The sequence below is a fragment of the Primulina huaijiensis genome, chromosome 6, assembly GCF_012295235.1.
Source record: "Primulina huaijiensis isolate GDHJ02 chromosome 6, ASM1229523v2, whole genome shotgun sequence".
In the NCBI taxonomy this organism is placed as follows: domain Eukaryota; kingdom Viridiplantae; phylum Streptophyta; class Magnoliopsida; order Lamiales; family Gesneriaceae; genus Primulina; species Primulina huaijiensis.
The window spans coordinates 21,953,993-22,073,330 of NC_133311.1; the positions used below are offsets into that span (position 1 = coordinate 21,953,993).

At 33.6% G+C, this 119,338-nt stretch overlaps 13 protein-coding genes, 1 non-coding gene and 3 pseudogenes across 22 annotated transcripts; 7 read left to right on the forward strand and 10 right to left on the reverse strand.

The window, feature by feature from the left end:
- The first annotated feature begins 2,240 nt into the window (after positions 1-2,240).
- Positions 2,241-6,245, forward strand: LOC140978338 (very-long-chain aldehyde decarbonylase CER3-like). Of its 2 annotated transcripts, XM_073443287.1 has the most exons (12): positions 2,241-2,449; positions 2,547-2,767; positions 2,867-3,099; positions 3,264-3,483; positions 3,740-3,867; positions 4,020-4,270; positions 4,481-4,588; positions 4,967-5,173; positions 5,280-5,390; positions 5,539-5,712; positions 5,837-6,008; positions 6,169-6,245. In XM_073443287.1, exons 1-11 carry the CDS (start codon positions 2,333-2,335, stop codon positions 5,990-5,992), a joined length of 1,926 nt encoding a protein of 641 aa, XP_073299388.1. In that variant the 5' UTR covers positions 2,241-2,332; the 3' UTR covers positions 5,993-6,008; positions 6,169-6,245. The 2 variants fall into 2 exon arrangements, with proteins under 2 accessions (XP_073299388.1, XP_073299387.1); XM_073443286.1 differs by lacking the exon at positions 6,169-6,245 and having other exon boundaries at positions 5,837-6,068.
- A 2,521-nt stretch (positions 6,246-8,766) lies between these two features.
- LOC140978339 (4-coumarate:CoA ligase 1-like) lies at positions 8,767-11,561 on the reverse strand. The gene is made up of 5 exons (XM_073443288.1): positions 10,502-11,561; positions 10,096-10,294; positions 9,443-9,656; positions 9,246-9,348; positions 8,767-9,005 (listed from the first exon to the last, which is right to left on the reverse strand). The coding sequence occupies exons 1-5, from the start codon at positions 11,495-11,497 to the stop codon at positions 8,892-8,894; spliced, it is 1,626 nt and encodes a 541-aa protein (XP_073299389.1). The 5' UTR covers positions 11,498-11,561; the 3' UTR covers positions 8,767-8,891.
- A 3,372-nt stretch (positions 11,562-14,933) lies between these two features.
- LOC140978788 (uncharacterized) lies at positions 14,934-17,487 on the reverse strand. The gene is made up of 5 exons (XM_073444010.1): positions 17,430-17,487; positions 16,098-16,947; positions 15,845-16,006; positions 15,505-15,742; positions 14,934-15,159 (listed from the first exon to the last, which is right to left on the reverse strand). The coding sequence occupies exons 1-4, from the start codon at positions 17,474-17,476 to the stop codon at positions 15,527-15,529; spliced, it is 1,275 nt and encodes a 424-aa protein (XP_073300111.1). The 5' UTR covers positions 17,477-17,487; the 3' UTR covers positions 14,934-15,159; positions 15,505-15,526.
- Positions 17,488-20,480: 2,993 nt separating this feature from the next.
- LOC140978340 (chromophore lyase CRL, chloroplastic-like) lies at positions 20,481-24,046 on the forward strand. Its single transcript, XM_073443289.1, has 9 exons — positions 20,481-20,723; positions 20,797-20,846; positions 21,325-21,385; positions 21,485-21,520; positions 21,724-21,774; positions 22,530-22,622; positions 23,457-23,561; positions 23,640-23,732; positions 23,817-24,046. Exons 1-9 carry the CDS (start codon positions 20,544-20,546, stop codon positions 23,949-23,951), a joined length of 804 nt encoding a protein of 267 aa, XP_073299390.1. The 5' UTR covers positions 20,481-20,543; the 3' UTR covers positions 23,952-24,046.
- A 278-nt stretch (positions 24,047-24,324) lies between these two features.
- On the reverse strand, positions 24,325-36,655 carry LOC140978341 (probable beta-1,4-xylosyltransferase IRX10L). Its single transcript, XM_073443290.1, has 4 exons — positions 36,156-36,655; positions 26,373-26,761; positions 25,553-25,794; positions 24,325-25,096 (listed from the first exon to the last, which is right to left on the reverse strand). The coding sequence occupies exons 1-4, from the start codon at positions 36,259-36,261 to the stop codon at positions 24,583-24,585; spliced, it is 1,251 nt and encodes a 416-aa protein (XP_073299391.1). The 5' UTR covers positions 36,262-36,655; the 3' UTR covers positions 24,325-24,582.
- A 1,367-nt stretch (positions 36,656-38,022) lies between these two features.
- LOC140979190 (pentatricopeptide repeat-containing protein At5g50990-like) lies at positions 38,023-39,837 on the reverse strand (annotated as a pseudogene).
- Positions 39,838-40,550: 713 nt separating this feature from the next.
- Positions 40,551-43,103, forward strand: LOC140978342 (mitochondrial import inner membrane translocase subunit PAM16 like 1-like). Of its 3 annotated transcripts, XM_073443293.1 has the most exons (5): positions 40,587-40,701; positions 41,502-41,581; positions 42,063-42,150; positions 42,523-42,653; positions 42,754-43,103. In XM_073443293.1, exons 3-5 carry the CDS (start codon positions 42,093-42,095, stop codon positions 42,877-42,879), a joined length of 315 nt encoding a protein of 104 aa, XP_073299394.1. In that variant the 5' UTR covers positions 40,587-40,701; positions 41,502-41,581; positions 42,063-42,092; the 3' UTR covers positions 42,880-43,103. The 3 variants fall into 3 exon arrangements, with proteins under 3 accessions (XP_073299392.1, XP_073299394.1, XP_073299393.1); XM_073443291.1 differs by lacking the exon at positions 41,502-41,581 and having other exon boundaries at positions 40,551-40,701; XM_073443292.1 differs by having other exon boundaries at positions 40,587-41,581.
- Positions 43,104-44,183: 1,080 nt separating this feature from the next.
- On the reverse strand, positions 44,184-53,061 carry LOC140978344 (protein BONZAI 1-like). 4 transcript variants are annotated; one of them, XR_012175563.1, is made up of 17 exons: positions 52,820-53,061; positions 51,062-51,109; positions 50,485-50,633; positions 50,333-50,381; positions 49,495-49,551; positions 48,782-48,967; positions 48,554-48,688; positions 48,092-48,153; positions 47,911-48,013; positions 47,719-47,833; positions 46,044-46,120; positions 45,830-45,967; positions 45,591-45,755; positions 45,284-45,397; positions 45,049-45,145; positions 44,772-44,928; positions 44,184-44,618 (listed from the first exon to the last, which is right to left on the reverse strand). XR_012175563.1 is itself a non-coding variant. In XM_073443294.1 (16 exons), the coding sequence occupies exons 1-16, from the start codon at positions 52,958-52,960 to the stop codon at positions 44,524-44,526; spliced, it is 1,731 nt and encodes a 576-aa protein (XP_073299395.1). In that variant the 5' UTR covers positions 52,961-53,061; the 3' UTR covers positions 44,184-44,523. The 4 variants fall into 4 exon arrangements, 3 of the variants coding, with proteins under 3 accessions (XP_073299395.1, XP_073299396.1, XP_073299398.1); XM_073443294.1 differs by lacking the exon at positions 44,772-44,928; XM_073443295.1 differs by having other exon boundaries at positions 44,184-44,928.
- Positions 53,062-54,990: 1,929 nt separating this feature from the next.
- LOC140978346 (uncharacterized) lies at positions 54,991-59,260 on the reverse strand. 3 transcript variants are annotated; one of them, XM_073443299.1, is made up of 6 exons: positions 59,093-59,238; positions 58,911-58,992; positions 56,648-57,107; positions 56,228-56,341; positions 55,732-56,120; positions 54,991-55,420 (listed from the first exon to the last, which is right to left on the reverse strand). In XM_073443299.1, exons 2-6 carry the CDS (start codon positions 58,922-58,924, stop codon positions 55,174-55,176), a joined length of 1,224 nt encoding a protein of 407 aa, XP_073299400.1. In that variant the 5' UTR covers positions 58,925-58,992; positions 59,093-59,238; the 3' UTR covers positions 54,991-55,173. The 3 variants fall into 3 exon arrangements, with proteins under 3 accessions (XP_073299400.1, XP_073299401.1, XP_073299402.1); XM_073443300.1 differs by lacking the exon at positions 58,911-58,992 and having other exon boundaries at positions 59,093-59,260; XM_073443301.1 differs by lacking the exons at positions 58,911-58,992; positions 59,093-59,238 and adding an exon at positions 57,686-57,918.
- Positions 59,261-59,778: 518 nt separating this feature from the next.
- LOC140978345 (uncharacterized) lies at positions 59,779-66,655 on the reverse strand. The gene is made up of 8 exons (XM_073443298.1): positions 66,299-66,655; positions 64,789-64,896; positions 64,352-64,688; positions 63,846-64,002; positions 62,798-62,842; positions 62,491-62,656; positions 61,153-61,526; positions 59,779-60,486 (listed from the first exon to the last, which is right to left on the reverse strand). Exons 1-8 carry the CDS (start codon positions 66,488-66,490, stop codon positions 60,168-60,170), a joined length of 1,698 nt encoding a protein of 565 aa, XP_073299399.1. The 5' UTR covers positions 66,491-66,655; the 3' UTR covers positions 59,779-60,167.
- An 8,640-nt stretch (positions 66,656-75,295) lies between these two features.
- LOC140978347 (auxin response factor 2A-like) lies at positions 75,296-80,401 on the forward strand (annotated as a pseudogene).
- Positions 80,402-81,787: 1,386 nt separating this feature from the next.
- On the forward strand, positions 81,788-81,859 carry TRNAD-GUC (transfer RNA aspartic acid (anticodon GUC)). The gene has a single exon. It is a non-coding gene; the product is annotated as a tRNA-Asp (tRNA).
- A 2,190-nt stretch (positions 81,860-84,049) lies between these two features.
- LOC140978348 (glutamine synthetase cytosolic isozyme 1) lies at positions 84,050-87,612 on the forward strand. The gene is made up of 12 exons (XM_073443302.1): positions 84,050-84,295; positions 84,842-84,881; positions 85,074-85,177; positions 85,283-85,331; positions 85,854-85,960; positions 86,057-86,144; positions 86,251-86,379; positions 86,508-86,582; positions 86,658-86,711; positions 86,823-86,860; positions 86,938-87,097; positions 87,187-87,612. The coding sequence occupies exons 1-12, from the start codon at positions 84,222-84,224 to the stop codon at positions 87,337-87,339; spliced, it is 1,071 nt and encodes a 356-aa protein (XP_073299403.1). The 5' UTR covers positions 84,050-84,221; the 3' UTR covers positions 87,340-87,612.
- A 2,366-nt stretch (positions 87,613-89,978) lies between these two features.
- LOC140978349 (protein PAM71-homolog, chloroplastic-like) lies at positions 89,979-95,899 on the forward strand. Its single transcript, XM_073443304.1, has 10 exons — positions 89,979-90,295; positions 91,176-91,335; positions 91,866-92,046; positions 92,768-92,815; positions 93,580-93,676; positions 94,339-94,502; positions 94,583-94,648; positions 95,171-95,221; positions 95,309-95,413; positions 95,484-95,899. Exons 1-10 carry the CDS (start codon positions 90,145-90,147, stop codon positions 95,547-95,549), a joined length of 1,089 nt encoding a protein of 362 aa, XP_073299405.1. The 5' UTR covers positions 89,979-90,144; the 3' UTR covers positions 95,550-95,899.
- Positions 95,900-96,122: 223 nt separating this feature from the next.
- Positions 96,123-107,629, reverse strand: LOC140978350 (regulator of nonsense transcripts UPF2). The gene is made up of 17 exons (XM_073443305.1): positions 107,449-107,629; positions 106,634-106,721; positions 105,021-105,223; positions 103,343-103,687; positions 102,546-102,650; positions 102,309-102,436; positions 101,947-102,123; positions 101,788-101,869; positions 100,692-100,982; positions 100,392-100,589; positions 100,219-100,320; positions 99,634-99,885; positions 99,329-99,547; positions 99,010-99,180; positions 98,196-98,381; positions 97,291-97,761; positions 96,123-97,116 (listed from the first exon to the last, which is right to left on the reverse strand). Exons 1-17 carry the CDS (start codon positions 107,518-107,520, stop codon positions 96,622-96,624), a joined length of 3,585 nt encoding a protein of 1,194 aa, XP_073299406.1. The 5' UTR covers positions 107,521-107,629; the 3' UTR covers positions 96,123-96,621.
- A 1,266-nt stretch (positions 107,630-108,895) lies between these two features.
- LOC140979191 (potassium channel SKOR-like) lies at positions 108,896-111,292 on the reverse strand (annotated as a pseudogene).
- Positions 111,293-112,390: 1,098 nt separating this feature from the next.
- On the reverse strand, positions 112,391-118,284 carry LOC140978351 (V-type proton ATPase subunit C-like). The gene is made up of 11 exons (XM_073443306.1): positions 118,060-118,284; positions 117,840-117,908; positions 117,593-117,720; positions 117,406-117,505; positions 116,813-116,880; positions 116,566-116,707; positions 116,175-116,291; positions 115,919-116,044; positions 113,739-113,822; positions 113,550-113,629; positions 112,391-112,789 (listed from the first exon to the last, which is right to left on the reverse strand). Exons 1-11 carry the CDS (start codon positions 118,177-118,179, stop codon positions 112,693-112,695), a joined length of 1,131 nt encoding a protein of 376 aa, XP_073299407.1. The 5' UTR covers positions 118,180-118,284; the 3' UTR covers positions 112,391-112,692.
- Between the last annotated feature and the right edge of the window lie 1,054 nt (positions 118,285-119,338).

Below are 119,338 nucleotides of genomic sequence, written 5' to 3' on the forward strand. Positions count from 1 at the left end.
AATGTTCTTTTGTTTCGTGACAGTCAGAGTGCTTTGCACATCGCAAGGAATCCAGCCTTTCATTCCAGGACGAAACACATTGGAGTACAATTTCACTTTGTGTGGGAAGTAGTAGAAGAAGGAAGCGTGGATATGCAGAAGATCCATACGAAGGATAACATAGCTGATTTTCTGACCAAGGCAGTGAACACTGATAAGTTCGAGTGTNTGTAGATCCTCAAGTGGTCTAGCGAAAACGTAAGCAGTAGGGAATGACAAGATTGAAATAATGTGTGGAGATGTGTTTGATTCTCAATCAAATCTCCAAGTGGGAGAAATGTCGGCAAAGTGGGAAGGGGGGACCAGTCAAAAGAAAAAAAGCGTGGGCTGCTTTCTCAATCAAATACGTTTGAGGAAATATGAATACGCGTTTTTAACGCGTATTCACACGGTCAAGGGGCTCTATAAATAGAGCTCCCCCCTTCATTCTGAAATCATCCCTTCTTCGAGTTTTCTCTCATCTTATAAGCATTTGAGTGCTTAGTTCTATAATATTTGTGAGGTGTTTGTTCTCCTGTATTAAGAAAGTGGGTGTTCTCTTTGGAAACACAGTGAGTGAGTTGTACACCACAAAATATTATAGTGGAAATTCTTTTCATCTTGTCCGTGGTTTTTACCCTAATAATTTTTAGGGTTTTCCACGTAAATCTCGGTGTCCAGTTTATTCTTTATTTTCGGGTTTATTATCTCAAATTAACGTAAGTGAGACCAACACAAACATGCCTTACTAATCCTATATACGAATTTAAGATTGGGTGATGTGTCGTAATCAAAAGTAATGAAAAAAATAAGTTATAATTGAGCAGAAACCGTCCAACTTCTCTGTTGAAAATTTTGGTGTCGAATTGGAAATAGGGGATTAAATTAATTAGCAATTTTGTTTATAAAAAAAAAAACAATTTTTGTTTTTTTAATATATTGTGCATTTGTGTGGGAGGGGGATTGAATCATCACCATTAATTAAGGAGTCCATTCCAAGAGTCGTGCAATGAATTAGTCCCAATAAATAAATGGAAATTTTCTTTTATACCTTTTTACATGCTGAGTTTTAACATAATTGACTGCATCAAGTGGTGAATAGCCATATGAATGATCGATTATCTTTGTGTGTCTTTTACAATGGATGAGGTTCGCAGGGCAGTCTTTGATATGCATCTTCAAAAACCCCAGGTCCTGAGGCCAATGCTTGGAACTGATATTACTACCGATGCCCTCTTGATTCTTAATTCTCAAGGCCGGGATCTTTCAGAGTGGAACTCAACTCCTATTATAACTTTAATTCCAAAGGTAAGGGAGCTGATGTCACTGAAAGAATTTAGGAACATCAGTCTATGCAATACTTGTTATAAAATTGTGTAGATTTTGGACAGTGTACGTGATTATGGGTTTTGAATGTATACATTGGATTCAGAATAATAGGAAAGTTACTACTTCATTGATTTTGTGTGATGAAATATTTATTAGTCGGCTGTGAGAGTTTGACACGATCTTCTTGGCAATGGGTTTGTGTGTAAAGTTCTAAAAAACTAGAGGTAGGGACGGTTTTACTATTCGACGAGAATCTCTATCGAATATCTGCTACATACCCTCCATAATTCGTGGGCCTTCCTGTATTAATGGAGACTAAATATTGGCCAAACTTTAGAGGAAGCGATTATTGAGTTCATTATCAACATCTCAACCGTAACCTACAATCTGCAATCCACCACCGATCTCAGTCATGGCTTCAAGTACATTCTAACCATATTCATTTCCTTCATTGTGTGATGTAACACCGACTGGGGTCGACCGATCGTTTGTTTATTTATCTCTAGTAGTTTCACTTAGTTACCTTGCATTTAATGAAATTGACAAGTACGATATAATTTTTGTATTTTACAAAAAAATAAAATGCCGAGTACTATAAATACTAGATAGGTGAATGCAAGGATCTCATTTATTACTATTGGCATGCATAAACTCTATTATATATATTTAGAAAGTGTGAATACAATCTAAATTTCGTCTAAGCAGCCCCTCTCTAGATGACACCTATCACCTATATACTCGAATCATGATAAGATTATCGTTGACTTTTGCCAATCACGTTCAAGAATTTGAATGTTGTTTTTGGAACCCGTAAACTGAGGAAATGTTACCGGAGTAAATTTTTTTTGATTCCTCTCTCTCTCTCTCTCTCTCTCTGAAAATATATACACACATATATATAGCTTATCCTTGCCAGTTGAAGGGTCACTCAGAGATCATAAAAAGTTTTTGTTATCTGTGTATATGTATATATAGACAACAAGAAATGGCTGAGAAAGAAAAAGAGGGAAAGATGTCATCAGAAAACAAGAGAGTTTGCAGTCCAAACAAAAGGGATGCTCCATTTTTTCCTTGGCCATGGGAGAATTTGGATAATTTCAAGGCAAGTATTTCAAAGCCCAATCTTTTGTTGACTAGTTAGTGTATGATATTTTCAAAAGTACACGGTCTGATTGTTTGTCAGTTTGTTCTTGGAACAGTATTTGCTGTATGGACCTTTAATAGCAAAAGTCGTGTATTCTATCTACAAAGATGAAATGATGAAAGGTGCTTGGTGCTTGCATATTCTTATCTTGTTTGGACTTAGAGCACTTGTTCATCAGCTATGGAGCACATTCAGTAACATGCTTTTCCTTAATCGTACGCGGCAAATCGACCAACGAGGCGTGGATTTTAAACAAATCGATGCGGAGTGGCATTGGTTCGACTTCGTGTTCTTTAAGATTTCTATTTATTTATTGATAGAATTTTTGTGCTTGTTGATGACTTTAAGTTTCTTGATAATATGTGTGTGTGACAGGGATAATTTCCTGATTCTTCAAATTATTGTGGCTTCATTGTTGTACTTGAGTTTCCCTTCCTTGGCCAGTCTTCCAATTTGGAACACGAGGGGTGTTTTATGTTGCCTGATTCTCCACATAGGAATATCGGAACCATTGTTTTATTGGATGCACAGATTATTGCACTCTCCCTATTTATTTCAACGGTACCATTGGCTGCATCATAGCTCTAAAATTACTAATCCTTTCACAGGTACCAAGTTACACCGGTCTTCTTCACAATACTGATATAGAATTATTGTGTTACTGGATTTCTTTATCTTTTAGTATTTCACCAATACGTTTTTTAATTTTTCATTTGACACATAAGAAAATATGTGAAAACTTCTGATGTGTATTTCGTTCATGGTGGCGCAGCCGGGCACACAACATTCTTGGAGCAGCTGTTGCTATGTATGGTTGTGGGGATTCCGACTTTGGGAACCGCCTTTCTTGGTTATGCATCGATAACTATGATGTACGGGTATCTTTTGCTGTTCGATTTTCTTCGATGTTTGGGACACTGCAATGTTGAAGTATTTCCTCATCGCCTTTTCGAGGCCATCCCTATTCTGAAGTACCTGATCTACACACCAACGTAAGTTCTCATTCTTTCTTTTCTTTGAGAAACATGAAATAACTAAATTAAACTAAGTGTTTGAGTTGTCTCCCTAACAAAATTTCAAATATCAATTACGGGGCTTTACAAGTGTCTAATGTTGAAGTGGCATTAGTTCAATTATTGTGTTCATGTGTGTGAATCATTGTTATCCATGAGCTAGTCTTAAGGTTTTTTGGTAATTTGTGCCTCAGTTTGGTTTTCTTAATAAAGTATCAGCTCATTGACTCTGCAGATACCACAGCCTTCATCACACGGAGATGAGGTCTAATTTTTGCCTCTTTATGCCTCTTTATGACAAGTTATGGAATACAATAGATGCAAAATATTGGGCTTTTTATCAAGAAATCTGTTCCAGGACAAGTGAGTTTCTTCTAAATTATAGAGTTGTCCACAACAATTTTTTATAAAATTCCTCTGAATATAGTTAATGGTTATAGATATTATAACTTTCGCATATTTAATCCACGCTGTGGTTTTGAACAGTTGTTTATACCTGTGACGCCATGGCGCAGGTAGCAGGGTACCGGATTTTGTGTTCCTAGCACACGTTGTAGATGTGATGTCAGCAATGCACGCACCCTTTGTTTTCCGATCATTTAGCTCGATACCTTTTAGCAACAAGCTCTTCTTGTTTCCAATGTGGCCTTGTACATTTTTGGCGATGCTTGTCATGTGGGCCAAGTCAAAGACTTTCTTGTTTAGCTTTTACAATCTCAGAGGGAAACTGCACCAAACTTGGGCAGTGCCAAGATTCGGTTTTCAGGTATCTTATTTTTGTGGATAAAATCTTATACTAAATTTGCTACTCTATATTTTACTACATCAAGTCCGTATGTTGGATAATACAGACAAATGATAGAATACAATATGTAGCCGGAGATTTGAAGTGAACCTTGTATTCGCCTCAACCAATCGCAGTCATATTTTTCTATTAAAGTGTGGCTCCTGACGTTTACGGTGTTAAATATTGTAGTATTTCCTACCTTTTGCTGCAAATGGCATCAATAACCATATTGAAGATGCCATCCTCACGGCTGATAAGCTTGGAGTTAAAGTCATCAGCCTTGCTGCATTAAACAAGGTAAGATTTGTTTTTTTTTGCTTTTCATATAAGAGGCAGATTAACAATGGACAAATGTAACTCAGTAATTTTGCCACAAAAATATTTATACAGTGCAATAGCCCAAACACTATATTTTGATAGTTAGGGGGTATTTTACGGAGCTCCTTAGAGGAAGTTGTCTCATGTCCTCTCACCGTGCCCACATGTGTCTGTTCCGGATACATTTACCCTTTTATTTAAAGGTTGTTTCATCTTTTCCTGGGAGAATGACATGGGTTACTTCAGCACCGTAGCACTTGGTGGTAGTAGATTTTCTCCGCCACACATACAAGGCAATCATTACTACCCAATATTGTGGTTATTTTCCTATTTAAATTAAATAAATGAAAATTCCAGAATGAAGGTCTAAATGGAGGTGGAACACTCTTTACTTCGAAGCATCCCGATCTTAAAGTCAGAGTGGTCCATGGGAACACCTTGACGGCTGCAGTGATCCTACATGAGATTCCTCAAGACGTTGATGAGGTTTTCTTAACAGGGGCGACCTCTAAACTTGGCAGGGCTATCGCCCTTTATCTTGCTCAACGCAAGGTTAAAGTTATGGTATGCGAAACTTTACAGAATTTTCATGCCGTCCTCTTCTAAACTGTAATGTGATAGAATATCATATAAAACTGAAATAACTTATTAAAACATCCGATTTATGCAGATGCTAACACTGTCGACAGAGAGATTCATGAAGATCCAGAAAGAATTACCAGCGGAGTGCCAAAAATACTTAGTACAGGTTACCAAGCATCAAGCAGCTAAGAACTGTAAGGTAAACATTTTGGCGCCATTTTATGCATGCATTCTGCTTCAAGTCTATGGTACATAACGTTGAACCATCTGAAATGTATCGCGAAATCCATCAATCTATACGCACACAAACAAGCCATATGCAAAACTTGAATTATGCATTTTTGTAGACATGGATCATCGGCAAATGGGCAACGCCACGTGAACAGTATTGGGCTCCACCAGGAACACATTTTCACCAGTTTGTAGTTCCACCCGTTATTCCATTCAGGAGAGACTGCACTTATGGGAAGCTTGCAGCAATGAAACTCCCTGACGAAGTCGAGGAACTGGGATCATGTGAGGTAATTAACTTTATTTCTTCTTTTTAGGTAATTAACTCCCGACGAAGTCGCGGCAAGTACCTTCAATTTAGATTTGAAATCGAGCCTTGTTTTTAACTTAATTTCTTCTTTTTATTATTTGTAGTATACATTGGAACGAGGCATAGTTCATGCTTGCCATGCTGGTGGGGTGGTTCATTTTCTTGAAGGGTGGAAACATCATGAAGTTGGGGCAATATATGTTGATCAGATTGATATTGTGTGGGAGGCCGCACTCAAGCATGGACTCGAGCCGTTATAGTCTCCATGTATATACTGCGCACACATTAGTGATTTTACTAGATGATCTTTATGAGTGTGTATATATATATATATACATACATATATGGATTTTACTAGATGATCTTTATGAGTGTGTATATATATATATATATACATACATATATGTGTATATATATGTATATGTATGTATATACCGCACACACATTAGTGATTTTACTAGATGATCTGTAAGTGATTGCCAAATTTTAATTAATTTAAAAAATACATCACAAAAAGACCGTGACGCAAGATACCTACTATCTTATTTCAACTGTCTTTGAAAAAATATCAATTTTCATTCGTCAATTAGATAGGCATAAAATTACGTGTTACATTTTTACAAAATATTTGTAGTAATTAATTAGAGATCTAAAACTTATATTATTAGTAAATGATAATAAACAAAAGACATATAAAATAATATGGATTGAAAGAAACTCAAAAAAATGTTTATTCATCCACACACCATTCATTAAGGAAATTAACCAAAAAAACAAAATCAACAATTTATATTGAGATGAAATGACATGCATAATATATAGGTAGTACAACATATATATGTCAATTCAAATTTATAGTTTGATCTCAAATGCAATTTTCAAGAAAATATCATACTTTTCAATGTTAAGTCCTTAACAATTAACAAATACTCTAAACAATAATTACACTAAGGTGAATCATTTGTGAGTATTCAAAGAAATTAAATAGGACAAATAATTATTATAGAATTTAAATGGTGATTGATTTTAGCATTTAATTTGACATTAATGATCATTGATCCATTAACCTAATAATAAATCATGTTAAAAAAATTAAAATTAATAAAAAATAAAAATAATATAGAATACAATTTTCATTTATGTCTTTTAATATTAAAATTTTAAATATGTGTATATATGGAGTCTTTCGATTTATGTAGATGATTTGAGATTTTCAAAATTGGAACAACTAAAGTTAGTTAAAATAATTATAAATATTTTTTATTTTTCAGGAACAATAATTATATTATAATGAAATGAAAATATAAATTTAATAATAACAAATATAAAATAATAAATAACGTAAATTAAATACTAAATACATACAATGTAAGAATAAGTGAAGATGTGGAAGTAAATTTAATATTATCTAAATCATTACAAATCAATTCGTTTCTCACCTTCATATTAACAATAACAAATAATCATAAATTAAAAAACTTAATGCATATATTCTCCTAATTAACTTATAACAATTTCATTAAAAAACAAGTTGTTATATTAGTTAAATAAATGAATCAACAATTCACAATGACTATTATTGGTTTACATTTGAACAAAAAAAAATTTTATGTAAGAACCATATTCAACATTCGCACATAACCATTTTTTTTAGTAATGAGGTTAATTTATTAAAAAAAATAACAGAAGTGAATGAACACAAAATATATTATATTTTTTTTGTTCAAATTAATTGTTTATATATTGTATTTGTTTAGTTAATGTTTGATTACTTTTTTGTCAATAATAATTGTCATTATATATGTATATGCGATTAACTCAACAAATGCAATTAAATTGTCATGAATTTATTGTTATAATTAAGTACTATTTGATAATATATAATTATGGGGAGACTAATTATGCGTTGAATATCCACATTGACTTTGCTTAGTATGCGTTGATCCTTATCAGACACTTTCGTGAGATCTCTTTTTTGAATCGGTTGCACGACTATTTTAAGGTTTCACCGATAGTAGGTACTCTTGTGCTCTTTCGATGATCATAAATGGCAAAACCCAATCAAGATCAGTTCAAATTTCATATTTCTGGTAGCATTAACATGTCGATTTATGTGATGCATAGTCTTAAAAAAAAAATTAAAAGTCATCACAAAACGGAAGATTAATACCACATTGTACACTCATACAAGAAATTAAACTGTTTCATCAAACGTAAGATTAAGTTCAAGGTATGATTTCGCCTAACCTTCAAATTTCTCAAATCAAAGTCTCACAGGGACATAGGATGAGATCGAACTAAATCCGGCATGTGCTGCGGCCGTTCATTATTCCATTGAAAATCTTCCCCAGATATAATATATAAGGAGAAATAAGAACTGGCCCGCATGCAGTACATGAGCTTATAACATGTGCTGTCGCCACTCATTCCATTTGACTAATAAATGTCTTTTTTCTTTGTGATTACGACCTCTATTAAACATTATATTAATAAAAGTAAGTCTGTGTCTTAATATAAACTGAGTAATAAAGATTAAAAATTTCGATATCTATACGTGTATTATTATCACGCGCGTTTTCTTATTACCACGTCTCTAAATTTGCATATTTTGTGTTTTGGTTTTGTAAGTTCAATTTTAGATTTAATTTTGATCATGAAAGTCATAATGTATTTTATACTTTGGTCCTTAGAAGATTATTTTGTTTATTTTCTCAGATAAATCTTATTATGTTTCGAATCAACTTTTTATATCCTTTACTTTTGTGTTTCATAATCAATGGCAATCATGGAATTACTTCTCGATCTCAACACTTTTTACACTTGTATGTATTCCCAATTGAACTTTGTTTACCCAAAAAATAAAATAAAAAACGAATTTATTGTACATTATTTTCCATCGAGTGACGCATAACTATATTAAATAAAGCCATGTCATGTATTCATCGTTTTACTTTAATTTTCATTGATAGAGAAATAGATAACAAATTAAACAAAAATACTGATGTATATGTTGTGATTCGAGGATTCAAGTTCCTTACACATACAAATTTACAGGCATTTGATTGATTTACCAAATGGGTTCTTCAAACAAAAATATATGCATCACAATTATGCAGAGACAGGGTAATTCTTCTGAAAATCTTTATTTTTAATCATGCTTTAAACACCAGCTGCTAATCTTTCTCTGAGATCCTTTCTCAATATTTTGCCTGATGGAGACTTGGGAATCGCATCGATGAAAAATACGCGATTTATTCTCTTGTAGTATATCACCTACCACAAGTAACCAAACAATTAACAGCTATTATTATATATACTAGTGCATCAGCGCGCCCGCAAAATACAATTTTGAGAAAAAACGTTGACCTAAAAACAATTTGTGGAATAAAATATGGTGTCTTTTGTGAGATTCTTTATATAATAATATAGAAGATAACACGTACTAATTAATATAATGAATTTCATGAGAAAGATTTATCAAAAATAAATCAAAATGAAAATGTGAAGTCTAACCTGTTTAGAAATAAACTGTTTAATCTCATCCTCGGAAATTACCCATTCATTTGATCTCACAACAAAGGCGACCGGAACTTCTCCCGCGGCCTCATCTTTCATGCTGCAAATTAAAATAAACCCCGAATTTGCTTATTAACTCTAATTCTTCATACTTAAACGTAATGTATAGGTCTCCTGCATGTTGATTTACTTACGGGACGACGGCCGCATCGGAAATGCACGGATGGTTGAGGAGTATCGCTTCGAGTTCAGCTGGTGCCACCTGAAATCCTTTGTACTTAATTATTTCTTTCAACCGATCGACGATGAATAACTCGTCGTCCGCATCGATGAACCCGATATCGCCTGTGTGTAGCCATCCATCTACATCTATTGTCTTCTCGGTAGATACCGGATCATTCAAATACCCTGAATTCATAACAATACAAGAGTTGATCGATCACATCTCATCGCATCCAATTTTTAGAATATCATCGTAAAATAATGGCATAACATAAAAATAAATTTTAAAACAATTAGTGGGATTGGTAAGATTTGCTAGATGCCATGATTAGAAAATGGCTCGACCTTTTATTTTATAAAAACAAACTAAATCGAGGTCACCAAATTCACCAGATCGACATTTTAAATTAAAGTTTGTGGGGCAGCTGAATTATACGTCATTCATATTGGTGGTCAAAGGCAAATGAGACCTTTTTCCGGATCTTGCTATATATATGATTTTTATTATCACTTTTCGCTGTGCGGCCGGTTGAAAATTGTTATTTTGTATTTTGTAATATATATAATACTCCATAAATATAAGATGTGAAAAAAGATCACATTGAAATAATAATAAAATGTAAACCTTTCATGATTTGATCGCCTCTGATGCAGATTTCACCAGCGTGGTTGCGTCCTAGAGAAACTCCGGTCTCTGTGTCCACTATTTTCATCTCGGCATTTCTGACCACCGTCCCGCAAGCGCCCGATTTTATCTCGAACGCTTCTTTGGCAAATGCTAAGCACATCGCCAGCACCGGCCCAGCTTCCGTCATTCCATAACCCTGCACCGTTTGTATATATAATTTATAATGTATGCGGAAATTTAGATGCATGTTATAATATTATTCATTTTTGGCGCTGAGAATCATGTTTAAACTCATTTTTTTATAAATGGGGTTGCTGTCGAAATTTTTTGGAAAATCGAATTTTCTAAATGATTAATGAATATTGCCGACAAAGTAAACCAAGTAAGGATCCAACGTACGTACCTGCCCAAGTTTCGCGCTCGGAAACTTGATCCTCACAGCATCCTCCAACTCCCTCCCCAGAGGCGCCGCGCCGGACATCACAGTCCGCACGGACGAAAGATCGTATTTATCCACCACCGGGCTCTTCGCAATCGCCAAAACAATCGGCGGTACGAAGGGCCCAATAGTCACTTTATACTTCTGCATCAGCTCCAAAAAGGGGACGATGTCAAACTTCTTCATGATCAAAATGGCGGCCCCAACCCGCAACCCGCAGAGCAAAACGGAGTTCAAAGAGTAAATGTGAAACAAAGGCATCACGCAGAGCATAACATCTTCGCTGTGTATGTACAAATTCGGGTTCTCCCCGTCAACTTGCTGGGCCACGCTGGTGACCAGACCTTTATGTGTGAGCATCACGCCCTTGGGGAGCCCGGTCGTCCCGGAGGAGTACGGCAGCGCCACCACGTCGTCGGGATGTATCTTCACAGCCGGTATGTCCCTTTCATCGGCGGAAGTGAGCTCCGAGAACTGGTGACACCCCTCCGTGGGCGTCGAGTCAATGCACATCACCTTGATACCACTATCCAACGCGTAGTCTCGGACTTTATCCACAGAACACCCTTGTGTAATGATAAGCTTGGCATTCGAGGCCTTGACTTGCTTTAAAACCTCGGCAGGAGTGAAAAAGGGATTCGCCATAGTGGAAACAGCCCCAATATATGAAGCACCTAAAAACGCGAACACAAAATGGGGTGAATTCGGGAGCAAGAGCATAATGGTATCGCCTTGATTGATTCCGAGCTTGCTGAGGCCGCTCCCGACTTTTCGAGACGTAAGCTCAACGTCCTCGTAGGTGTAAACCACGTCTGTGGAGCCATCTATAAGACACGGTCGCGAACTAAATTTGGAAATGTTCTCGAAACAGTAGGAGTGCAACGGGAGATGCTTTGGAATGTAGATATCGGGGAGCTTTGATCGGAATATGATTTCTTCTTGCTTTGTAATTGTCTCCATTTATATTTCTTGGGATTTTGAGTGTCAACCTTTCTTTCTTTTAGAGTTGAACCTAAGTATGATACGTCGTGAGTTAGGGGTATAAATATTAATTCGGCATTGGCCAAAGGGTTGGTAAATGGGGGAGTGGATTGGAGTTTTGGGTTGTTCAAGGGTAGAGATGGGAATTTGGCTTTGTTGGGATGTGAGTATGGAATCTGTAACGGGTGGTTGGTGAGTAGAGGTGGAGGTCTGGGGTCCGTTTGAGGTAGGTAATATAATATCGAAATATAATAATAATCTCTTATTTATTATTGTGTAATAGAACATTATATTATATTTAAAATTTATATAATACAACATTCAACAATGTTTAAAATATGAATATCAACTTAATTGGTGGATTCAGTCGTTTATATCACAAAAGAAGAATCAATTCAATCTATGGTCAATCAATCAGAAATGAAATAAGCCATACATCTAACAAATCGTGTAAGATGTGTGTGTGTCTTATTTTTTTAAAAACGAGGGGAAATACGATCTGAGTATACATAAAATAAATGAATAAACGTAATTTTATTTTATAGAGATTTAGTCATTTATGTGTTAAGGAACATTTCTTTGACTTTTGGATGTCATCGTGTGGACTTTTCCGACTTGTGATGTATATACCTACCAAGAAGCGGTTGTTGACGGCCAACATCACGGCGACTGTCTTCACCTACTACAACGACGTCGTATAGCAGAGACTGGATTTTTGTACTCGTTTTCTGCACTAACGCCATTCATACACGTATAATTTATTGTTATATTATCAAATTAAAGATGATTTTTTGACATATAAAAAAATAAATAGCTGTGAAATTTTAACATATATACTATACACTTATTATTTTAAGTTAGTATTAAAGGAATTTGTAATTTAAAAAATTAGAATACTATGCCGAAAGATTTAGCCATTATGAGTTATTCTAAGCGTATAAATCGACTTTGATAATTTTATATAAATGGACTTTTAGGCTACATTTAATTTCTTGTATTAATTTATGTCATATTATAAAATGTATATGATGATTGATCTATATGAAACTTTAATATACACCCAAAATTTTCTATGTCAGTTCGCATGCCCAGACCTATAGCGAAACAAGTGTTTCAAGTCCACAAATTTTGGGCACCGAAATCTTAAATAAAATTAACTAATATCGCCGGCCATGCAAAACATACTCTTAGCTTACCGGTCTCTTCGCATAGTCTATGGAGACTTGGGTACTTCTCCTGTCAATGTTTTCTCCGCCACAAATCTAACAAACCTCTCGGAAGATGATCTTATATATAGGCACATTAAGCCTACATTAACAATCGTCGTACTCATAAAATATGTCTTCATCGTGCTTCAAGCAAATGATCATGGAGAAGGTGGAACGTTTGCCCTGTATTCCTATATCCGGAGGCACATAAGCTTTCACAGCAAGTTCTCGGTTCAGACCACGCAGTCCGAATTGGATCTTAACACGGTTCATTATGGTAGAGGAGGAGGCCCTTTGACCTCCAAGACTAAGGAATTTCTTGAAAGAAACCCAAACGCTCAGATTTGTCTCACGGTTCTTGTTTTGATCGGGACCTATATGGTTATCGGAGATGGCGCACTCACTCCTGTTACTTGTGGTAACTTCGGCATGCAAAAAAAACTATTTAGGAAAATTTTTAGCCGTTTATAACATTTGTGTCAACTTATCCTAAAGTAAATATATATCATATCTTATTGCATGTTGATTCTTGATTTAATAACACGTAAAGTATTACATTTCTCCTTTTCATGTAGTTCTTTCAGCTCTCCAAGGAATTCAATCTCGCTCCACCAAAATAACTCAAGGTATACGAGTTTGTAATTAATCGTCAAAGTCAGACTCAAATGTGAAACAAAGTTACATTTAATGATGCACTCGTCAACTTTAATGAATTTTTTGAGATTCTGAATTGATTACATTGCCCGTTTTCGATTAAATTGAAGCTAATCGTCTATTAATATCGATCTCTTTGACGTTAGATCATGTTGTTTGGATATCAGTCGTGCTTCTGATTGCCCTGTTTGCCTTCCAAAGTTGTGCATGGGACTAGCAAAGTTAGCTTCTTGTTCTCTCCAATTATGCTAATTTGGTTTGCTACAAACGTTTCAATTGGTATATACAATATTATAAAGCATTTAGGATTTTAGCAAAATAATTCTTATAAAAAAACAATTGTCTTGACGAGAAAAAGAAAAGAAAATAAAACAAAGCGAGTAAAAAAGACAAAGTCAAGCAATCAGGAGCGTAGTAGATAATATGTGTAAGAAGTGACTTTCCCTTTTGAAAGCAACGGAAGATCCTGAAATTTATACTTTCTTTTATAGATGCTTGACACCCCCGATTAATCATTTTTGGATGATGCAATTCCATTACTGGAAAATTAAAAAAAAACGAAGAGGCTTTAATTTAATCAAAAGTCAAGCAATCAAACATTCAAAATATTGAACCAAACAATCTTAATGGTGTTACATAACCTTTGATTAAAAATACAATATCAATCCTTGTTATCTATAATATAATCAATATTTATCTCATCACTAGTACCAAACACACCATATCTAATTAATTATTAGACATTATTAGTGGTGTGATAACAACAAAAACTTGACCGGCTCTAATAAAGTTCGAAAATATCAGGTTGATGCAGGGATTGTAAACAGGTAGGGGTTTAGCAAATTAGCCCGACACGAAAAAATAGGATTAAGGTTGGGGGTTTTCGAATTAGGGTTGACCTGAATTGAGAATCAGGTCACATATCAACTCAAATTCACCCGGCCCATTTATTTTTTTTTTCAAAGCTTGAATCGTAAAAAAAACATGTAAAACGATGTATAACTGGAGTTTGAAACTTTAAAGTTACTTTGTGATGCTTGAATATTTTTTATTTTATATTGATATCATAAATTTCCATCGTGTAATATTTATTTTGTGAAATATTTGCCTTTTCTATATAAACAATTGCCTTTTGTGGAGCAAATAATTGTTCAGATAATTAGACTCTTAAATTAAAATATTGAAACTCATGAAACATAATTATAATATTTATGTGAAGTTTTGTTATTATGCGTTTAAATTAAAATATTATTTTTATGTGTTTTGAATTTTTATTTAATTATTTTTTTTAAAATAAAAGAATAATATTGCAAAGTAAAAAAAAAAAAGATCGGGTTGGGAAATTTTTTTGATACTCTTACTTCATGCAGTCCGACCCGACCCACGTGAAAACATGTTTAACTTATCATAATCATTGTTCTTGATTGTTAATTTTAATTTACTTCCGTTGAATTTATACATGGATTTGTTGAAAGATAACAGATATAAAATTGTGGGCTTAGTTTATACTATATAAGAAGAAATATTAATAATATATAGTATATGAATCATAATTCAACACAAAATAAATATCCACATAAATTATAATCAGTAAGCATATCTTATTGGTTATGATACTTTAATACAAAGTGAAGATTAAAGACATTACATTTCCAATAAATTATTAAACTACAAAATCTGCATGTAATGATGAAAATTAATAATGTGCTGACTCGAAACAAAGAAGTTTAATATAGCGTAACCAAAGTAAATATCTTCAATATCCTTCTAGCTGTGTACCTGTACATGCAACATATAGAAACTGTGGTCAGATTAAGTTACTAATTAAGCTTCAAAAGATGTAAATATCTTAATGTAATCACGATTTTGCATAAACAAGAATAAAATTTGTATACTTTATTAATTCGAAGAGATTTTTAATTGTGTGCAGTAAAAATATCTACCCGCATTAATTTTGTCTATTGAGATATAATTAACACAAACGTATATCAGAATATATATGTTGACTAGCTTGCAAGTTTACAGTTTTGAATTTTGAAATAACATATTTTTTGAATACCAAATTATTGATTATATATATGAAACGAGGGGGAAAAATAGAGCTGTGGAAATTGATAACCGTACGAGTTTAAGGTATAATTCGTGATCAATCAGCAAGCAAGATGCTAAAGAGTCCCATGACTCCTGCATGTCTTCTTGCACTGCTGTATTTAGATACAAGCGTCAGAGTTTCCCCATCACTAATTTTGAGTGAGCCTGGTTTAGGGTAACAGGTCGACATTCCCACAACGTAGCCAGCTTCGTTTCCAGGTGCATGTCCTCTCCCGTATTTTGGAATCGACGTACATAGATCTCTTCCTCCCTGGATCCATTATGATAAATTAATATATGGTTTGCTATATTTTATTATCAGGTTCATCAGGAAAAACAAAAACAAAAAAACTTATACGACCCTAATACGTACCTGTCCATAGAGGGCAATACCCACGCCTCCTACATGCTGATGCCCAACTCCATATACGAGATTGCCGCCTCTTGGTAAAGTAAAACTCACGGATTTTGTGTCAATGCAACGAGTCTTGGCCAAATCGATAATGCTGGAGCAAGATTTCACTTGATACTCAACCTGTACGATAATATAAATAACATTCATTAATACCACATGATTTCATCCATGTGACCATGTCCATTAGCAAAAAATTATATTGCTTGATTACCTGACAATCATGTCGATAAACGATCCCTTGTGAATTGTTAACCTTTGTCACGATATCTGTTACATCGAGAACAAAGACTCGAACAGGCACGATGGACGTATCCCATTCCAAATATCTCACCGTATATTTCAAATAATAGGTTATATTGCCACTCTTGTTATACCCTTCCTCCATCCTACACCTACTCCCATCAAGGCAACAGCTCAAACCGCCGTAGTAATCAGGAGGCAAGAGCTCACCGTTTCCGTCCCTCGTCATGTTGTACAGCTCGCACGTACACTCGAGACATCCTACTTTATCCACCACTCCTCGAGTGTCGATAACGTGCACATTGAGCAACCATTTCTCCTCATACCCCGCGGGAGCATCCGACGGATTGCCGACGACGATACCGTAAGGATCCGGCACGTTGCTCGGGGTCCTTCGTGTCTCAGCCCCGGATCCAAAATACTGTATGAGAGCATTACCGCTGCACACTCCACTAATGTTTCCGAAAATCGGTGGGAGGCTGGAGTTAAGAGTGGATTGGAAGTATTTGTCAACGATCCAATGGTGCAGATAAATTTGGTTGAGAGGGACCGATTTTCCATCTTGGTCGACTATTTCGGCGTCGAAGCTCTTGATGGCGACGTGGCCTTGGGGGAAATCGATGCTCGGGTAGTTTTTGTTGGAGACCATGCCTGGTTCCAACTCGATTTTTGGTGAGTAGTACACTTTGGTTTTGATTTCATTTTTGGTTTGGGCTTGTGAGTTATGTGCTGAAGCTAGGAGAAGAAGAAGGATGGACAGGTATGGCAGCCGGGATTTTGATAAGTTGACCATTGCGCAGGTTGAGCTAGGATGATGAACTCTGCAGAAAGATTATCGAAACACAGTTGATTGTTAAACTACTTGGGACAAGATATATATATATATAGGTACACTTGAAAAAACTAATTGTTTAAAAAGGATTAAACTAATATTTCTCGTCAGTTCTATTCTTGCAATAAAAACATTTATGTAAGTGGGAACACTTATTGAAGTGGTCTTTTTGAACAATTTTTCAACCAAAACATGAGAATTCTTGAAAAATAATAATTTTTGTGTATAAATTATACAAAAACTCTGGTGAGACACTCTCATTGGTCAATTTTATGAGACATACTTTCTATTTGCGTCATCCATAAAAATATATTAATTTTTATGTCAAAAATATTATTTTTTATAGTAAATTTGGGTAGAATTGACTTGTCTCATGGATAAAGATCCGTAAAAACATATCATAAATACATACTCCATACACTATCATTCAAAGCGAAATAAAATAGAAGAAAGAGTTCGAGCATAACTTACGAAGTATAACAGGAGCGTCCGATGAAAAGATATGGTTCACAATACATACACAACTGACTGTGGTTTCAACTTTGGGTGCTATATATAGACAATTTTAAAATAGTATTATATATATAACTCTTTTTATTATTGGTCAATTTTATAATAAAGTTGACCAATATAATTATATGAATGAAATTGTTTTTTTCCATGAAATTTCTTGGACCGATCGAGTTTCTTGCTGGTCACACTTAATTAACACGCGTGCAAGGTTTTGAAGAAATCTCCACCACATTGAACGACGAGAGTCAGAATAGTCGCAAATTATTCCCAAAAAAAAAAAAAGGAACGAGAATAGTCGCACATTAAAATTTTTGATCTACTTTTTTTTGTTTTTTAATAGCATAGATTTTATACAAAAATTCTCATTAAACCGTTTTTCGGTTCAATTTTGTGAGACTAATCTTCTATTCGAGCTTACACATGAAAAAATATTATTTTTATACAAAAAATATTACTTTTCACTATAAATATGAATTAAATTGATTGGTCTTAAATCGTCTCACAAGATACATATCCTAGATTTTAAAGAGCTTTCGATAATTAATTGTTGAAAGACTTTATGTCCGATGTATTTTTATATGGACAATACATGAATGAAAATAAGTTGCTACACGAGTGGTGCATGAAATATAGGAATACGAGGATCGTAGTTTTCTAATTAACTCATATACACATTGAAGCTTCGTAAAATGGGATATGTGTAATGGTGTTATTTGATCACTGTCATCTCCGCAAATAAAATAATAGAAACGTGTTTTTTCCTCTACTTATTTATTATTATTATTATTATTATTATTATTATTATTATTATTATTATTATTATAGCCGTGAAGATCGGGAAGACAAGATTTCACTGGTTGATTTTGCATAGATATGAAGATATATTAACATGTGTACACATGTTTCTAATTTCTATATGCTTAGATTTATTGACGGTTTACGTATCCCTTGATTCCCGATATATTTATTGCGATTCACTTAGATTGTATTGGGAATTTGGACGCATGACTAAGCTCCGGAGTAGATTTGAGATTGAAACAAAAATATATACACTATTACTTGAGCAACACGAGTTATTTCAAATATATCTTACAATCTTGTTTCGAGTCATGGAATTTGAGATGTAAATTTGAAAATCAAATCTTTCGATTCAAATATAACATTAGATCTTCATTGCTGAAAAACAAAAACAAAAAAATCATGAATCGTATAAGAATGTTTTTAACTGGATCCGATCCATGAAAAATTATTAATTTTGTACTGCAAATATGAACCGAATCTTCCCGTCTTATGAATATATATTTGTGAGTACTTGTTATTTCTTTTACGAGACCAATTAATCCATCCAAAAATAGAACTAAATATTAATATGTCAAATTATTTACTTTCTCTAAATATATATATTCTTTATAAGAAACAATATAATCAAACCAGGTTAAGTTGACCGTTTGGAGCACAAAATCAAATCGAATACATAAATTGATTAGTCAAACTCTTTCCAAGCTAAGAAACAAACTTTTTGAGCAGTCAACAAATGGGGACAGTTTACCAAACTTTTTTTCCAGAAATATATATCTGAAATTCGGTAGTTTTCATGGGTACATGCTGCATTACTTAGTTAATAAAAATATTGAAAGTCAAAAATTGCCCGATTACGATAATTTGTCTAGACCGCGTAAAATTTTTCCTCCGAAGCTACCAAATACTTAGTAGAGAAAGTTTGAATTTACAAAAGCATGGAAATTTATCTGCATCGTCTCCAAGAAATATCCTCACACAGTGTGATCTTTACAATAATTAAGAGGATCCTCGGAAAATAAGAGGTCAATGCGTATCTTTTATTCGGATCACTTATTTTTTATGCTGAAAACATTACTTATTATCATAAATATGGGTGTAGTTGACAAGTCTCACGGATAAAGATTTGTGAGACCGTCTCACAAGAGACCTACTGTTAAATATATGACATCCCTTTCATATTTATTTATTTAATAAAACATATGTGAATATCCTTTTTTTTTAACTCAAAATTGTGTAGAATTGTTGACTCAAATCTCAAATATAATCTTCATTTTAGACAATTCCTACATTATTACCTTTTAAAAGTTGTCTTGTGTTTTATGTTTAATTACCAAGTTTGAAACTCAAACAGAAACAAGTCTTGATATAATGGGCCAAACATATGGATTCAAAATTTCTACGATAGCTTTAAACTAAAAATAGCCGAATAAGACAGTTTATTGGGTCGAAGCATATGGATCCAAAATTCAATGGACCAAAACATCTGGCCCATTTTCTTGTATTTTATTCTAAATTCACCCTTTTATCTTAATATTAAATAAATATTAATTTATTATCATTCGCATTATCTTTGAAAAAGCGCTTTAAATCAAACGAAATACGTGTGGTGACAATTTAAAGAACTAAAAAACAAAATTACAAACTCTCGAAATAGTATCGTATACATATTTTGTGAGAGGATGACGATATATATATATATATATATATATATCACAAAAGAGTAGATCTTCTGTGAGACAATCTCACGAATTTTTATCTGTGAGACGAGTCAACCTTACCGATATTCACAATAAAAAGTAATATTCTTAGCATAAAAATTAATATTTTTCATGGATGACCCAAATAAAAAATCCGCCTCACAAAATACGACCCGTTAGACCGTCTCTCACAAGTTTTTTCACGTTCTCGCGAATTTTTATATGTGAGACGGGTCAACCCTACCGATATTCACAATAAAAGGTAATGCTCTTAACATATATATATATATACATATAATTGTGCATTATGCATGTTTTAAATCGTATCCGAGACATTAACAAATTATCACTGAAATTGTGAGTCCGATAGAAATTGTGATCTCGCAAAATATATTACTCCTGTTTTAACTAACTATGAGAGAAATTAATAATCAAAAGGAGACTGGGGGTGCAAAGTGCGAGTCACATATTTTTTTTAAAAAAATGACCATTAAATTAAATTCCATAATATAAATTTTTTTTTTCTAAAAATTGAATGTGCAAGAGCAGTGTGTGGATTGAGTAGCGTTATACTATGTGCACTGGCTCGGCTTCGGGCTCCGGCTCCGACTCGAACGGGTGGAACAAAGCTCGCGGTGTGGTGCTGAAAGCTCTGGTATTGATCGGCGGCGCGTTATTGCTAAAGCGCGTCACCAAGTCTACCACGCGCTGGGACCATACTCGCATCGTCGCCGACTCTCTCGCCGGTGAGAAGGTAGGTTTCTTGATACTCTTTTTCTGCGATTGAGTTATCTTTTTTTAAAAAAATTGTTTTTCAAATCTGTTAGTTTTCGAGGGAGCAAGCATCGAGAGACCCGGAAAATTTCTTCAATATAAGGTACTGCTTGTTTTCAACCAAGTAAATTTGCTCTAGCAGCGGTTTAAAGTTTCATTGGTGAGATGGGGTTTGATTGATTGATATATGCTTTTTAATTTTTGTCTGTGTTGTTAAATATGTGGGAGGAAAGAAATGGATGATGCTTGATTTTTCTTTACCACTTTGTGAAATTGGTGAAAATATATATTACGGTTGAAGCTTGAAACTTTCAAATATGTTTGAAAGCTCGAGAATTTTGGGGACTCGGAATTGGAATTTATGAAAAAACAACTGAAAATTGGATAATTGTTTTCTGGTTTCGAATGTTAGTTTGCCATTTATTGCTTCCAAGTTCTGGTCAGTTTAGAAGTTTCTTATCCACAAATTCTTTTTAAAATAGGCATTTTTAAGTGAAACGTAATTTGAAACAGTTTTTCTTTTTCTTCTTTTCTTCATTGAAAGATGTTAAATTTCTTTGACTTCATATGTTGTTTTGCAGATGGCTTTCATGTCCAGCTGCAGAAATGGTGGATGGTTCAAAGGTTTTATATTTTGAACAGGTGAGAAGTTGTGAAGTCATCTTCAAGCAGCTTCGGTTTTTCCTTGGATTCATTTTTCACTTGCGTGATTGGGCTTTTAATTAAATTTTCTGTGTTTAGGCATTCTGGAGAACTCCTCGCAAACCTTTTCGGCAGGTACCTCGAATGGTGCCATTTTATTCATGCTGTTCCTAATTCCTTTCTATCTCCATTTCTTCTTGGTTCTGAAACTATAATAAGGCAATGTCGTTAAGATATTTGCTTATATCTTTTGAATAGTTGACGTTATAATTGCTAGGATGCCTATATTCCAAAGTTTCTGACTTTCTTTCATTTATATATGTATTGTCTGGATGCAGAGATTTTTCATGGTTAAACCTTGTTCGAAGGAGATGAAATGTGACGTTGAGGTCAGCTTCAAGTCTGTATTTCACTTAATTTTGTAGCTGTTACCTTTAATTTTACATGCAACTTTACCAGTGTTCATTTTCAGTAACACTCAAATACTGCATTAATGTGGTGCAGCATACAAATTCTTAAATAAAAACTAAGAATTTTCCATCATAATACATATTCCATGCAGATATTTTTGAAAGTGGTGGATTGAATTGATCTTTTGCGTCAGGATGGTTTTTGGAGAACGAAATATTACCAAGAAGAATGATTCTCTCTAACAATTTATGCAGTCTTAATTTAACATGTTTATGGTCATGAAACAATAGTCAATACCCAAAATGAAGGATGTCCCTTTGGTTTATCATGCATTAAGAATATGATCAAACTGTCCGTGGAATAATGGTTTGACCTTGTTGCCTATATTATTTATTTGCCTTGTAGGCGTTCTCTTGTGATTTCTCATCGATCAGTGATGGTTATTTTCATATTTTCAATCTGGCAAAGAGTATATGTATTTATTGCAATAATTCTACAGACTCCAATTACAGATAAGTGGCCACAGATAACTTCTTGGGTTTTGTTTGTCATGATGTGTACTCACCTTCTTTTTTTTTGGTCTCGGTTTCTTCTTATACACTGTCTTTAATGGTTAAAGTCGAGCGGTGGTAGAATCTTAGGACCTTTCAAAAGTCAATTTTGTTTTTTTTCTTCTCTCCCTGAGACTCAACTTGTAATATTTTGAGATTAACACCCACTGCTCGATGAACAGCTGCGTACGTATGCAATAAGGGATGCAGAAGAGTACCGGAACTTTTGTGATCGACCAATGGAACAGCGGCCTCAACCTGATGAAGTTATTGGAGTAAGCTGTCTTTTATATTTGAATGTGAAATTAAAAGAGTAGTTGTGATTAATGCTATTTATCTTTGCTTCCTTTTACTTTGGCTAAAAGAACCTATCCTTTATAAGTTTATAACTTGTGTGATGCTATTGTATATTTGAGTACCGTTTGGTTCGTGGTATAGGATGATGAAATATGTATGATATAGAGATGATGACTAAATACATATGGATAACATAATCATTTATAAATCTAATATTTTGTAGAATGAAGCAAAGATGTTTTGAGGAAGAGGTGTCCATTTAAGATAGAAATCCTTCTATCATCGTGCATGATAAAGTGAATTAATGAAAGCATCTTTTGGTGATATATTCCTTTCTTTGCTGCCTTTTCCTTTGGTTTTGAGGAAGAGGTGTCCATTTACAATTGCTTTGAACTAAATCGATAGTTGGCGACAGACATTTAGCAGACAGAAAGAGCGAAGTAACCATCTCAAATCGTTAAAAGTAAAGCCAAAATATACTCAAGATTAGGCTAAAAGATTCATTGTGTTTTAGGACAGTAGATTCTTAAAGAAACTGAGATGGTTAAATTTCTCGGTAAAGTTTGTTCGCACCGAACGGCAATGGATTACAGGGGATGTGGCCAATCAAGCTGCCAAATGTCTGGGGCAGTTAGAATTTTAGGCCTAAAGTAGGTGTTTTTTTCAAAAAAAAAAAAAAAAAAAAAAAAACCAAACGGATGTCTATTTTTTTAAAGGGCAGCTGTGAGGGTATATCAGAGGCAATTGGGTTTGGTGGCAGAACATTTGTCAGACAAGGCCATTTTGGACAGTAACTTCAACTTTAACTGTAGGACATTGCCGAGCATTTGACAACCATTCATTTGAAACGTTGTGAACGAGGGAAACGTTGCTTGTATGAAGGTTCAACTCCAGGAGACGGATTTCCCAATACATGGGTAATAAATCTTTCATCAGGTTTTCATAACCGTAGAATTTGACACACCAATGAATTAATGATGTCCAACATATTGCAGAATGGTGCTTCATACTGTACCTCAGAACTCGCTGTATGGAAAAATAATGAAATACACAAATGGGACAAAGGATACGATGAAGATGGGAACCAAGTTGGTTTTGACTCTATAAAACTTTCTTTTTTCAAGTCTTTAATGCTTTAGTAATTTAGAATATTCTTTTCACTTGTTTTTCAGGTTTGGGGTGTCAAGGGCGGCCCATACGTGTTTAAACCTGCGCCACCCTCGAGTTTTAGCGACCCTTTTGCCCCTTTAAGTTTTCCTAAGTTCTTGGAGAAAAAGATAGAAGGTTCATTTGTTCTACAAGAGTGATGATGGTTTCTTTCTTATATTAATTAATTATTAAATGAATCCTGTTGTGTAAATAACACTCTGTAATTTTCGAAATGCCAGAATATTTTCTAGTATTTACTTTCCCGTCTCACAATTTTCCTGCGTCTTTTTCGAAATGAAACAAACCCGTTTAGTTCCATTTATCACGAACTATTGATAAAGTATAATATATATTTACTATTAATTTATTGTTAAAAAAATTAAAACAAACCCACAAAGTTAAACCATAGCATCAATCTCAACTTGGTATCTAGCTTTAAAACGAAAAATTCGAACGCCAATTAAAACAAATTTTAGCTCAAAATGCTATCTGACTCGAATCATCGATAAATTTCAAGATCAAATTAAAATAAAAAGTTGACTCCGTTGTGGTAAGATCTTTATTAACACGAACATTTATACTGGAACTCAAGATCATATCCTAATCCTAGATAAACCATCTACTCTGTCAAACGACATCAAGAAATGAAGCTAACACAAAGCCATAAAGAACTATTTGACAAGAAAAAATAGAGTCATCAAATATATTTCAAGATACGCAAAATCCTGCTGCAAAAACAAAAAAAGTAGGAATTCGTGAATAAAAATCTGACCATCACCAGTCAGCAACTTACCAAGGCTTAAGATCAGTTACTGGACCTGCTGTCCAGTTCAACATCTTTTCACCTGGTTTCAAGAAGACACCATTACCACGTGGCAACTTACGAGCAAGCCCATTCAAGATTTGATGAAAAGCATCCCTAGCCTGAGCAGGTTGCGGGAAAAGCATAGCCTGTTTCATGGAAGGGTTGGCGAGCAATCTCTGCTTCCTTAGTATTTCGTCAATGGGAATCGAGGTAAGAATTGTATCCAGCTTAGGAACGTCATTTTCTGCTACAAATACCCCAATTTCTTCCCATGGAATAGCATCAGCAAACGGTAAGACAATGTCATCAGCTATAATGACAGGGATGCAACCGAAAATAACTGCTTCCACTAATCTGGGGCTCCATGGAGCCCATCCAAGTGGGCACAGACAAAAGATAGCCCTCTGCATATCCTCATAGTAGGTGGTTGGGTGCTCCGTGGAGATGTCAAACAAAGGATTGTCCTTAAAGTTTTCCCACACTGACGCTCGGGCTCCTCTGCGAAGTTAGTAGCATAGATATTACCACACAATCTAGATTCCAGATGGGAATATAAAACTTTAAGCATGATGGTGAAATTTTAGATGAATGTTTCACAAACTAAATTTTATGAACTTGCCCCCTTCGTTAAATTGCTAGCCCACCTTTATTCAATTGGGTGAGGAGGATTTTTGTGTTCACAAAAAGATCCGGGCATGTCTCTCAATCCTCAAAGAAACCATCAAGTGATAATCCTAATTTTCATAATTCAGAACAGGCGAGTAAACAGTGATTTCGAATAACTCTAATAATGAATGACTCTATTTGAATGTGACAGCAGCTACTTTTATATGATAGATTATGTTGTTTGCTTATTTAGTTGTTTTTTAAAAAATGCTTGATAATGGATTCACCATTTAGATTTTCTTATTTTAAAAAATACGCATTTTAACTGAATAAAAAGTGAGAGAATACCTTGCATAGTAACCACCTTCAGGATCATTACCAACATCATAGAACAAACCTCGAAAGTAAACAAAGATCGACCGAGGAGTACTAGGAGGAATTAAGTGGGCTTGCATTTTCTGTGGAGGAGCATATGGAGGAATTGTGATAGAACCATCCTTTAAGCAAACATGGTTTCGTTGTCCAAAAGTTTGAACCAAGGTAGCCCGCTGGAGTAGTGAAAGAATCCCCCTTTCAATAGCTTTCTCTTCCTTCAACAAGAATGGTACATACATTTACAAAGAAATATTCATAGTAACAAAATTATTTCCAATATTTTATAGTAAGTTCAAGACATTTAAGCTAAAACTGAGATAAACACTAAGTTAACTCCTTATTCAAATATAGGACTTCACATAACTTTTTGTAACACAAAACTCCTACGAAACCGACTCGCGAGTAAATTTTGTGAAACAGATCTTTTATCCGACCCGACACATGAAAAATTATTACTTTATACGTCAAAAATATTATTTTCACTCTAGAAATAGACCAAGTCGACCCGTCTCACGGATATTGATCTGTGACACAGATTGTCTCTTGGGAGACATACTCTCTTTTTAAATATATGATATAATTTGTTTATGTGATGCTTATTGGCATTTTGACATACAAATTGTACTGGATGATATTCTGTCAGTGATAACAAGAAAATATTTCTTTAATATACCAAATTCTCAAAGTTTACAGTCTAGTAAATGATATCCACATCTTTCCGTCAGAAAAAAATGATAACGGGATCCTGAATTTGTAAGTGTAGAACACAGAATGCATTGAATGAATTTCTTACTTGATAGTGAAAGCACGGACCAAAATCATGAGGCACAATGAAAAAGTGATCTGCACCTTCAGTCCGGTTCCAATAAGGCCAATTTGAAGCAATAAGTTGTATCGCACTCCTCATCATACGAGGCGATTTGAAAGGCAAAGGGAGACCATTTGGTGTGAGGTCACAAGTAGTATACACAGGCGTGTAAAACCAATCAGCCTCTTCAGGATTAAGAGTTCGAACAGCGCTTGATAAAAGAAAACGGTGCATGTAAATCTCTGCAGCAAACATATGATTGAGACATCTTGGATCCTTCTGTAGAATCTTTTTGTTATATTTGCTGGGGAGCTCGTAAATGAAAACTTTTAACCTTCCAACCGGGTCATCTTCCAAAACATCACCGGCACTTCCTGAGATTCAATTGATAGACATATTAAGCATGATTACAAGTTCAAGTTAACAATATCTCAAAAGAAGTTGAAGCTTGTCAACTGAACTAGTAGATATATGTTCACATTTAAAAAAACATTAAGAATCAATTACCCAGCCAGGTGTTTTTTGCTCCTAACAGTTTGATGTCATGTCAACTCAAACAGCACGAGTTATTCTTTCTACTGGGAATACCTTAAGAATTTGAACAAATTGAAGAGCTAGCAACAAAGTATAAAACATGAACAATGGGGCATGCACTTATTTTTTTCGTAGAACCGTTTTTGACAGTAGCAAATACTTAAAACCCACTAAACAAATCAATTTTTGGAAAACACATTCCAAAAAATTAACTCCCAAAGTAGTCCAAAACAGACTCTCTAACACAAATACCCAGAAGACATGCTCCATAGGCTTTAACAACGGCTTGCACAAAAACAAAACCCGTTAACTTACCATTAGCAGCTTTATGATCTAATGAATACATACAAATACCAGATGACACCATAAAGTGGCTTAAACTTGTCTAGTAATCGCTACTTTCCTAATACAATAAACCTACACGGAACCCGACCAAAAATAGTTAAAAAGACTGGAATAATTTGATCTAAAAACAACTGAAAGCAGGTCCAAAACTGGAACCTCTGACACATCAGAAAATCATGGGTCACGCGGGCTACCTAGAAAATGAGTTCACCTGATAGTAGAGTGTGGTGTGTTCAGTGAACGCTGAAAGTTCTCTGTGCGCGGTGGTGAGTGTCTGCTGAACATACTGGACACACTAACTTCAAGAAGTTGTTTCGCCGGTATTGTAATTTCAGGAAAGTGCTCTGTGCGAAGTTGTGTCTGTTTGAGCATACTCGACACACATATTTCAAGGAGTTTGTTTTATGGTTTTGGTGCATGAACATGATGATGTTTTGAGGAGTTAAAAACAAACTTGTGAATGATTTGATACTTCGACAAGCAACTACAGTTTGAACTTTGAACCAAGTTTTTCCAGTATGGACAACGGAAAAAAACATATATCCTTGGAGTTTATTTACCAATATAAAATAAATGGCTACAAATACATTCATCTATATCTATATCTATATACCTATAAAAGTATGGATGATGGGCAAAGTTTTTCAATTGTGATTTTACTACATTGTCCAAAAACTATTCATTGTTTGTATTAATTGCATGGATATTTGTATTAATTGCATGGACATTGGTGGAACAAGTATGTAAAATTTAGGGACAAATTTGGGATATTTAATTTGTAATGTATTGATTATTTATTTAAACACATGATGATCATAATGTTTTTATGTTTTTAATAGAAAATTGTAAAACAAGAAATTTTTAAAATAATTGAATTTGTAATGTATTGATTATTTATTTAATTGATACATTTATTTTTTTGAACTCATCATAGTGTTTTTATTTTTTTTAATAGAACATTGTAAAATAAGAAATTTTGAAAATAATATTACATAAAAATTGAATAGATATTCGATAATAAAAAATACATTAGAGAAATAATATTTTTTTCATACATAATTCTTGGAAAAAATATTACAAGAATGTATTTTTTAATTTTAAAAATCATTAAAAATATTAAAAGAATATATATTTAACTATTATACTTATAAAAGTATAAAAAGAATAAGTTATTCATTGTAAATTTTTTACTAATCCCTTAAATTGTGTGCTGTTAGATTTGCATTGAAATTTTCTACACAATTTATGGGAAATCTATGTTTTTTGATAATAAAAATATTTTTTTTATCTATATATCTACAAAAGTGTAAATTATTGGCCATGTTTTGCCAATTGTCAAAAAATAAAAATGACATCCTCATCAATACAAATCCAAAAATTCAATAAAGATATATATGTAGATTTCTAATTGTTGTAAGAGTAAAAATGAAATATCAAAATTTTTTATTTATTCCATCTAATATATAATTAATTTTATTTAATTGATACATTTAGTTTTTTGAACTCATCATAGTGTTTTTATTTTTTTTAATAGAACATTGTAAAATAAGAAATTTTGAAAATAATATTACATAAAAATTGAATAGATATTCGATAATAAAAAATACATTAGAGAAATAATATTTTCTTCATACATAATTCTTAGAAAAAATATTACAAGAATGTATTTTTTAATTTTAAAAAATCATTAAAAATATTAAAAGAATATATATTTAACTATTATACTTATAAAAGTATAAAAAGAATAAGTTATTCATTGTAAATTTTTTACTAACCTCTTAAATTATGTGTTGTTAGATTTGCATTGAAATTTTCTACACAATTTATGGGAAATCTATGTTTTTTGATAATAAAAATATTTTTTTTTTATCTATATATCTACAAAAGTGTAAATCATTGGCCATGTTTTGCCAATTGTCAAAAAATAAAAATGACCTCCTCATCAATACAAATCCAAAAATTCAATAAAGATATATATGTAGATTTCTAATTGTTGTAAGAGTAAAAATGAAATATAAAAATTTTTATTTATTCCATCTAATATATAATTAATTTTATTTAATTGATACATTTATTTTTTTGAACTCATCATAGTGTTTTTATTTTTTTTAATAGAACATTGTAAAATAAGAAAATTTGAAAATAATATTACATAAAAATTGAATAGATATTCGATAATAAAAAATACATTAGAGAAATAATATTTTCTTCATACATAATTCTTAGAAAAAATATTACAAGAATGTATTTTTTAATTTTAAAAAATCATTAAAAATATTAAAAGAATATATATTTAACTATTATACTTATAAAAGTATAAAAAGAATAAGTTATTCATTGTAAATTTTTTACTAACCTCTTAAATTATGTGTTGTTAGATTTGCATTGAAATTTTCTACACAATTTATGGGAAATCTATGTTTTTTGATAATAAAAATATTTTTTTTTTATCTATATATCTACAAAAGTGTAAATCATTGGCCATGTTTTGCCAATTGTCAAAAAATAAAAATGACCTCCTCATCAATACAAATCCAAAAATTCAATAAAGATATATATGTAGATTTCTAATTGTTGTAAGAGTAAAAATGAAATATAAAAATTTTTATTTATTCCATCTAATATATAATTAATTTTATTTAATTGATACATTTATTTTTTTGAACTCATCATAGTGTTTTTATTTTTTTTAATAGAACATTGTAAAATAAGAAAATTTGAAAATAATATTACATAAAAATTGAATAGATATTCGATAATAAAAAATACATTAGAGAAATAATATTTTCTTCATACATAATTCTTAGAAAAAATATTACAAGAATGTATTTTTTAATTTTAAAAAATCATTAAAAATATTAAAAGAATATATATTTAACTATTATACTTATAAAAGTATAAAAAGAATAAGTTATTCATTGTAAATTTTTTACTAACCTCTTAAATTATGTGTTGTTAGATTTGCATTGAAATTTTCTACACAATTTATGGGAAATCTATGTTTTTTGATAATAAAAATATTTTTTTTTTATCTATATATCTACAAAAGTGTAAATCATTGGCCATGTTTTGCCAATTGTCAAAAAATAAAAATGACCTCCTCATCAATACAAATCCAAAAATTCAATAAAGATATATATGTAGATTTCTAATTGTTGTAAGAGTAAAAATGAAATATAAAAATTTTTATTTATTCCATCTAATATATAATTAATTTTATTTAATTGATACATTTATTTTTTTGAACTCATCATAGTGTTTTTATTTTTTTTAATAGAACATTGTAAAATAAGAAATTTTGAAAATAATATTACATAAAAATTGAATAGATATTCGATAATAAAAAATACATTAGAGAAATAATATTTTCTTCATACATAAATCTTAGAAAAAATATTACAAGAATGTATTTTTTAATTTTAAAAAATCATTAAAAATATTAAAAGAATATATATTTAACTATTATACTTATAAAAATATAAAAACAATAAGTTATTCATTGTAAATTTTTTACTAACCACTTAAATTGTGTGTTGTTAGATTTGCATTGAAATTTTCTACACAATTTATGGGAAATCTATGTATTAAAAATGAAGATATGTTTGATAATAAAAATATTTTTTTTATCTATATATCTACAAAAGTGTAAATCATTGGCCATATTTTTCCAATTGTCAAAAAATAAAAATGACCTCCTCATCAATACAAATCCAAAAATTCAATAAAGATATATATGTAGATTTCTAATTGTTGTAAGAGTAAAAATGAAATATAAAAATTTTTATTTATTCCATCTAATATATAATTAATTAGTAGCCTAATTATTCCACATAATATATAATTAATAGTCTAACAAATGCTAATGAATTATCACAACAATATATATTGATTGTAGTAACTTATATCACTTCAAGAATAAAATGTAACTCCTATATTAAATTTCTCAAATAATCCATCTTTATACTACCTTTAAATATTTTATCCTTTTAATTTTCTCTCTACTTGTTATTTTATGATTTTAACGCAATTTTTTAATTATATTTTAGTGTAGTTTCTAATTAAATAATAAATTATAGTATCACAAGAAGATATAAGAAAAAAATAATTATATATGCAATAGTACAATAACATGATAAGTATATAATAATATAATAATATGAAATTTAATACTAAAATATTTTATATTTTTTAACTAAGAATTGAAAGTAAAGAATTTAATAAATTATTTAATAGAATTTATATCAATAATTATGAATCTTAATATATTAATAATATCATAAAATATGAATCTCATAGAAAAATTCAGAGAGTTAGATATAATAAGAAAGTTAAAGATTTTAGTAGAATTTTTTTTAAAAAAAATTATATATCAGACAAATTTATAAATTCAATAAACAAAATTTAGTAGTATTGAAAACATCTACTAAGAATGTTTAAGATTTAGGCATTAAGGGTCTAAAGAAAGACTATGGACACGAATTGTATTTTGAGAAAAAAAATTAATATATTTAAACACGAGAATTGAAAATAAAGTTAATAAATACTCCATTCACCTCTTCTAAGGATGATAATGGGTCGGGGCGGATTTGGAGATGGGGATAATAAGCTCATATCTGTCGCGAACTACTTCGGAGATTTTAAAAAATACCCAAACTCGAATCGAACCCAAAAAATCGGGGATCTCATCCACGTTCCAAGTTTTCCCTGCGGGCCCCAAACCCGTGGGGAAAGTTGTCATCCCTAACCTCTTCTATGCCCAATATATATTTGCTTAAAATAGTGAACTAAGAAAANAGACTATGGACACGAATTGTATTTTGAGAAAAAAAATTAATATATTTAAACACGAGAATTGAAAATAAAGTTAATAAATACTCCATTCACCTCTTCTAAGGATGATAATGGGTCGGGGCGGATTTGGAGATGGGGATAATAAGCTCATATCTGTCGCGAACTACTTCGGAGATTTTAAAAAATACCCAAACTCGAATCGAACCCAAAAAATCGGGGATCTCATCCACGTTCCAAGTTTTCCCTGCGGGCCCCAAACCCGTGGGGAAAGTTGTCATCCCTAACCTCTTCTATGCCCAATATATATTTGCTTAAAATAGTGAACTAAGAAAACTTCATTTCCAACAATTTTATTAAATGAAGATTCATTTCCTTAAATTAATAATTGAAATATCACTATTCTATTTCAGAAAAAGGTCAAAAATACCACCACTCTAAATTAATCTTCAGTGTCATGTATTATCATAATCATTATCCCATCATTTTTTTAGAATTAAATTTGCTAAGGTTTGAAGCTATTAACAGAAAATTTGAATTCGTTTTCATTATATATTTCCTCTATTTCAATATTTCCCGTTAATTCATACTTAATTTCGCTTTATTTCAACTTAACTCGAGGGTATTATGCTTAAAATAAATAATATGTATAGTTGCAATTAAAAAAATAATTTACAATATTTACGTGGTTATAATTTAGAATATAACTTAAAATGAAATTTGTTGTCACATGTTCTTAATTATTCCAAAATTATAAGTAAGTACTATTTTAGATTTTTAATGTGTAATTTTTTAACTTTAAGAGCATATTTATCAATTAATTGTTGTAATAAGTAGATAAATATCAACATCATATAGTAAAATATTTTTTTCCACTCTTATATTGCGTAATTAATTAAAATACATTCATATAATTCTATTTACACTTTTATATTGCTTAATCAATTCAAATCATTTCATATCATTGTATTTGTATTGTTATGTTAGTTCAATTTTGTACTTAATTTGACAAATCATTATTCCAAATTCTTATAATTTGTTTTGATTTATTTTTTCCCGTTGGATGATCAATATGCAAAAGTAAAAAATATTTTTATTATTAATTTAATTTTCAGTTATTTAGAATATGAGCTCACGTGCGGATGCACGTGCTTTTATGCTAGTGCCTATAAAAGTGTGGATAAAAGGCATTGTTTTCCAATTGTGCATTGACGAAATTAACCTTTTATGCACACTTCTACGTGTACATCATGAAACACAATATATATACCTATTATATTGCATTCCACTTCTTTCTTTTTTGAAAAACATTTTATTATATTATATATACCTATAAATGTGTTGATGATGGAAAAATTTTCCAATTGTAAACGGACATGAGAAAAATAAAGTTGAGTTATATTCATATTTTAGTTTGTGTGTAGCAAAGTAAATCATGTTCATGTTCTTAAATGTTTGAGCTAATTAAAAAAAAATCACTATTAAATTTACTTAATATTTGCATTAATTATTTTTCTGATTTTAATAATTTTTCTTGGATTTTCATTTAAATTCTAAATTAAATTAATTATGTTATTTATTGGTATATTTCACTATCATTTGAATAAACTCAATGACTTATTAAAAATAATTATAATGTAATTAAATTAAAAAATACTTCAAAAACTTATATATATGAAGGACCCAGATAAAGTATCTGAATGCTTTGAATGGAGAGTCATCTAAATAAATTCTAAATTAAATATATTGGCAAAATGAAAAAACAAAAAAAAATGTAAAATCACCATTATTACTTTTAAATTAAATAAATGAACTGAACTGAACTTAATGAAAAATTATATTTAGTCAATTTATTTTAAATTTATTTTGTCAAATTACTAATTTCTAACTTCATGAACAAATATAATATTTTATAACCCAAAATTTAATTGTGAATTTAAATATTATTAATCAATAAAATTACTAAATTTGAAACAAAAGTACATATAAAATCATCTACAAGAAAGATATTTTTGTAAAACTGTTAAATGAGACAGAGTTATGTAGAAAATCAAATCAATTTTTCATTAGTTTTTTCCCACTGATTCTAATAATAAATAAATTGAATGATTAATTTTTTTAATTCCTCTCATAACTTCTATTTTATTTGAGATCTTCATAATTATATATTATCAAATAGTACTTAATTATAAGAATAATGACATGATAATTTGTTTGCACTCGTAAAGTTAATCTATTAGCATATATAATGACAACTATATTGAAAAAAGGTAATCAAACAAATACAATTAATTTGAACGAAAAATATAATATATTTTGGACTCATTCATTTATGTTATTTTTCTTTAGTAAATTGACTCTATTACTAAAAAAATTCGGCATGTGCAGAAGTTGAATATGGTCATCTTCTGTTGCATTGTTTGTTTTGTTATTGTTCAAATATAGACAAATAGGGATCGTTTGAGTCAAATAAATATGTGCAAATTTTAGTTGAAAGAACGTAAATAGAATAATTTGGTGCAGATATTTATTTAACTAATATGTCAATTAATTGGTTTATAATGAAATGATTATAAGTTAATTAGGAGAATATATGAATTAAGTTTTTTGATTTATGATTATTTACTATTGTTAATGTGAATGTGAGTTAAACGAATTTATTTGTAATGATTTTGATATTATTAAATTTATCTCCATCTTTTCACTTGTCCTTGCATTATTCGTGTTTACCGTTTAATTTCATTATTTATTCATTTCATATATATTTTCATTTCATTATAATATAATTATTGTTCCTGGAAATTTAAATATTTTTATAATTATTTTAAATAACTTTAGTTGTCCAATTTTGAATATCTCAAATCAGCTACATAAATTGAAACACTCCATAGGGACATATTTAAAATTTTAATATCATAAGCCATATATGAAAATTGTATTCTAAATTATTTTTATTTTTATTAACTTTAATTTTCTAAAATAATTTATTTTTAGATTAATGGGTCAATAACTATGAATGTCAAATTAAAGGCTAATATTAATCACGATTTAAATTATATGAATATTATTTCTCTCTTTAATTCCTTTGAATACTCACAAATGATCTACCTTATTACGATTATTGTTTGGAGTGTTTGTTATTGTTAAGTGCTTAAAATTGAAAAGTTTGATATTTTCTTGAAAATTATATTTATGATCATAGTTTTGACATCAACTTTCTCTCAAGAAATTGCACATGAGTAAGTGCAAAATGAAGAGAGAGCAATTCATTTAATTTACTTGTTTGGTTGTCGTTTTTTTTCAAGTGTCATGTCATCCATTTTTTTCATATTGTACTTACTAGTTACTTTTATAATATTTATTTAGTGGGATAACACAATGATATTAAATCTTCGAGGTAAAACTATGAATTTGAATTGACATATGTTGTATTATCTATACATTATGCGTGTAGTTTCATCTCCATGTAAATTGTTGATTTTTTGTTACTTTTCCTAATGTATGGTGTGTGGAAAGATAAACATTTGTTTGAATTTGTTTCAATCTATATCGTTTTATATGAGTTTTGTTTATCATCATTTGCTAATAATATAAGTTTTGGAGATTGAATTTTTAACTTTATATATATATTTTTAAATTCATATTATATATAATTAGTGTCAACGTGCACTTCATGCTAGTATTGAATAGAAGTCCGCAAAACCCTATTGAAGCAAGTCATAATGATGATAATACAATTGTTTCTTCCCCACAATGTACTGTGTAATATGAAATCAAACTTCAGTTCACCAATGCTTCTCATGGCAGTTCAAACAAAGCCAAAAATCACAATGAAAATAACCTCCAATTTTGTTGTGTCATCAGCACCAAGTCACAAACCTTTTGAAACTTGCATTTCCAAAAAAAAAATGAAAATTGAATTGCGAACGAGCAAATCCTCGCTTTCCCAAATAAAAAATAATTCAACAAGAATGAACCGAAAACAAACCATAAGATGTTAATCCAACTTAACTGATAATGGTACGAAATACCAATTCAAGTTAAATGAACAAACGAAAAGGGGAAAGGCCCACCAAGAACACAGGAAAACAGGATTCTTACCGGAGATTCTCTCAGTTTGTTGAGTCCTTTGAAACTTGAAAGCTCCTATCCTCCAACAGGAACACAAAACAAAAATCACAGCAAAAACCCATTTTCCACTCTTCATGTTTCACACTTCCCCACCACTCTCCCTCAAGAGTCGACAAAATAGACAATAAATCAAGGAAATCCCAATGCTTTATCACATTAAATCAGCCACAAATAACAATTATGGGAAAAAAACATTAACTTGGTATTAATGCTAATGGTTGGAGCGAGAGAACTTCGATTGTTGGAATGTCATCACAAAGGGTAGTTGCGGGTATGCCCTTTCTTGCAAGCTGGGATTTTTGGCAATGCATCACCAAAAATAATAATAATAATAATAAAGAAGTTGCAGGTATGTGATTTGCTTGTAGAAACAGGTAAGCTGGATATATTTTTTGGCGGAGGGAGGGATGTTTGGTCTGGATGGGCAAGTGGCTGTCAAGTAGCTTTTGGGGAGAGAGAGAGAGAGATACATATTTGGTGTTTAATTTATAATAATTATGAACTATATATTTTTCATCATCTTAATTTTTAACTTGTTTAAGATTATATATTTGAATACGTGTCAATATTGATTGAGTCTAATTTTACTCAAAAACTAACTCAAATAGAGGATCAATATATATAATTCTCAAAATTTAATTCAGCCAATATGATAATATAACATACGTCTCTAAAAATTAATTCAAGGGTGATGATTATTTAAGTTCATATATACAATTTTCAAGAATTTAATTCATTTGATGTTAACATTTAAAACATGCTCTCAAGCCCACATTAGCAGGTGATTCATTAGGATAATTCAGCACATAATGGAGCCAGATTTAGTGTATCATAAGATATTTTCTTTTTTTTATTGATCATTATGTATGTCTGTTATGATATCACGTTAAGATCATTGATTTGTGCCTAACTCTACCACAAAGGGTCGGATCTCTATTTCATGCTAGGGTAATGGATTTAAATCTAACTTTACCCTAAAATTTAGCTCAAGGGGAAGAATGTTCAAGTTTATATATACAACTTTTATGAACTTAATTCAGGCGATATGTAATATATAAAACACCTTCTCACGTCCAAAAATAAATATTTGGAATGTGAGTTCTGATACCATATTAAGATTATGGACTTGAGTTTAACTCCTCCCAAAAAACTAGCTCAATGAAAATGATTGTTCAAGTTCATATATACAACTTTCAATAATTTGATAGTAAAATTAATAGTAATAACTAATCAAACAAGTTATATATATATATTTTTTATCTCCCACCAATTATTATATTGTGATAATCATCAAGGTTAATCATTTGTTCATTGAATAATAACTGAATTATGTTGACGAAAAAGTTACTTAATATATACTACTTGGGGACAAATATGATGCATGAATGTAGAAAATTGTATTTTTTTTTTGTTAATTGTAATATATAGTGTGAACTTTATTTTTTCTTTGAAAAACAAATGAACACATGTGAATCTCTTGCAAGAGAAACACGAGATTGTGCAAATTAATACTCAATCAGTGTCTATATAGAGAAACCTCGTGGTGGTGGTGACATATTCACGGGAGATTATTCATATTCTTATTTTTCTATAAATATAAACAATTAAAATCTAAATCATATATAAAAAATGTGATTGAAAATATTAAATCCGTCAGGAATACCTTTCTGTTTACAAGATCTGATGATGCGTCGAAATTGAGAAGGTCAGGCCTCACTCTCAAGATTGTGTTGCTTCACTTTTTTTTATTTGTTGGTGTTCGTTTTATATCTAATGCACAAGTAGAGATATTTTTCACCTAATTAAGAAGCAACCATAGCTCAAGAATCAACATAGGAAAGCAACACGCTAAAACATACTGCGATGGATTAAGAAGCAACCAAGCTCAACAAGTAAAACTTGAATGTGCATGTACTTGATTTTTTTTCCTAACAAAAATTACAGAAATTTTAGCTCATTGTCATTTAGTCACGGAGAGAAACAAAGCCCTCATGAGCTCATCCCAGATGATGCACCTCAACCTTTGTTCACCATCAGATTTGCTACCAGGTGGAATCGACATCTTTCTTGCAAAGTCGATGCAGGACCCATAATATGCGAACTTCAAGTTCAGCTACCAATAATCTCCACAGGTACAAGAGCACTTTTCAAAACTATAAAACCTTTCCCTTACTGTTATTATCCTGTTCAACAACTTCGACACGATTTTCATCCAAGAGTGGCAGTCAGCGCAAGTTCTTAGAAATCAAAATTTCAGTTCCTGGATAGATTTCAGGATCCCAAACCCCAAGGCCAGGTTTTCACTGTGATAATTAAAGTTTTCCTCCTTTTCTCCCTCAGATATATCCATGAAAACAGAGTCTCGTGCACATACATAACCTTCCATTCTTGTATGATGGATCAACGCTTCCAATATTCTGTAGATCGCCTCAGTTTCAGGGTGATACCTATCGGCTATCACCAGCCTTAAAGTAGTGAATGAAACCATGCAATTCGACCCAACTTCTTCCTCTAAACTTACGGACTCCTTTCTTATTCATGACATGCCTCACAGTTTCTGCATTGTCCCATTTATTTACAGAGCAGTACATATTTGACAGCAATACGAAATCTCCAGTTCCAAGATTCTTTATTTTTCCAACCGCAATTCACCCAACTCGTGATTTTCGCATGTTTTCAAGCACTAACCAGTGCCCTCCATACAACAACATCAGTTTCCATCGGCATTTCCTGAGTTAACACCAAGCTTCTTCTAGCAGTTCTGCTCTCCCAAACAGATCAACCATGGCTCCATAATGCTCAACTTGTGGCTGAATCGAGAAATTCTTTTGCATTATGTTATAATATTAGAGAACCTGGTCTACAAATCCTCAGTGACTACATGCTGTCAGAATACCGATAAATGCAAAGGATCAGGTGAAATGTTTTCTATTTGCATGTTTGAGAACACCGATATTGCATCTGAAACAAGGCCATGTATCACGAAACCGTTAATCATAGCAGCAGTACCAAATATCGATTTAGCTATCTCAATTCTTCCACATCTCGAGTACAGACAAAATATAATTTAGTTGAATTTTTTCTCGATCATCAACTCATGCACCCACCCTCCATGATTAAGAGCTCCAAGCCTGGAGCAAGCAGAAATAGCAGACGCAAAAATAAATCAGTGCGGTTCAGCACTTGGTTTTAACATGTCTTTGAATATGCCAATTGCCACAAGAAAGTATACGTCACACAACCTCCAATAGTTGAGTTCCATGTGACTACATCTCGAGCAGATGATGCCAAAAATATTTTCTTGGCAACATCAAATTCCCCAACCTTCATGAAGCTATCGATAACCAAATTGGAAGAAACCACAACAAAATTAAGGAGGAAAAATTCAACTAGTAGTTTTGTAGCAAGATTGAGTTGTTCACATGATGTATACACCGTAATCAACAGGGATAAAAGGGATGCGTACATTCCATACCCGTGTTTAATGATTTTTCCGTGTACAGAATTAGCTGTTCTGAAATTTGGGGGCAGCTTCACCCTTCAAGAATATAAAGAAGTGCTCGATCATCTAGAGAAATCAGCCCATAAAGGAGAATCAATTATAGAACCGAGAAGAAACGTAAGCATTTTACATCTGAATACGAAATCTCATTCACGCTGGAAACAACGGAAATTTAAAGTTGATTGATTTGGCATTTTAATATTGTAATTCTAAAAACATCTTCAGCCACAGATCCGCAAGAAAATGCTCATTAATCAAACAACAAAATAATATCTAAAAGCATGTAAATTTTAAATACAAAAGTAAAAAAAAAACATTTTCCAAGAACTACACTCATCAATACCAGCACACCAATCCCCAGTCGGATAATAAATCAAACAACCAAACAAAGTTGAACTTAAATGATCCATCCACTTTTCATTTTCTTCAAACGCCAAATTCTAAAAACTTCAGCTCGATGTACTGATTCCATTCAGAAAAACATAAGAACTGCGAATGATACAAGATTACACTCTAAAACACTGAAATGCCACAAACAAATAAACAAGCGGAAAAACAAAAACAAAACAAGCAGAATCAGGCCAAATGGAAAGAAAAGAACCTGTCACTGAATGACGGGTTCGATCTGGAGGAATGAAAAAGGTTATAGGATGAAAGTGGACTTGTTTAGTGATCCAAGAAACGGTGTTTTTGAAGAAAATAGGTTCCTTCGCTGCAGAATCTTCATCTATTTCTCAAATTACTAAAATATCATTAAAAAATAAAAAATAAAAAATAAAATTAGTCTCCTCTGGAGCCGGGCTTAGTAACCCCGGTTCTTCTTTAAAAATCAAAGGGACCGGGCTTACTAACCCCGGTTCCTTGTACCAAACAATTCAACTTTTTTTAAGGTTGAAATGTAAAGCAAAAAATCAAGAAAAGTCCATTATATCCCTGCGTTCCATCACCATCGCCCTGATCGACGCTGCCGCCTTCATCAACTCCGGTCGACGCTACCTCCACCGCCCTGCCATGGTTCACTTCTCTGTCTTTCTCTCCTTTCCTTTTGTTCGTTTCAATATTATTATGTTTCGTTAGTTTTTTATAGTTGGTAAACGTATTCTCGCGCACATATTTACATGAATTGCGGATATGGTTGAAACGCGGAAAAAGAGATGAAACAGGAGCTTTTTTCCCATTCAGCTCACTCAAACCATTTTATGTGGTTTGTTTCCTCAGAGTATTGTATTTTTTTGTTATCCAAATGGCTTTTTGTAGGCTCAAAACAATCTTTCATGTCGATATATATATATATATATATATATATATATATATATATACACGGATTCTGTATTCATCTACTGAAGTAGATCTATAATTGGTGGGTGGCAGACGCTGGAAAACCCATGAATTTCGATTGTGGTGATTTGGTGAATATTGAAGGCTTAAGTTGCTTATGAAAATCTTAGTTTCTGATCAAAAAAAAAAAGTTGCTTATGAAAATCGAAGTGCTTTTAAAGAGATTTAATTGGTAGAAACCTAAAGTTAAGCTATCTATTTTATCTGATCAGATGGCTAGTTCTATAGCTCTTAATGGAATTTGAGGATGTCAATTTTCGAAGGAACAGGAGAGTGTTGTGCTCCGAGTTTCGATTTCTATCTTTGATCCACTTTCTTTTAATTTTAAACTTATGTCACAAACTGTTATTTATTTACCATAGAAGGTACTTTGAGAGTCAGTGGTACACACACTGGAACTTCGGGAAAGTAAACCATGGATGTAATTTATTTTCATTTTTAGCATGATATATTGATTTATCTTCAAGTGCTCATAGGCAAGGATGATATCGTGCGAGTGATCAAGTCCTGGCATGCAACTTTAGGATATGAAATTCTTTTCCGGAACAATTGAAAGGTTATTTTATATCTGTTCCTATGTTTCTGTTGTATCGATGAGGCATATTTTTGTGTTGCAAGCAGTATTTCTTACCCAGGTAACATGGTAATGATACGACTTGGAAATGCGCTATTCGATTAGCTCTGAATGAATGCTATTTTCTCATGCAATTTTGATCTATCTTGATAATATTAAGGTCTTCTGCCAATTTTGAATTGAGAGTCGTGGATAACTTATCTATTTTTTATATGTACTGGAAATAACTTACGTTTATCTTAATGCAATTGTATGCTTGCTTTTATGTTTGGATCTTGTTTTTATATTTGACATTCCTGAAATAGCTTAAATGTCTAGTATTTAAACACAAGATAATCATATTTGGACGCCCGAGGTTATATTGAACTTAAAAACCAACCCCTCCACCATGAAAATCAAGAGTAATTATTTGGGAGGCTGTGTTCAATTGCTAATTCATTATTATTGTCACTCAATTTTGTAGGCTGCGAGGATTCTCGCAAACTTGATTGTAATGGGCTCTGGAATAATGGCCAGAGCGTTGGTGCAAGCATATCGTCAGGCACTTGCAAGTGAGTCCTCTTTTGGGATTCTGACTGGCATTCTTGTGTAAGCTTATTGTGAACATCTTAGAAGCTTCAACAGATTATAAGATGTACTCAATGACAACCTTTTATATGGAGAAATAGCAAGAATGTTGTTTTATGTTTAGAAAATAGTTGGGGGTCTCTTAGTTTCGATTCAGGAGCTTTGAATCTGATAACATATCACTGTTGGTGCATATGAGCCTTCATCATAATAATTCAATTTGATCGAATGTATCTTTTGCTTTCATTGAAATTAGTTTGGGACTAACTCTTGGATTATGATCATGCTGTGTGGTCAGATCCTTTTTCAGGATTGGCCTTTTTCAATATTTCTTACACTTTTACTATTTATTTCAGATGCATCAAAGAATGGAGTTGCTCAAGAAGCTGTGCAGAACATCAAAAGGGCAGGTAAGACAATGACTGAAGAAGAGGCAAGGCAAATTTTAGGCGTCACCGAACAGACAACATGGGAAGAGATTTTGAAGGTTTCACCTCCCTATACAGTCACTAAAAGAAGTTCTGTATGTTTTTTTCTGTATTCTTCAAATAATGGCATTGACTTGGAATATCACCTCTTGTTTTCAGAGGTATGATAACCTGTTCGAACGGAACACCAAGAATGGGAGTTTTTATCTTCAATCAAAGGTCCACAGAGCCAAAGAATGTCTGGAAACAACAATTCACCAAACAAAACCACCAGAAACGAATTGAATGGATCACGCTGTCTCCCACCACTCTTCTGCATATTTAGGGAGCTGCCCAAGAATTCTTGGCGGGTTTTCCTCTCACGCGTCTTCCAACTGTGGCTGTCCTACAATTTTGATACAAAATGTTACTCTACCACCCCTCGATATGTATTGATATTTGGCTGATGGTTCTGACTTCTGTATAATTTAAAGACCAGAATTTTTTTAATCTCCAAAATTAGCATTTGATACTTTGCCCTGTTTGTAGCCTTACCAAATCTAAGTTTAGGAATGCCTAACAATTCATGGCAACTCTTTGTTTCAAAGTATTGTAATGCTTGAGCAAAAGAAACGAGACATATGGTGCTCCAACCTTAACGGATTATTATTATTTTTTTTTTTTGTGTGGGAAGCTCGGGAAAGTTTTATTTTTTCTAATTAATTTTTTTTAAGCTAAAGATTAAACTTGTTCGGTCCAAGTGAGTGATTGAGGTTGTCATCAGATTTATGTTGGATTAGTTTGGTCGGCACAAGAATCGAATAGTATTTCAGCATTCACATCTTTATGTTGAGCTTAAGTTAAATTTTACTGAGGCGTCCTAAAAGTAAAACTCGCCTTGAAACTGGAAAATGATTCATTTTGCATTTGAGTTTAGGACAAGTTAATTAAAACCTAAAGCTTAATTTTGTTTGATTTGAATGTGGTTTTTGAATACTCTTTTATGAATCACAATAACATTAATAAATCAAAAGCAAACGAGCGATTTGAGACATACCAAGCAAACGTATTAAATGAGTCCTCACCCAGGAGAAGAGATTGATATAGAAATCTGAAATATATTTGCATTTATTCAAATTAAGTCGAGGACAAGAATTTGATCGTGTCATAAAATATATTTGACCTCGTCATAAAAGATATTTGGGTCATCCGGAAAAGTTTGGAATTAAGCTCAAATTGTTTGTACCATTGCAATAATAAAATATAAATATTGTAATGTATCATACTGCCTCACCTCTCCATTAGGAAAGCCAGAAAATACATCGAAAAAAACCGAAATTCACGTCAGATGTATATTTAGTTATAATTCGGATAACTTTTTTCTCAAGGATAATAGAAAATAAATTTTTTTAAAAAATATATATAATTGGATTCAAGAGTATTTTGGTAATTTATCAGGTAAAATGTAAGCATGAATGCACACACATTTTAAAAAAAAATAATAATAATAATAATAATATTAGGTCAACAAATTGTAAACTTCCTCTCAATTCTCAGTGGAAGCAATGATATACGCAGGCTAATAGCAAAAATGAGAAATACACTCTGGATGACCAAAATATATTTCTTCACAAATTACACAGAATCTTTATCAACAAAATGAAACTTTGTACAACTTCATCATTCAAGAAATGTTTCTGGAGCAAATCTTTTCCAACAAAATGAAACATTACACATTAAACAAGAAATATAACATTTCTCATTTAACTAGAAATATTTCTGTACTAATTTTCAAAGTGAAGAACACGTGCAAAATTGATATATAAACAACTTCAATTGTTTTCACCGGTAAGACGGAAAAAGATCTCACCAGAAGCTTAATGAAGATGATGCTGGTGCTCCAGACACAGGTCACGTGAAAAGAAATGCTGCAAGTGAATCCAAAGATTGTCATGTATTTGGAGTAATACCCCGAGCTCGCATGTAAGTCAAAAACTGGGAAGGCAACTCTGCCAAAAGAGATTGAGTCACCGAGATCTCTCCGCCTGCATAAATATTAAAATCAGGGTATTAAAACAATCTTTTTGCGTAATTTTAAATTCCAACTTTATTAGGTAACAGTTATATTGAATCGACCCCGACTGCAACACTAAAATTTATAAAGTAATAATAATTGTATATTTAAAATGTAGGTTAACCCATGCATAACACTTTGGTTGCTTTCTCACAAAGGTTCTCAGAGAATCCAGGGATTTGGATTATTTTTCATGCCGATCCAAAAATTCCCACCAATTGCTTCGACTGAGAATCAATCCAGTGCCATTGGTTCTGATATTTTATTTTTTGGCCGAGCATCTGTCATCGTTCCAGAAAGCACATCTTTTGAACTATACAACAACCAAGTGTCATGCTCGTATATTATCATTTATCCCATATAGGCCAAGAGGTTCTTTATCTAATATATTTGAGGCTTACCCTGTATATCTCGGAAAGGGACAAACTGAACTATATCACGTGATGCAACCCTTCCACTCGAACTTTCAAGTCTCTCCCCTTTATCAGCATCTAATATCTGATATAAAAAATTGGCAACATTATACCATAGAAGTGGGGTAGATGTTAAATATCAGCAGGAAATGTTGCTACGGCCATTTTAGGAAATGATTTTAACAAGTAAAGACCATTTAAAGAAGATAAGAAAAACATATACCTCCATTTCCTTAAAATCAGCACCTCCAACCCCAACAATTAGTATGGACAGTGGCAGATCTGATGCCCTAACGAGGGCATCCTTTGTTTCCTGAAGATCGGTTATAACCCCATCCTAGGTGTGGAAAACAGATATTAAATGACAGTATCAAACAAAAAACACATGAAAACAAATAGAAGTGACAATGACTTGACCTAAGGATTGCAAGGTTATTACAGTTCTGTTACGAGATGCAGATGTATCAACAAGAACGCAATTCAACAGACAATCCTTGTAAGAAACTTGAAAGTTGAAAAATTTTCATTACCGTGATGATCAACAAAATGAAATACTTTTTTTCACTATTGGCAACAGATCCACTAGCTATCTGTGCTGCCTTTGTAACTACATGTCCAAATAATGTAGGTCCAGCCAGTGAGACATTAAAAAGAGCACTTGTATATGCCATCATAATCCCATGAATTCCTTCAACCTGGGAGAAATGATAAGTAATGATGAAAATTTACCACTAGTGGAGAGAAACAAGTTTTTAAAAAGAAGGTTCACCTCACAATAATGACTGCTGCCATTTAAGTTGAAGCAATGGGATACAGGACCATCAATTGGACGTGCTCCAAAACCCCAAGAAGGAAATTTTTTGTCTGAATCATAGAACTGCAAAACTCCACCAACCTCTGAAATTGCCTAAATTTAGAGAAGTTAAATTAGTTGTGTGTTTTCACACCCATATGCATTAAAATCACTTAGAAACATATCTCACTCTCTGATATGCATTTAGTCGTCCTGAAGGATCGATATAGTGCAATGAATCCGGTAATCGGGGATTGCCATTTGAAGCTGATAAACAAGTGAGCATTAGTGAAGACCTATTCAAAAATCCGATCAAATTGTATTCACGGATATATATACATTGACGTGCATTCATCAATGAGAGATAGAAGCAAAAGACGCCATATATTTGAAGGTAGGGAAACGGAAATATTGATATATTAGCTTTTCTTCCTCAATTTTATAACGCTAAGGAAAATGATAATCTCAAATGTATGCTCATGCATAATCCACCGTTGATACTTCAACCTTTTTTATAATATTGCATTATAGTAGCTAAAGTAGGCCATTACGTAACTTAGGCTTATGGTCCCTCATATGCCCACAAGGAAGAGGCAACACAGTTTTAGACAATCAAATGATTACAATATTTGGCAGCGAATTTAATGTTTGATTTATTCAGAATTCCAAACAGTAAAAGATGTTAAAAAAAGGAAAGACACGTAAATGTGGTTCAACCACCTGACCTACATCCACTGTGCAAGGACCATATGTCCAAGTAAACTGCAAATCTTATTTATTATTACAATCACTACCTCTTCATAGGCAATAAAATTCCAAAAATGAGAACAATTAATGGATGAAATCAATCTATTCATTCATGATCAAATCAGAAAATTATTTCTACATGGTGCACAATCTTGTGATCAAATGTCTACGGTTTTTCGGTACTCATTTGTGTAATAAGTAGTCCGCGCATTTTCCCCCTTATTTAAGATAATGAGAGTTTTGAAGTAGCTAGTGTTTTGTACTTTTCAATGCATTGGGCAAAGGGACAGAAAAAAATTAAATATGACGAAATATGCCATAGCAGCAGTAGGGAGTAATGAGCGAAGTGGATCAAGTTGAAAGGTTGAGGCCACTAGAGGAACCACAAGCTTACAAAAAGGTGAGGTAGTCCCACCTCTCAGGAATTACACGACCTCTGCATCTCTATATACATGTCTATTAACATAAATATAATTGGGTGAGTATTAGGTTTCTGTGGAACTCACCTATATTTTAAATGGCTAAACCCAAAAATATACAGAAAATTAGTAAGTAACCTTGAACCCGACCTCTAGCCCAAACAGCCCATTCGAATTGGTTGAAATAATATCAGGTAACCACCACTATATTGCAGGATCTGCCTCGGAAACTATCATATCCCGGATTGAACCAGCAAGTACCGTTTTAGGAAGGAGAAAAATCAGGCCTAGAACAAGAAGTAACCTATATCAACTTAATTTAGAAATGTCTCAACAATACAAAAACCACACAAAATTTATAATTCTTGCCATCCACTATTACATGGCTTGGTTTGGATTTCACGACAAGAACTCTTTATCTTAGATGTGTATTATAACAAGTCGCATGCTCTCTCCAAAAAATTTCCTTAAGACAATAAATACCACCCATGGAGCGTAATTATGACGCATGAATCTAGGCAAAACGTATAGCAGCATAAAATGATTATCTAACTATCACCGAAAAGACTATAATTCAATGCACAAATTGAAATTGAAAAAAGTGAGCAAGGTACTAATATCCAGTTCTCGAAATATTAAACAGATCTAGCAACAGTAGACAACCAAAACAAAATCAAACACACATGTAGACAAGCATACCAGTGAAATCGATTGCAACCATGAAGTTCAGCTCAAAACCTCCAGCCAAGTAGTCTAGGAATGTATGACAGATGTTTTCTGAATATTTGTCCACGAACAACTGACTCTTTAAGACCTATGGATTAAAGACAAAAAAAAAGCAACAATGACACTCTGGTAGGAAAATTTATTGAGGAAAACTAGACATTTTACCTTGTTTTGGTGATTTTGCCCAACAGACACTGGGGTGAACAAATTCTCCCCTGTGACAACAGAATGCAGCTTATCTAACTCTGCCAGTGATTTTTGAAATTTCCTGGACAATAAGGACATGGAGAATGCAAGTTCAGAAACTGAAAACATATTTGGCAAATAGAAAAGAACAGTCACTTACCCAAGTAAATCATGTTTTCCATTGCTATTGAAGTTAAAACACTCAATAGTTAATGGGCTGTCCTGTAATAGTAAGAATATATTATTGCATCGAAAACAAATATATTATTGCATTGAAACACAATTTAATTCCCCAAAAAGAGAGAGAAGAAAAGTTTCTCTAAAAAGGATGAGCAAAAATAATAACTTCCAATTTTGCGGTTCTATTTCAATTATCCATGTTTAATTTGAACATAACAATGACAGTCCGTGATATAGCTCGTTAAAGGGTTTCAGTATGGAATTAGTTTTTCATGGTTAGCTTGAATGAAAACTCCATATTTTGTCAGACAAGAATTGGGTAGGACCATGGAGAAAGATATTTAATTCTCATCTAACATGGAAGTATGCCACCAAGTGAGAGGATTTGGTTTCAGTTTAGGTGCAATCTATTGATGCAACCTTTTAGGACTAGTTCCAGTACCTTACTTCCAACTTGCTGAATACTCAAGAAAATTGGTTTCCATTTTGGATTGTGATCATTATTCAAGACTTCAGTTTTGCAAATTGGAATGGTTACACCACTTTCTGTGATTTTCGATATCACCAGAAAAGGATCCTGTTAACACAACCAATACAAGAACCTTAATATCAGCTCTTCCACCTTCATATGCAAATACAAAAGCAAAATAAAAAGGAAGAACTTCAATACGCATTTGCAGAACAAATCCTTAGATTCCAAGTCGGAGCATCTCAATTTCAATTCAGTTGTAGTCTTTGACTCCACAATTTCTTCGGCGTAAATTGTGAGCTGGCCATATCTTTGCACATGGGTTGGATTACGAATTTCTTTCCATCCAAGATCTAAGGTCAATGTCTTGTTTGTTTTTGTGACAATCTAAAAGGAACAAAGAAAAATGAATCACTGAGGTGAGGGAAATGACCAACTTCTAATGGTAACTTCTTGCACCGGAAAGCTCTTTAACAAATATATTTCTTGTTGCCAAAAAAAGCTGGATGATTGAATAATTAAACCAGAATAAAGAAGTTGCTGAAACAGACTTGAATCCTGGCAACACTCCAGTCAACCAACAAATTCGATATCAGAGAAGCCGTGATGGAAACTTATAAGCAGTACTCATGTGATTAATGAGGCATTCCAATCAGGATAATATATCAAAGAATTTTGACTATGATAAGAACAACAATCCTCTAAAGCAGTTACTGCTTTCTGTATTCTGAACTATCTCATAAAACAAAGCAGGCTATAAAAAATTGGAATCAGAAAAACAGAGAGCCATTGTAGCGCAATTAGTCTGGGTTCTCAGAGGCATTGATTGTGCAATGCATACTGGTAGCTTTATTTACATTTCTGCTGCATTTCTCTGATAAAAGCAACATGGATAGAATGATAAAGAATTATACCTGTGATAATGAACAACAGGCCTCACCAAGAAACTGCTGCTCCTCCAGCTTAAGTGCCTATGCAAGACAAGAATATATTTATCCAAACATAAATACAACCTTAGCAGATAGGAGTGAACATTAAACTAGCATAAATCACATACCAGCATCCATGTAAAAGTATAGGGCTCGTCAAATTGTAAAAACATACTCCATATACAGCAAAAACATGTAAGAGAGCAAAGATCGGCGACCATGATAAAAAAATAATTTGAAAAACAGGAAACGGAAAAAAATAAGGTACTAAACAGCAGCTTCAGATGTGCCATTGAGAGAACATCCCAAGTGCAATTAGGCTCAGAATTACAATTTCTCCTTTACCATAACCTACTTTCAGATTTTACATACTGCCATCAGCTAGCGAAATAATACAAATACAATGAAATGGGATCTTTTCTTTGATACATAAAACCACTTTTTGTTTCTATCGGCGATGCACGAAAAATTAAAGAGAGAGAGAGAGAGGGAAGGAGAGGCCTAAAGCCGAAAGTAAGTTGAAAATGAAAGTTAGAAAAGTTGAGCAGATAATTTAGCTAGATGAATGTGAAACAAGAATTTTGCCAAATGAAAGAACCCGGCCAACCAAAAGTCAAAACCATAGACCTCAAACATTGCCTCACTGATTATTCAACAAAATCTCCGGATATCTTCACTAAAGATTGTTTAGCTGTAAATATCATCCAAGAGAGTTATAATCTGACATCCGATCAGAGTAATGGTACATCTGTGTAAATTAAAATATTTTAAAAAGCGCCATCTCTCTTTAATAAAAACCATACAGAAAAGACAATTGATATACCTTCACGTCAACATCGTGAAACTGAGTGTCAACATCATAGACCCGAACCCTGGAATGAATACAGTTTCTTTGTTTTTTAAGACACTGAGCCACAAAAATAAGGAAGACTGATAATTTTGTTATAAAGGCAATGGTAAAACATGAAAACTCACACCAAATTCTGCACCATCTCAAACTGATAAGTAACTATGTGCTTTCTAATCCAATTGGGATTCAATGAATTCAAAACTACTTCGGTGCGTCCAAGCTCTTGAAGCAAACCATCTATCCCTTTCATATAAAGAACAGCCATAGGATCACTCTGAAAGGTAATATCGACTGTGAGTGGCAAGAACAATTATCCAACAGCTGCAACTTATGAGCACAGAGAATCAACAGAATTAGCAGATGTGCTTGATAAATACTAGAGAGCAGGAAATTACACAGAAAAAAGTGTAAGGAAAGATTTACATGTATTATTCTGGAACAGATGTAATGCAATTTTACAGGCATATCTCCACAGAATTTAATACATCAAAAAAATATTGGATGTACAAAAAGAGCTAATTAGTCTAGTGCTGACAGATGTACAGAAAGACTTGCGAAATTGTGAACACAAAATAGAAATGTGCACAGGGAATTGTTGCATGACAAGTAGTTGGCAAACAAAATAACATGATTGTCTAACTATTAATTGGCAGAAAATTCAATTTGTATACTTTCTTGTGTCAGTACGATACATCAACAGACCTTGGAGAGCACATCCCGATCACGCAAGTTTGATGCAGAAAGAGATAGCTGCACATCATGCAAAAATAGTAAGAGTGCCAACCTCAAATGATTCATTAACAAAAAAGTAAGTCAAAAGCGGACACAGTGTATGGTTAAATCCATTTACTAAAGCCAGTAGACAACTATTAATAGGGTGACAGAGACTATGAAGAAGTCAATGAAGCTGATGCCGAGTCAAAGAGCATTCAGAGTTGACCACAGGATGACATACTTAACCCAACATCAGCAATTGAGAAAATGCACATCAAATAAAATGTGAGCTTTGTGTAGCTGAAAATCGTATGCAATGAATCTGCTTTTACGAAATTGGATGATTCAATGAATCTGTCATTACGAAATTCGGCTTCAAATACCTACCAGTACATTTTATTCTCATCAGACTCCTTCATTAGAAGGCCGGCTATGACTAACATTTAACTAGTGCCACTGCATAATGAGACTATTGAGGGAATGGAGCATAGACAATTCAGTCAATGAATTTCTCGAAGAGAGTTGCCATTAACATTGTTCCACTCTGCCATGTGACTAGACGACATTGCAAATATCAACCGCCCCACAGTTCCATTTGTAAGAGACTTAACCTCCCATGTTAGATGTCACGCTCCCTTTTACTTGCTCATCAAAATGAGGTCACTCTCCACATGAGCCAGTGATTTGCATTGGTACACAAACTGAAATGAGAATTATAACAGAGCAAAGAAGGACAATAAATCCAGTTTAACTTTGACTAGTTGCCTTGGAAGTTGACTGCTGACTGGGATGACAACCAATTACCAAATTGGATTAATATTAATTTTTTGCCTGGAATCCAATTTTTTAAACTTCGACAACGGACAAAAGAAAGAAATAAATAAATGTTCTCGTCATTCAGTCATGAAAATAAAGAAATTCAATTGATCCTAGCCTTTTTTCTGAAAATCGGGTAGAAACATATATGAATTAGGGATCGTTGATCAAAATAGAAGAGGAAAGATTGTCAGATTCTACTCCATTGAATAAGGAATTCACTTGATTGAACTCTAGGTGTGGTTTGGTCTTTCAACAATATGTGCAAAAAACTATAGTCAACTTCTGTGGGCTCAGACATGCGTATAGGGGTATCCTTTTTCCTTGGATCATTCAGTGTGACAATTATCTCAGTGATCTCACCACACCCTTCTCAGGTAAGAATCCACCCTTCAAGTAGCCTACATGATCCTACACGTTAGTATTCGGACCAGAAAAATTCTACACCTTTGTAGCGTGCATAATAACTATTTTCAAAAGACCATGTGCATTTCACTGGTCCTCATGTGCTCCAAGCCTATAAAGCATAGCGTCACAAAGCCTAAAAGCCACCATGCAAAATCGCAACTTAATTAAAGCTAGCTCGTAAGATCAACTAACATTTTTAGAATCTGCATTCATAAGCATATTGGTATCGCGAAACCCAAGAGTGAATACCACATCACTCGGCATCACATCATGATTTCATATTTGTTACCCCGAATCCAAGTAAAGAGGCGGTCTCGTGGGGGGGAAAATCAAACCGTTTCTACAATCGCGACTTCTGCATACTATGAACAACAGAAAACAACAAACTCCAATCCGATTAATGAACTCTAAACAATCCCATCCCAGTCAAAGTTACATTTCAGTCAAAGTTACATTTCACTTTTCAGTTCACACGCCCAAATATGAGAAACTCGTGGAAAAAAAAGAATAAGAAATACGCACCTCGATCCGGGAGAAGAGGCCGTTCTGGCCACGAGACCTGAGAAAGGCGTCAACGGCGTCGTTCGTAGGGTTGGCCACCGAGCTGGTGCTTCCTCCGACCGCCGACCTACCGCCGGAGACATCGGAAAAGCAATTTCCCATCGCCAAGCCTCCTCGCCCAAGTAATATACGAAATTGAGATATAAGGCGAGGCGATAAAGAGATTTGAAGAGCCAATAAAATTAATTATCTAACAATGCACAAAACCACAAATCCTTAGCATAAACTTGGATTCATTTTAATACATAGACACCTTTTTAGATATTATAACTTATTTGGTAAATTCCAAAAATAACTAAGTGATTTGTTAATCATAATCAAGTGTATTTGAAATATATTATAGAAATTCAATTTTTAAAAATAATGGTAGACTAAATTTAGATAACAAAATACCCATTTTTAAAATTAAGGATATGATAAAGGCTTTTTTAAAAAATCGAGGCAAAACTTGTGTGAGACGGTCATATTTTGTGATATGGATCTCTTATTTGGGTGATCCATGAAAAAGTATTACTTTTTATGCTAAGAGTATTACTTTTTATTGTGAATATCGGTAGGATTAACTCGTCTCAAAGATAAAGATTTGTAAAACCGTATCACAAAAGACTTACCCAAAAACTCACCTTTTAAATGCCAAATTCGGAAAGGTCATTCGAAAACATGTTTTGGTTAACGTGATTGGCTGAAAGGCTCATCCGAAATGAAAAGTGAGATGTTTGAATCCAACTCTTCCCATGTCATGATCGTGGTCGACCACAACCGGTCAAGGGGTCAACCACTAAATTCTAAATTAAATAAAGAAAGTGTCTATAATTAGGCAATAATGAAGCTAGGTTGCGTGAATCTTGATATTAAAATACGGATATATTTTGTTTCCACAAAAATTTGAGATTCATTACAATTTCATACTATAGATTTTGTAACTCCTCAAATTCAACGAATGTCCCTATTGTACTAAGACTAGTCTTTCGAGCGTGCTTATGTCATCACTCACACGTATCCTAAGAAACTTATCAGAGAGTCACCCATACTAGAATTGCCCCAAATCAAGCACGTTTAATTTTGGAATTCTTATGTGATGAGCTACCGAAAAGAAGATGCACTTTCTTGATATAAGTAGTATATATTAAATCTTTTTAAGTCATCCTCAACTGCACAATCTCATATCTGAACAGATTTGGAATCCCTCTCATTTCAGTGTAGGATCGGTTCATTTATATTCTCTTCGCCTAGAACCCTGTCAGGAGTCGCTCTTTGTCCCTGCAATCTCATGGCACTGGCGATCACTCCCCGCCTTCTTCGGCCCCGATCGTCACAGATTTCTTACTCGATTTTATTCATAAAAAAAATTTGTCAAAAATATTACTTTTCATACTGAGTGTAGATCGAATCGAGTCATCTTATGAATAAAAATATATGAGATTATCTAACAAGAAACATGCTTTTATTTTTTTAAATGACATATGAACCTTAGAGCACTATCATTCGATGTATACTGGATAAACATTCGAGCTAGTGCAATAACCTACAAATTATATTAATCAAGTAAATTGTAATAGATTAATCGTCTTATATGTAATCCAACTCTTTACATGAGTAGCTAAGGTTTTATCAAGTTTTATTTTTTTTTAAAAAAAAATATCTCATCCGAACACAAAATCGATTACCCCTACAGGATCAAAACATCAAACAAACAAAAAAATTATTTGAAAATTTTAAAACACAAACTATTCAAATAAATTAAATGAAACCGTTAGAAATGTAATTATTTTACATAAATATTTCGTATACATGAAAAATACTGCAAATATAATCACACGCTTCCAAACCACTAATAAAAAGGAAAAAATTTATACTATATATATATTGTCATAACAGCATTTGTCATATACACACAAAATATATGATCTTTTTTATATGTAAAAAAAGTTATATAATTGTCTATGTATGACTAACCATACTGCACATGCTATTTCAGTAAAATTTAATTTGCGCATTGTTGTCATGTTTGTAATTGTAAACAGATGCTAAAATCAATGAGAATAACTTCCTCAGTCTCGGAGTTGACTCTGGATTTAGGAAACAAATGCCCATAAAGCCCCATTTGTGAATTTCTACGCACGAGCATCATCTCCTATCAAGTGTCATACACCTACAACATTAGATCGTGTCGACATACATGGGATTAACATAGATTTAAATATAGGACCACATGATCGGTCAATAGTTGACACACCCAAAATATTATTTTGTGTGTACTAGTCAGTGCGGCAAAAAGGACATTGAACAGTGTTTCATCTAAAGATGTAGTAGGATCATCGGCTCATCCATCTTGGCCCAGTATAGTAACTGGAAGAGAGGGAAGAACTTCCTTGGAGTGTAACAGGCGCGCTTAATTGTGGTTGCACTAGGGTTGAGACATACGAGGATAGAGCACTGCCTTGATATGGTACTTGACACTGCAAAGATGATTGATGATGCTCCCTTCCCAAACTGGTGCCTTGATCACGTGAAATCCCACTTCCTTGAACATGATGAGCGGTCTCTGGCATGGTCCGATATCTGGAAGTAGCAGCTCAAAATCAGTAAGATGTTTTTCATGTAACTTCGTACTCGATTGTTGCTCCAAGATATTCTCATCACTAGTTACTTTGTATTCTCGTAAATTCATGCCAAAATATAAACATAAGAAACTCATGTTTTAAGGAAGAACCCAAACTCACACACTAATTTAAATAAAAAAATCCCAAACAAATCAATCAACACTAATTGTAACAATCAATGGCCAAAACTTATTTTTCAAAAGGTTGACTAGAAACTCTAACCGCCTTTCAAGAACATCAAAAGTTAGGAAAGACAGAGAGAGGATATACCTTGAATATGGATCCTCATACTGATGGGCTAAGCCTTCAGGAATATATGGTTGATGAGCATTGGAGACATAATAATTGCTGGAAACCTGCAAGCCTCGATGATCTGAATTTGCTTGTACGTGACTGACATATGCTGCTGTTCTTTGGCCTACATGACGTGGAAAAGACACATTCGGGACAATTTGAGACCGCACAAGTTGTGGAGCATGGCCATATTGCATTCCAGTAAAATATTGATTCTCCAAAGCTGGCAACTGAGATGTGTACTCAAACTGATCTTCAGGAACTGCACGAGGCATTGCCAGTAGGGGCTTGTTTGACAAGGTTTGCGGAGCAAGTTGAGATGATGACGTAGAAAGAGGGTGAAATGATGACAACAAATTGCTAACCTGAAGTGGAAATAAAGTCTCTTTAATAAGTTACAACCATTTCATACAAATACTATCCTAGAGTGCATAAGATAATGAAAATCACCGTTAGTTACACAAAGTCTTACTTGCTGTCCGTTGAGTTCTTGGTTAAATTTTGAACCCCTATAGTTCTCCCTTATAACATGTCTGAGAGAACTCTCAGGAAGGGGAAGACACTCCTTGAAAATTCTAAACTTCACCTGAAAGAAAGGAGAGAAGAAGAACCTCGCCTCACAAGAAAAAAATCTACCTCATCACTGTACCAAAGAACAGCTACTGTTGGCTTAAAAAAAAGAAGTTACTGTTCAAAATTTGGTGTATATATTGGCCTCCATTATTTTATAATTATAAATTGTATCGTCAAATTACAAAGAGGATAGCTAGCTTGGGACTAAAGTTCAAAGATGAAACTAGAGGTACCTTAGTATATCGACTTCCCTGAGATAAGACTGTAAATCGATGTCTTGTCACTTTGGACATGCAAACAACAATTAAACAAAGCATACCTGCACAGGAAATTTTCCTCCAAAAGCAGCCAGTTCTATATTCAGTTGACCAGTGGAGGTAGCCTCATATATGCCGTATAGAAGCTTTAATTCAAAATCAAACAAAAAAAGCTTTGCTCCAGGCTTTATCTTCTCCACCGCAGCCATTTTTCCCATAGGAAGTCCAAAAACACGGTACTGGTAACAATCTGACTTTGTACTCGAACTACACATGAATATAAAACCAGAGAGTCTTTCCTGTATTTTCTCTTTGCCCAGGGATACACCACCATTTCTGTCAAAAACGTAGTTGGAAGAAGTTGCTTCTTCAGGATTGGTAAGTTGGGCAGCGATGGGAACAATACTATCCGTTGGCTTGATCTTCGGAACTTTCAATTTTTTTATTTTAGCACTTGGTTGGCCAATATTTTTGCCATTTCTTTTAGACTTCTTGCCTCTTCCCCGGGCCATAAGCAAAGAGCTACAGTGGAAAAAGAAACATCTTAAATGGATGGAAACAAAAAGGAAATCAAAACCCAGGTGTCAAAAATGTGCAACACCAAATACTGATGTCACATCCTAAGGAGCAGTTGACAGTGTCAGAAATTAAGAAACTTATATTACCTCAAAGGTAATAAAAAAAGCTTATTCAACGAGGTTCGACTTCACCTAACAGGAAAATCTCCAAGATGCTTAAACAATTAACAATGTTAGTAACATTGTTTGTTAAAAAATGATATTGATCTCTGTCCTTTTTTATTTCTTTGTTTTGGGTACAATATCAAGAAAAATGTGCTAACAGGCAATTCAGATTTAGATAATAAAAAATCAAGATATATTTCCAAATCTCACAATAGCCATTCTAAAATTTAATGGTCTCGGTTTACCCATTTGAGTGCTAATTAAAACCTCAAAATCATGTTCAATGACATATAACTATTTTCAAACCATCTTATTCAGATATGTTGAGCTAATTCTACAAACAACCTCGTCCCACGCTTTACGGTTGCAAAGACAATGAGCCACGATAGAAGACGTTTGAGAATTAGGAACCCAAACCTCGTGAAAAACTATATGTAGAAGGCATTTGGAAAAGTGTCCATGCTATGCTTTGTGAAGTCGATGAAATTCTTGTGAAAAATAAATCTTAAATGAACTTGTGAAGCTTGAGCTCAGCACAAATTCCTGAGATTCACATTACATTAACATCTAACCATTTAATTATGACGCAGCAACAAAAGGGGAGTAGCTTATGCAATACTCTGAGTAGAGCTTCACGTCTTCAACTGCATCTACGATTTAAGGTCAGTAAAACTGTTTAAATAAACATAAGCTGATCAACAGCGTAATAAAAAAAACAGACTTGATGAAGTAGCTTTGTGAAACCAAAAGTGGTGCCCTGTGTAAGTCTGGTCCAGTTCATAAAATGGTTTTGGTTTAAACACTTGAACAATTTTAGAGCCTACCAAGATACAATTTCCTCAATCATCTAAAATGAACCATTTCCTTTGTTAACACACTATTACGATGTATCCATTCATCAATTACATGTGGTGTCGATAACACCACAACAAGCCATGATCATATTCTGTTTCATTTCAATCTCCTTGGTTATCCCCCACTGCTCTGCATTATTTCATCAGCTTTCATCCGATGAGAGATTAGCAGCAAACATTAGTAAAAAAAATATTCCAAAATATTTCAATGTTATCTATTGGATCAAGAAATTATCGAAATTCCTATTATACTTGATTTCATTTAATCCTATATGTGATTCACATCTCAATCATCGATTTCTCTGACCAAATTAAAGGTTTCCATTCCAAGTATTCGGCTTAAAATCATTTGAAACTCAAAATATATCTTATCCCCTGCCCCCATATCACATAACAGGGTTTTGGATTTGTTACTTTCTTTGAGGGGAAAGTTTCCTTGTCCTTCAGTTTTTCATTTAATACTCGAGATCAATTGCCTACCTGCCTGGCTGCAGCCGCTTTACATAGTTGGTCCTCTATAATTTAATTAAAGATCAAGATCGACCACATTGATTGAAAGTTGATAGAAAATCAAGTAACTAGAAATGGTTATTACAATTATTATTACTGTTTTTGGGACTGAAATGGAAGTTTTGAATTATGATGGAAAAGGATATCACAACACATTTCATAAAACAAGCCAAACAAGTGACCAACACGCTTTATCTCAAGCAGAACCACTCGGCATCAATTCAAAAAACATGAAACTAGTAAAAACAGATAACGGCACAGGCGAAAAGAGCACTAACCTTAACATATTCATCCAGAAATCACAAATACAACAGCCGAAAACAAGGTACAAGATCCGTGAGGGTATCAACACATTCACAACTACGTATGACCCCCTTTGCCCAATAATTAGAAAGCGACCGAGAAGGTATACCTAGAATAATAGGATTATAGAATAATTCATGTGCAATTTCATCGGTACCTGTGAAAAATTTCGGTAGAAATCTGGTATCCTGGTGGCGGAACTGAAATCAACCGGACGGTCGGTAACACTGAAGTGTGTTCTCAAATTTGTGGATGCCCTTTTTGTCGTCCTGAGTAAGGATATGTAGTGAACTTTATGAAAACTAGGGAACGCCTGCAATAATATTGAAAATAAATTTAAGGAAAAAATACAATATGTAAATTTGTAATCATTATATAATAGTTATTAAAAATAAAATGTGTCTGTTAAACTATTTTATCAGTTTTCGTTTTGTATAAAAAGTATATATAAAATATATTGTGTGTTTTGTTCGTTCAAATCCGTAATACAAACTAATTTTATAGCTTTTCAGTTAAAAAAAAAAATAAAACCAACAATGAAATTGACTCTAACATCCGATATGAAGAAAGACTTCTACAAAGGCTTTCTGCACTAGACGATCGAGATCAAATAGTTCATCCTCGTCCATTAAAGCAATCTTACTGAAAACTGCCGGGGACGAAATGAAAACATATGTCATCATCGAGATGTATCCTCTTTAAAATATGATCTCAAACTTGATACCTTATATCGATTGATTCCAACAATTTAAACACTTATTCAAATGCTTAAACGTCCTCTTTCGAAGATAAGAAAAATGCTACTCTTACCCACTAACAAAATAACTCCGAACCTAGCATGAGTGAATTGAAGGCGTTTTTATTTATCATCCTTGAAAGAATCACACGATGTTCAATTCTGGTGTATTACACTTAAAATTTGTACGCTAAAATAGTGTATTCAAAACTTGTTTTGCTTCATAAATGATACAAATATAACATATAAAATTTGAAAATGTTTTATTTGATGGGATCAACTCCCGTCCCTCGCTTTGTTGAATTTCCTGACTAGGATGCAACATCAGTAACAAGCATCCCAATGCCTCATGATAACTGCAGAATAAATCCTGTTGACCATCTCGGCGTTGGGCAATGACAAGCATGGTTTCTCATCAATACAAAACTTCCCCCGGTTCTGGAAATGTGATTAGCAAAAGAAATCAAGTTTTGATGCCTGCCCTTTTCTTAAAATCTTACAAGATTTTGTGTAATCCGATGTTTAAGTCAGAAGAAATCGAAATGAGAAGCGGGTGAGAGTGGTGCCACACAGCTTTAAATACTCGTTTCTGATGAGCTCGTATTGATTGAGAAGGTCTGTGGCTGTTGTATCTTATGTCAAAGATGTGAATAGTGGGATCTGCCGATCCAGACGCTATGTACAGACCATCAGGAGACCACGACTGGTTTATAAGAGCCGATTGTGAGTCGCTATTCTCTTGTTTCCACCCAAAAGCGTGAATCTCTGTTTGCCTTATCCTAAGATCAAACAGTTTAAGCTGCCTCTCTGGGGTCCTGCGAAGACAACACATTTTCAGTTCAGCACAAAGGATTATAGTACGCATAAATGGAATCCGAAACTTATTCCAAACAAATGCACCATCGTACAGAATAAAATGCACTACATAAGATTGTAGATTGATGTAGAATTCATTGAATGAAATTGCTTATTATAGATGTACGGGCATAGTTTTTTAGTCTACAACTGTTCTAGTAGGTATAACATAATGCTTTGGCTAACGAACTCTTAAAATTTTTGAATTTCATTTTTGTCATCAACTATAATTTTTTATATATTAACAGGCTCTCGACACCGCAGTTTACCTTAGAATCATAGAAACAATTATTTCTCCAACACAAACCTAGGAGACCATTCCTAATCCGAATGGGGCCAAAAAACGAACCGAATAATTAATTTGTACAAAATATAGCAACCACTTTCAAAAATTTTGGGACCATGGCAGCTCACTGGAGATGAGACAAATCTTCGCAACATATGCTACCACAAGATATCTACTTATAGGAACACAGATCACAGATTGCAGAATTTAACCAAAGAAACGCAAGAGGTGAAAATAATAAACTAAACGTTAGGGAGGCAATGATATAAACGATCATATATTCCAAAAGGGTAATGCAAAGAAATAATTGCTGAAATAAAAATTGCAGTGAAAAACTTACCCAGTCTGAACCATAAAGAGGTTGAAGTCAGAAGGATTAGTTAGAATACTCATGCATTTGCTATCAATTTGATGTTTGTAATCTGTTCTCCCACTCATCACATCAAATCCAATTATCCGTTTATCAGCACCAACAGACATCACCATATTCTTATGCCGCATTCCAGCAACCCCCATTACAGCAGAGGAATGAAAGTTTCTGTGTAATGATTTAGGTTTCCATGAGCCTCCTCCAGTATCTTGCTCAGTCCAAAGAACCACAGCATGGTCACTACCACCAGTAACAAACCGTGTTTCATCCGATGGCATGAAGATTATGCTGTTGATAATGCCTTTAATATGAGGCTTGTCTTCAAGAAAGCTGACGCGTGTTCCCTGTGAAAGTACCAAAGAAGATGAGGTGTTACTAGAATGAGTTGACTGTCAGAGTTCTAATTTTTTTTAATAAAAAAGCACTTTACAAATTGTTCTTTGTCGTCACCTATTTAATTAAATGCAACATGGATGTTCATATGAAAGTAAAAGGTACTTATATGACAGATAAGAAAGTGATGATAATAAAGGAATGCATGTAAAGCACCACTGTAGTGATAGATACAAATAGTTTTGTTTCCCATTCCCACAAGGCCTAATGGACACAAACCACTTCAAACCAAGCTTCCTTCCACAAATTCATGCTTTGGTTTCTGTTATCATAATGAATACACCAAATGCCAACATAAATTTTAAAATCAAGATCAAATTTTACAAAAGTTATCCTCACTCAAACCTAAGGTTCCAACAGGCATAATGCAGTCAACCATTTTTCCACTTCACCATAATGATCATGTCAGTAGAGCAAGTGCGTTGTCTCATTTTTCACCCCACTTTTCCCAAATGTTCTACTAATCTTAAAGCTATGATGTTAGAGTTAGCAAATCATTTCAAAATTGGATTTACACAGATGAGTGGGCAGATTTACGCAGGATCTGATGTAATTTTGTTCCTGAAATATTCAGCACAGTAACACCCAGCTCTAATTTGAAAGGTTTTGGGCCAATGACCATGTTTGCTGAGGCAGAATTAAAAAAAGCTTCAAAGATTTTGGGAGAATTTCTCCGTTCTCCCATCAAATTGCATTTATCCCTTGTTCACATAATCTGCATGATATTTTGTGTCACTTGAACTATTTTGATCCAGAATCAGCCAGACAGAACTTCCAGAGCATATGATAAGCAAATATTGCTACTAATGCACAGGCCAATTGCTCAGATAAGCGACCAAATTCTGTGCTAAAACACACCAACAGAAAGAAATTCATGTGAAGAATGATACTGCATACTGATGCAAGGAATATTACCTCTCTTCCTTTATTCAGGTTCAAAATTGATATCTGGGAATCTCCACCATCTGCAGCATAAACCGAAAAAAGTTTGTTTCCCTGCGGATGCCAAGCTATATCTTCAGGCCATCTCCTCTGCTTGTTAGATTGACATTCAGTAGTACTTAAAAGATTGGCACCGGAGCTGCAATTTTATGTAATAGAAGTAAACAACCAAAGCCATTACTAAATGGCATCCAAGGTAATATAAAGACAAGCAACTCTCCAAAAAAAACTGGAACAAATCGATAAAGCCAAATGATATTGACACAACTGTAATACATACCCTCTCCCCTGTATTTGCCAAAGGTTGACCAATCCATCCAATGCACTGCATACCATTCATGGATATTATAAAGGGGTTATAATCAATAAATTACACAGCATTAAAAAAGGACTAAGTCATATCAATGCCATTTATTGAACTCGCCAAGGATAGAATAACCAATCACAACAGGGTTGAAGAAGATGACCATGTCAAATTTCATAACATTGACCAATACATTGTTCTACGATAATTCTTGATTCAAAGAGGAGTGCAAGTCGTGAGGTTGAAATAAACTAAGTACAAATTTTGGCAGGTAAAGCAAGACTCAAGGGACAATCTTAATTGCATATTATGATGACCATTCACGATAGAAGCACGTAATCAGAATTTAATGATACGATTTTCCATTCTAAAATTTTGAAACTGAGCACGTTCAAGATTAAGAAAAACAAAGAAAATTGTTCCTTCAGTGAGACAAATAAAATAGGTCAATATAATACTAGATAACCTGAATATATATAATCTCTCAACAAGTCAAAAAGGATGCTAAGTCAAAATGCCATAATATACAAAGCATTGTTGAGATACAAGTCACCACTATGCCTGCCAATATAATTATATCTTTCTTTTCGTTTCATACTAGTTTCATTTCGAGGGGTCAAAAGGGGACAAGGAGCAAGGGTTGTGGACCCTGTTACAATCATGAAGAAAATCATGAAGACTCAAGCTTCACAATTATTAAACCAAGAAAAAATAAAATAAAACAATTCACTAAGAAGAATCAAGTGGCAACAGTTTGAAATAGGATTTACACTAAGATTATAGCAACAATAAACTGAATCAAGTAATCTACATTAATTTGCCTGAGCTATGCAACTAGTATATGATAATGTCATTATGCACAATAAGGGAACCAACTACATGAAATCATTTGTTTACTCTTTCCTTTCTCACATAGCAATAGACAAATAGACAACATTGCAGTATAGCCAACTTTAAGCAACCAACCAAGTTCTCCCTTCTACTTCTGATTATTCCAGTGAGAGATTGTCAAAGACCTAATCACCTGGTCACAAATAATTGATCATTTGTAGGACAAAGAACAAGACTTCTCAGTTTCCTTTTGTGTTGACTCGACAAAAGACAACCAGTATGGCATCGAATGGGGCTTGATGAAGAGCAGCTGCTTATTAATGGAATCAAATCTTTATGTTCTTTCTCCTCTGCATTAAAAAAAAAACGATCAGGAATAGTTATTGACCAAACATATAATGTAAAAATACGAAGCCTTCCATGACTAAAAAAAATCATTCATAAATGCAAATTTCCACTGTATCAGTACACAAATTAAATACTAAAAATACTACTTCTTAGTCCATTATCAAATTAGCCATTTGAATCCACAAACTTTAGGTGACAATAATTCTTGCCCTCAAAAGTAGTGATTATGGACTTTAAGTAAAATTAGTTTTGAATAAAAAATTACAATTTAAGACTGCAACAATATTTGTAGATTCATAAAAGGACACATGGGAATTCAGGTAGCAGCTAAACAATTCTTCAGAATCATACCAAGCTTTGCCTTTTTCCCCTTAGGTTCAGATTGCATAGTTTCTTGGACTGAAGACAATTTACGAGCTCTGTCTCCTTTTTGCTTTGCAGTGCTATTAATATGAGTTGATACCGATGTACCAGGCAACGATCCAGAACCATTGGTAGCTTTATTTCCAGATTCTTCCATCTTTGGGGTCACAGCAGAACGGATCAAAAGTTGTGATTTGGACTGGATTTGGCTTCGAGAAGATTCTCCATTTTGATGGGAAGCACTAGCTGATTTTTGTGAAACATTAAGATTATCTCCGGAAGACTTAATGGTATCCCGACCTAAATTCTGTGGCTTGCATTGAGACTGCTTTTAAGAAGAAACTTCATTAACAAAAGCATGACTTCTCCAGACAAATTAAAACAGAGAGAGAGAGATCAAGACTTGTTGATCTTTCAACTTTTACCTCTTTAGTAATGTTCCCAGATGTTTCAGAATCCATTGAAATGTCTTGCCCTCGATGACGAGCCAACTTAGTTTGTGTATCCTCCAGCCTCTTTTCTGCTTCATCAAGCTGCAGACAAAACACAAGGTACATCAGTCCATATTATCCCATTGATAGAAAGCGTACTGATCATGTCACATAGGAGGAAACTAGATGCAAACTGTCACATTTGCATAAAACAATGCATATTTATTAATCTAGTTTTAAACTTATAGTAAAGACATTGATTATCACTTCGAAAGTCAACTCAATCCACAGTTTCAATGGGATTATCTAAACCCACAGAAGTTTACAAAAGAAAGTTGCTCGACCAAATTACATCTTGTAAATATTGAGACCAAGTGGTTGTGTGCTATCCCTTTCAAATTATGTTGTAACCAAACACTAGGTTATATAAAATACCATTAAACGTAACGATGCTACCATACTTGCAGGATTCCATAATGTGCATCTCTTCCTGAAAAAAGGTGGCAAAGAACTGTGAACTTATCCCTTGCTTCAAAGACACGGTATATGCTTTAGGCTGCTCCATAAGCGTGCATATTTATCAGAAATTAAAAGAAGAGGGCACACAATAGAGGGGGGGAATAACAAGATTATGGGATAAACCTGCATTTAAGCTCAGCTTACGTGAAAAGATTTTGAAACCCGGGGACATATTATATACTAGTCATTCATATTCATTTTCACATGAATCATAATTTTTTTTTATTTCTGTTCATTAGTTTGCCAAGCACCTCTTATATGCTATACGACGTGATTTCTTTTCAGACACCTATATTCCTAAATATGAAACCTTAGCACGCCTATTCAATAGGCTGTGCACCTTACTTTATGCATTGGTTGTCAACCCATTCGATCCTCAGTGCACCTTCAATAACTATGGATCCATCAAAGAGATCATTTTATCTCTATTCTCTTTGCTCTAAACTACATAATAGCATTTACTGCACAATTCTGAGTATCCCCAAAAAAAAAATTTCCTATGAAGCTCAGCTCATAACCAGAATAAGTTTTCCAGTTATCTAAATTGATCTCGCCAATTCATTACCCACGAATCTTAAATATTAGCCTGTAGTATTAACTGTACAAAACAAGGAGCAAAAGGAACATTTTACGATAAAGCACCGTATTATACTGTCGTTATTCATGCATTAAATACACATCCAACCAAACGCAATCCACTACCAAAAATACAAAGGACACTTAGTGCAAAGGGATGTCAATCATCTGAACTGATTGATTCCATAAAACAATCAAATTCATGAGTAGATGATTCCACAGAGTTTAATCAAACTACTGATACCTATCACACTACAAAAAAAAACTCTGGCTCCCCAATACACCACGCGCATAGGTAATCAAGAACAGACAAGAAAAAAGAACGTATGAAAAAGCCAGGAAATTAAAAGGTCAGAAAAAGTACAACATTTTTAGAAAAGCATAAGATCAAGAAAGACAAAAGATCCACCTGGGATTTGTAATACGTGATGCGCTGACGAAGATGCTCAACTTCTTTGGTGCGGTGTTGGATAAGAGCTAATAGTGCTTCTTCTTGTTCTTTCCTATTTTGTTCCTCCTCTGCTCCTTCCTTCTCTTGCTCTTCATCCTCCTCTGCTTCAAGCTCGATTTTCGGCTTCTTCACTAACGGTGTCGCATTCATTTTCTTCCTTCGAGTACGATCACTGATTCTACGTGTGGTGTGTGTGGAAGGATACTGGGAGTGTGTGTAAGAAAGGAGGTTTCTTGTCTTACCTGCGGATCATGTAGGGGTGCGGGGAGGTGCCTAACTTGGGACGCAGAGGTTTCATTTACAATTTGTGATCGTTGCTTGCGTTAAACTCTTTTTTTTTTTCTTTTTTTTTTTTATAATCTATTTATGCTGGATTATCTTTTTACTTAAAAATTTCCTTATTTGGATGAAATTGTGTGTTACATATTTTCTGGATGCTTTTAGTTATCAAAAATAAATTCTTAATCACAAGAAAAATAATTCATGGGAATTCCAACACATATTCTCACGTGATAAGCCACCATCTTCCATCAACAAAATAATATGTCGGAGGCTCTTTTAGAGCCTGTTAAGTGTTAACTAGGACAGTGAAGTTTACTCATTAAATTTGATAGTTTATCTTAATGTATACCTGAAATGATAGCAGCTCACACGACAAAAAAAAATGAATCTGGGAAGATTGTGTCATATTGATTTGGAATTATCATTTCCATTGAAAATGGATTTTTACGAGAGCATCACACGTTTCGATTCCACTTCTGCTTCACCGTTCTCACGAATAAAGACTTGTAACATCGCCTTATTCTTTTAGAATACTCTTAACTAAAAATAAATGTTTGTCGAATACCGTGTACTACTAGTATATGTAATTGGTTTGATATTTGACACGGTTCAAAAAACATAAATAATGCCATAAACTGTGGGTGATCCAAATATGAGTAAAAGCCCGATAAGAGATCGCGAAAACAGGTAATGGCCCATATGTTGTAATCATGACTTAAAATAGAGGCCCACAGAGGTGCGTAACTCAGCCTCATATTCCCAAACTGAGACACCTCTCTCTGTTTTTGAGTTGAGGACGAATATTAAATATTATCGAAAACTTGACGTCAAATACATTAAAAAAAATTGGCAAAAACTTGTGTGAGACGATCTCACTGATTGTATTTTGTGAGACGGATCTCTTATTTTGGTCATCCATGAAAAAATATTACTTTTTATGTTAAGAGTATTACTTTTTATTGTGAATATCGGTATGATTGACCAGTCTCACAGATAAAGATTCGTGAGACCGTCTCACAAGATACCTACTCTTAAAAGTTATCAGCCTCTTGTGGTCATTCTACCCACAATTTTTTACATAAAATTTATCGTGTACATTTAAATTCAAGAAATGAGGCAAATCTCAAGCCTTTATAAGAAGTTGGCATTCAATTTTTTTTTTTTTTTTATGTGTGTGTTTAAATGCATTTAGATTGTAGACCAATAATACTCACTTTCACTAAACCTTTTAACGGAATCATTTCTGAAAATCGAAATCATTTTTATTTCGGTTCAAAAGCCATCACCAAAATCAAATATTTGGATTCGACTATGATTCCTAGCAGTAAAAATTTGGGATCGATATCAAAATGTCCAAATCTGATACAGGTGAGGAGTAAATAAGTCAAATAGAAGAGGATTTTAAGGCGGCAAAAACTTGTTTGAGACGGTCTCACGGGTCGTATTTGTGAGACAGATCTCTTATTTGGATCATCCATGAAAAATATTACTTTTTATGCTAAGAATATTATTTTTTATTGTGAATATGGGTAGGGTTGACCCGTCTCACACATGATACCCACTCTTTTAAGGCTAAACAAGTCACCTTAGTTTCATGTGATTGTAAAATACATATCGAAAATATTAGATAGTGTATAGTATCAAAATATATAAATAAGACAAAAGATATAATTTATAAATCATTCAACGTGTACGGCGATGCAAATGTTTCTTTATGTCTTTTAACTCTTCTGTCTTGATTATTACCTTAATTCTTATGAGGCATGCTACCCTAACAAAATCCTAAATTTATTTTAATTTTTAAAGTCTCAAGGTATATATAAACAGTTCGATTTATATACTTTAAACTATTTGAATTTAGAACTTCTGCAAGTGCATATTGTCGTGGCAGCGTTTGTTTCGTCACCTTCAATTATTGCCACCCAACTAATATGTAGTTACAAACAAATGTTTAAAATGTGTCCCAACTACTGGAAATCTTTTTTTTCAGTGAATATTCCCACAATAATAAGCATAGGGTTACAAATAAATATATATTTTTTTTGGGGTTGAAGTTGAAGATCTCTTACTATCCATTGGATCACCAAATTAGTGGCAGAGCACAAAATATTTAACGGGAAGAAAATTGAGGAAGCATGAGATTTAGACCTTGTAATAATGTGATTTTCTATATCAATCGTGGGAAAAGTTTAGTGTTAGGCAATGTTAAAAGATTGAGTTGATGTAAGATTATCCGAAAAATCATCAGAAGTGAATAATAGAACAAAAAAAGATGTGGGTTAAGTGCACCTCTCGTCCAAGAGAAGTAAAGAGGCTAGTCCCCCTCCTAAAAGAAAAAGTGTTGGAGCCCCTTCTTATGTATGTGTTTTTATTTACGTTTTATTTATTTTGAATTTCTACATTATTTCTATTAATATTTCTTCCAGTGAATTTTATGTTTTATATAATATAATTGAGAATTGAGTCATTTAATCAAGGTTGACTAGAGATATTTAAATGTTTTGTGAAGCTTTTGCATGATTGGTTACATTTAAAAATGTATTTCGAAAGTTGTGAGTGAGTAATGAAAATATTATATATATATATATACACGTGAGTGGACAACAATTGAGGGGTCACAATGGAGTCGTGAGTCATACCCGTGAATTATGTAGGTTTAAAAATCAATGAGTCCAACAAGAATCAATAATCAAATTAAAATATCTCTATCATGAGTTCCAGGAAAAAAAAATAAAAATAAATCATCAATTATTCTATAACGATCAAATTTATTATTGTTCGATTTCTCTTCCAATGTTTCGTTTCAATAGTTGCGTAATGTTTGTGATTCATCAAAAGTTGCATTTGTCGAAATGAGTTTTTCCAAATTGAAATTATTCAAAAACTTATTTCTGATCAACAACATTACAAGAAATACTAAATGTGCACGCTATGATAATTTCTTATGAAATATTATTTTAGTTGATACACTATGTATATCTTTTATTTTAAATTTTTTTTTAATCTATTGATTTTTATGTTTCGCACATGAACGAAGTATTAACATCTCTGCAGATGAAATGGCAGCACAAGCAAAGGCGTACACCACAATTTTGCAGAGTTGCGTGTTCGATTGCCAGACTAGGGGGCAAAAAAAGACGTTACCCTACTTTTTGCAATATTCATTATTATATACCCCATCTGTTTCAAAAGTTTTTTAAAAATTTATATATGCCTAATTCCTTTCAACATGGAAATTCAATTTTCGTCACTTTAAATACTATATATATTTATATTTACCACTCTATGGTATTATAATTCAATATCAAATACTATTGACATTCCGATTTGCGTTACTCGGGCTCTACTTACTTAATAATATATAAAATTTATTCATATAATAGAGTCTATTTTTAACATATAATTTTATTTTGAATAGCATGGGAAATCCACAATTTACAAATATTCTTTTTATAAATATTTGGTCAAATGAAACTTTTTACAGAAGTCGGATTTTTATTGGGTGCCCATAAGTTTTACTGGCGAAAGGTAGACAAAATTTGACCGATGAACCCACAAGTTATTTGACACGTATGAGCAAAGTATTATATACACATTTTAAACGAGCTTATTTATAGGGTTTTTTTATAAATAATTTTTTTAAATTAAAAAATGTGAAAATGAATGCATGTGATGGACTGCAAAACTCCAAGTTAATTAATCGTATGTATTACAAGTTGTGTCGTCATAGACATAATTTTTAACTTTATTTCTACAAGTTTTGGTACCACAAAACATATTTTTAGATATAAATAGATTCATCACAACAGAATAATAAGTATAAAAATTACAATATTGTGTTTGGATGGAATTATTTGATGATATAAATTTTTTATTAGTATATAATTAAAATCAGTCCATGCTTTTGAACAGATCAATTATAAAATAGTTGAAATTTTTTTATCTTAAATTTCAAGCTCATTTTATCTTTCAATTGTAAATTGTAATCCAGTCGACGAGATAAAATATTAAAACTCAAATAGATTACAGTGCATTGATTTTTTTATTTTATTTTTAAAAGAAGTGGATTAATGTCATGTCAGTAGGAAACAAATAGGCGCACGTGCTGGGCCCTTGCCTGTCGGGGTTCTCTCTAGGAGTGTCAATCGAGTTGGGTGGGTCGGGTTTCGGGTCAACCCGCGAAATTTTTTTATTTTTTTCCCAACCCGAACCCGAAGCAACCCGAAAACCCTCAACCCGAACACGAACCCGTCTAACCCAACTCAACTCGTCTAATCCGAATTTTTTTTATTTTTTTAAAAAAATTTAATGAAAAAAATTCGAAAAAATAAAAAATAATAGTAATATTTTAATTAAAACACATAATAACAAAATTTTTTATTTAAATTTGAAAGTTTAATTGTAGAAAATTAAAAGTATATTTACTAAATCAAATAAACAATTGTTAAAAAAATTAAAAAAATACAAATAAATATTAAATGATGAAAATTTATCATATAAACATACAATAAATTTTGTTCAAACATACAATATATAAAAATATATGTAATTTTTTTTAAAAAAAAAGTTTTCGGGTCAACCAGCGACCCAACCCGGAATCTGTCTAATCTGGCACTAATCCGAACCCACCCAGCCCGAACCCGACCCGAACCCGAAAACTCCAGCCCGAACCTGATTTTTTTCGTGTTGGGTCGTGTCAGGTTGACGGATCGTGTCCCAATTTGACACTCCTGGTTCCCTCCAACCACTGACGTTGATGCTTCGCCTCCCTCGCACAATTCCCGCTGCTCATTCTTGATTTATGTAGGCACTCGCTCTTTTTCTGAGCTCATATATACTCACATTTTTCTATTTTTGAATTTTCATGCATGTGTATACTAGTGATAATGGATACCCATGTTATGGAAACTGAGTCTTCAAAAAAGAGCAATAATATGTCGTCAGTCATTTGAGTTTAATGATATAAATCTTTTTTTTGGGACAGACATGAGTTCGAATTTAAGTAAAAAAAAATTCACAAAACTAATGTTATTTGTATTTTAAAAAAAAATGTAATAATTTTTACATAAAAAATAGTATTTTGTTATAGGTGATTAAATAGAAAATATGTCTTATAAAAATTGACTCATGAGATCGTTTCACAAAAATTTTTGTGATACGAAGAGATAACTAAAACTTACTTGTACAAGCAAGTTTGCATTTTTAGATAGCTTTGAAGATTTAAATTCAACCTCATAGTATACAAGTGGAACATTAACTCTGGTCATAAATTTGAAAATGAAAGAAAAGCCATCACAAATGCAAATTTCATCCTATAATTCTCGTTGAATCCATGGATATACAATTATACATAGGAGCGAGTATTAATCCGGTCAAAACGAATTAATCGAACTAATTCGAAAATTCAGTTTAGTTTTTTTAAAACTTCAATCTCATCGGTTCACTTTCTGTTACTAATTTTAAAAAAAAATCGGTTAGTTTTAATATAGATTTTAATATTTGTAAGCATTTGATTTTATTTGTATATTGTCTTCTCGTGCGCACATTTAACTTCTTAAATCGATAAATTCTAACTTACAACGTGGATGAAATCTCGTTATGTAGATTTAATAAGTGGCTTGTGCTTGAATTTTCACTTCCTCCAAATCAGTTAGTTCGGTTAGGTTTTAATCATTTATTGGAAACATTTCGGCCGGTTCGATTCGTTTATTCTAAATTCGGTTCGGTTGGTAACTGAGTTAGACTAATTATATGATATAATTTTTTGTTAAATGGCAAAGGACAATAGCGTAGATAGAAAAAAAACGAGAACAAAACTATAGAGTTAAACAATTATGTAATAAAAGATGTCAGATTCGAGATCCAACTATAACAAATCTTAATCCGAACAATGCTCTACAAGCAAAACAAATGATTTTTTACCAACTGCGTTCATGATATATGGATGTGAAGATATATAAATTAATCTCCTTATTTAATAACACGAGTTTATAGGTTTACGTATTGAAGATAAATTTAAAAATAAATAAGAAACGGGAAATTAAAAGAATTGGATGAAAAGGTCAATTTCTTTAAAAAAAAAAAAAAAAAGTCAATAAAGACTTTAATAATAATTTAATTTCTCACGACCAATAACACAAATACACGCATCCTAGCTAGGATGTTTACATTTCAAAATTAGTCAATATTTTTAAATTATCCATAATCCATAGACAAGCATGATGCATGCATGAGTGAATATTTATTTTTTAAAAAATTATATTAAATATATATAAATCTCGAATATATAATATTTATGTATTTATAGTTTTCATCTATTCTTATGATGTGAAATTTAAATTTCAAATAATTTTGATTTTCTATTATTGATAAGAAAATATCTCCCGTTTAGTGTCAGACCGACGCACGACGGTAGAGTGTGCGTACTAAACCAATCCTATTATGCCTGGAATTGGCAAGACAGCCCCGATTTCTCACGAGAGCCCACTTAACGTCTGAGACAAACAACGTCCACTGATGACCCTGTTCACACACCGACAACACTAACGCCGTCAAGAGGCCTTCGTTATCTTCCCGGCCGCCGCATATTGGTTAAGGCTTTGTTTGGTTGATATACCATAGAGTGCCAAATAATTGTCCCTACTGTACACTTCAAACAAAACAACCCAAACAAGATCTTTATTTATTTATTATATTTATTTAGCATATTAAATTAAATAAGAAAAAAATACCATCAGTCATTCCCCTTCCTATCACGGATGCAATGCACCAAAATATTAGTGACAAAAGGTTGAAATTAGTGACAAGAAAAATTAGTTTTTTAAGTGATATGGATATATGTATTTCTTCTCTCGTTTATTTAATAAAAAGATAAAATAACATTCCAATTTAAAAAATTTTACACATTTATAACTATCATATATCGTGTTCTTGATTTTCGTAATTTTTAAATATTTCTGTATTCTTCTTTATAACTTTCATCTATTAGAAGTCTATGATATATTAAAAATATTATAATAATATCACCTTTCATGTGAAAAAGTTTTTATAAAATTATTACATTTTATCATCATAGTTGCTGAGTGTAATAATTATTCATATTGGTAGAACAATCGAAATTTGATGTTTGTGCTGATGTACACTTTAAAAGATTTGAGTTGCATCATTACCATCAGTTATACATTTTCGTAAAGCGACAAACAGTCGGTTCTACAATTGATATAAGAACCAATGCCACGAGTTTGATTCACATTAATTGCAAGTTGTACAATTATTAGGAGAGAAATCTTTGAGTACAATAATTGTCTCTGCTGATAGAGCAGTCAACCGGCTATAGCATTTGGTAAAACGACAAACGATAGGTCCTATAATAATTATTAAAATTAAAATTTTGTTTGGATGAAATTATTTGAATTCAATATAATTATTTGAGAAATTAATTCAAACCACCCCTCCATTGTGACAGTTTAAAATTCAATAAAAGAGACTCTTATATGTTTGGATCATTAATATGTTTAGAAGAGTGAATAAATAGTTTAAAATATTTTAGGAACAACTTGTGAAGTCTAGCTGAGTTTGTAGGTCAAGTTCAATTCTCAATCAAATAAGGTGCTACAAGCAACTAAATGTATTTAAAAGTGCTAAAAAATGCTTTTGGTTCACAGTGAACTGACATACTTAAGTCATAGTATAATGTAAACACAAATAACTACAATTAAATAAAGTCATTAATTTATTTATGGAAGTTCGAAGTTAAAAAACTTCGACGTTTCACTTATTATATTGTAAGAAGTATTCGACTTAAAAAATTGATTGGTACAACTCTTTATACAAACTCACTTGAGTTTAATATTCTTATTGAGCCGAAACTCTTTATAGTCTTTCAACAACTAAATCTATTCAGAAACAAATTTATGACAATTTACAAACAAAACACTACTCAAATTTGTTGTGATACAAAAAATCAAGTGTGAAACAAAATGCACATGCAATTTGATCTGAATTGACCTAATAAGGATTTGAAGCATGTGCAATCAGCTCGAATGAATAATCCTTTTTGGAGATGCTGTAGAATGTTTTAGAAACGGCTGAAACGCTCTAGATTTTGTTTCAGTAGTCCAAACACTCTAAACTTTGATATTTTTATAGAGGTTGGTTTCAACGTTAATAAATATATTCGATATGCACAACTCAACTATATAGCCGACAGTCATGTAGAGAATGTCATGTGTCCTTGTCGGTTATCCAATTATAGTACTATGCAATAAATTTTCTTGGACATTAGTTAAACCAACAACTCTTTTATTATTTTGCATAGAGATAATGATTATATGTCTGAATATTCACACGAACAATTCGATTCATTTTGTTCAGATGAATTTACTTTTGTTATCACAAAAACTTAGGCCTAAATTTTTATCTTGTTTTTTAATTAAGTGATTTTAAATATTTTGGTTCATATCTTGAACCATATTTATGACGAACAAAAAAAATTTATTTTTTCCATTGGTCGAAAACATGTCACGTTGATAATTTATCCATTTAATCCTTTTCTGAAGTGTAAAAATTTCGAAAAAATAAAAAAAGTCCTAGAATTTTACCAGGTAAATCCAGTTTATACCCTCGTGCAAAAATGAATATTTAATGAACATAAAATGCCACACCTCTATGATATTGAACGGCCTTTTTTCCTCTATCCCCGTACTATTTCTCTCCCATGCTTTAAGATATACTCCACGCCAGTACCCGAAATTCTTCAAGATTTTTCAGTAGATTATTGAATTCGCGGAATATGCTCAGATTTCTTCTGGCTATCTCAATTTCGCTTACGTAGTAACGAACACGCGTGAGGTGTGGGCTTTTGGCCTGATCCATTGCTTTTTCAAGGTGTTTACCGGTTTCAGAGTCGATTTTTCCTTGGTTTCTGTTAATTTTTGTGGGCTGTAAGATGAGAGATCAGAGTTGAAACTAGTGTATTGAGAATGGCTACTTCTGAGGTTCTGATCAAGGGTTTTATTGAGACGTATGATTGTGTTTCCAGACCGGAGAAAGGGAGCTCAGTTTCCAGGGGAGATAATTCAGGTGAAAGTTTGGCGTATCTTGTCCCCTCTTTAATATCTTCATCTGAATTTTTATCTATTTTTTCTGGTGAAATAAAGCAGAAGTTTTATTTTTATTCATCATAGTGGATGCTGAGACAGCGCTGTACTCGGAGTTATGGAAAGCATGCGCCGGCCCTTTAGTTCCTGTTCCTCGTGAAAATGAGCTTGTTTTCTATTTTCCTCAGGGTCACATAGAACAGGTGCACCTTTTGTTTTGTAAAGTTCTGTAAGTTATTGAATTTGATAATAGTTTTGTTCAGTTTTTGCATTTTGAGTCGAGCTGTTGTATTTTAATGCTGTACGTTTAGATTTGTTGACTAGAAAGTGGAGGTTCTCTCGGGAGAGCATTAAAGATAACTATGGTGGTTGATTTAAACGCGTTTCACAGATGAATGGGGGTTTTGTTTGATGAGATCTTTTATTGGAGTTGTGGGGTTTATTGAATAGGTGGAGGCTTCGACTAAACAAAGTGCAGACCTGCAGATGCCAGTGTATAATCTTCCTTCAAAGATCCTTTGTCGAGTTGTTAATGTGATTTTGAAGGTAAATTTGTTATCTGAAACGTAAGTGAATCAACTAAATCGTCTACAGCATTTGTGAAATCTGTATTGGTTTATCATCTGTAAAGAGTTTGTATGTTTTATACTTTTATGTTTCCATGAACAGGCTGAACCAGATACAGACGAAGTGTTTGCACAGATTATTTTGATACCCAAACCAAATGTGAGCTAAAATTTTGTGCTATTTATATGAGCTAATACTTTTCCTGTTTATGTACTTTGGGATGGAACTTTTTCACATCGCAAGAGATTTCTTGGTATTTTTTTCTTTCTGATGAGATTTGCTATTGCAGCAAGATGAGAATGCTGTGACGAAGGAAACTTTGCCTCCTCCACCACCACATTTTCATGTCCATTCTTTTTGTAAGATTCTTACTGCATCAGATACAAGCACCCACGGTGGATTCTCAGTGCTAAGACGACACGCTGATGAATGCCTGCCCCCATTGGTTAGGATGAGTCCAGCCGAAGTCATGAGATATTATCTGATTAGGGTTGTAAGATTTTTTGTGTAAGTAATTGTGTGATTATATAATGTGGCAGGACATGACAAAGCAACCTCCCACTCAGGAATTAGTGGCCAAAGATTTACACGGAACTGAGTGGCGATTCAGGCATATTTTTCGCGGTAACGTTCCGATGAATCTCAGTTCATGATTTGAGCATTTTCACTATATCGTGGATTGACTTAAATCATGCTAAACCTTTAGAAATAATATTGGGTTTCCAAGGCAGGAGAAGAGTTTCAACCTGATCTATAAATTGGTTAAAAGTTGCTTAGGGAGAGCTAAGAGTCTAGATATCAAAAAATCATTTACCAAGAAAAGTAGTTCTTAGAGACCAAACCCAGTTGCTCTATAATGTGATTTTGATTGGCCAAAAAATAAAAAACAGAGAAAGAAAAGATAAAAAAAGAAGAAGAAAGAACCACATTATGTGATATGGAATTTATGTTTTTTTTAGTAGATTCCGTTTATATATGAACCAACTCTTGATTGCTTTTGAATGGAGAGTCGACTTGTGATTTTGTTTGCTTGATTAATTCCAGGTCAACCTAAGAGGCACCTCCTGCAGAGTGGGTGGAGCGTGTTTGTTAGTTCAAAGAGACTTGTTGCTGGGGATGCCTTCATATTTTTGAGGCTAGACATCAGACTTACTCTTATGCCTTTAGCTATAGCTATAGCTATAGCTATATTTCTATCTATTTGATTCAAATGCTGCACAATTTCAGGGGGGAGAATGGAGATTTACGTGTTGGAGTTAGGCGTGCCATGAAACAACAGGGTAATGCTCCATCATCTGTCATATCCAGCCACAACATGCATCTTGGTGTTCTGGCAACGGCTTGGCATGCTACTCAAACAAAAACCATGTTCACTGTGTATTACAAGCCCAGGTTTCTCACTCGATCTATATATATATATCTCTGTCAGTGGCAAGCATTTTTGTTGTTCTGGATTTTAATCATCCCCTCAACACCTGTCACATTTTGGTCTCAGGACAAGCCCGGCCGAGTTTATCGTCCCTTATGATCAATATGTAAACTCTGTTAAGAACATTTATTCCGTAGGAATGAGATTTAAAATGAGATTTGAAGGTGAAGAAGCACCAGAACAGAGGTAGGCACTATTTTTGAATGATATGCTACTTTTCTTTTGAATTCGTCAAGAAGTGTTAATCATGTGAATTGTTTTCTTTTAGGTTTACTGGAACTATAGTTGGTATTGGAGACTCTGATTCAAAACGATGGCCGAATTCAAAATGGAGATGTCTAATGGTTTCTGTTTTTGTATCCCAATGAGGCTTCTTCTCCTTGTTGTCTTTTTAATTTGTTTGGCTCATAACATCCCTTAGTTGTTATTTGTTTCTTGTTATTCCGTTGTGAGAATTCTTCTTTTAATTTTGCTTAAAGGTGCGGTGGGATGAAACTTCTGCAATTCCTCGACCAGACAGGGTTTCACCTTGGAACATAGAACCTGCCTTACCTCCTCATCCAATGAACCCACTTCCACTCCCCAGATCAAAAAGGCCTCGATCAAGTGCCTTGCCTTCATCCTCAGACTCTTATGTTCTAACTAGGGAAGGTGTGTTTTTCAATATAATCTACTCAAAGTCGTTTTAATTGTTGTTTTATGCATCTAATTGGAGCCCAGATCTTGATTCATCACCTATAATGTAATCTAGGTATGCCTAAGATGGCACTCGACCCTACATCTGCCAGTGGGATTCCAAAGGTCTTGCAAGGTCAAGAACTCCCGACCTTGAGAGGCACCTTCTTGGAGAGAAATGATTTAGACATTTGTGAGAAGCGACAGTTATGGACTCCACCATTAGACGATGAGAAAGTTGACGACGTGTCTGCTTCAAGAAGATACGAATCAGAGAACTGGTTATCTTCAGGAAGGACAGAGACATCATTCACAGATCTCTTGTCAGGGTTGGGACCACAGATTGATTCATCCCCCAATTTCTGTATGTCTTCTGATGAAGCAAATTTGAAGTGGCAAACACGAGAGCAAGAGGCAAAGTTTGGTTTAGTTGGGAACGCATGGTCTATGGTTCCTTCTGACATGCCACTTGATGTGATGGATTCTGGTTCAAAAACTTGCGTTCAAAGTTGTCATACATCTTATCAGCCACATTCAGAAGTCAGGTTCGGTACGTTAAGAGAATTTTCCATGTTGTCTTGCCCTACGAGTGATAATCAGCAAACAAATCGGTCGATGCCTCCACCAACCTCACCTTACATCCAATCCTTGCCACCTTACATCCAATCCTTGCCTGATCAATCTCAAAACCCAACGCCAAAGTCCATATGTAAACAAATGCCCGAGTCACTGAAATCTAAGGAAGGGAATTGCAAGCTTTTTGGTATTCGACTTATTAGCAACTCTGTACCATCGAAGCCGCCGTTGCTGAATATAGGGGTGGAGCCTTCAGGCCATACACTGCAAGGCATAAACTCCTATTATTCCTCTACTACTGAATCTGATCAAAGGTGTGATGAGTCCAATGGTTCAAAACCGAACTTTTCAGCTGCTGTTTGTGAATCAGAGAAACAATGTCAAACCTTCCGTCCTGTTGCTAGAGACAGGGAATGCAAAGTCAGTTCTGTATCAACAAGAAGTTGCACCAAGGTTCTATCTGGGATATTGACATTTTTCCTCTACAGACAATAGTTATTCACCTTTACTTATATAAATATATTTAAAATGTCTCGATTTCAGGTTCATAAGCAGGGAATGGCCCTTGGAAGGTCTATAGAACTTGCGAAGTTCAACAATTACGATGAATTGATTGCTGAATTGGATAATCTCTTCGTATTTAATGGTGAACTCAGGGCTCTTAGCAAGAATTGGCTTGTTGTGTATACAGATGATGAGGATGATATGATGCTTGTTGGAGATGATCCTTGGGAGTAAGATATATATATCCCTTTTTTCTAAACGCTTTCATCCATGAGTTTCAGATTTTCTTCTTACATTGCTTCCATATTTAGTGCATTTAATATTTAATTTGCTTCGTGCTCATTAGTATCGGTTGCTTGTTGAAACCAGAGAATTTTGTGGTATGGCTCGGAAGATATCAATCCTCACAAAAGAGGAGGTGCTTCGTATGAATCCAAGAAATTTTGGTTCTAAAGGAGAAAAAACTTCCTAAAATTGCAGAGGGATTAGATTCAAAAGAAACGAAAAATTTGCAGACTACTTCCTCATCAAACATGGCTCCTGCTACTTAGACCTTGTTTGGCACCCACCTTATTTTATAAATTTGGAGAATTCAACCTATGCACATGGAATTTTTTGCTGTTCTGTCCCCATATTCGTGTAAAAAAACGGATCAGAATAGGATCTAGTGTGATTTTGATCTTTGTTGGTTAAGAGTGGGTGGGTCGGTATTGTACTTTTCGATAATTAAAAGTTGAAAATGAATTTGTAATTAAAATGGGAGGGTCTCTGTCCATGGTGGATTTTACCAAATTGTATTCGGGTTGGAAGAACTTTAACCAACAAAATTTCAAATCCTTGTATCTTTTAAGCTTCAGTCCAAGTTTCAGGAATTCAGGATTCTGTGGCTGAGCTTATTTGGAAAACATATTGAAGATTATATAACCTGAATATGCAAGGACTCAAACAGCTGATTCTCTTTACGTATCCCTATGTGCAAACAGGACGGATGTTAAATTTTTTTTTTTAAAGGACGTATATTAAAACTTAAAAGAATGTTTCTAATGAGAAAATAAATAATCTAGCAGATTAAAGTATATCTATGTTCATTATCAAATGTAATGAATAGCCTATTGGTGGCCTATTTTGATTCAGAATGGCAATTTTGTTGGTCATAAAAAATCCAAGTTCGGATACATTGTGGGAAGAGAAATTGTAAGTTGCACTAATGTGTTGGAAACATTGTATAACAATAAACTTGTGCAATCATATGGATAATTTGTTGTATGTGCATGGAATAAACTGAAAAGGAAGAACCTATGAGATAATAATGAGATTTTTTTCCTGTATTTTTTTTAAGGTTAGAAATAATGAATGATTCATATGATCAAACAACTAAGCTGCCGTCGAGGGGATAATACTTATGCTTAAATCATAAATTGAGAGTGATGGAAAACTAGCCTATGGAGTTGGCAGTCCTATCGAAATATGTTCACAACGACAAGTTTCAGTTGTTAATTGGTTGTATTACTATATGTACTTCTATTATTCGTCTATCTAAATGGATATATAACAGTGTTTAGTAATGAATGTAGTTGAGGTTTATACTAAATGAGTCCAATGCCGGACCGTAGGTGGTGTTACATAACCGTGCTTAATAATGAATATGATTGAGCTTTATAATCTTGACGAGTCTATTGTTAAGTGGTGGTGTATTTTTACTTCACACACGCATCATCTATGTGGATGGATAGGTGTGGTCACTTCTTAACTTTTTAGCCTTCACAACAGACTACGGTGTCATAAATTTTATGTAGGTGTTGAAGAAATTTGATGGGATTATAAGAATGATTAACAAATGAGCTTTTTCTAAAAACCAAACGAATTCCCAACAAGTGGAGTTAACGTTTGCAGGATATTGTTATTCAAGATCAAAAGGATACAAGTAGTTTTATATTTGAAAATCCAGATACATACACAATTAATGGTTTCTAATCCTATATAGAACTAAAAGAAATACTATTTTCCTACACAAATAAATCGGTATTGACGATAATTTCTGTTTGATCGAAATGTTGTTCATCGCCAATTTTGATAAAAATTATTTTTTAAACATTATCACTCTCAATTTATTTCAGATGTTTAACTGTTATTATTATTACTTGTATCAAAATATTATTAGGTTTTTTTTTAAACAATAAAAATTAATAATTCATTACATTTATAATGTACTTTGCTTTCGAATCGCTGGCTTCTATTTTCCATACTCGAATTATAAGATAAAGACGACGGATTTTGAGTTTCATCATAGTTTTGATATTGCCAACAATAAAAAAAGTCGTTGTAGTATAGTGGTGAGTATTCCCGCCTGTCACGCGGGTGACCCGGGTTCGATCACCGGCAACGGCGCTTTCTTTTTTTGATGAAAATAGTGCCAAAATTTGTTATCATTAAAGAGACTTTACTCTCAGGGGTTAAAGCCAGCTGCTCCTCCACCATGCCACAAATCTTGTCCACTGTCTCCCCTTTGACAAATGTTACCTGTGATTTTATTTTCTAAGACAAAATGTAGACATATAAATTTCTTCACCGTGAAGATAAGAGGGGATTGTGAAGGTCTAATTGCCCCGAAATTCTCACGTCAATCCCTTTCGTTTTTATGAATCGGTTAATTTTGCTCCTATTCTTTTTTTTTTTTTTCAAAAAAAAAAAACTTAGTCGGAGCAACCGGAGAAATAAAAAAATTCAGTGAGAAGTACAATTGAATGAGTAAACTGAGTATTCACTCTATTGACTGCAGATCCTATCCGATTCCTCTAGTTTTCCAGCACACCAAATCGGAAACTTGATTTTACTGGGGCCACTTTAATTTGGTCCATCATTGTTAAGAAGTATTTATTAGGATGTCAAAATACGACACGACCCAACACGAAAAAAATCAGTTTCGGGTCGGTCGGGTGGGTTTGGGTTAGTGCTAGGTTAGACGTGTTTCGGGTTGGGTCACGGGTTGACCCGAAAACTTTTTTTTTTTTGAAAATATTACCTATATTTTTATATATTGTATGTTTGAACTAAATTTATTGTATATTTATATGATAAATTTTCATCATTTAATATTTATTTGTATTTTTTATATTTTTTTAACAATTGTTTATTTGATTTAGAAAATATACTTTTAATTTTCTACAGATAAACTTTCAAATTTAAATCGAAAATTTTGTTATTATGTGTTTAAATTAAAATATTACTATTATTTTTTATTTTTTCGAATTTTTTTCATTTATTTTTTTTAAAAAATAAAAAAAAATCGGGTTAGGCGGGTTAGACGGGTTGAGTCGGGTTATATGAGTTCGTGTTCGGGTTGGGGGTTTTCGAGTTGCTTCGAGTTTGGGTTGTGTTCGAAAAATAAAAAAATTTCGCGAGTTGACCCGAAACCCGACCGGATTGACACCCTTATTCATGATAGATTATTTAATAAAATATTTAATATTTTTGACTTTTGTGTTTTCTTGAGTTTAATAACAAATTGCTAACCAATTCTTCAGTTTTTGAAAACGATACAAGATATTATATTAACAAAGTATTGCGTATATGCATAAGCAATCTTAGTATATACACAAAAATTTATATGAGATCGTTTCATATAGACATATTTATTATCCGATCTGATTTATAAAAAAAAAATATTATTTTTCATTATAATAGATTTATATTCCAAAACGGGCTAAAGAAAGGTTCATTACATGGGATGATCCACATTATTAATTAACCTAGATTAGATAAGATATGAAACCTCGAGATCCATTGATGCAAAATCCACAAGAAGTAATAAAAAGCAAGTACGGTTTGATTGGTGGGCGACTACGAATGAAAATCGTCTTTCCTAAAACAAATTAAATATATTAATTTTAGTTAACATCTCTTTAATATTATAGTAAACTTTAAAAATGTGAGTATTGTAAACTGTATATTTAAGTAAAATAAAAACATAGTAAAGTCAAACCCGACAAAATTACAATAAAAAAATAATAATCATGGAGGGAGATAATGTAAAATAAATAAAAATATGTTTGTTCTAGAAGAATAATAGGACAATACTTAATTTTTTTTCGTTTGTTTGAAAAATCAAAGTGTGAAGGAATCCAACGCTGAATCATGATTCCAAACAAACAATACTTAGGTTGTTTGGAATCTTCAGTTGCCTCAGATTCTGCAGAATCTAATTCCGGATTCCTCTCCATATTATCTTGATTTCCAACCACTCATGACTCATAACAAGAATAATTTTTATTATTTACCTATAATAAATATATAAATTAATTAATTAAACAGTTAAAAAATTAATGAAGAATTTTCCTAAATATACATCAATATCACATACATATATATAATGAATCTGCTGTTTCACTTTTTTTTTTTTGGACATTTTAACAATTTTATCGAATATGATTTTGATATCACCTTCTATTACAATAAAAGAAGCAGAATAAGAATTTTATTTTCCATAAACGCTCAAACTTCTCTTTTTAATGATTTTTTATATATCAAGTAAAGATGAAAAAGTAAAGGAAATAAATACAATGTTACGTAAAATTGCCAGTATTTGAGGTTTGACTAGATCCGAGAAAATTGGAGTAATAAAGAAAATAAAGAAGGAAACGCATACTTTTCCGATATTAAGATCACCTCTATCATAAATAACAAGCTAGTGGTGTAAAAGACCTTACGTGAAGGGTTGTGATTTGTGAAATACATTTGTGAAGAGGAAACTATGTCTCTGCTAAATGATCTCATCAACTTGAACCTCTCCGAGGTCACTAACAAAGTCATTGCTGAGTATATATGGTCAGTTCCTTCATTTTTGTTCTTTTTATATTTAATCATGGACCCTTTTTTTCGTATTTTTGCCACTTTTTTCCCTATTCTTGATGCTTGGTTGTGATTTTCACCATCTTAAGTTTCTGGGGTTTTCTTGGTTGTGATTTAAATTGATTTTGTATGTGTCTTTGGAGGGCTCGTTGATCTAATGCTTCTAATATGTTCAGTGGAGATTCAGTATGTAGGCGTCATAATAAGAGTTTGGATCTTTTTGGATTGTTTGTGATTTATGTTTTTGGGAAGGAAGAAGGCATCTTGATTTAGTATATCTGTTTTTCTGTCAATGGTTGTGTTCTTATAATCAAGAATAGCATTTCTTGTGTGTTATGACGCCAAATTGTAAGCTGGTAAATGATATTCTTATTTTAGTTTTTAACTAATTTATTGCTCCATAAGATTTTTTTGTTTCCTTTGTCCGATCTCTACGAACTGATAGATAATTTTGATCATGGGCATAGTATATTACCATAGAATTCGACCTTTTCCTGACACTAATGATTTAGTATGATCCAGGATTGGTGGATCTGGCATGGATCTTCGGAGTAAGGCCAGGGTAACTCGTTTTCCCTTAAAATACATTCACATTAGCACATGCAACTTGGATTCTAGGCTAGTGGTGATTTAACGACTTTTAATGGTCAAAGTTTTACATCTTTTTCTTCCAGAAAACCGTGAAATTCGAAAATTTTTATCTGGCACCTTCCTCAAGATGCCTGTTTATTTATATGTGTGTGCTATTTGACAGACTCTCTCTGGTCCGGTGTCTGATCCATCCAAGCTTCCTAAGTGGAACTATGACGGTTCTAGCACAGGTCAAGCCCCGGGAGAAGACAGTGAAGTTATTTTATAGTATGCCTTTTTTTTTAAACCTTTTTTTATTGCATATGATTATTATTTTTCTGTATTGTTACTTCCCCATTTATAGATTACAAACTTTTGTTTATTTCTTTACAGCCCCCAGGCAATTTTCCCTGATCCATTCAGGAGAGGAAACCATATACTTGTAAGTGCTTTCTCTCTATGGATGTGAGTGATTCACCCTTGTAAGCTTTGTGGAGTTTTATGGTCCAGCTCATCAAGATTAACTATGGAAGTTAGAGCTCTTCGAGATCGAGTAGAACTTGGTCAAGTTGCCAGATGCCTGTAACAAAATTCGATTAGCATGCAAGTTTTTTGACGTGAAAAATCGAAGGTTTTTGGAAGAATAAAAACTAGTAAATCGTCATTCATGTCTTCTAGATTATTTATAAGAAAATAGTAACTTTTTCAAACAAATTAAATATACAAATAAATATGACTAGAGATTAAGTAGCTTGTTATGAGGAGATAGACTCAGTTGGCTATTCAAGTAATTCGAGCTCTGCTCATGTTTTCTCCAAACAAAGAAAAAATCAAGTTTTGACTGACCCGCTTCTAGATTGTTGATTTTTGGTCCCAATACGCTGGAGAATTTCCCCAATTGGCACCTCATTATTTTACCTTATGGTTTTTAGAAAGGGTATTTTATGGTTTTTGGTTTCCACAGGTCATGTGTGATGCATACACACCCGCTGGCGACCCTATTCCTACAAACAAGAGATACAATGCTGCCAAAGTATTTAGCAATCCTGAGGTTGTGGCTGAGGAACCTTGGTATGACCTGATCCACACTGCATTACGATGTATCATTTATTTTGTCAAAATCTGGTTACATAGAACAAGATATTTCGTTTTATGGTCAAAATACAGGTATGGGATAGAGCAAGAGTACACTTTGTTACAAAAAGATGTGAAGTGGCCGTATGGATGGCCTGTTGGAGGATTCCCAGGACCTCAGGTAATGGAATGATGTATTAATTGTGAGGCAATTTCAACTTCTAAATATAAATCTAGTTACTTGGAATGGATTTGTGTATGACTAACTTGTTCATGCTTACGTGTAGGGACCATACTATTGTGGAATTGGTGCTGATAAGGCGTTTGGCCGTGATATTGTTGATGCTCACTACAAAGCATGTCTATATGCTGGAATCAACATCAGCGGCATCAATGGTGAAGTAATGCCTGGCCAGGTATATTATCATGGTTTCTTATCAATCATGATCATACTTTGCATTAGAATTGGTACATCAAACTGGACGTTTTTGTGTCTAAATACTTTATGACATGATTAGTTACTGCTTGTCCTAATGTTGCTCAGTGGGAATATCAAGTTGGGCCGGCCGTGGGAATATCTTCAGGTGACCAGCTATGGGTGTCCCGTTACATTCTTGAGGTACTTAAGCTCGAACCCAATTTAAAACCATTCACTCTTTACGCCATTCTCGACATTTTCTTTGTTTCATGACAGAGGATCACAGAGATAGCTGGAGTCGTGGTTTCTTTCGATCCAAAGCCCATCCCGGTACGTCGTTTTCTTTCCAGTGTCAAGTTTTTGGTTGCTTTTGCGGTATAATTTGCACAAGGCCGTGCAAAAGTTTAAACAATTTTTACCTTTTCGTTGCCATTTTATCAGGGTGACTGGAATGGAGCCGGAGCTCACACAAATTACAGGTCCAATACAACAGCTTTTAGGTTTATCTTATTAAATTTCCGTTGAAATCTAACACTAAACCTTTGAAAAACTTCAGTACCAAGTCCATGAGAGAGGATGGAGGTTATGAAGTCATCAAGAAAGCAATTGACAAGCTTGGCTTGAGGCACAAAGAACACATTGCTGCTTATGGTGAAGGCAATGAACGCCGTCTCACTGGAAAGCATGAAACAGCCGACATAAACACCTTCTTATGGGTAAATCACTACTTCCAATCTGTAGAATCCCACTTCGGTTAGATTGAGATTCAGTTACCAATGGTTCCGTGGATTCGGTTGTTTTACAGGGTGTGGCGAACCGTGGAGCCTCGATTAGGGTCGGCAGGGACACGGAGAAGGCTGGGAAAGGCTATTTTGAGGACCGGAGGCCTGCTTCAAACATGGATCCTTATGTTGTCACTTCCATGATTGCTGAGACGACTATTCTATGGAAGGCATGAAAAAGATCAGCAGCGAAGATGACTTCTCCTATGAATTAATGATGTCTTGTTTTGTTGAATGGTTTTCCTGATTGGAATTTGGTGCAACTTCTCAAGCCAAACTTTCTAAATTTGATGTGTTCTGCTTTATAAATAATTCTTTACCTTCAAGAATATGAAAATCTGTTGTCCACTTCGAAAATATTTGGATTGTCTAAAAATTTTAACTTCTTTGAAACAAATATATTTTTTTAATTGGGTTAGGGAAATGATATAATTGGTTATTGAAGTCGACATCCCATCCCAAACTTGGAATCCCGATGCCAGCTGAGTTATAAGTCATTGACAAAAACAAATTTTGAATATTTGAATCCTCGGGACCAATCGATTTTTAAACATACACTTTTTTTTTTTTTATAAAAGATCATATGGTGACAAGTTGTTGTGTCTTCGCTGTTTGTTTTTAGTTGAATTGTGTAAGTTGTGTACGTATAAAACTTTGAAGTGAAAATCTATTAAATCTTGGATTGAATTTTATAAGCTTTTACGGTTAAATTTCAAATTGTGAACTCAATTTGAGATTTCAAGTTTAAATTTTGTATGCAAACACATGAAGAGATTTAAAATATTGAATTTATATATCTAAGTTATAACGCTTAAAATTTGGAAAAATTGGAAGTTCAGACGATAATCCAATGATAAGTGAAGTGATGGACTTGGATAATACAATGTTGTCAAATTTGATAATAATGTTCAATGTTTGAATTATTTAAGCAAGTACGATTAATCCAAATTTAGCAAGATATAAAATCTTGAATTCAGATTTATAAGTTTATATAACTTAGAATTTGATAAATTTATAAATTCTATAAGCAAATGCACTTAAATCCAAACTTAATAAGATATAAAATCTTGCATTTAAAATTTTAAGTTATGACGCTTAGAATTTATAAAGTTATATTTACCCAAAGATTGAGGAAGAAGTCTAATAGTAAATAAACTATATTTTTAAATAAGAACAATGCAAGAAAAATGATGTAATTCATTTTCACTTGTCACAATGTCATAAAGTCCAATAAATAATTCGAAGTGCGAGGGTGACTTATTTAAGGTAGAAATATCATATTAAAATATGACATGAAATTAAATGAACAATGATAAGTCTAAACATGTACGTCGAATACAGAATACCGTGCTAAACTTGATATCTAGTCATGTTATCATTTTTTATTGATTGAAATCATAAGATAACTTAATGGATCCGTTATAAATAGCTTTTAATATATATAAAGTATAAAGCTTGTCAAGATTAATAAGCTTAAAATTTATAAAATAAAGTTTTCATAGTGACAACCAATCTTGTGGATTGGAAATCCCAAGATCTTAGTTTAACGAGACAACTAAATTATAAGAACTTGTGCTAGTACTTGGAAATTACTCTAGTCTCATTCATAGAACGGAAAATGTTGTTTTCTACAAATATAGTGATTAGCTTGTAAAAGGCATAATTCTAAGCAGAATTCTGCAAAAAAAATTATCATAATGGTGTCTTATGATGGTTTCTAAATGTTTTATGGACCAAGAAACACCCGTATGAATTGAAAAACTTGTCCCTTCATAATAATAAAAGCAAATAGAGATGCTTAGATAATTTAAATATAATTTCTAGAAGAGAATTATGCAAAAATATTGCTTTCAAATTGTGTGTCTTCTTCTTATTTCTTCTAGACAAGATAGAATTTATATCATTTCATGGTTATGAAGTTTGTGATTTGTAGTGCTATTATCAAAAGTTGAAAATCGTTGTATCTTGGGAGATAAATGTCATATCCCTTGAGCACCAAATATTACGCAAATTCGTTTAAGGACAAAAAGATCTCTCTTGACTCGACTTAAAATTTTCTAACCTTATTTTTTAGCATTGTCGTCTTCAAATTATAAATATCGTGAATGGTTTATTGAAGTATCCATAACAACACATGACTATATATAAGAATAAATGTGGATAACTATATATGAAACAATAATGGTATGTTTTGTTAGGTTATTGGATTTATGTCGATAAATAATATCGTGATTATTAAAATATTTTAGTATAATATTTAATAAATAATAAGTTATATAGTTTGATTAAATAGACTTGAGATAATATGACAAATTACAATTTTATGGTAGCCAATAATTAATATATATGAGACCGGGCGCTTGGCTCAGTGGTCTCACATAATAATTCTTCGTGTATAGACTCGAGTTCGAGTCCTCCCCAACTCTAGATTAGAATTTTAAAAAAAAAATAATATATCTAAATAAAAGAAAGATACTACGGATAATAATTTAGTTTTTCATTAATTGTAACAACACATTAATAAATTTTATTATTTAAATAATTTAGTGTTATGGACTACACCAAATGCAACCAAAAATCAACATTCCTCGGGAACTAGGCAAAAATATTTCTGGAGAACCAAATGATATAATTTATGAACTGAAAATGATATCTTCCCGTTCTTAAATTTGGCTGAATCACGCCGAAACAGAAATGGCTGAATCATGCTAAGAAAAATATAGAGAAGAAAAGGAAAGACTGAATCGTCGCTCTAAGTATTTATTTATTAATATTTTAATATTACAAAACATGAATTATTCAGAATTAAATATATTTGAAATACACGACACCACACGCACACAAGGCCACTCTATATCTTCTCAACAATTCCAAATCCTCTGCTCTTCTTCCATTTGTTGACAATTCAGAAAAGATACCAGGACAAGAATTGATGGCATTCAAGATTATTTGACATAAAAAATACTGCCCCAGGAAAAAAAATGCAACTTTTGGCGTTTCAGGTACCCCGGGTTTTTGTAGCATCAAGAAATGTGAGCAAGAACGAGCTCCGTCCTATATTTGCTTACATTAATTCACCACCCTTCCCTCCTTCATTGAACAGCAAAAAAATTGCTCAGTCTTCATCTTCATGTGAGTTCTTTCAACTATTTTCAGTCTGACTGTTCTTATTCAGCTTAAAGATTGAATCTTTTATTTGTTCTTTATTTATTCTGCTTAGGTAATGAGTGGACCGATCTTTATGAATTCTTGTGTGCTTCTCCTCATATTTATTGAAATTGGGCTGCTAAAATTTAAAATTGCAGTAGGGATGGTGGTGTTGAGGTATATTGCAGATGGAATGTGCTTATAGGAAGTGAATTAATCTTGACGACGGAAAGCCGTAGTTGTATTCATTCTTTCTCACATTGTAAAATGCAAGTAATATAACTTAAATAGATTTTCTATTGATATTCTTGTGCTTAACTGATTTGGTAACTTTTTGCGGTAGATTGGATGTCTGACCTTGATTGTGGAAATCCATATTATGATTTAGTTTCCACCATGGATATCAACAAGTATGTTCCAAGTACTCTCAAATCCTGCTCTGTTTTCTCTTCACAAAATTATCTAACTCTAAACGTGTTTCTTTTGACATTTCGGTTCATGTTTTTAAGTCCTTGGTACTGATGGCTGTGATAAATTCTCTTCAAGAACGCTGAATAGATTTCTGCTTTATCATTATACTGAAAACACCAGTTCCTAAGGATTGTTAAGCCTCAAGAATCATGTGGTCACAACTATTTTATTTATTGTTTTTATTTTTTGTGGATGATTCTCTAAACAAGTTGACCAATAATTATATTTCAAGGTCGTAACTTGATGTGTTCATGTTTATCAGACACTTTCTTCAGACATTAGTATCACTGATACTTTCTGAATGATTTAAACTTTTGGTCAAGATAGACAAGAAGCTTTTTTGTCAATGAGAGTGTCACATTTCAGTCTGGTGGTGATAGCAACCTTTTCACAGTATGTTATAGGGAGGCACCACAGCTATGTGTGAGGCGCATAACAATCAAGGCTCATTCATTAAATGTCGGAACTGGATCTGGAGGCTATGAAGAAAATCAAGAAAACCGCAAAGAAAGTTTCTCCAGTGGCGGAGCTCACATTAATCCTTCATCTAAAATGTTTGTGATCTTTGGGTGTTCTTTCTTTAATAATTTTCAGTTAGCGCTGAGATTATTTGTAGGAAAAAGTCTTGCGAAATTGATGGCATGGTCGAATAAAATCTGGAAAGACTCATTCTTCTGGAAAATAGTCTCTTCGCCAATTATACTAGATGTGTTATGGATTGTTGGGGAGTGAAGTATCTGGCTTTTCCCTTGTTTTTACTCATTCTCATATACAAGCTCATTTTTTATTAATAATAATAATCACTCATTGATGCAAAATTTGACATTCTTATGACATAACCCACTTTAACTACTTCATAAGCTGAATCAAAAATGAAAGTTAACAATCCAGAGAGTAATTATTTTTAATTGACATTCATGTATAAGAAATAAATATACATAGCTTAGTGTCTGTAAAACACTGATTCTTATGTCAATTTTTTTCTTCTTACAAATCGGCACGTGCACATGTATTTGTTAAGGATGATCCAACTGTAATTCTGTCCTTGTCTTGTCTAATATAATTAACTTCTCATGAATGGCAGCGAGGCATCTCCTGATCGAATCCCTTATCCTATCTCAATTGCTCTTGTTCTTTTTGCGTGCGGTTTGGTATTTTTACTGATTGCCTTTGGGAGAGGGCCTTCATCAATATTGCCAGCAATCGCAAAATCAGGATTCACTGCTGCATTTTCTTTGATATTTGTTTCTGAGATAGGAGACAAGGTAAAACACAGCAAAATTTGAAGTAAGTTTCATCTGTACATATTACTGAACGTACGCTAGCATAGAACAGAAACAAGTAGAAAATTCATTAACTAGAAGCAAAATTAGCCCATATTCAGCTGCTTTTAATTTTCTTTTTCGTTTAGGCAAACTATCAGGTACATTAGCTTCAATAAAATACAAAATGCAATCTCTTCATACTTGTGGTGAATTATGGCTTAGAAAAAATAGTACCTAATGTTCATGGATATAGAGCGCGACACACAAAATGTATAATATATTTGCATAGGGAAATTCATGCGTTGTCTGTGATATCGTCTCTATACTGTGTCGGTTTCGATTGTTTCATTATTACAAACTTGTGCTTCTGAGTCATTTGAAATATTATGTATTTCTAAGAAGCATAAACAGAGGTGAGGGGACACAGTGTCCTTCACCCGAGATGAAAATTCTTCAAATTTTAGTGGAACTTTTCTAAAATCAAAAGTTTTGTTCTCTAAGATTTAGTAAATTTATCCCCCTCGTTAAAATTCTGACTCCACCTTGAATTTAAGGTTTCTGATAAATTTGGTGATTAGTCAAGTGTTTTAGGTTAAAGTATTTATTCCTTATATCTTCTTTTGTTGTCTGGACTTTATGTTAATTCAAGTATTCAACTACTTTACGTTTCTGCATACTGACAGATATCGCTCCACTCAAAATTTAACGTTTGATTTTGCAGACTTTTTTTATTGCTGCACTCTTGGCCATGCAGTATGAGAAAATTCTGGTGTGAATTCCTCTTGCTCTCTCTTGCCCTGTGCTTACCCTTTTTTGTTTGTCTCAATCTTCATTATGCATCTGCAAGTATGAATTATGCACTTTTACTCAATTCCCATATGCATGAGCTAGTCTTGAATCTGAATTATGATTTGTTTTTGGCTTGCATATAATGGAAGTGTTTTGTGCTGCTAGCATGTACCTTGAAAATTTATGGTGTGAAAATAAGTTCGGAACTTGGCTCAGAAATCTTGAACTTAGCTTCGTCTCACAATAAAGAGGAGACAACTCAGTTCAATCATTTTCTTTGATGGGGCCAAAGACTAGAAAGGGATCACACATATTTGTGAATAAGCTGATGTATTAGTGTCTCCAAACATATAGAAGTAACCAGTCAATGCAGGAAGATAATTTTTTGAATGCATGATCGTACTGCTCGATGCAAAAGCTGTTGAAAGCAAAAAAGAAATGAAAAAAATATCAAGTGTCTCATATTTTGAATGCCATCTTCTCTCCTCAATTTCTGTGCCGCTGAGTATAATTTAATGAGTTATTTGTGGTTCTGTGATCTTGAAAATTGTAGTTTTGATAATTAAGTTCGCCTCACCCATATGGAGCACTTAAACAAGGTTAATTTTTATATGAATTGGCTCATGGAGTAGTAGCATTCTAAATCCACAGAACTTCATGCATGTACATTATTTTGTTTGAATCATTAGTTTTGCTGATAGAATTTGACAGAGAATTGTTCTCACTTCCATTAACTGTTGACAGGTCCTTTTGGGATCAATGGGTGCTCTATCACTTATGACTATCCTATCTGTCATAATTGGTCGGATATTTCACTCGGTGCCCGCTCAATTTCAAACAAGTAAGCAGTAGCTCTTACACATGCACTCCCTCCCCCAACACACATATCAAAGGATATACGTGGAGGAGGATTGTGCCTAACCTCCGGCAAAATTAAAGGTATCAGGGTGTAAAGTGTTGCCAGCATAAATATAGCGTGATTGAGGGATTCATGAAGGAGCAACTGAGCAAGTGAAACGTGGGAAGCCTGAATTTTCTTATCAATGGAAAAGATTTAAAAAACTTGTGAATGCACAAATTTGTTGACGGTGTAAGCTCAATAAAAAGGACTCCAGTTATCATGGATAATATTAGTTTTAAGAAATTCTTGGGGATATTTAATTTTCTTAATGTCCGTGGTGCAGTTCGGCGTCAAACTCCAATTTTTTGTTCATTCCTTTCATTTACAATCTGAACTACAGCATGTTCTCTGCCAAACTTGCCCGGTGTCTTTTCCATTTGTTTTCTCATCTTGGCAACTCAATCGTTCGATTTGCTGGTGTAAATTTCTTGCTCCTACAAATGAAAATTGAAATGTGACAATTGCTAGATATTTAACTAAATTTGCATCAATTATAACTTAAAACTGAGTTAGATCACTCACCGCCATGAAAATCGCATTTTGTCTGCCATCCTATACTTCTTGCAGAAATGGCTGCTGATAATTAGTTATTACATGAACAGCCTTGCCAATTGGAGAATATGCTGCAGTAGCCCTACTGATGTTCTTTGGTCTTAAATCAATTAAACATGCATGGGACCTTCCATCCACAGTAGCCAAAACTGATGATCAAGGCAACAAAGAATCTGATGAATTTTCCGAAGCTGAAGAACTTGTTAAGGAAAAGGTAATTCTCCTGAATTGGAACAATTTTTTGGCTTCTATTTGAGTTTCGGTGAACATCTTCTACCTTCGACATGTATGCAGGCGTCGAAGCGTCTTTCAAATCCGCTTGAGGTTCTGTGGAAGTCTTTTAGCCTTATATTCTTTGCTGTAAGCATTTCTTTTTACCAATAAAATATTTACCGTGACAGTGAATATATAGTTATTTTTCCCAAAGGATATCAACCTTCTTAAAAGTTGAAATCAATGTAAACCATTCAAATGTTTGAGATGGTTCATTTTTAATTCATTATTTTCGACTCTGGTTATGCGTGTTTTGGTGCCAAAACAACTCTACCTCCGTTCACTGAAGGAATTTGCGAGACTGAAATTTCAATTTTATCAAAACAATGCTAAATTTGAAAAAGAAAAACAGAGAAAGAAAGGTTAATTTCAAGTCTTTGCACGCCTTAGTTGCAAACTTCTTCGTATATGCTATTTGTGTCTTATCTAAGTTCCTCACACGCGCCTCTAAAATGTGCTAAAACCTCCTTATATGTTCCCACTTTGAATTCATGTTTAGTTGCTTCTACTGCAATATTAATCTTACTCTCAGTCACCTTTAAATATATTTTCTCCTATCGACAAAAGTAAATGGAAATTTCGACTGATTGCATTGCGTCTCGCTTGTAGGAATGGGGAGACCGTTCGATGTTAGCAACAATAGCCCTCGGTGCAGCTCAGGTATAGGCTTCTTAAACTATCAGTTGAAGGTTTACTGTATTGTGCTCCCCAAAACTCATTATACCAATAATATTTTCTCAAATGTAGTCTCCATGGGGCGTGGCAAGTGGAGCCATCGCAGGACACTTGCTGGCAACTCTAGTTGCAATAGTTGGAGGGGCGTTCCTATCCCGCTACATTTCTGAAAAATTGGTAAAAAAAATTTCGTCTTAAAAAATTGGTGATATTTTTTATATGCTATTAACCATAGTGACTGGATCAGGTTGGATTCATCGGTGGGGCTTTGTTTTTAGTTTTTGCCTTTGCCACATTACTTGGAGTCTTTTGAATCTGAGCCGTTGCAATACCTAGAGTAAAAGAGATCGGTAAAGGGGGACAATTTCTTGGTATCAGCTACACCGTTAGTGTTGAGATCCGGATAGTTTTGATTTAATTCTGTGTAGCAGGAACACTAGATTCCGTAGCAAGGCTCGTTTGTTGCAGGACTAACGTGCAAACAGGGACGTTTACGGTTATAGAGTTGAGATTCTTGAATTTAATGGAGTTTTGAACCTGAAAATTTACCTGCATGTAATCTGATTTGGTTCTTCGCAACATGGACGTGTTGTGGTGTACCTTTTTACAACGTTCCCCGAAGTTCGATTAATTGAATGATGATACCCTTTAATTTTTTATGAATTTTCTATTTATGCAATTGCTTTCCTTTTTTCTTTCTCGCTCTCTTTTTAACTGTATACGTAACGTGCACGTTGCAATGCTTATACATTGGGTGGCAACATCACAAGATCAAGATTCAAGAGAACAAAGATGTTTTTGCTCCAAACAAGCTTAACATCTTAAAAACTAATGGGATTTTCTAAACATTTTTTACATTGTTCTACTTGATGTGACATAAAATTCCTTCGAAGAAAAGACATTTATAACGTGAAATTGGTCAGAGAACGCAAGGAAATTATTTCAGAAGCCAGAGGTCAATTACACAAACACTAAGCCGGAGGCAGATAATATTATTGATATGTACCTTGTGTCCGTGTAGCCTCCGAACAAGGGATTAATACATGATATTAGAATCGTATACGGACAAACTACACCAATTCATACAAACCCAGGCCAAAGTTAATATCTAACTACAAACATCAAAAGGGCAAGTACCTGTAAATTACTCTTGCACAAACCATATCAACACATCCAGAAGCAACCTCCTTCAAGCTTTGATTTTGAATCTTCCCACCAGCTAACGAGCCAGTAAAAGATTGTTGTTATCTCCCCACTGGTTATGAAGCCAACAAAAGATGGTGATCCATGGGTGCCAGATTTTAATCCATACCACTGGCAAGGGGTAACTTGAGCAAAAGCATCAGCTCCTTCTACAATGTTTGAAAGTGATGAAATTACTGTAATTACCTTCTTCTGCCATAGTAAATGCCAGCACCTGAATGATACAAATGTCTATGCCTTGGCCCAGAAGTCCTATTCTGTCCATCCAAAGTATTGCCTCGGTTCACAACTCTGCCTCCACTTTGAGTCCAACTTGGTGGTTGTGTCCCTCCATGGAGTTCCTCTTCTTCTCTATCGTTGTATTCTAAAACGAGCCGTTTAATGTCTTGTTTTTCTTCAAGCTCAGCTGCCTCTTTCTGTTTGGTACCCTGAACCAAGGAGCAATCATGGGGAATATACATTTGTTTTGTCTGTTGCTTGTTCCCACGCTTCACGAGAACTTTCACCCGCACCTCCTTAGCTTCTCCAGTTCCTTCATCAGTCGTCTCGTCGCCACTTTCTCCTTCGATTCCTCTCCCGTGGTGTTCCCTAGTGGAACCCTCAAACACATTCATTGGCAACATCATGTTTATCGTTGGGCGAGAGCGCATTTCCAACTTTCTCGAATCCAAGCTCTCCTGCTCACATCCAATACGTAATTTTTAGAGATGGGATGCTCCTATTGTTCATTCTTGCCTATACACTAGTGAACAAGTGGGTAGAACTTTTAAAGCTTCATCTCGTTTGCGTTGTTACTAACGCTACTGGGAATGCATAACTGAGAGTTAAAAGACACTAGTTTGAAACAGTACCTGCATTAAAGCCCGCAGTTCTTGATCAAAATCAGCCACCTCCTGAGGGTCTACCACTGCCACCTTCTGCCTGACATGTACCTCATCATCTTCATCTGAAGCAGGATCGCCTACTTCCTCGTAATCATCCTCACTTTCACAACCGTCATCTTGATTTTCTCCATCCGATTCTTCATCATCACGATCAACGTGCTCAACAGTGTCACTCCCAGAATCGCTATCCGTCTCCCCAACAATTTCTTGATACAAATCATCATTTTCCTCGGTGCCATTAACAAGATTTTGACCATTCGTGGATAAAGAACTAGAACTCGTCCTGCTATGAGGTTTTTGTGAGTCTGAATATTTCTCATTCCGAGCCTTCTCAGATGAAACTCTATGTTCATGCTCTTCAAGTTCAATTAGAGCGTTATTAACCTCCTCCAAAGATGAGTGTCGAGTCATCTTTGGGCGCAAATCAGCAAACATATCCTGAAAAATTCTCAATTTATAAAGTGAGATGATAAATTAAAGGAATGAAAGAAAAGTAAAGAGGACTAACATTTCTAACTTGTGTGCTTCAGTAACATCAGAAAAATTCTCTAAAAAGAAAGATTAAACTAGAACCAGTTTCACATTAAATATTATACTATGCATCGGAAATGATCCATCCAACTTTGGCCAATAGTAAATCACATAAATATGTAACCCAGGGGCCAATAGAGGGAGGGAGGAAGTATTAGACGTGCTCTCAGGTCTATGATTAAAAAAAGGTATTCCCAGACCTTTTGCATTTCCATAGTTCGTGTTTCTATCATACAAGTCACGCATGGCAATCTGAGAAATGCAACTATTCTGGTTGACATAATAACTCACATTGCCAAAATGAAGATATAGCCAAAAAGTAATAATGTCAGTATACAGACCTGCAGGTCAAACTCAATATCTAGGGGAATGGAACCTTTGCTCAGTATGTATCGTTGAAAATGAATCAAGAACCGATCAAGCTTTCTTTTCGATGAACCTCTATCAAAATAATGCCCACATGTCTGGAGAAGAGTGATAATTATTCTTATACGAAAGCAGTCCTCTGGAGGATCAAGTATATCTTGCTGGTATCATAACAATAGAGCCTCTCATCAGATACAGTTAAAATCCAATCTAATACATCTGTAGAGGGACAATGGTAGTTAACCATGAAAAACTGAATTACTGAAATGCAATAAAACACAAATCATGTTCAATATTTGATTTTGAACATACTCACAAGCAATATTAGCTATAGGGAGAACATCAGATTATAAATATTTCCACATTAAAAGGAGAGATATGTCAGTAAAGGACTTCACGCCCACAGATTTCACTCTTCAACACTCTGAAATGTTCCACTTACTTAATAGACGAGTAAATATTACAAGTGTACATGTGATGAAAAAAGTTGACATGTTCATCTAGATTTTTGCTGAATCAAATCCAAGACACTATCAATTGCATTTTTATTTAAACCTTTCTAGTTTTATGCTGTAGAAATCTAACCACCTGAGTAATGATTAGTGAATTGGGTCAGAGACCAAATAACAAACAAATGCTTATAGCAAAAATAGGCCTTTGATGAGAAAATGGACAGAAATTTTGTAATGTCTGTGACAGGAATTAAAGAAGAATTAAACCTGTAACAAAAGGAAATATATATGCACCAAGCGTAAAAAAGACATGGAAGACTGAAAATTGGATCCATACCTCCATAGTTCCATGCCCAAAATCAAGAGTAAGATAGAGAGTATCAAAAATAACAGATGAATCTACAAGTTCATAGTTGTACAGTTCGCCCAAGAACCGCATAAATGCAACACGTTTTTGCTGCATTCCATAGTCATTCAACTCCAACCCTAGCCTAATTTCCTCCAAAACCTGAATGCAAAATAGAAACAGCATAGCTTATTATAATTCCTACCAACTGAAATCTCTACAACAAAGTTATCATTCCACATAAAACACAAGAGATGCAATTACATTCATACAAACTTTTCAAAACAAAAAGCGGCACCAAAGAACAAACCTCGTCAACGACAGAAACAGCAAAATCTTCATGATATCGACTCAGACCAGCAGTAAGTGATGCAATCAAATGAATCTGGCTATATTTTCCCTTGTGAACCTTCAAAAAACACTTCAAAAGATATTCTTCACATTCACTCCAAGGCAGCTTACGTAACTGTCTTAGAACGTTCTCGATTGAAAACTTGTCAAGATCTGAGAAAAGAAGCTTCCTGATATACTGCAAAATACAGCACATACGAGGTAAAACCCACTGCCCGGTCATATAATGTGGAAAACACTAAGATATTTATAGATTAAATATACCTGATGCAAAGGAGGACGGACTTTCGAGATTCGTGCAGATCTTTCAGGTGGTTTGCACAAATAATAAGCATTTTCCACTAAAGTACTCTGACGGGGATCCAAGTTTTTGACATTTTTCAAGCGCATTAGTATCTCTAACATGTTTGACATCCGCATTGTGGTCTCTGGTGACCGATAGAGAAAGCGACCACATGTCTCAAGCAGATTGCAAGCAACATCGATACTGTGGTGAGTGAAATCATCCAAACAAGCCTGAGGTCAGCAGAAACAGTCAGCTAGTACAGAAGAGAACAGTTTCCAGCCTCAGTTTTATTTGAAAACAAAGATAATTGGCCAAGCATGAAGAGGAATTTCATTGAGTTTAATAAATTCCAGTACAAGAACAAATATATATTAACAATAAACAAACAAAAGACAAGAGTCACACCAATAGATAGGTACGAGGGATTTGGGAACGAATAAACCAATTTAGTGTATGTGGTGGCGTGAATTCCTTTCAGTTTGGTGTGAGTTACAGACTGCGAGAATCTTAAGAAAGTCCCAAAAATTTCAACACCATATTCATAACGCTTGTCTCACCATTACCTTTAGACAACTAAAAACCATTCCAGCTGGGGCAATTTTGAACTTGCAAAGTTCTCCAATAAATCTAATGTTCCTGATCTTTGTTTCGATATTCATTTGATCCTGCATTGCAATCAAAGGTATAAGAATAATGTTCAAAACCAATGCAAGGTTGCTATATTGATTATATTGACCTTCTTATTCGTCAAAGAGTTAAATTCTTCCTCCAACAACTGTAAAAGGATGGAAGAGACATCCTTCATGCAAGTAGAAAGTGTAGCAACCATGCGCGAATAGTACGGCAAGAGCTCCAAAGACGTCCTTGGGACATTAAACAAAGCCCTCACAAGCTTTTTCCTACTGGATTTTGAATTTAAATAGCAAAACTCAACCTGAAACGACAGTGAGAGACCAACGAGATATCATTTTGACATAAATGTGCTTTAAAGTAAGAAAATCCTCCATGAAGCATGAGAGAGTGAGATGAAGATTACGGTCAACTGATCAATCAGATCACGGCTCACACAGCTTGGAAGCCTATGTAGCAAAGCTTCAAGATTTGTTCCATCAAGACCTTTAACTTTGTCCTTTTCGTTTTCTCCTCGTCTTTCAGAATCCTTCTCTTTTCCTTTCCCTTTTTCGGGTTCTTTGCCCTTCTCTGTGTCCTTATCTTGTTTATCCTTTTCCTTGCCCTCTTTATCATCTGCTAAAGCTTCAGATTCAGAAGAAGCCTCTGGATTTTCCACTGTAGATATCTGATCCTTTTCTGATTCAGGAACCAAATCCTACAAAAAATTGATCTATGTTATTAGATGGAATTACCAGTATCATAAGATCACAAAGAAATGAGAACACAAATAGCTGCATCCATTTTTAACTCAAGAAGCATCTTATAGTCATAGCTACAACCCATATTGACAGATAGTGTTTCAGTGACCATAACATGTAATGAATTTATCCTTTGACAGCCAAGACATACATACAATTGTATCTTTCAAGCAGTTTGCATTGTGCAAAAAAACTAATATTCAACTAGAACGCAAATCTTCACAAAATACTACAAGTAACTTTTTTTGATCCTTGAGATCAGAGCTGCAACTATATTTTCTAATTTCAAGCAGTCCGTATTGTTCAAAGAGCTATTCCACAATTGGAACGCAAACCTTCACAAGCAATATAGATAACTATTTTGCCAATTCTCAAGCTTGTAGCCGCACTTAAATTTTCTAATACACTAGAAGTTAGGGCTTAAAAATTTTATTGCCTCTTCTCCACAACACCCACCACTCTCTCTCCCTACACAGAAACACATTCCCAATTAAAAAGGCGAAAAAAGGTATGCGGTGTCTTGGGTTTTGTGGGGGGGGGGGGGGGGACGGAGCACTAATCCTCAGGTATGATTCTCAATCGGATATGCTAATCAAGGAGTTGAGTAACAGCAAGTATTGATAAAAACACCAGGTATAATGTTAGTTAAAGTAACCTCATAAAATTCTTCTTGCATCCGGCAGCAGAAGTTAACAAAATTAACTTGAAAAGTCAACCAAGAATATTTTCGTTGGAGTTACAAAAGCAAGGTAACTTTCTTACGGTTGGTAGTTCTTGAGCCTTTGGGGATTGTTCATTCAACTTTTGTTCTGACTCTCCAAGCAAGACAGCAGGAACAAATGCTCTGGAAGGAAAAAAAACCACCAGTAATATTAGCCCTCATAAATTCATTAGAAGAGAATTCAACTTAGAAACAACCACCTAAGATCCGGTAGGCATTCGTAGAAAGCTTTAGTATCTTCATCATCCCAAAGGGCTTCAAGAGCAGAGGAATCTTTACTGGAAACAGGCGATAGAACTTCCTCTCCAGATGTGACTCTGGTTGTATGACCATCCTCTGGCATCACGGGAGGTTGCATATCAAGCGCTTCAGCTAAACTACATAAAAATACATAATAAACATTTAATCCAGTGGATCCATGGGTGAGGTGGTTGAAAACTACAGAAACAACTGAAAAACATGGCTTAAAAAAATAAAGTACGAAATCAAATGCACAAAAATGAGAATCATTGCAGATGCTGCATAATTACCTCAATGAACAAGTCTAGGACAAGTAACTTACGATGATATGCCACGACTTAGATGGTCATATGATTTACGGAGCCTTTCATAAGATGAAGCATGTTCCTCGCTCAGTTCACCTTTAGCATTCAAAATCTTCGCATTCTCATGCTCCATTTGGCGAAGTAACTGCCATTCAGGAATTGAAAGGATGATCCATTACATTTCACCACCAAAATAATTCTATCAGATGAAATTTAATTCTAAGTTCACCACCAAAAGGCGTAAAACTCCTTACAGCATGTTCGGACAGGAGAAGTTCCACAGAAGCATCATAGTAAGTTTGAAAAGTCTTCCTAAAGAATTTCTTCTGATCAGCTGTAACATTAAGTTCCTTGAAAAACTGTGGAAAATATTGTCCCCGTCACTAAAAAATTAAGTAAATCAAATATAAAGTTTCAAACTTATATGCACCAAATTCCAAAATAAGCACACAGACTCATCCAATTACTCCCCCAGTATGGATTGAGCACTATTTATCTTTTTGAAACAATAGTCAATCATCCTAATCAACTATCATATTTGAGATTTGAAACTTTATATAAAACCAATATCTTGTGACATGACACACATAAACATTTTGAATCCCGACTCAGAGCGAGTAGATTTAAATGCGTGATACTAAGAACATCCACTAATGACAACTTTAATCTCTTAAGCTCGCAAGCCAAAGAAATTAGAAGTTTGAAGATAAACCACAATATTCACTGTAATTCTCAGGAAAAAAGGGGTTAAAAAATATCAACCCAGACCTCCGTAACACCATCTATCAAAAGAGGTAAGAATTCTGGACAACTTCTATAATTGAATTACAATCACATTAAAATAGAATTGCTAAGTGTATGCAATAGAAAGGTTACAGAACAGAACATTTCAGTCACATAATTAATTGGGTAGTGGATTATGAACATTCAACCAGGTGGAGCCACATGCATCAATTGAAAAGGACAATTAACCAGAGACATCAGCACAGCAGAATACATTTCAAATAATGATTCAATTGATGAATCTGAAAAAATCTTATGAGTGGTGTACCTCTTCCAGAATATCAAATCCAGTTAGTGGAAGCCCAAGCAGAAATCTTCCCTGCCGTGCAAAACTACAGAGAAGAGACAAATTTGTCTGGGTTGCATCACGATCCTTCAAATGCTCAGTGCTAGTGAGATCCTTAATGATATTTATGAAGACGCTACAATCTTCCATAACTCCAACAAAGTAAAGTTCCAATAGAAGTTTTAGAGTACTCCGCTTCTTCATAGACCTTGAATTTTTGTCTGTATCTAAATCCTCGACAGACTTTCCCGGCGCAAAAACTTTAGTGAGACCTTGAACTAAAGAAGGTGCAAAATCTGTGTACCTTTGATGAAGTAAAGAACAGATCTGGAGCCATAAAAATATTGTCAAGAAAACTTCTGCAATGTATTGATATTGTACAAACCCAAATGTTTAAAAACATATTAAAGTGTGCCAATGCTAGTAATTGAATTAATATTTTACCACAGTGCGGATAGGCTAGTGATTAAAATGTTTGTTTGGATCAATCTGATGAATTTAATATATTTCTAAGCACAAAGTATTTCAGACACAATTTTCAATCCAAATGCAACCTGCTATTACAAAGACTTTTCATGCTATGAATACAAATTAAAATCTTATTTATGTAGCTAAATTGAGTTCTTTTGTGTAGCATTCAGCAGAGTAAAACTCACAGGCCAAAGGGGTCAGGATATCATCTAGCATAAAGCTTCTTTCATCTCGTACAAATAACTATTCTAATATGCCTAAAATCATTTACTATAAACGTCATGTTATAATACAATGTGTTTATTTATTTAATACTTTTAGTTGGTAGAAAATTTTAAACTAATATATAACACATTAGAAAATAATATAAAATCATAGAATTTTTAAAAATGAATAATATTAAATTTAAAGCAACCATTATACGCAGAGGTGAAATGAGTAAAAAATATTTTTGTGAAATAAAATAAAAATAAGAGGATGATATCTGGTTTCATTTTCGGAGTTGGAAAATGGTACAAGGAAAGCAAACCAACCAAACCACAAGCTTCTTGAGAAAATCCATACAAGAACTAAAAGGTTCCATGAGCCCAAGCCTTTCCCATTGTGCCTCTTACTTGTGCGAGAACAGAGATGAACATTCAAAAGAAGTGAATGATATTTTTCCAAATTAAAAGGATAAGACACCTGTTATCTAGGTTATCATTCTCTCTTATTGAAATAGATAATCATCTCCATCAATGACTTTACAAGATCAATCAGAGACTAGTGGTCAAATAAATATCCCACACTAAAGAAAACGGTGAAAGGGAGAAGACACTGAATCAGACAGACATTTGATTAGAATAATGATATCTAAGTCACATCAGCAAGAGATGATTGACTAGTGAATAATTTAAATAAGTTTCCCATTCTATAAGATTGTACAAGAAGCTTTTTTCTCGCGAAAGTAAGAATTGGACAATTCTCATCGTGCACCTAACATGAAGACCTTGTAGTGGATCAGTCATAAAATCATTTTGAACAGTGAAAGAAAAACTAGAACCATCAACTAAGATAAAATAACTATGCACTAGTGAGGTATTTGACACCCATACTGTCCATATGGATACAAGCTTTCTGTAATTGTTCGATTTAAACGAAGAAAATACAAATACTGAAGTAAAATAAATGGACCAAAATCACCAGCTACCTGTACAGCAGGCTGTATGTCTGCAGCTTTAAGCTTTGCATCACAAATAGCAGTTACTGCTTCGCTGACAAATTTGCTCAAATTAACACCACGTAACTCATCTATTAAACCTTCTCGCTGCTCTTCATTGATCTGCTTTAATTTTTTAATAACAGCTGTGTTGCGTTTGATACTAGAATCCAATGTCCTGAGAAAACCTGAGTCTGTACGAGAAATTATAGCCAAATTAATGCTTCTATCAAGAGACATAACACCTTAAAATAATAAACAGATATCAGCATTACAATGTTCTACAAGTATTGACCAAGTTCCATGATATATTTGAGCATGAAGATGTATCCTAGTGGAAACCCACTTACAGTAAGGAAAAAAGTAAATAAAAGCTTTCGTTGAACCATGATCATAGAAGTACAGATCGCCAAGACAAAATGATACAATAAAACCAATTCTTAACAACACGTAACAAGTATAAACATTTTTTTCTGTGATAAAAAAGAAATTTCATAACTTTCTTCAATATCAAAGTTTCATTGTGTAGAGAAGTCAAGAAAACCGTCCTCTTCCTGCTTTCAGTGATTAGATGCTGAAATCTAGTCACCCTGAGTATAAAATTTACGTGAAAGCGAGAATACTTGAATAACAAACAATCTATTCTTTTCAAATGAATAAAATCTTAGAAAAACAAAATCATAACTAAAAGCTAAGAAGAAATGAAAAGGCCAATCCACTCTCGAGAAAACTATTCCCAACTCTACACTTGCCGAATCGAAATCAACACGTGAACAATAATTAAATATATCAGAAAGAGGAAACAATTAATTTTAGACACTAACAAGATTATAGTAAATTCATAAAACTAATTGCTGCAGTTGACCAATTGCTTACCTGTTCATTTGAGAAAGATAATAAATTTTCATTATAATAACTTGTTTTTATAATTTCATGTTACCACACTATTAATCATGACAGTCATCTCCATCAGCTCATCAGAGTTATAAAAGAATTCAGTCCTGTATCACATCCATTGCATAAGCAAAACAGGAATGATCTCGAATCACCCTTAATATCATATGCTTATAAAGACTAAATTATTTCCAACAGTATGCTTAAGGAAAAGGGGAGTCAACAGATACAACTTGCCAAACACCACTTACACAGTCAAAATCATGTCATATTTCAATTTGTTTAACCATGCGCACAGCTATCTATTCCATTTCAACACTTTTAAGCAAGCCGGGGATGCTAGCATGGGCTCCAGCATCAGTGCAGTTTATGGTCTGGATATCTGATCCTAAGAGCTTTGATTCCATCACCAGGGAACATATACTCCAAAGGCAGAGTTCAAAACATGAGTATGATAGCATTAATGTTTTCCGTTAGTTTGTGGAAAAATTTCTGATCATTTTATATAATTAATAGTGATGTACGCCACAAAAGGTTTCAATGAGGCAGCCTTAGAAAAATATACTCTATTTAGCAAATAGAACGACTTAGCATATGAAATGCCTAAAGGGCCATCGAAGAAGATATCATAACTCATAACTAAACTCTACAACTCTTGAAGCTATAAAATTCAACGAAATAAACTAGTCTGTCCCAAAGAAAATACTAACCAGGTCTTTCAGGTTTCAAATTACTCTGTCGCAGAGCCATTTTTGCTTCAATTGACTTCTTTAATTCCTCAAGACGAGCATTAGCTTCCTGAATCATGTTTTACGTATAGAACAATTATTTTCATAGCCTATAAGCCACCCAAAATTATGCAACAACAAACCAAAATTTGAAACTTCCAAATGTTCATTCATTAAACACATTAAAATATCACTTTTGTTGCACTTGAATCAATAAGAATAGTTGTTTCAAATGGTTCAAATATATAAATTCAGAATCAATGCCAATAATAGGTTCATTGGCATCCAATAAAAGAAGGGCAGCTCGAATCATCCACACTGTGTAACCCAAGTTCATACAGAAAAAGGGAATGATCATTCAAAGTATATTATTATAGGAAAAAAAAAAGAGGAACCAGACCTACTCATTGTGTTTTTCCTCTCTTCAAATGTTCCCGACAAATATAAATATATAGAAAAACAAATCAAAATCAGAAAATATGTAAATATAAAAGCCAACATTTCAGACTCCCCTCAGTTATATTCAAGAAAATAACACGTTGCAATGTAACGTATAGCGCAAGGATCAACAAAAAAAAAAAAAAACTTGCGTCAACTGGGTAAATTCGGAAATGTAAGATGGACGGCTAGTAAATCGTTCATTGGCCTCCAACTTAAAGCGAGGGCCACACTCGAAAACTAGGTCACATTTATCTACATTAAGTATACTCGAAATCCCCAGGGGTAAAGGCAAAAGCTCATTCCGAAGTGCGTTTTCATAGGGAAACCAAAAAACAAAAAAAGAAGAAGAATTTGACCTCATGATCGTGTCTTCCATCGTCATCATGTTTCTCATGATGTTCGCCGCCAATTTCTTCAGAGTGTTCCATTTTTGCGACAAAAGGAAACCGAATTGAGGTCTAGGGCAACGCAAATACACCGGAGGACGATCGAACGGAAGGGCAAGAGAGAGTGGAGGTTTAGAAAAGTTATGGAAAGATGGGGGCGCATTAATAATTATGTAAACTATTAAAAAATCAATTTAATTTTAAAATTTGTGATTCAACTCCCTCAATTGTGAGAGTTTACAAAATATTTTAAAAATAAGAAATGTCTATTATATTTTCAAAAAATTTCATAAAAAATAATTAAAAAATGAAAAAGTTTAAATTATGATTAGCCTACTACTTGTTTATGTAATAAAAATAGTAAAAATATTAAAATAGTCAAAATTACAAAGGATTTGTTCAACCTAACTAATAGCTTATTTAAATTACTATTGTGTCACTCAAATTATGTATAATTACAATTAGATCCCCAATAACAACATAACCTTAATATTTTATTCAGTAAAAATAAATTTTTAATTTAAATAAATTGTTACGACAAATATATAACAACTTATTTTTATCTATAATTAGCACTTTATTATATTCTGTGTTTTTTTTAATTTTTTGATTATTGTATTTAAACGATAATTATAATTATTATGAAAAATTAGACACAACAATGAGAATATTTATATCCAATTGAAGTGCGGAGTGAGGGGGTAAAATTGGAAGTCACCACTCCAATCAACAAAATCTACTGGTTTGATAGACCCATTTGTTTTTGTTTTGGTAAATGAAATTATATTTTATCTTATATTTCTTTATCAAAATACTTTCGGTACAAATTACACTTGCAAGAATAAAATAATAATTGATTAATGAAGCAAATGTTCGATTACATAACAAATAAATCCAATTTATAATTTTTCTATTCCATGAAGTATTTATCATCATATGAGTGTTTAGAAAATTATTTATTAAACATTTTTATAAAAATTTAATTTACAATTTTTTTGTAAAAAGTTTGAATACATGTTTGGAGAACTATTATATAAAAATATTTTTACAATTTAAAAATAATATGATTCGATTTCAGCGATTGTCTTCATTTCTAAGCTATTCACAAAAGCCATATCAGAATTGAGTTTCCGTTGAGTTTTTAAAAATGCAATCTGATAAAAGAGAATTGAGTTTGTAGGATTGTATGTATAAGCTATTCACAAAAGCCATATCAGAAACTACTCCAAAAAATTCGAGTTTTCGTTGGATGAACCACAACCATTTTATACTTTGGCGGTAGCAAACCTTTGTAACTGTAGGACAAAAGATGTAACGTATTTGTGTTTCTATGAACCACAGAGTACAGACTGATCAATTTTGCATGAATTTTCAGGAGTTTGGATGAATACAAACACAAAATATTAGTGAACTTACTTCAAGAAGATTGTTGGTGATAAGTATGTCCATCTGAGAAGTGCATCTCAAGTGCATCCAGAATCGCCTTCTTTTCTATTCGTAGAAGCTTAGATAGTTCCACAGCTTGGATCGTCTGAGGTTCAGGGATGTTATAGAGGACAGCAATTTCACCAAATGAGCGATAAGATTGTATGCCGGGCACATATTCTTCTGCATAACTATCTTCTGAGTTTCTTACTGCACACTGCATTTACAGCACCTAAAAGTCAATTCAAACACTGACGAAAAACTAAAAGAAAACTAATAGTGCTAGACAAACCAAGGTGGGATGTAATTACAGATAATGACGACCCATTGGTTGCTTCAAAATGTTAAGTTTTGCTTCTTTCAGGACACACGCAATCCTTTCATTCATTAATATTCTTGAGTTGATAAAAAATATATATATCCAGGTAAACTATACATGTCTCTACTGTCGCAGAGGATGTAGAGTTGATCGCCAATGCTTCCTCTTCAATAATTACTTCTTCCTGAAGGAAAATTTCTTCGTGCATCCGAATAGACTTTAAATCTGCATAGCGAGTAAGCTTACTTTGCCAAGTTTGATAAGATTAGAAGCAGAACAAGAAATAACTAATTAACGTAGTGATATGGTTGAAACAACCTTACTACTTTTTTTTAAAAAAAAACTAACCTTACAATTAGATGGTGAGAATCATGACACTTTTATAAATACAAAAATATAATAATATATATTGAAAAATGCCCATCTTACTATATGAAGCAAGAGGAACTTCCCTAACATGTGGCTCATATAGTCATATATCTTTTCAGATATCTGCACAAAGAAAAAAAACAGAGAAACAAGAGTGATGACCTTCGCACAAGTTCATTTTGAGCCTAAAACGAGGCTTAATACGAACCTTGGCTCGTATCGCAAGAGGGAGATCGTGAAGAGCTGCAACCTCAGCGTAACTGCTCGGGAACTGTAACAGTACATGGCCTTTGATTGCCTTGTTCAAACTTTTTCCAAGCATGTTTCTGTTCATATATTTGATAAGTTCGCCCATTTTATCCCTGAATCTCACAGTTTTGGAACCTTTGACAATCAATGCAGTCATGTTACCCAGAAAATAAGCACCCAGAATCATGTCGAATAATACGTAGAGCATCACGAATATCATTTCCCTAGCATTCACAGTATGGATTTCACCATAACCTGCAAGCACGGACCGGGAGATAATAAAATTTACTTCAGAATCTCATTTAGGGGATCCAGCAGAACAAGCAAAACAAATTTATGGGGGTTGTTCCTAATTCCACCAACGGAAAATTAGATCCATAAACCACATAATTTGATTGTCAATCGTCATACGTTTGGTTTAATGAATCGAAGGGAACTTACCAACAGTTGCCTTGGTCACAACAGCAAAATACAAGGCATTTATGTAACGAGTCCCAAAGAGTAATTTCTCTGAAGTGCGAGTAACTGTAATCCCGGCCCCAACTTTAAACTGCCAATCCACGTGAACCCTTCCTCTGATGGAGGTAGAGTTGTGGCCAAATAGTAAAATATGCAAGCTGCTGTGTGCGTACAGTACAATTCCACCACAAAAAGCTTAACGGTTCTTGTAAACATGTAGTTTACACGTACGTTTTTCTCCAACTTTCCGAAAAATTCAGTCACCCTCAGTGCGCGGCTTAGCCGGATCCAAAGCATGTATCATACTAAGCTATCTCGTTTCTTCCACATCCCTTTGTCAGTTAACCTTTGCAGTCAATAAATTTTAAGCGTCAAAGAAGACGAAACATCATACACAAACCAACATTATATATACGCACACAATGACACAAACATTAAACACATACAAACATTATGTTCACACATTCATTCATGTAACACCTACAAATTTTTTCAAGAAATTAAGAAGCATAAACCGAATCTAAATTCCATATTATCTGATCGCCTGATGGCGATCAAGTTGTGAGTATAAACCATGAAGTAAGAACGAGGGTCTCAATAGGCGACGAAGAAGGAAAAGAAAATGTCAAAGAAGAAAGTGCTTCGGCCGGCACCGTCGAGGAGGAACAGATTATCCGGCAGGCCTCGGAAGAAAGCGATCTCCAGCGGAGTGAAGAAAGATGAGTGCACAGCCCAGATCAGAATGAGTTGTTTCCATGCTACGTACAACCTGCATGCATTTTTAGTAATTATAAAAAAGTAAAAATTAACTAAACGATAATCAATTGCAAAATTATGATTTCATAATAAATTTTACTATTATAGTCTAACATTCATGATCCAAGTAAGAAATTCTCATATCCTCTTATATAAATTATGCTGTCTATCAAAGTCTGAAAAAATGCAATTCCAATCTAGCTAGTTGTCTCGTTTATAAAACTCTCCTAGTACCATGGATACTATATTCTATAATTTTTTAAAATATAAAATTTCATTATATTATAATATAATGATGAATTTTTTTTAATGCTATTAAATACGTTAAGTGAGAGGAGGATGGAAATTAATTGAGATTAATTAACACGTGTTGGTCATTTATATTAATAGATGAATGCTAATAATTAATACTGTCATAAATATTTAAGATATAGTTTCCATATTACTCATAAGACCGTAGAGATGTAGAAATAACAATCAAGGATTGCCAAAAATTTTATTTTATTATATATATAAAAAAAATAAGGGTCTTGATTTATAACTGGATCGATCGAGTGTCGATCAAATCAAAGTTAATTTGTTTGATCAGTTTACTAGCTAGAGCAACTATGTAATTGAGTTGATGTCATTAAAAGTAATTCACATGTAAGTAATAATACATTCCAAACAAAAATCTTGGCTATTTCTCAAGAAAGCCAAGGGATTTTTTTGCTGGAAACTGTTTGGATTCCTTAATGTATTCTGCTCCCTTCCTTTCGATATGCATGTGTTATAATCAAGAGATTTTGTTGTTTTGTGTGCAATGAAACTTTGGAGTATATATTCTGCATATAAGTAAAGTGAATGAAACTCACTCATTCTAAACAACCACAGACAACACAAAATCCAAATAAATAACAAAGTCATCGTTCAAAACGTGATGTGAGTAATTTGTTTGTCCGGTGATGCTGATGGAGCTCCATGGGAATTGGGACCAATAATTGCACAAATAACTGTAATATTAGCACAAAATCGATAATTTTAATAGATTTTTACAATTTAAAAGTGAGATAAATATTGAATTTCATATAAAAATATCAAGTGATGAATGCGTACTCAGACCCTTAAAAATTCAAGATAAATCTATTATTCTGATTTCGATTCCAATCTAGATTTACTGCACAAAGAGACCGACACATCTCCAAAGAATTATTTTTTTTTTTTTTGTCGATTTTGCTTTGCTACTCATGATTGGGGAGCTTTGGAGTTTCAATTTCAACTCATACGCAGGAAACTTTTAGCTTCACAGCTTAATGCTACCAACAAGTACAGCAAGTGACATGATCAAGTAATAAATATTCTATAATTTCTTATCAATAATACATTCAAGGTCACAATGTCCAAGCACAATTCAAAAACAAAAATGGAAAGTAATCCTCCACAATTAATATTCTTATATCATAAAGAGAAATAGAAGTCAGAGTGGCAACGAATGAGGAAAGAATAGTGAGAATACAATCAACGGATCTCAGACGGGGAAACAGAGGCGGATAATTTATTTCATGACACAGATGCAGAAACTGTATTCCTTTATTTCGAAGGCCAAAAATTATGCGTAAGAAGATATTTGCACAAGAGAAACACGGTAAGGCCTCAGCTTAAATAAGATTAATGGTAAAACAGACGTAAGGATGTGCATCGGCGTCGCTGGAAAAACCAGCAATCCCTCCGTCGTCATCAGTTTTCCAGTATGTGCTGAAATTACACATGAAAGACAAATTATAACAGACAAAAGCTCTGTAGCTAAAAATTGGAAGAGGTCAGAGACCACATGTACATTGGATGGGACACAATATATAATTTGTTAAACAAAAAAAAATGCCACAAATTAAAGAGTATATTCTATAATCAAATTTGATATGATTAAGATAATGGTGTTTATTTTGCGTGATTTTCATTTTTATTTAGATACAGGAAGCATTTCCTACCATTTTTATCCCAAAATATTTTATCATATAAAGGGCCAATCATTAATTATAATTATCATTCAAAGAAGAGCTTAATACATTTTTGGCCCACTTGGTATTGTGTCGTGGATATAGATCTCTATAACCAAAACACACGTATATTCTGTGTCATTGTGTACTGTCTCTTCACTATATGTCTACTAGTTGAAAATCAAAAAGGATTATGCCAGTGTCAACAAGAAAAAAGGGGATAAACTATGCCAATGTCATAACAAGTGCAGAACCTTGAATCTGTCCCTTCAAAGACTACTTCAAAAGTACATCATGCGCTGATAATTACATTTAGTACTTCCGAATACTGAATTTAACTGAAGATGGTCAGATGCCAAATAGTGGCAGGTTGACATTCTGTGCATGAACATGCTCTAAGTTTAATGCATTATCCGAATCCATGTGTCACAAGCCTTTGAACTTAGTTTTTTTAAATAAAAAAAAAACTGGCAAAAAGCTCGTGAAAACTATGAAAAGTTTTCAGGCCATTGATGTACCTATTTGAACTGTTGCACAGCGCCTCAAGAATGGACCGAACTTTCTTCTCACTTTTCAATGACGGTGACAACACAACAGACTGACATAGAAGGCCAAAACGGAACTCTTAACAACAATGTGATGAATATCCAAGAAGGAAAAATGTACATCCAATCACATTAAGGTAATAGGTATACGAAGTTCATTACCAGAAATGATGGAGGCAGACCATATCGCAGAATACTTTCACTAAATACTCGTACAGCACAAAAGTGCATCCATGAGCTAAAAACCTGCACGAAAAATAAAAGCTTAAAAAATTTGAACAAATCCAAAAGTCCAAATACCAATAAGGTTATATTTATGTTTCATTGATGTAAGGTTATATTTCAACATTCTTAGGGTCACACTTCTTATCGTATCCTGTGCATATTAGAGGAGTATGTATTAGGGTTGCAGAGACTTGAAGCAAGCACAAGTAGCATGCCATGTGAAGAAAAGAAGTTAAAATTGAATATCAGTAGAACTGAATGGCATCTCTCCATTAGAGACGAATCGCATGAAAATAAAGAAAATAGCAATACAATTTATCAAATGAACATAAAATCAATTGAGCCCCCAACAAAATAAAAATAAGAACCACAGAAACTTTAGGAGAAAGAAAGATGTCTTTTATCAATGTCTTTCATTAATCCATAAAGACAGGAAAAACTCTGATTTATTGCATTGGGATAAACTTACTGAAAACACTAAACAAGAAAATTAGATTTCCCAAAAATAGTTATGCTGGCCTACATAATGTTGGTACGAGCTTGTTCACATCTAATCTGATTGCTGCCGTTCCCGCAGTAAATGATTAGCTGCTTACGACACAATATTTTTGATTTTTCAGTCGCTGCAATATTGGCAACAATGATAACATTTTGAAATTTGAGATTGGCTGTCTTTACAATTGCAAAACTCAACCCAAAAATTCATTCAGTATGTAATTGGAAAATGCAAGAGTAGAATCATAATTCTGAAAAGTTATAATCCAATGTCTCACTGTTTCTCCAAACCTATGCTCAATCATTGCTCCGCCCACACTCCTGAGCATGCATGAAAACACACTAAACCGCGAGCAGAAATATCGTCGCGCATAAAGGCAATCTCAGTTCTAAGTCTAATACATTATTCTAAAGTAGAAATCAAAATCAAAACCAAAGCTGACTTTGTGCTCACTCATAGTAGATGTGGGAAAAAACAATGTATGGCATAATGTAAAGACATGGATAAGGTGATAACACAACAAGGTAGAACAAAATTTCTAAATTATGATACAAGGCAAGGCTAGAATACGGAGATAAATATTTTATTCGCACTGAATAGTTTAACAACACTATCAATTAAACACACTAAAATTCAAGAAGACGAGCATTATACCCATCAATATATTTAACTATATCAACCCAATCACATTTAAAGTTTAAAAACACAGTTAAAACAGTCAAATTGCGTGCTTCAGTGTCCATATTAAAGAAGCTAATAAGTCCACCACATAAATAGTTTAATATTATGAGTCTAAATTTTCAAATCCCTATCCAAAATACAGACAATATTTTATAACTCATTCAAAGAAGTGTTCTTACCTAGGAATCTAATATAAAGCCTGTGGAGAGTTGGCTGTAAATATGAAGAGAAAAGGTACATGAAACGAGAAAAAAAAGAGAGTTTTTTTTAAACTTTTCAATTTGAATCCTAAAATTTCTGAAATAACAAAACAAATCTGTTCCAAATTATGTTGGACACACCCATTACAGGTGATTAACATGTTGCCTCGTTTTTCCTTCTTATTTTAATTTCTTAGACATCATGCCACAGGTTTTGTCTGAAGGACATTTAGAACTATGACCCTCTCGTTGGAATACTGTAAACATATGACCTAACAAAAGGTCTTATAGTTGACTAGAGGATTTTTCAAAACTTCTCTTTGCAAACACCTATCTGAGAGGCCACGTGTTTGAATATAATGGACACATGACCAAGTGATTTTTGAAAGTGCTTGAGCATTAGCAGAGAATTAGTCGACTTATGCTTCATTAGCCGCAACATCAATAAAACAGAAAATTTGTTTGCTTTAGTTCCCAAAAGACTGCATTTGACTATTTTATAAATCAATGCACACTTCCAAGTGAAAATTATTTCTTTCTCCGTATGTTTTGAGTAAATTGACATCCATGAAAGTATGATGTCAGGTAATATGGTTTGGTGAGCTCCACTGCCCAACATATATCAGCTTTAATGAAAGAATGACTACCAAAAGTTTGCGTTCAGCTCAATAGCCAACACCGCAGAGAAAAATGAGTGATAACCAACTTTCAGCAACTGTAGGGGGAGCAGGAGAATATACCTCTCCATAACTGGTATAGCACCACTGTAAAAGAGAGCTTTTCAAAGTTTCCTGATCTTGCATCAGCTTTTCAAGCTCCTGCTTCCGAGTTTCTTGAGTCTCTGAATTGCATTCAAAATCCCGAATCTGAATCGCACAAGAATGAAACATATTATTAGAAAATCCTCAAGAATCAAGAACTAGTAAATACGTATAAAACATGGAGCTGCACTCAGAAGCGAAAAACTAAAATATGTGGTAGGACACTGGAACGTACTTGGAAATTTCTTTCGCGTGCCTTAGCTCTAAAATTGTCAGCATCACGACTGAATAATGTTACAGTATATATCACATATTCACTGTCCTCGTGTAGCTTCTTGGATGATCTGGGGACCTAAAGCAATCGAATGACTAAATCCATCAAAAAACAGAATCTAATAATGCACACAGTAAACTACGGAAAACATATAACAGAACAACACTACAAACTAATGGTTAAGAAAGAATAGGAGTAAATTAATAGTTTTTGAGTATGGGCATGCAAGTTCTCTTGGCATGACTCAATCTCAATATGTGATGCAAATCATGGCTGATACATACAATGGGCATCCCACAAAGCAGAATTGAGAGTAGGGCGGTGATGCAAAACAAGTATGTAGGGTACTCACAACATATGTCGTCAGTGTCTCATAGCTTGATAACCAATCCTTCTGAGAATACTTAGAAACAATGGCAAGGAGAGTTGTCAAGTGTTCTGTAGCAATAATATCCTGCGGCTTCACCAAATTGGAAAGGTCACGAACAGCTAAGCTGCAATAATTATTATATGGATCAGCTCAACTGCATGCATTTATTTCCTGTCTCCAAAAGTTACCACAATCAAAAGCCAAGACTAAGCCCAGATCAAACGTTCACCTTCCAGCCTGTTTTCTGTTGATGGCATTAAGTTGGCTCCGCACATTGTTGTACTCAGAAACACGAACCTGAAACACAAAACCCACAATAGTTATAACAGCAATGGAAGGGCTAGAACGCAAAAAATGAGAGTTTTTCAGTCCGAACTATTTATTAACCTAAAGGTTTGAACAAAAGAAACAAATAAGAGAACTGATGTTATTTAAAAGATATAGCAGTCCTAATCATCAGTTTTAAACAATAACTACAGTAGAACTGTTCAGAATCTTTTACATGCCATGAATGAGGATGACCTCTTTGGCCAGGAAAACATTAGCTACGGATGGTTCAATGGTAGATTAACGGTCTGAGGAAGCCACAAATAGCCTTAGCCTTAAGCAACTGCCATCAACGTAAAGGTAAACACAAGACAGTCGAGTAAACATGATAGACAGCTTGAAGACTTCGGCTGAAATGGACTAGCACTTCAAAAGGCAGGATTTTTAGTTTTCAACCAGTAAAGCCAAAGCATCTTGATTCTTGACTTGGCCTATCTATGAAAGCAAGAAAATAATTTGTTTTGTCAATAAACAGTCCCGGAAAGAAAATAATACCTTGAGATCATCCTCAATTTTGGCAATTTGCACTTGAATTCCATCCACGATGTCCCTAAGCGGTGACACCGTCGGGTATTTTGCCTCATCCCAGACGAATCTACAAAAAGTCCAAAATTTCACCCACGACCTTTAATCACATGTTTAAAAATGCACTAAAAATAAAAATCCAGATATGACACATTGCCTGGTGAGATAAGAGTCAACAGGAACGCCATCCACGGTAAGTGAGCTACTGACAACTCCAGATACCCTCTCCAACTCCTCGATCTGACGCCGAATTTTATGCGATACCCCTTCAATAAAGTTGTTCGACTGCAACCAAAATCGAACAAGAAATCAAAACCAAATTCAAAAATTGAAAATAATATTCATATTGAACAAAAATTAACTTTCTCACCAAAATTATATCATAATTTGTTTCTAAAACTCACCTTCAACAAGTCGTCGCTGAGTGCCAGCAGCGAATCAAGGGTCCCGATTCTCAGATTCGGAATGCTGAACTGTCCCCGCCAGCCGCACCGGGGAAAAAAAAAAGAACAAAACTTCACGATCAGAATCAATTATCACAGAGCATAAACGGAACTCGCTAAAAGCTAATCCGCCAACTAACACAGAACATATACGTGATTTAGCATATGAAATCGAAATTACCCTGTACAGAGCGGTGTCAAAGGCTTGTTTAGAGATGGATTCTTGGAGGCGACTCCACAGAGAAGAAGCTGATGAGCTCTGCCCAACAGGGAGGGAAACCGCCCAGTATCGAGTTGCCATTAACGCAAATGCCTGATTGATCGATGGTCAGATATATCGAATGATTGAATGGAAAAATGGAAACTATGAAAAAAAAAAAATTTAAAAAAAAATTAAGCTTTGGATTTTTAGATGCGCAGCAGAAGTTTGTGATTTGTTTTTATTTCTTTGTGTTTTTTTTCCTCCACTCTTTTCCGGAATTTTTGTACTTTTAAATTTTATTTGATCAGAATGATAATATAATAAGATAAAAATTCCAGAATGATAATAAGATATAAGAATTTGCCCCTGGTTAAGTGATATTTTCTCAAAATATAACTTCGAACACAAAAAATCACAAGTTTTAAAACCTATAAATGATTAAATTCTGTCTGATTTAGGAAATAAGAAATGCATACAAGATGAATATAAATGTTTATTCAAAAAGTTCGGGATTGAATTTTTCGATTGACCTTTGATTCTCTTTATAATAAAATATATATGTAATAACATGTTGTTTCATCACTGTGGTGTCTTTTGGTTCAAAAATATGATGAATAAATTCAAGAGACACTCTCTAGAATCGATTGATTCATGAAAACTCGTACCCTACTATCAATAATACTATAGGTGTCGTGTCATTCATCAGATCCTCCCTCAAGAGAACATCTTTTGTGTCACATGAGGCACTTGGGAGCTATTAGGGGCGAGTTTTTCTGTATTTTTTTTATTTAAGTTTCATTATCATTATCAGACTTAAAATATCCCAACATGATGATATTGTTCCATCGTATCAAGAGTGAACTACATAATTTCCAAACAAAAATTCAATGAAATTATTTTCAGTACTTGACTTGAGCGTCAAATGGACTAATCTGGACACTCTCTCAGCTCCTTTCTAATGGTCTTATTTGTGATATCATGCCGATATTAGATCCGAGGTCTGTATTCGAGTTACTCTCATATATCGGAATCGAATCTTATATTTCTACATGAGTATAACAAAAAAAAGTATGAAAAATTTGTGCATGAACATAAACCAACCAATAAAATTCATAAATATACATCGCGCAGAGAGTTACCTTGTAAAGTATATATTTATACCCCGGCAACGTTACTTTGACCGGTGGATAAAATTAGATTGGGCGAAATCATTAATAATTTGCAGTGGTTTTTTTTTTTTTTTTAAAAAAAAAAAAAA

Coding starts and splice junctions, on each gene's coding strand:
- LOC140978338 (XM_073443287.1), top strand. CDS start 2,333: ATGGCTGAGAAAGAAAAAGAGGGAAAGATGTCATCAGAAAACAAGAGA. Junction 2,450..2,546: donor AGAATTTGGATAATTTCAAG/GCAAGTATTTCA, acceptor TTCTTGGAACAG/TATTTGCTGTATGGACCTTT. Junction 4,271..4,480: donor TGCCAAGATTCGGTTTTCAG/GTATCTTATTTT, acceptor TAAATATTGTAG/TATTTCCTACCTTTTGCTGC.
- LOC140978339 (XM_073443288.1), bottom strand. CDS start 11,497: ATGGAGACAATTACAAAGCAAGAAGAAATCATATTCCGATCAAAGCTC. Junction 9,657..10,095: donor AGGCGATCAAATCATGAAAG/GTTTACATTTTA, acceptor TTATGAATTCAG/GGTATTTGAATGATCCGGTA. Junction 9,006..9,245: donor AACAGTTTATTTCTAAACAG/GTTAGACTTCAC, acceptor TACTTGTGGTAG/GTGATATACTACAAGAGAAT.
- LOC140978788 (XM_073444010.1), bottom strand. CDS start 17,476: ATGTATTGTGAACCATATCTTTTCATCGGACGCTCCTGTTATACTTC. Junction 16,948..17,429: donor GGACGCTCCTGTTATACTTC/GTAAGTTATGCT, acceptor ATCTTTCTGCAG/AGTTCATCATCCTAGCTCAA. Junction 15,743..15,844: donor GTATTGCCCTCTATGGACAG/GTACGTATTAGG, acceptor TAATGGATCCAG/GGAGGAAGAGATCTATGTAC.
- LOC140978340 (XM_073443289.1), top strand. CDS start 20,544: ATGTGCACTGGCTCGGCTTCGGGCTCCGGCTCCGACTCGAACGGGTGG. Junction 21,775..22,529: donor AGATGAAATGTGACGTTGAG/GTCAGCTTCAAG, acceptor CTCGATGAACAG/CTGCGTACGTATGCAATAAG. Junction 23,562..23,639: donor ACGGATTTCCCAATACATGG/GTAATAAATCTT, acceptor AACATATTGCAG/AATGGTGCTTCATACTGTAC.
- LOC140978341 (XM_073443290.1), bottom strand. CDS start 36,261: ATGAAGAGTGGAAAATGGGTTTTTGCTGTGATTTTTGTTTTGTGTTCC. Junction 25,795..26,372: donor GTCCGTGCTTTCACTATCAA/GTAAGAAATTCA, acceptor TTCTTGTTGAAG/GAAGAGAAAGCTATTGAAAG. Junction 25,097..25,552: donor GAAGGTGGTTACTATGCAAG/GTATTCTCTCAC, acceptor CTAACTTCGCAG/AGGAGCCCGAGCGTCAGTGT.
- LOC140978342 (XM_073443291.1), top strand. Junction 42,151..42,522: donor ATATCGTCAGGCACTTGCAA/GTGAGTCCTCTT, acceptor TATTTATTTCAG/ATGCATCAAAGAATGGAGTT. Junction 42,654..42,753: donor CATGGGAAGAGATTTTGAAG/GTTTCACCTCCC, acceptor TCTTGTTTTCAG/AGGTATGATAACCTGTTCGA.
- LOC140978344 (XM_073443294.1), bottom strand. CDS start 52,960: ATGGGAAATTGCTTTTCCGATGTCTCCGGCGGTAGGTCGGCGGTCGGA. Junction 50,382..50,484: donor GAGATGGTGCAGAATTTGGT/GTGAGTTTTCAT, acceptor TATTCATTCCAG/GGTTCGGGTCTATGATGTTG. Junction 48,154..48,553: donor TTCAGCAAGTTGGAAGTAAG/GTACTGGAACTA, acceptor TTACTATTACAG/GACAGCCCATTAACTATTGA.
- LOC140978346 (XM_073443299.1), bottom strand. Junction 56,121..56,227: donor AAGAACTCAACGGACAGCAA/GTAAGACTTTGT, acceptor TTTCCACTTCAG/GTTAGCAATTTGTTGTCATC. Junction 55,421..55,731: donor TATGAGGATCCATATTCAAG/GTATATCCTCTC, acceptor TGCTACTTCCAG/ATATCGGACCATGCCAGAGA.
- LOC140978345 (XM_073443298.1), bottom strand. CDS start 66,490: ATGAATGCGACACCGTTAGTGAAGAAGCCGAAAATCGAGCTTGAAGCA. Junction 61,527..62,490: donor ACCTGAATAAAGGAAGAGAG/GTAATATTCCTT, acceptor GTACTTTCACAG/GGAACACGCGTCAGCTTTCT. Junction 60,487..61,152: donor CTCTTTATGGTTCAGACTGG/GTAAGTTTTTCA, acceptor TTGTCTTCGCAG/GACCCCAGAGAGGCAGCTTA.
- LOC140978348 (XM_073443302.1), top strand. CDS start 84,222: ATGTCTCTGCTAAATGATCTCATCAACTTGAACCTCTCCGAGGTCACT. Junction 85,178..85,282: donor GACAGTGAAGTTATTTTATA/GTATGCCTTTTT, acceptor ATTTCTTTACAG/CCCCCAGGCAATTTTCCCTG. Junction 87,098..87,186: donor ACATAAACACCTTCTTATGG/GTAAATCACTAC, acceptor GTTGTTTTACAG/GGTGTGGCGAACCGTGGAGC.
- LOC140978349 (XM_073443304.1), top strand. CDS start 90,145: ATGCAACTTTTGGCGTTTCAGGTACCCCGGGTTTTTGTAGCATCAAGA. Junction 90,296..91,175: donor TGCTCAGTCTTCATCTTCAT/GTGAGTTCTTTC, acceptor ACCTTTTCACAG/TATGTTATAGGGAGGCACCA. Junction 94,503..94,582: donor AAGAACTTGTTAAGGAAAAG/GTAATTCTCCTG, acceptor ACATGTATGCAG/GCGTCGAAGCGTCTTTCAAA.
- LOC140978350 (XM_073443305.1), bottom strand. CDS start 107,520: ATGGAACACTCTGAAGAAATTGGCGGCGAACATCATGAGAAACATGAT. Junction 99,886..100,218: donor TGGTTTTTAGTTGTCTAAAG/GTAATGGTGAGA, acceptor TGCTGACCTCAG/GCTTGTTTGGATGATTTCAC. Junction 99,548..99,633: donor TCCGTCCTCCTTTGCATCAG/GTATATTTAATC, acceptor TGTATTTTGCAG/TATATCAGGAAGCTTCTTTT.
- LOC140978351 (XM_073443306.1), bottom strand. CDS start 118,179: ATGGCAACTCGATACTGGGCGGTTTCCCTCCCTGTTGGGCAGAGCTCA. Junction 117,506..117,592: donor GTTGACTCTTATCTCACCAG/GCAATGTGTCAT, acceptor GACTTTTTGTAG/ATTCGTCTGGGATGAGGCAA. Junction 116,708..116,812: donor AACAGAAAACAGGCTGGAAG/GTGAACGTTTGA, acceptor TAATTATTGCAG/CTTAGCTGTTCGTGACCTTT.